The sequence below is a fragment of the Cucurbita pepo genome, chromosome 13 (assembly GCF_057944985.1).
Source record: "Cucurbita pepo subsp. pepo isolate OVF chromosome 13, ASM5794498v1, whole genome shotgun sequence".
Classification (NCBI taxonomy): Eukaryota; Viridiplantae; Streptophyta; class Magnoliopsida; order Cucurbitales; family Cucurbitaceae; genus Cucurbita; species Cucurbita pepo.
In genome coordinates this window covers 3820810-3964988 of record NC_141810.1, presented here as the reverse complement: position 1 = coordinate 3964988, position 144179 = coordinate 3820810, and the positions used below count along the sequence as shown (strand labels likewise).

The window sequence follows — 144179 nt, the reverse complement described above, 5'->3', positions numbered from 1 at the left end:
TGGGGATAGCTCAGTTGGGAGAGCGTTAGACTAAAGATCTAAAGGTCACGTGTTTGATTCACGTTCACCGCATTTGAACCGGAGTCTTAATTAGACTATTTCATCTATTAATGAGTGAATATTTATTTGCGATTTAAACTTTGATAGAAAGTTACACATATTAATTTTGATTGTAATCAATTGTCAAGTTAAGTATAACTCAACTAATTAGCGGTGATTAAATAGAAGAGATAGCTCTACTTATGCATTTTTATTATGTTAAAATAGCGGGGATAGCTTAGTTGGGAGAGCGTTAGACTGAAGATTTGAAGGTGTTATGTGTTTGATCCATGTTCACCGCAATGGTGTCGAGAGTCCTAACTTGACTGTGCAATCTCGGGAATGTTTCATTTGTGAAATATTTCGTAATGATTTAAACTTTGTAGCGGGGATAATTCTACTTATGCATTTTTACATTAGCAAATAGCAGGGATAGCTCAGTTGGGAGAGCGTCAGACTGAAGATTTGAAGGTCACGTGTTCGATCCATGTTCACTATGGTACATACCATATAAAAACTTCATGGTGGATCCATACATATTTGGATATATAAGAATTGTTTTTATTCTCTTTTTTTCAATTTTAGATTATTATTTTGATGGTTTTGAGTTACAATTAGTTATTGTTTAGTGATATATTACAAATCTAGTTGAAATAGGTTAGTTTCAAATTTAAAAACTTCTCATTTTATCTATATGTTCATTAAATTTTTCATTATCATTTATTCCACAGAATTTAAAAAAAAAAAAAACAAAGTCTTTACGAGAAGGTAGGAATTTCAACCGAGCATGACTTCAACTGAACATTCTCAATCGGCAGCTGATCCTCGGGAAAGTCACATCCACCGCTTTTCGCTGCCTTAGCCAGCGGAGCACATGGCGGCGGATCCACATCGCTACTAAATCCCTCAATGTTCGTACAGTTCCACTGCAACTTTTTAGGCGTCGCCGACAATCCAATCTTCACATTTGAAACACAAATATCCGTGAATGGATCTCCTGAAATCCCGGCCAAATTTGCCGACATATTAACATTCTCGGGCACCACGTCTCTGTAATTAATGTTCTTAATCAATGGCAATGCCGATGGATCGAACTTGTCATCCGCATGCGATTTGTAGTCTCCAGTTATCCAAAAGACGTATTTCATCGTGGATAGAAACATTCTTCGAACGAAAATGTCCTTGACGTAACATTTTCGATCCTGACGTTGCGGATTCTGCCGGACATTTCGCTGCCAAGGGCAATACTTGCAGAATCTAGTGAGATGCAAGTGAGGCGGCGAATGACGAGGTCCTCGGTCGGCATTCCGAACTTGATACCGTATTGGTCCCATCCGCTCTTGATGGCGATGCAATCGTCACCGGAGACAATGTAGCAGTCTTCGATTCGAGTGTTGGAACAAGAATCTGATAAATTGAACGGAGAATTAGCGAGAGGGATTGAGGAAGAAAAGAACCCTAAGGTTTTAAAGGAGAAGAAGAAGGGAACCTGGATTGCTTCCGTCGGTGTTGGGTACGGTGACTGGAGCCAAGATGGTGAGCCCTTGGATAATCACGTTTCTGCATTTTCACCCATATTATGATATATAATTAAAAATTCTTTTTGGTCGGGAGTAATTTGAATGACATACTTTTTTCAAAGCATAATCCTAAAATACAAGGATAATGGGACGGAAGCGAAATAGCCAAACCTGCTATAAATCGGATGGACGAACCAAGAAGGTGAGTTGATCAAAGTGAGATTCGAGATCTGGATTTGATCAGAGTACATGATCTCGATCACATATGGCCGTGTTACCTTGAGCTCCCCTTTCTTAAACTTTTCCCACCAAGAAGATCCCTGCCCGTCGATTGTACCGTTGTTACCTACACCATGTCACCGACCCAACTTTATTTTCTATAAAAGTTCTTTTTATGTTTTCAGTTACCTTAGTTCTTTTTTATTTAATTCTGATAGCACGGAAGCGTGTTATAATTTTGCAATCCATTTAAAAAAAATTAGAATGTTAAAAGGTAAGAAAAAATAATCACCCGTGATAACCACATCGGTGAGATTAGTTCCAAAGATGAGGCTGCTGTACCGTCCACCAGGAGCATCTCTTCCCCTCCCATGATGGGAGAACTTTCACGAGTGGCCATTCTGATTCATTCTGCACCAAAATTAAATTATGAGGAACAAATCTAACTCATTTATTTTGGATTAAAGATTAAAATTCAATTCACCACTCCCAAAGGTGTTAGGTTTATAAAAATAAAATACTCGATAGGTCGAACCTGGGATGCAAGAATTTTAGCTTCTTTATCGATAAAAAGTGTGAAATGGCTAGTCAGATTAAAACTTCCGGTCAGCCATTTTCCCGGCGGCACGACCAATTGAGCTCCGCCATCTGCCGGCATTGTGCTGAGATGTTCAATCGCTTTTCGGAACGCGTGAGTATTTGAAGTTACTCCGTCGCCGACGCCGCCAAACTCCGTTAACAACGCTAAGTGTTTCCGACAATTGATCGCCTGAAATTCCAGGGAGTTCGAACTTAGACGCGGATTCATAGCGTCCACGGTGGCTAAGCTCACCAATGCCAGTACGATCACGACCGAGATTCTCGCTGCTGTAACCTACCGAAAAAAATCAAAGATGATTCAATCTCTTTTTGTTGGTTACATTTTCGAATTTGATCGAGAATAGTAAGGATCCACGGGAAAAAAAGTTCTTCAATAAACCATTCGGGGTTTTGAACAAAAACCCACAATCATTTGAAGTGATTCCAGACAAAAACCAATGAAAGTAGAAGAACAAGCGAGGCCCACAAGATCAATGGAAAGAAAACAAAGAAAAAGAAAATGAAATTCAAAGAGAAAGAAGAAGAAACATTACATTGAGTTTTGTGGGTTTTGGAGGAAGATCCATGATGAATTTTGTTTGCTGAGTTTATGATTTTTAGATTGGGGGACAAAGGATTTTATAGGATAATTTAGGAATCAAAAATAGGAAAGGGATTTATTACTATTATTGTTATTATTTCAAGGGTTAAATTTTGGGTTGTAAATGAAATGGTTGGATTTACATAGAATATTAGCACAACCAGACTGTTTAGAAAAATATAACCTGTAGTGAGAACTTTTTAAATTTTGCATGTTGTTTTTGTTGTTTGTTTTTTAAAAATTATTTTATGTGTATTAGAGTGTTAAAATAGTTACTCCAAGAACCACGTCATCTAAATGGGTATTTAAAAACAAATTATCAATTAATTTTTATTAAATTACTCGAACAACTCGAATCAACCGTAAGGTGAATATTTTAATATTAGATTAGGCGAATTCATTATTTGATAAGGATTTATTGGATTGAAAAAGTTTACCATCTAAAAAATTAAATTAGGTCTAAAACATGTTGAATCCAAAGTAATTGTTTGTTTAGTTTTAAATGATATTTCTATATTGATTTGATTGACTTTTAATCCGATCATATATTTTTTCACTAATTGCCGCACATGAGTTGAGTTGAATATATGCTCAAATCTCTTCAAACATGGTAAGTATAACTCCATTTCTTCTTTTATATTTCTTCTTTATTAAGAATTTTTCTCAATAAAAAATGAATAATGTATCGATCCATTGCTAAAGTTTAAAACATGAAAAATAAAAAATCAAAATAAAATTGTAATAAACTACTTATAAAATTACTAGACTATTTAATGGGAAGTCTATTAGCTAATATAGAAATTAACTATTTTTTTATCGATAAATAATTATGGTTGAGTGGATCTTTAAAATTTTTCGGCAAATCTTGTTTAATAAAAGAATATAGAATGAATATATGGTAAATTTTGCACATTTAGAAATAAAAATGATGAAAATTATAAAAATGTATAAATATGTGCTATATACAAATACATAATATAATACACACACACATATATATATATATATATATATATATATATATATATATATATATATATATATATGTGTGTGTGTCTGTCTGTCTGTTTATGTATATGTATAGGTATGTATGTATTTATGCATGTATATATGTATTTATTATATGTGTGTAAGTGTGTGTTGCGTGATTACTTGAACTATATGTAGAGACATAAGAGTGGATCAAGTTCAAGTATATAGTCAAAATGATCTATAGTATAAGGATAAGGCTGAGTACCTTATTTTCGGGACACTATGGATGTGGCCCACTTTTGTATATGATATAAACAATGTGATCACTAAATTGTACATGTGGAGACATGTGAGTGGGGGTGTCCTATGCAATGAGTATTGCATAAGATCGGACCATGAAGAAAACCACTCTCACTTTATAATGTCGTTTACTGTTGAGACTGATTTTCTTTTCATTCGATAACCTAGGTAACTCGATTTTAATCCTGAGCTAACCATGAACTCCTGTTTATTCGGAATTATCCTTAGATTTGCATGGGTGAGAGTGGTTCTAGTTCGCCGACTCAATAGGCCTCCCATTTCAGGGGTAAGACTGGGTGAATGGCTGGGGACGTGGGGTGCAAGATGGAATTCACTCCTACCCACTTTTAGGGATAGAAGAAAGGTAGTTCCCTTAAGCACTGACTCCAAGTCTTGAACAAGGGGCCCCACCCTCTCATTGGCCTGAGAGGGATTCGGTTTACTGGTTGGACCACAAACCAATTGTTCATTAGAGGATCAGTGAGACATAAGGAACAAGAAGTAACTTTAGGGGTAAAACGGTAAATTGAACCAGCTCTAGTTACGAATAACCTGTGAAGGATCGACATACTAATCATGGTTATATCAAATGGACAGAAATATATCTATAGTGAGGGGAGTGCAACTACTAGGCTATAGTGGAGTGTCCTAGTAGTTAACGAATGTTGGTTAACAAGGTTAATGAGTTTAGCCGGTTAATCTTGGATCGTTGGAGCCCATGATCTATAGGTCCATTAGGTCCATTAGGTCCCTCTGCTAGCTCATATCGGACTAAACCATAGAACAGTGTGACAAGTGAGTTCGAAGTGTTCGAATTCAAATTAGGGAATATGCGCTACATATATACGATATATTTAACCGCATTTTTGTTTTATTTACGAATTAAACAAAAGGAGAGAATCGGAGATATTTAAATAAGATTTAAATATCTTAATCAATTATGTGTCGGAATTGATTGGGATTGGCATTTGAATTAATATTAAATATTAATTAAATAGTTTAATTAATCATTTAATGTTACTTTAATTTGAAATTCATTGTTGAATTAAAATGAAGAAAGTCAAAATGTTGACTTCATTTAATGGAAAAATCCATGTTAGTGGAATTTTGAGGTGTCAAAATTTGGTTTAACCAAACTTGCATGTTTGCCAAATAAACCCCACAAGTTTGAGTGGAATTTTGAGTGTCAAAATTTGGTTAACTCAAACATGCATGCTTGCCATATAATCCCAAACATTTGAGTGGAATTTTAAGTGTCAAAATTTGGTGATCTCAAATTTGCATGAGCATGCAAACATCACTCTTTAAATAGAGTGATCATTGTACATGGAAGGTCTTCTTCTTCTTGGTGGAAAACCTTGAGAAAAACCTCTCACAAACATCTCTTCACATATACAAAATCCGTTCCAAGTTTAGTCACTCACCGGATTCCACAATCCCGTTCTAAGGCCGGAGGATAGTGGAGAAGACACTAGTGGTGGTTCAAAACCGGTTCGTGAGGAAAAAGGAGTTTGAACTACAAAAGGTTAGTATCTAAACTAATTAAGTTTTAATACTTATGAACATGCTAGTTATAAAATATAATTAATGTTCTTAAAGTGCTTAAGATCCAAATTGCTTCCGCATGTTATATTAACACCATCAATATATGCACATGATGAGGCACCACAATATAGTGATCCATGCATGTCATGGTGAGGCACGACCCATGTTTGAGCGACACTGATGCCCTGTAGACGGTATGGTTTTGATCCTATCTGGGTGCATACATACCAAAGAATAGATGACAATTCTAAAGTAGGACTATAACATCATGTCGCACTCGTTTCTCTCATCTCATAATGTATCTATATGATCTCTCGACCACCCAAAGACTAGTCTATGAAACAAAGGCCTTATGGCAGCACTGAATCATCACCACACATGATACCATATATGGTCTAGGGATATTATGGTTCTTGATAAGAATCACGGTGTTCGAAATGTTCCAACTAGACCTATTACAGAATCCAAGGCTAACAAGAGTCAACAAGTATTCATTCTTCATCTACAAAATTGAATAGGCTCGGTTCAACCATCATTTCATATGTTACAAGCTGATTCGGTTGAGGAAGACCATGTGGAGCTTCAGAAGTGAATATTTGCATGGTTGAAGTAGCGGATGAAGTTGCTATAAATTGCGATTTATTATTTTTAATTTTATAATTTTTGTAATGCGCAAAAGGGTGGAAGTTATGGGTCAAATTGACTTCTTCTTTTGTGGAGATTTAAGGGATCGGGATAAATGTTAGTGGCATTTGAAGAATTGAAAGTTTCTTTTGTGGGAAGACTTAAATACCAACAAATTATTATGTAAAAGGCAGATTTCGGATGAATGAAATTGAGATCTCAAATTGAGACTTTTACCCTTAGAAATTCGAGCATCATCTTTGTCATTTCTAAGTTTCATGCAATTCTTGTGGTAGATTTGCATCCGAGCCATTCAATCAAGCATTCATCAAGTTCTATTGTGGAGTGACTAAATTTAAAACAAGATTCCAAATCTTGCTTCTAGATCTTTTATCTTAAGAGGTAATCTAGTTCTTGCCTTATCTCTTGATTGATCCGAATTTTGTATAAGTTGGCGTTGATTTCTTTGATTCAAGGGTTCTTGCTTCAACAAAAGCTTGGATCATCGGGCTGAGGATTAGGGTTGTCTTATCAGGAAGATTACCTAAAGAGAAGAGGGCCACCGAACGGAATAGAAAACCAAAAAGGAAGAAGAACCCTAATTCAGCAGCGGTTGATACGAGAAGGAAAAGGAAACCAAGAAGGCTAGATTAAGGCAAAGAGGTGGATGAGAGAGAGAGCTCAAAGTAGAGGGACTTCCATCGAAGGACAGAAACAAAGCTTGATAACTCTTAATCAGTTTCTCTCTTTTCTTATTCTCTCACGATTAAGATGTTGATTCCTACGTTGAAATCATTTTGTATGGAGAGCTAAGCCTTACAGGGGAGCCGGAAGAGTTTTATGTAGTTTAAGTATGTTGACGGTGTAATTTTATTTTATTAAAGAGTTGTTACTAATGATTTACATGTTTGCTTAGTTGGCCACTTTACATGCATAGTTGTTCTCTTATTTTTCTCTTGTTCGAAAGAAGAGGGGAGAAGGGAATTATCTTTAATACTCTAGTTCCATTGCGAGGATACATGAACGTAGTTGAAGGGTTATAAATAATTTTTTGGCCCTGTTATTAGAAATTACAAAATTATTATTGAAGTAATTGTTAGAATCGCACAACACATATCCTCGATCAAGACGAACACAAAGAACAGGAGAGAGAAAATTCAAGGAGGAATGTTGGCTAAAGGTTTTATTGATGACTTTTCAGGTATGTACACCAAAACAGAATACAGAGAATGAATAAAAGTACATCTTGAAAGCATTGCTTGATGGGGTATATATCGTTTCAGTTTACTAAATAAAGCTTTACTAAATCTTTACGAAATATCTAGCATATATATCTCTACCGGATCTTTACGAAATATCTACCATAAATATCTCTACCAGATCTTTAGTAAATATTTACTGTAAATGGGCATCAGGCTCCATATCTAAACAATCTCCCACTTGTAGACCGATCCAGCCAACTAAGAATTTCATTCTCAATCTTCACTACACCATACCAATTGAGGCTTTGCACAACCTCAACCTTCCAACGTCAACACATTTTGTCAACATGTTTGCTGGATTCTTTACACCCTCTATCTTCTCCAAACACATCACCATCTTCCACTGACCTCCGAGTGAAATGGTATCGCGTTCTGTGTTTTGTCTTTGAATGATAGACCGGGTTCCTCACCAACTGCTTGTCACTCTAACTATCTACCTGAAGAATCTTCTTGCACTGCTTCTTGCGTAATTCTTCTAGATAGTCTGTCATCCATATCATCTCATTTCCAGCTTCAGCTATTTCCGCGTACTAAGCTTCAGTAGATGAAAGAGCAACGCATTTCTGAGGCCTAGACATCCTATCATCCATGGCTTTCTCCCACTTGGTTGTATCCTCCAACTGTAGGTCGTCATCAAGGGACTCTGGTTCTCCTTCGTCAGCCACGAGAAATAATGTAATGAAGGTGAATATCTATCTGGTGCTCTGATAGCTTTGGGTGATCTCCTCAACACCTGCTCAGGTGTAACTTGCTCTACGTCTGGTTCTTCAGTAACGGTTTTAGGAGTTTCACGAGCTTCTGCTCTAACATCATTGGGTGAGTTTTCCTGCGACTCAAGCTCAACTCCCACTTGCTTCATGGTCTCAAAGTTTATCTTCTCTTTGTCCTCGTACAGGACTTTTTCATCAAAGGTTACGTCACAATGTCTTAGGATTTTCCTATTCTTGTCGTCCCAAAATTTGTACCCGAACATGTCAGAGTCATAGCCTATGAAGTAGCACTTCACAGCCTTAGCATCAAGCTTGTCTCTTTTCTATGGATTGACGTGAACATACGCAATACAACCAAAAGTTCTCAAGTGAGAGTACGTGAGTTCCTTCCGGCAACTTGAACTTCAAGGGTACTGACGGTCCTCTATTCATCAAGTAGGCTGCATTATTTACAACATCGGCCCAAAATGTCTTTGGCAATCCAGAATGAATCCTCATGCTTCTTGCCCGCTCATTCAATCTTCTGTTCATTCTTTCTGCAACACCATTTTTTCTTGGCTTACTAGGAACTGTCCTCATTAATCTAATTCCCTCCGCTGCACAAAATGTTATAAACTCTGACTTGTCGTACTCTCCTCCACTGTCAGACCTCAATCATTTGATCTTCAAGCCGGTGTGATTTTCAACTTCAGCCTTTCCACTTCTAGAAGGTGACAAACACATTTGACTTTGTGTTTCAGGAAATAAACCCATACCTTCCTGCTGAAATCTTGATGAAGGTGACCTAGAACTTTGATCCGCCAAGTGATGAAACTGGAGATGGTTCCCAAACGTCTGCATGGACCATTTCCAATCGTACTTTCTTTGATTCTCTGGCAGCCTTTTGAGAAGCTAACTCGTTTCTGTTTCACATAACGCATCTCTCAAAAAGACCTATGTCAATAGACTTTAGGCCTTCTAAAACTCCATTTACAACCAGCATCTTCATTCCTTTGACGCTCATATGTCCAAGTTTATTATGCCATAGACTTGAACTTGAAGTACTCCAGCAACCACAACCATTTTCATACACCCTGTAGTGGTGTATAAGGTTCTAGATTTTGTGCCATGTGCTACCACCATAGCACCCTTCACAATCTTCCACGAACTCTTCCCAAACTTTGTTGCATAACCTATGCTATCCAACTGACCAATACATATCAGGTTCTTCTTGAGACCAGAAATATATCTAACATCCTTTAATGTCTACCGAAGGCAAAAGAAAACCAAGAAGGAAGAAGAATCCTAATTCAGCAGCTGTTGATAGGAGAAGGAAAAGAAAACCGAGAAGGATAGACTAAGGCAAAGAGGTGGATGAAAGAGCTCAAAGGAGGGGGACTTCCATTGAAGGACACCAACAAAGCTTGATAACTCTTAATCATTTCCTCTCTTTTCTTATTCTATCATGATTAGGATGTTGATTTCTATGTTGAAGTCGGTTTGCATGGAGAGATAAGCCTTATAGGCGAGGCGGAAGAGTTTTATGTAGTTTAAGTATGTTTGCGGTGATATTTTAATTTATTAAAGAGTTGTTACTAATGATTTACATGTTTGCTTAGCTGGCCACTTTACATGCTTAGTTGTTCTCTCCTGTTCCAATCCTGAGTGTTATCTCGCCGTCCGCAAGCATTCTCCAGGAGCTAGTTTCCTGGTAAAAAGGACAAATATGATTAGTGGCTCATGAATTTAGTATCAAAGTTGAGTTATCATACTCTACTAAACATATTTCTACAACTAGTAAATCATATTTACATTGTTGTGTCTCTTCGGCTTTCTTCTCTGCAAGGTATTTTGGGCAGTTTCTCTTCCAGTGCATGTTTTCGTTGCAATTGAAACATTTTCCTTTATTTGCCTTTTGAACCTTGTGTTTGCGGTCAGTAGGAATCTTATTTTTGCCCTTACCCTTCTTCTTTTATCAAAACATTTTTAGAAGTTGAAGGACCAGACTTATTTTTGGAGGACGATCCTCGTAGTAATTTCTTAGAGACAACAACGTTTGCTTCTCCTGTTTGTCCCTTGCTTTTTAAGAGGGACTGATAAGTCTGTAGCTCATTGAGAAGAGCAATCAAGTTATATTCTATCTTGTCATCATTGCATTTGTGCGAAACTAGAAGAAGCTCTTCGGAAGAGACTCCATGGTAAAATTGACTTGACTCTTCTCATTAATGACAACTCCTTTTACTTCTGCCACATTGAAATGGACCATCATGTCTAGGGCATGTTCTCTAACTGAGGCACCTTCTTTCATACGACAGTATAAATGTATTTTATGGCGTCATGTCTAAGGGAGAAAGACGGTTGTCCAAACATCCCTTTTAGGGATTCCATAATCTCTTTAGCAGTACCCATAACATCGTGTTTCTTAGCCAAAACATCAGATATGCTCGCTAAAATGTACACTTGGGTTTTGTCATTTTCCTTTGTCCATCTGTCATATGCATCCCGAACTGTTCGGTTTGCATTTGAGCTGGGGTTTGGAGGACGTTCCTCAGTTAAAACAAACCTTAAATCATCAATTACAAGTATTGTGTTTAGGTTTGATTTCCAAGTTGTAATTTTCTCCGTCTAATTTCTCAGAAGCGAGTAATTGTACTATTGAGTTTGTCATGCTGTGATATAAAGAAAATTCTATTAGTGATTTGACTTAATCCTATTTAATCCAATCAAGTTTAGCAAATGTAATAATGTACCCAAAAGATATTAATTTGCAACGATACTTTAGTGAGTCAGAGTAACTACTACCGAGGGGCAATCAATCACTCCTTTACTAAACCAAGACATTCTTGACTGGAACACTAATCCTAGAATAACTCTTTATTCCTATAGTGTTTTAATTATCGCTACTTTGGTCAAGAATATACTAACTCTTAATAATTCTTCGTAAGTGTGACCTGCCATTTTCAGACCTCAGAGGTTGGCACCAACAATGCTATCGATAAAAAAGCCAAAGTTGGGAATGGACCTAAGAAATCCTATCTATTTTGGAGTTTGCGTTGTTCCATCTCCCATGTTACAACCCTCCGAATGGGTAGTTGCTCTAGGGTAACATGCAGGCAGAACATGGGAATCTCACGGTGTAACCTAGTGGTGGAGACCATAGGATGTGTTGATATACTTCCTTCTACTTACTATAAATACTCTCTATTCACCTTTTTATTGACTCATGCAAATATCTTCTTAATGGAGGCCGCTCCCAGGGCGTCACGAGGCCAAGCATGAATCTCACGGTGTGAATTTTCAAGAGAGCGTGAAAAAGAAAACGATGTATCTCATATACCTTTTTCCTCCCACTAAGTATTTTAGATGGTTGGGTATACTCATTACTTAGGTATATCCTGACTAATAAATATAACCTAAGTCTAGGTGATTTTTCCAAAAACTTACATCACTCAAGCATGCTCATAAAACTGGGCTAACTAAGCTCAAATACTGGCCCGATTTCCAGGTAGCAGGTGTTCCGTAAACCATCAACTTATGTACAAACAGCCTTAGACAAGATCCTGCCGAGTGAGCTTTCTTGTAACTGCAATTTTACAAGATATCGACCTATTTTAACTATTTAAAATTGATCGTGCTTTGTTCTTAACACTAAGTGAGCATGCACTTATCTGTATTATAGATTTTAACATCTATCTCATTTTATGACGTTGAAAATAACCTATAATATGCATCTAACATGCTTCATATAACAATTATATAATCATCTATTCCATGCAATAATATAACAATTTATATCTATCACTCATGGAACCCTAAACATGCATATTATACATTATAACACTTACAACATACTTGTAATGCATGAAACATGCTTAGCCTATGGTGGGATTTTAAATTTATATGGCATACTTTATGCATATATATTTTCTATTTAATTAAAACATACCTTCACAATGCATAATTAATTAAGCACACTAAAGTGGATGAGTTTTGACATTTTAAAGCAAGCAATTAACTAAATTATTACATTAATAATTTGAAATTAACGTGATCCACTCCCTCGAGCCTGCCGGGGGTGTTTTTCTTTCTTCTTCTTTGGTTCAGCTTGCCATCATTTCTATAAAAATTACAGACCTTTCTTCATGAAAGCTCATACACATTAGGCCAAATATAATAATTGTATCAAATGGAAGCGTAAAAAAAATGCCAAAACCATAAACATCCACTTTAGCATCCACAATTTTTCATTCATGAAATGGTACCCACCTTGCTCAACCACTTTAGCATCCACAATTTTTCATTCATGAAATGGTACCCACCTTGCTCAAAATAATGTAAATAAAGGCCTAAAACTTGCTCTGATACCAATTGATGGTGTTGTTATAACACATGCAGAAGCAATTTGGATCTTAGGCACTCTAAATACATCAATTATAGTAAATTAACTAGCATGTTCATAAGTATTAAAACTCAAGGAGTTTGAGTACTAACCTTTTGTAGTTCAAATTCCTTTTTCCTCACGAACCAGTTTCGAACCACCACTAGTGTCTTCCCTATTATTCTTCGACCTTAGAATGGGATTGTGGAATCCGGTGAGTGACTAAACTTGGAAGGGATTTAGTATATGTAAAGAGAGAATTTGTGAGGGACTTTCTCAAAAGATTTTTTTTTCTAAGAAGAAGTTTACATGTACCTTAATCACTCTATTTATAGAGTCACATTTGCATGTGCATGCAAATTTGAGATTACCAAATTTTGACACTCAAAATTTCACCCCAATTTGTGGGGTTTATTTGGCAAACATGAGTGTTTGGTTAAACCTAATTTTCACACTCAAAATTCCGTTTAAATTTGTGGGGGGTTTATTTGGCAAACATGCAACTTTCGTTAAACCTAATTTTGACACTCAAAATTCCATTAACTCAAACATGAATTTATCCATTTAAGTGGTGGACTCAATTTTGACTTTCTCCATTTTAATTCAACAATAATTTAAATAATTAATTTCAAATTAAAGTAATATTGAATTATTAATTAAACAATTTGATTAATTCAAATGTCAATCCCAATCAATTCCGACACATATTGATTAAAATATTTCAATCTTATTTAACTATCTCTGATTCTCTCTTTTTGTTTAATTCGTAAATAAAAGAAAAATGCAGTTAAATATATCGTATATATTTAGTGCATATTCCCTAATTCGATTCCGAACACTTCGAACTCACTCGTCACACTATTCTATGGTTTAGTCCGATATGAGCTAGCAGGGGGACCTAATGAACCTATAGATCATGGGCTCCAACGATCTGAGATTAACTGGTTAAACTCATTAACCTTGTTAACCAACATTCGTTAACTACTAGGACACTCCACTATAGCCTAGTAGTGGCACTCCCTCACTATAGATATATTTTTGTCCATTTGATATAACCTTGATTAGTAAGTCGATCCTTCACAGGTTGTTCGTAACTAGAGCTAGGTCAATTTTTTTTTTTACCCCTGAAGTTACTTCTTGTTCCTTATGTCCCACTGATCCTCTAATGAAAAATTGGTTTGTGATCCAACCAGTAAACCGAATCCCTCTCAGGCCAATGAGAGGGTGGGGCCCCTTATTCAAGACCTGGAGTCAGTGCTTAAGGGAACTACCTCTCTACTATCCCTAAAAGTAGGTAGGAGTGAATTCCATCTTGCACCCCATGTCTCCAGCCATTCACCCAGTCTTACCCCTGAAATGGGAGGCCTATTAAGTCGGCGAACTCGAGTCACTCTCACCCGTGTAAATCTAAGGATAATTTTGAATAAACAGGAGTTCATGATTAGCTTAGGATTAAGATCGAGTTACCTAGGTCATCGAATGAAAAAAAATCAGTCTCAACAGTAAACTACATTATAAAGTGAGAGTGATTCATGGTTCGATCTTATGCAATACTCATTGCATAGGACGCCTCCACTCACATGTCTCCGCATGTACAATTTAGTGATCACATTGTTTATATCATATAAAAAAGTGGGCCGCATCCATAGTGTCCCTAGGACTGCACTCAGCCGTATCCCTGTACTATGGATCATTTTGATTATATACTTGAACTTAATCCACTCTTATGTCTCTACATATAGTTCAAGTAATCATACTATAGCTAGAGTGTTCTTAGTTTATTGGATTTAGATTAATAATCGTAAAATTCACTTTATTCAATAACAATGTTTACTGAATAAAAATCAATAATAACTTTATTGAGAATAGAATATGTTTTTGTTTACAAATTATGAGTTTTAGAACATAAAACCCAACAATTATAGTAAATTAGCTAGCATGTTCATAAGCATTAAAACTAAAGGAGTTTGAGTACTAACCTTTTGTAGTTCAAATTTCTTTTTCCTCATGAACCGGTTTCGAACCATCACTAGTGTCTTCCCTACAATTCTCCCGCCTTAGAATGGGATTGTGAATCCGGTGAGTGACTAAACTTGGAAGGGATTTAGTATAGGTGAAGAAAGAGTTTGTGAGGGTTTTTCTCAAGGTTTTTCCAAGAAAACTTTACATGTACCTTGATCACTTTATTTATAGTCATATTTGCATGTTCATGCAAATTTTAGATTACCAAATTTTGACACTCAAAATTCCACTCAAATGTGTGGGATTATGTGGCAAGCATGCAAGTTTGAGTTAACCAAATTTTGACCCTCAAAATTCCGTTCAAATTTGTGGGGTTTATTTGGCAAGCATGCAAGTTTGGTTAAACCAAATTTTAACGCTAAAAATTCCACTAACTCAAACATGGATTTTTCCATTAAGTGAAGTCAACATTTTGACTTTCTCCATTTTTAATTCAACAATTAATTTAAATAATTAGTTTCAAATTAGAGTAATATTAAATGATTAATTAAACAATTTAATTAATATTTAACATTAATTGAAATGTCAATCCCAATCAATTCCGACACATGTTGATTAAAATATTTAAATCTTATTTAAATATCTCTGATTCTCTCTTTTTGTTCAATTCGTAAATAAAACAAAAGTGCGGTTAAATATATCGTATATATTTAGCGCATATTCCCTAATTTGAATTTGAACACTTCGAACTCACTCGTCACACTGTTCTATGGTTTAGTTTGATATGAGCTAGCAGGAGAACCTAATGGACCTATAGATCACGGGCTCCAACGATTCGAGATTAACCAGCTAAACTCATTAACCTTGTTAACCAACGTTCGTTAACTACTAGGACACTCCACTATAGCCTAGTAGTTGCACTCTCTTCACTATAGATATATTTTTGTCCATTTGATATAACCTTAATTAGTAAGTCGATCTATAATGCCAAAAAGAAAAAACAAAAAATGGCTAAGTCAATCGAGGGGCAAAAATGTCATTTTGCCCCTCCAGCCATAATAGGGGTTCAAGGAAAACCCATCAAATCTCGTGCAAAAGAAAAAGAAAGTTAGAGAGAAAATTGAGAGGAAACAGAAAAGAGTCACCGCGAAGTTCATCGGACCACCGTCAGAATCCACCTTCAGATGAGATTTGTACAAGGACTGAGAGGCTAGCGAGGCCGACGCTCCATCAAGATCCAAGAATGTTTTGTGAGGTAAGATTTTAAACGACATTTTTCATATCTGAGCTTTTCCTATGTGAATCGAGTCCTAAAATGTTGAGATATTCACCTAGGAACAACTCTACGCACGATCTGTGAAGAAGTTTGGCCAAAATATCGATCCGAAGGCGGAGATCCAGAGTCGTCCGAGAACGGAAAGCAAACTTCCGACACTCTTAACTCACCTGGTAGTCAAGCAAAAAATTACAAAAAAATACCGGGACGTAGCCCGTAACACGATCTAGAACTTTGCTAAAGAAATCATATCGATCCGAACTACGAATCAAAAGATATGAAAATTTGAAAGGGGACTTTATGTTACAGATTGCAGAGGACAGAGATGAAAAAAAAAAAAAAAAAAGAAGTCGGCCGGCGAGCGGCGGAGGACAGTGCGACAGGCATTGGACACGCGTCGACTGTCGGCTGGAGCAACGCAGCTCTAGTGAGACGACGACACGTGTCGCCTGCAAAGCTCAAGCTGAACCGCAAACCCGTGCCGAGCCGAGCCTAGCCCAGCCGAGCCGAACTGGATCGGCCGACTTGCGACTGTGCAGAAGCTGCCGTGCATGGTCGGCGCACTGCCGGTGCGTGAGCGTGCGTGGAACGGCCGTTTTGGCCCACTTTCCCTCTGTTTGCCTGATTGTTGTCCTAGTTCTAGTTCTAATACTGGTTTTATGTGAATAGGGACCTAATTTAAGAAAATCAATATTTTTGGACACCTCACGGGCATAGAAACGCTAGCGAAAAGGCACGCGTCAACCAGGAAAGCCACCACCCGGTATTTAGGAAGAAATACTTGTAGGATTCACTTGGATTGCATGCATGCTAGTACCTTTGCCTTAGATTAGCTCTCCATGAATGAGATTAGTCAGATTGATTGTTATAAGTGTGTTGGGTGAATTATCTGAGTGTTGCTTGTATGCTTTAAGCTTCCGTCGTACGTATGCATGCGTTTAATTTATGTTAGAATTGTGTATTCTTCATTCCAGGTGCTTGATGGATGAGTCCGTCCCATTGAGCGTGAACTTCGTGTTCTAGGTACTTGATGGAGGCCATCGCCCTGTTGAGTCGGCGTGCATAGTTTGCAAGAATTATATATTATAATGTTAGAAGACGGTTGCATGCATATTCTGTTATTTTCTAGGGCCCATTTATATGATAAGCTTAGGAAATTGCTGTTAGGAGTGATAAGTCGCTCTAGCCAGACTTAACCTTCCCCTAGGAACTTAGCGGATTACCATGACAACGAGGTACCTCAGGAGTGTTCATAGATTGCTAGGGTGAGAACGATATCTATAGCTTCGTGGGAGGACCAAGGGTTCCTGACCAGTCCTTACTGCTCTTAGCCTTTTCGCATGGGAAATGTGTCCCCACGTCGTACAGCCCATTAACTGCATGGGAATGGGTTGGGTCGCGCCCCCCCCCCCCCCCCCCCCCCATAGGGGGACTATATGGGCTTAGGGGTATTCAACACACCCCTAGGCTAGATACCATGTAGTCCCAGATAGCCATGTAGAGGTAGCGCCTCATAGAGAGATACCGACCATATCAGCTTGGCGTAAGGAACCTCTAGGTGTCTAATGAAAAGACGATGAACCTATGAAACCTAAGGGGTAAGCTCCAAGGGACTAAGATTAGAACCAGATGTCCTAGAACCGAATTAGGAGACCGTGGGAACCTGTTAAGTTAGGATGCGAAGAGAGCCTACAAGTAGAAGCTTACCGAGTATAATTTTTTATACTCATCCTTGGTATGTTTTCCTTTTTCAGGAGCGTGAGCGTCAGTCAAGGGCGAACATGATTGAGACGGGGATTGTCATAGAGGAATGGGTTGTCCCGGGGCGTCAGTCAAGTCTTTATTTTGTATTTGAATTCTTTCGAAATTTATTTCCAAGCTGTTAAGTGTTCTGTTTGTTTGTCGTTCAAAAACATTATTTGAATAAAGGATTTTCTCTATTTCCTATTTAAATCGCTTGTGCATTCGTGTGTTGTCGTTAGTCATGGTCCGTAGTAAAATATTGGGTCGTGACATGATCCTTCACAAGTTGTTCGTAACTAGAGCTGGGTCAATTTACCATTTTACCCCTGAAGTTACTTCTTATTCCTTATGTTCCACTGATCCTCTAATGAACAATAGATTTGTGGTTCAACCAGTAAACCGAATCCCTCTCAGGCAAATGAGAGAGTAGGGCCCCTTATTCAAGACCTGGAGTGGAGTTAGTACTTAAGGGAACTACCTCTCTACTATCCCTAAAAGTGGGTAGGAGCGAATTCCATCTTGCACCCCACGTCCCTAGCCATTCACCCAGTCTTACCCCTAAAATGGGAGGCCTATTGATTCGGTGAACTCGAGCCACTCTCACCCATGCAAATATAAGGATACTTCCGAATAAATAGGATTTCATGGTTAGTTCAGGATTAGGATCGAGTTACCTAGGTCATTGAATGAAAAAAAAAACAGTCTCAACAGTAAACGACATTATAAAGTGAGAATGATTTTCTAAATGGTCCGATCTTAATGCAATACTCATTGCATAGAACGCCCCCACTCACATGTCTCCACATGTACAATTTACTGATCACATTGTTTATATCATATATAAAAGTGGGCCGCATCCATAGTGTCCCCAGGATAAGGTACTCAGCCTTATCCCTATACTATAGATCATTTTGACTATATACTCGAACTTGGTCCACTCTTATATCTCTACATATAGTTCAAGTAATCATACTATCGTTAGAGTATTCTTAGTTTATTGGATTTAGATTAATAATCGTAAAATTTACTTTATTCAATAACAATATTTACGGAATAAATATCAATAATAACTTTATTGAAAATAGAATAAGTTTTTGTTTACAAACTATGAGTTTTAGGACATAAAACCCAACAACATGAACGTAGTTGAAAGGTTATGAATAATTTTTTAGCTGTGTTATTATAAATTACAAAATTATTATTGAAGTAATTGTTAGGAACACACAACGACACATATACTCGATCAAGATGAACACAAAGAAAAGAAGAGAGAAAATTCAAGGAGGAATATTGTTTAAAGGTATTGTTGATAACTTCAGGCATGTACACCAAAACAGAATACAGAGAATGAATAAAAGTACATCTTGAAAGCATTGCGTGATGGGGTATAGATCGTTTCAGTTTACTAAATAAAGCTTTACTAAATCTTTATAAAATATCTACGATATATATCTCTACCCGATCTTTATGAAATATTCACCATATATATCTCTACCAGATCTTTACGAAATATTTACTATAAATAGGCATCATTCTCCATATCCCAACAATCTCCCACTTGGAGACTGATCCAGCCAACTAAGAATTTCATTCTCAATCTTCACTTCACCGTACCAATTGAGGCTTTGCGCAACCTCAACTTTCACATGTCAACACATTTTGTCTACATGTTTGCTGGATTCTTTACACCCTCTATCTTCTCCAAGCACATCACCATCTTCCACTAACCTCCGAGTGAAATGGTATCGCCTTTTGTGTTTTGTCCTTGAATGATAGACCAGGTTCCTCACCAACTGCATGTCACTCTAACTTTCCACCTGAAGAATCTTCTTGCACTTCTTCTTGCGTAATTCTTCTAGATAGTCTGTCATCCATATCATCTCCTTTCCAGCTTCAGCTATTTCCACGTACTCGGCTTTAGTAGATGAAAGAGCAACTCATGTCTGAAGCCTAGACATCCTATCATCCATTTCTTTCTCCCACTTGGTTTTATCCTCCAACAGTAGGTCATCACCAAGGGACTCTAGTTCTCCTTCGTCAATTAGAAATAAATAATGTAATAAAGGTGAATATCTATCTGGTACTCTGATAGCTTTGGATGACCTCCTTAACACCTGCTCAGGTGTAACTTGCTCCACGTCTGGTTCATCAGTAAAGGTCTCAGGAGTTTCTCGAGCTTTTGCTATAACATTATTGGGTAGTTTTCCTGCAACTCAAGCTTAACTTCTATTTGCGTCATAGTCTTAAAGTTTATCTTCTCCTTGTCCTTGTACAGGACTTTTTCATCAAAGGTTACATCACAATGTCTTATGATTTTCCTATTCTTGTCATCCCAAAATCTGTACCCGGACATGTCAGAGTCATAGGCTGTGAAGTAGCACTTCACAGCCTTAGCATCAAGCTTGTCTCTTTTCTCTAGATTGACGTGAACATACGCAGTACAACCAAAAGTTCTCAAGTGAGAGTACGTGAGTTCCTTCTGGCAACTTGAACTTCAAGGGTACTGACGGTCCTCTATTGATCAAATAGGCTGCTGTATTTACAGCATCGACCCAGAATGTCTTTGGCAATTCAGAATGAATCCTCATGCTTCTTGCCCAATCATTCAATTTTCTGTTCATTCCTTATGCAACACCATTTTTTCTTGCCTTACCAGGAACTGTCCTCATTAATCTAATTCCCTTAGCTGCACAAAATGTTATAAACTCTGACTTGTCGTACTCTCCTCCATTATCAGACCTCAGACATTTGATCTTCAAGCCGGTGTGATTTTCAACTTCAGCTTTCCACTTTTAGAAGGTGACAAACACATTTGACTTGTGTTTTAGGAAATAAACTCATACCTTCCTGCTGAAATCTCAATGAAGGTGACCTAGAACTTTGGTCCGCCAAGTGATGAATCTAGAGATAGTCCCTAAACGTCTGCATGGACCATTTCCAATCGTACATTCTTTGATTCTCTGACAGCCTTTGTGAAGCTAACTCGTTGCAGCCTCTGTGAAGCTAACTCGTTTTTGTTTCACATAACGCATCTCTCAAAAAGACCTATGTCAATAGATTTTCGGCCTTCTAAAACTCCATTTGCAACCAGCATCTTCATTCCTTTGACGCTCATATGTCCAAGTCTATTATGCCATAGACTTGAATTTGAAGCACTTCAGCAACCGCAGCCATTTTCCTACACCTGTAGTGGTGTATAAGGTTCTATATTCTGTGCCATGTGCTACCACTATAGCACCCTTCACAATATTCCACGAACACTTCCCAAACTTTGTTGCATAACTTGTGCTATCCAACTGACCAATACATATCAGGTTCTGCTTGAGACCAGAAATATATCTCTTGGTTGATCCAAATTCTGTATAAGGAGGTTAGTAGGCATTTGATGAATTGAAAGTTTCTTTTGTGGGGAGACTATAAATACCAACAAATTGTAATATAAAAGTCAGATTTTGTATGAATGAAATTGAGATCTCAAATTCAGACTTTTACCCTTACAAATTCGAGCATCATCGTTGTCATTTCTAAGTTTCATGCAATTCTTATGGTAGATTGCATCTGAGTCATTCAATCAAGCCTTGATTGTGGAGTGACTCAATTTAGAATAAGATTCCAAATCATGCTTCTAGATCTTTGATTTTAAGAGGTAATCTAATTCTAGCCTTATCCCTTGATTGATCTGAATTTTGTATAAGGAGGTTAGGCATTTGAAGAATTGAAATTTTCTTTTATGGGAGACTATAAATACCAACAAATTATTATGTAAAAGACAGATTACGGATGAATGAAATTGAGATATCAAATTGAGACTTTTACCCTTAGAAATTCGAGTATCATCTTTGTCATTTCTAAGTTTCACGCAATTCTTGTGGTAGATTGCATTTGAGCCATTCAATCAAGCCTTGATCAAGTTCGATGGCGGAGTGACTCAATTTAGAACAAGATTCCAAATCTTGCATGTAGATCTTTGGTCATAAGAGATAATCTAATTCTAGCCTGTTCTCTTGGTTGATAGTTTAGTTTGAATAGGAAAGTCCGTTGTCCAGAAGGCTTTCCTTGATCACTACTAGAAGTATTAGTCCAACTCTGACTTTGACCGAATCTCCCTCAATAGATTTACCAATCAATCTAAGCTGCACAAGACATAAAAACTCTAAAATTCGTTTGGCTTTATCACTTACCGTTCTCTTATGGTGGGGATAGCTCAGTTGGGAGGGCGTTAGACTGAAGATCTGAAGGTCATGTGTTTGATTCACGTTCACCGCATTTGTGTCGGAGTCTTAATTAGACTATTTCATCTATTAATTAGTGAATATTTCTTTGCGATTAAACTTTGATAGAAAGTTACACATTAATTTTGATTGTAATCAATTGTCGAGTTAAGCATAACTCAACTAATTAGCGGTGATTAAATAGAAGAGATAGCTCTACTTATGCATTTTTATTGTGTTAAAATAGCGGGGATAGCTTAGTTGGGAGAGCGATAGACTGAAGATCTGAAGGTGTTATGTGTTTGATCCATGTTCACCGCAATCGTGTCGAGAGTCCTAACTTGACTATGCAATCTAGGGAATGTTTCATTTGTGAAATATTTCTTAATGATTTAAACTTTGTAGCGGGGATAGCTCTACTTATGCTTTTTTACATTAGTAAATAGCGAAGATAGCTCAGTTGGGAGAGAATTAGACTGAAGATTTGAAGGTCACGTGTATCTAATATATTTTTCTTTTCTATGTTTAATATATCTAATATATTAAATAGTAATTTAAATATCTTCTAAAAAGTTAATCCTTAATAATTCAAACTAGCTAAGTTTAATTATGCATAAATTTAAATTTGACTCAAAAAAATTTAAACTAGCTCAAAGATAGTCATACTAATCTTGAGGGCTCCTAAAAAGCTGAAGCTAGAAGAAAAGGATAGTAATTTAAATATTTTAAATTATATATTTTTCTCTATTTATACTCATCTTAAGTATAAAATAATTTAAAGTTAATCATTAATAATTTAAACTAGCTAAGTTTGCATAAATTTAAATTTGACTCAAAAAATTAAAACTACCTTAAAGATAATCATACTATTCTTAAGCGCTTCTAAAAAGTTGAAACTAAAAGAAAAGGGTAGTAGCGTATCAAACACAAGCTGAATCTGCCAGCATTCAAAAATGTATTCTATGGTTGGCTTTGAACCATTCATGTGGGAGGATGAAATGAAACAAGAGGCCACCCTTTTAAAGTAGAGGCCAACTCCCTTCAGCTTGCAGCTTGGGGAAGAACAGAAAATTGGCATAGTTGCAAGCACTCTTGAATGAGAGAGCTTTCCCTTCCTTTTCATCTCCCTTATGTACTCCATGAGGTTCAACGTTAGTGATTACCCATCTTATAGAGTGGGTTTTCCCAAGAATCCTTTTAAAGAAGAATTAATTAGCTTCCTAAAAACAACTAAAGTAAAAGCGGTTAGTTCTTAAAGAAGAATTAATTACGGTTACAAATGCCACTGATGACCATAGTTTCACAATAACTGATATGCACTCTCTTCAATAAGACAGAAGATTCAATTCCTACGCCATTATTTTTATGGTTTTGAATTACAATTAGTTATTATTTAGTGAAATATTACGAATATAGTTGAAATAGCTTATTTTCAAAATAAAAAACTTCTCATTTTATCTATATCTTTATTAAATTTTTCATTATCATTCATTCCATAGAATTAAAAAAAAAAAAAAAAAAAAAAAAAACAAAGTCTTTACCAGAAGGTAGGAGTTTCAACCGAGCATGACTTCAACTGAACATTCTCAATCGGCAGCTGATCCTCGAGAAAGTCACATCCACCGCTTTTCGCTGCCTTAGCACATGGCCACGGATCCACATCACTACTAAATCCCTCAATGTTCGTACAATTCCACTGCAACTTTTTAGGCGTCGTCGACAATCCAAATATCCGTGAATGGATCTCCTGAAATTCCCGCCAAATTTGTCGACATATTAACATTCTCAGCCACCACGTCTCTGTAATTAATATTCTTAATCAATGGCAATGCCGAGGGATGGAACTTGTCATCCGCATGCGATTTGTAGTCTCCAGTTATCCAGAAGACGTATTTCATCGTGGATAGAAACATTCTTCGGACGAAAATGTCCTTGACGAAACCTCTTCGTCCGCGAGCGGTTTTGATTCTGACGGCAGACTGTGTGTTGATTGTTGTAACGTTTCGATCCTGACGTGGCAGATTCCGTTGGACATTTCGCTGCCAAGGGCAATACCAGCAGAATCTGGTGAGATGCAAGTGAGGCGGCGAATGACGAGGTCCTCGGTCGGCATTCTGAACTTGATACCGTATTGGTCCCATCAGCTCTTGATGTCATGCAATCGTCACCAGAGACAATGTAGCAGTCTTCGATTCAAGTGTTGGAACAAGAATTTGATAAATTGAATGGAGAATTAGGGAGAGGGATTAAGGAAGAAAAGAACCGTAAGGTTTTAAAGGAGAAGAAGAAGGGAACTTGGATTGATTCTGTCGGTGTTGGGTACGGTGACTGGAGCCAAGATGGTGATCCCTTGGATAATCACATTTCTGCATTGTCACCCATATTATCATATATAATTAAAAATTCTTTTTGGTCGGGAGTAATTTGAATGGTATACTTTTTGTGAAGCATAATCCTAAAATATAAGGATAATGGAACTAAACCGAAATAGCCAAACCTGCTATAAATCGGATGGACGAACCAAGAAGGTGAGTTGATCAAAGTGAGATTCGAGATCTGGGTTTGATCAGAGTACATGATCTCGATCACATATGGCCGTGTTACCTTGAGCTCCCCTTTCTTAAACTTTTTCCACCAAGAAGATCCCTATCGGTCCATTGTATCATTGTTACCTATGCCATGTCACCAACCCAACTTTCTTTTCTATAAATGTTTTTCTTACCTGTTTTGAGTTACCTTAATTTTTTTTTTTATTTAATTCTGATAGCAAACCATTTAAAAAAAATTAAAATGTTAAAAGGTAAGAAAAAAAATAATCACCCGTGATAACCTCATCGGTGAGATTAGTTCCAAAGATGAGGCTGCTACCGTCCACTAGGAGCATCTCTTCCCCTCCCATAGGATGGGAGAACTTACACGAGTGGCCATTCTGATTCATTCTACTCCATTAAATTGTGAGGAACAAATCTAACTCATTTATTTTGGATTAAAGATTAAAATTCAAATCACCACTCCCAAAGTTGTTAGGTTTATAAAAAATAAAATACTCGATAGGTCGAACCTGGGATGCAAAAATTTTAGCTTCTTTATCGATAAAAAGTGTGAAATGGCTAGTCAGATTAAAACTTCCGGTCAGCCATTTCCCCGACAACCAATTGAGCACCGCCATCCGCTGCCATCGTGCTGAGATGTTCAATCACTTTTCGGAATGCGTGAGTATTTGAATTTACTCCGTCGTCGAAGCTGCCAAACTTCGTTAACAACGCCGAGTGTTTCCGACAACTGATCGCCTGAAATTCCAGGGAGTTCGAACTTAGACGCGGATTCATAGCGTCCACGGTGACTAAGCTCACCAATGCCAGTACGATCACGATCGAGATTCTCGCTGCTGTAACCTATCAAAAAAAGATCGAAGATGATTCAATCTCTTTTTGTTCATCTTTTTGTTGGTTACATTTTTGAATTTTATCGAGAATAGTAAGGATCCACGGAAAAAAAGTTCTTCAATAAACCATTCCGGGTTTTGAACAAAAATCCATAATCATTTGAAGTAATCTTAGACAAAAACCAATGAAAGTCGAAGAACAAGCCAAGCCCACAAGATTAATAGAAAAAAAAACAAAGAAAAAAAAAACGAAATTGAAAGAGAAAGAAAAGAAAAATTACATTGAGTTTGGTGGGTTTTGGAGGAAGATAAATTTTGTTTGTGAGTTTATGATTTTTAGATTGGGGGACAAAGGATTTCATAGGATAATTTAGGAATAAAAAACGGGAAATGGATTTATAACTATTATTATTATTATTTAAAGGGTTAAAATTTGGGTTGTAAATGAAAGGGTTGGATTTACATAGAATATTAGCGGGATTTAGAAAAATATAACTTGTAGTGAGAACTTTGTAAATTTGGCATCTTGTTTTTGTTGTTTGTTTTTTAAAAATTATTTTATGCTTATTAGAGTGTTAAAATAGTTACTCGAAGAACAAGTCATCTAAATTGGTATTTAAAAATAAATTATCAATTTATTTTTATTAAATTACTCGAACAACTCGAATCAACCTAAGGTGAATATTTTATGATTAGATTAGGCAAATTCATTATTTTGAAATCAAGTACATACTAGCATGTCCTAGTCTTCTATGCCATAGCCAAGAGTTATCAAGCAAAACCGAAAGACATTTATCATTTGTAGGACAATCATTCAAATCAATAGTATACACGTTATCATCTCTATTTCCTACAAACAAAACTTTTCTATCACTAGCATTTTCAATTATGCAATTATTCTTATCAAATACAACTCTAAAACCTTTATCACATAATTGACTAATGTTAAGTAAGTCATGCTTTAAACCATCAACTAATAATACATTTTCAATGAGAGTACAAGAGTCATTACCTATAGTACCCTTACCAATTATTTTACCCTTCTTGTTATCACCAAAAGTTACTAAGCCACCATCCTTCTTGGAAAAATTCACAAACTTGGATGGATTACCCGTCATGTGTCTTGAGCAACCACTATCCAAGTACCACTTATTTTTCTTGGAGGCTTTCAAACAAACCTAAAAACAAAGATATTCAAAATTGACATTTTGGTACCCATACTTGTTTGGGTCCTAGAAAGTTAGTGTTCACAAATTTAGGAATCCATTTCATATTTGCATTCATATTAAAGATATTGTATTTGGATAAGTAACAAGAATAATCTTTATGTCCAAACTTACCACATGAAAAACAAACAACATTATGCAATAATTTATTTCTTAGACTAAATTTGTGTATTCTATTTTTATTCGAAAAATTATTTTCTAAAATATTGTTAAATTTTGTATTTTGAGAAACTTTTCTTCCTAAAGGAATGTTTTGAGAATTTTTAAATTTAAAGCACTTAGGTCTAATATGACCTTCAACACCACAATAATGACATATAGGCACAAATCTAGATTTATCATAGTTAGATACAAATTTACTGTTAGATTTAGACAAGATAGGGGATGCTTTAACAAATATTGTTTTAGAACTTGAAGGTGTAGAACATTCATCAATATAGCCTAATCCTCTTTTATCACCATATGACTTACCTCCTTCAAGTATTTTATCTAATTTTTGAGCACCTATTGTTAACATTTTAATAGACTCCTTAGCCCTACCAAGTTCTTGCAAATTATTTGATTCATTTTCTGTGAGCAATTTAATTAATTTATCTTTTTCACAACAATCATGCTCAAGAGACTTGACTTTATCAATTAATGCATTTTTCTCATCACAATCAAATACATGCTTTTCACAAGGTACATCAATTTTAACAATATTATGATCCTTCTCTTTTAAGCAAGAAATTTCATTTAGTAAAGACTTATTTTCAATAATTGAAGTCTTATATTTCTTTTTAAGCACAACATACTTTGAACTAAGTTTTTCTAAATCAATTGTCATCTCATCAACAAGTTTAAATAATTCATGATAAGAAAGAGATTCAAGAGTTACCTCATCTTCTTGTTCATCTTCTTGTTCATCCTCTTTGTCACTATGAGCCATGAAGCAAAAATTTGCTACTTCTTCATCACTTCCACTTGCACTTTCATCACTATCATCCCAAGTAGCCTTCATTGCTTTCTTCTTGGATTTCTTAGATGATTTGAGGAGAGGACAATCCGTTCTTATATGACCCGGATTTTTACATTCATAACATATTACCTCATCGTTTTTGCTCTTTTCACCTTTTGACTCTTTTTGATTTGTGAAATGTTTCTTGAATTGTTTCTTCCTTTTAATAAAATTTTTATACTTACGTGTGAAGTAGGCGACATCATCTTCATCAAGGACGTCCTCATCTTCAGAGTCAACTTTGATGGACTTTAGGGCTATACTTTTCTTCTTTTTGGATTCTTCTTCCATGTGGCCGTTCATGGTAATCTCATGTGTCATGAGAGAACCAACGAGTTCATCCAAAGGAAGCTTTGTGAGATCCTTTGCTTCTTGAATCGCCGTCACTTTTGCCTCCCAACTTTTAGGTAGAGACCTAAGAATTTTTCTTACATTTTCGGAAGTAGAATATATTTTTCCAAGATTTTTCAAAGCATTTAAAATATTAGTAAATCTAGTAAACATATCACCAATAGGTTCATTTTCCTCCATTTTAAATAGTTCATAATTATGAACTAACATGCTAATTTTTGTTTCTTTAACTTGATTGGTTCCCTCATGAGTTACTTCAAGAGTTTTCCAAATTTCATATGCCGAAGAACACATACATACTCTATTAAATTCATCATTACTTAAGGCACAATACAGACAATTGATAGCACTAGCATTTAAAGAACATTTTTTCATATCATGCTCATCAAATTCATTTTCTAATTTAGGCACCTCAATATTATTAACAATTTTTATTGAAATGTAAGGACCATTACTAACATTTAACCACAATTGATAATCAACGGATTGCAAATAAATTTTCATTCTAGCTTTCCAACATGTATAATTTGTTCCATCAAAATAAGGTGGCCTAGAAGTTGATTGCCCTTCACTAAAGCCATTTTTAACACGTAGGTTTGCCATAAGCTCGAACAATAAAGTTTAGATAAAAAATCTATGGGAGCAACCTGCTCTGATACCAATTGTTGGATCGGTATGGCAACCCTAGAGGGGGGGTGAATAGGGTTTTAACGATAAAAGTGTTTAAACGTGATTAATTTTTCTAATGATGAAACTTTTTACAAATAAGTAAAAGATGATAATTACTATAACAAAGTAATTCAAGTCAAAACAATAATCAAGTAGAACATGCAATAAATCACAATAATAATTTTGAAATTAAATAGAAAAGAGTCAGAGAAAATGACACCGTAGTTTTATAGTGGTTCGGTCAAACTCGACCTACTCCACTCCCCAAGCGCCTCTTGGGAATTTGAATAAAGAACTTTCTCGACTCTTTCCACGGATCTGAGCCAAACCGCTACACCGCTCTTTTTACGAGTTCAAGAGCAAACTCAATCCTTTCCACGGCGCAGGATCAAACCGATACAAGTATTTGAGTTTGATAATAACACACCACAACTCTCTCAAAGAGTAGATTTACAATTTGGGATACTCACAACTATTTCCTCACAATACAAAAATAATCCCTCTCAAGAATAAGATGAAAAGAAATAAACTTGTAAGCTTGGAGAGAGCAACAAACAATGAAGACTTTGAACAAATGAGGATTGGAGAATGTATGTAAGTTGTGTATTTTAAAATGTGGGGAAGATGAGTTTATATAGAGGAGAAAAGTGGCAAAATGTAGGATTGAATATTGACCATTGGATTGTGTTAGGAATAATGGAAGGTGGAGATTAAAAGTAAATAAATAAGAAAATTTTCTAAATTCATTTATTTCAAAATTTTAATATAATAGTAATATAATATAATAATAATAAAAAGTTATGTGAGTAACGGTCAAATGAAATTCAAAATTTATTATAAATATAATAATATAATAATAATAAAAACTATGTGAGTAACTACCAAAATTTTAAAATATAGTAATATAATAATATAATATAGTAATAATAAAAATCGATGTGAGTAACGGTTAGATTCAAATTTATATTTTGTAAAAATAACTTTATTTAAAAATATAGTAATAAGAAAAACTCCACCATTTGTTACTCTCCCAAAATCATAAATGTCATACTTTGATATATTTTGATTTGTCCATCATTTTGATTTTGCTGCCACATCATCACGTCGGGTATGTTGTCTCGACTGTAATTTCTTCGTTTTAGCTCTGATTTGAGTGATTGAAAAGTCGTTGAAATTGTTATTCCCGACCTTATACTGTGGACAGTTCAAAATACTGAAAATAATTAATAATTAAAAAGTAGGTTTGTTATCATCAAAACATCAATTAATTGATTGAAATTAATTAAAGTGAGATCAAGGCCAAAAAGCCAACAATCTCCCCCTTTTTGATGATGACAAACCATTTCAAGAAAAATTCATAAAAACCAAGGTAATACACCATCCATGTAATAATACTAATACATGCTAATATATTATCATAAATTTTACTCATGCATATTCTCCCCCTATATTAATGCCTCAAGAAATTATGAAACATCAAACAAGTAAATGATTCATAAATAATAAAACAACAAACTTAGAGCATATTTTTCTTAATTTTCTCCCCCTTTGTAATCATCAAAAACAACAATTGAAAGAGAATACATTTAAGAATGACGTAATGGCTCCCCCTAAAAACATGCATTAAAAAATTATAAAATTCAAGATATATCACAACGAATAATACCAAGCTCAAGCCTATTTTTGCAAAAATTTTCTTCATTTAATGGCTTGGTAAAAATATCGGCTAGTTGATTATTAGAGTTTACAAAATCAAGAATAATATGTCCATTTTGCACATGCTCTCTAATAAAATGATGTCTAATGTCAATATGTTTAGTTCTAGAATGATGAATAGGATTTTTAGTTAAATTAATAGCACTTGTATTATCACAAAATATAGGCACACTATGAAATTTTAATCCAAAATCACAAAGAGTTTGTTTCATCCAAAGAATTTGAGCACAACAACTAGCAACCGCAATATATTCCGCTTCGGTAGTAGATAAGGCAACCGAATTTTGCTTTTTACTAAACCAAGAAACTAAGGAACTACCAAGAAATTGACAAGTTCCACTAGTACTTTTACGATCAAGTAAGCTTCCGGCAAAATCCGCATCAGAATATCCTACCAATTTAAATTCAACATTTCTAGGATACCACAATCCTAAATCAATAGTTCCAAGCAAATATTTAAATATTCTCTTAACCGCATGTAAATGAGATTCCTTAGGAGAAGATTGAAATCTAGCACAAAGACACACACTAAACATAATATCGGGTCTACTAGCGGTCAAGTAAAGTAAAGATCCAATCATACCTCGATAAGTTTTAATATCCACACTTTTACCTTTTTCATCCTTGTCAAGCTTAGTGGATGTGCTCATGGGAGTTCTTGCAATCTTACCTCCATTGAACTTGAATCTTTTGAGCAAATCTTTAGTGTATTTCTCTTGATTGATGAAGATACCATCCTTGAGTTGTTTGATTTGAAGTCCAAGAAAGAAACTAAGTTCTCCCATCATACTCATCTCAAACTCATTATGCATACATTTAGCAAATTCTTCACATAAAGAAGGATTAGTAGAACCAAATATGATATCATCCACATATATTTGCACTAATAGCATATCATTATCTTTAATTTTAATAAAGAGTGTAGTGTCGAGTTTGCCCATTTTAAAATCATTCCCGATAAGAAAATTACTAAGTCTATCATACCAAGCTCTTGGAGCTTGTTTTAAGCCATAAAGAGCCTTTTTCAACTTATAGACATGATGAGGAAATTCTACATTTTCAAATCCGGGAGGTTGTTCTACATAAACTTCCTCCATAATATAACCATTCAAAAATGCACTTTTCACATCCATTTGATATAATACAAAATTTTTGTAAGAAGCAAAAGCAAGTAACATTCTAATAGCTTCTAATCTAGCAACGGGTGCAAAAGTTTCTTCATAATCTATGCCTTCCTCTTGACAATAACCTTGAGCTACAAGCCTAGCTTTATTTCTAATGATATTCCCATTTTCATCCATTTTATTTCTAAAAACCCATTTGGTTCCAATAATAGAAGTATTAGATGGCCTCGGCAATAATTCCCAAACTTTGTTCCTTTCAAATTGATTTAGCTCTTCTTGCATGGCTAAAATCCAAAACTCATCATTTTCGGCATCCTTAAGACTTTTTGGTTCAATTTGAGAAACAAAAGCAAGATTATTAAATAAATTAATAGAAGAGCGAGTTTTCACACCTTGTTCGAGATCACCAAGAATCAAGTCTTTGGGATGAGACAAGGCATACCTCCATTCTTTTGGCATTGATGAAGAACCTTCTTCCTTTAAGCTCACCTCTTCTTTACTCGTAACCATTTCTTTGCCGTTGTCACTAACGAGTAAATCTCCAAAATTTCTTTCTAAATCATCACTACAAATAGACTCATTAGAAATATTATTGCAAGATTCATCAAATACCACATGCATAGATTCTTCAATAACTAGAGTTCTCTTATTGAAAATTCTATAAGCTTTACTAGTAGATGAATAGCCAAGAAAAATACCAATATCCGTTTTTGAATCCAACTTTCCAAGCTTTTCTTTGTTGTTCAAAATAAAACATTTACAACCAAAAACTTTGAAATACCCAACATTCGGAATTTTGTTATGCCAAAGTTCATAAGGAGTTTTATTTAATGAAGGTCTAATTAAAACTCTATTTAAAATATAACAAGCGGTATTAACGGCTTCCGCCCAAAAATATTTAGGTAAGTCATACTCATTTAACATTGATCTAGCAAATTCTTGTAAAGTACGATTTTTTCTTTCAACCACACCGTTTTGTTGAGGAGTCCTCGGAGAAGAGAAGTCATGAGAAAGACCATTATCTTCACAAAATTTTTCAAAGGCAACACTATCAAATTCTCCTCCATGGTCACTCCTAATTTTAGTAATTAAAAATCCTTTTTCATTTTGAACTCTTTTTACAAAACTAGCAAATCTTTTCAAAACATCATTCTTATGTTTTATCATCAAAACCCAAGTAAATCTTGAAAAATCATCCACTATAACAAAAGCATAATAATTTCCTCCATAACTAGCTATTTTAGAAGGGCCAAATAAGTCCATATGGAGTAGTTGAAGAGGTCTAACACTAGAAATCATATTTTTAGATTTGAAAGAAGACTTAGTTTGCTTACCCATTTGACAAGCGTCACAAATTTTATCTTTTTCAAATTTAAGTTGAGGAAGACCTCTAACTAATGAATTTTTTGAAATATTTGAAATCAAGTACATACTAGCATGTCCTAGTCTTCTATGCCATAGCCAAGAGTTATCAAGCAAAACCGAAAGACATTTATCATTTGTAGGACAATCATTCAAATCAATAGTATACACGTTATCATCTCTATTTCCTACAAACAAAACTTTTCTATCACTAGCATTTTCAATTATGCAATTATTCTTATCAAATACAACTCTAAAACCTTTATCACATAATTGACTAATGTTAAGTAAGTCATGCTTTAAACCATCAACTAATAATACATTTTCAATGAGAGTACAAGAGTCATTACCTATAGTACCCTTACCAATTATTTTACCCTTCTTGTTATCACCAAAAGTTACTAAGCCACCATCCTTCTTGGAAAAATTCACAAACTTGGATGGATTACCCGTCATGTGTCTTGAGCAACCACTATCCAAGTACCACTTATTTTTCTTGGAGGCTTTCAAACAAACCTAAAAACAAAGATATTCAAAATTGACATTTTGGTACCCATACTTGTTTGGGTCCTAGAAAGTTAGTGTTCACAAATTTAGGAATCCATTTCATATTTGCATTCATATTAAAGATATTGTATTTGGATAAGTAACAAGAATAATCTTTATGTCCAAACTTACCACATGAAAAACAAACAACATTATGCAATAATTTATTTCTTAGACTAAATTTGTGTATTCTATTTTTATTCGAAAAATTATTTTCTAAAATATTGTTAAATTTTGTATTTTGAGAAACTTTTCTTCCTAAAGGAATGTTTTGAGAATTTTTAAATTTAAAGCACTTAGGTCTAATATGACCTTCAACACCACAATAATGACATATAGGCACAAATCTAGATTTATCATAGTTAGATACAAATTTACTGTTAGATTTAGACAAGATAGGGGATGCTTTAACAAATATTGTTTTAGAACTTGAAGGTGTAGAACATTCATCAATATAGCCTAATCCTCTTTTATCACCATATGACTTACCTCCTTCAAGTATTTTATCTAATTTTTGAGCACCTATTGTTAACATTTTAATAGACTCCTTAGCCCTACCAAGTTCTTGCAAATTATTTGATTCATTTTCTGTGAGCAATTTAATTAATTTATCTTTTTCACAACAATCATGCTCAAGAGACTTGACTTTATCAATTAATGCATTTTTCTCATCACAATCAAATACATGCTTTTCACAAGGTACATCAATTTTAACAATATTATGATCCTTCTCTTTTAAGCAAGAAATTTCATTTAGTAAAGACTTATTTTCAATAATTGAAGTCTTATATTTCTTTTTAAGCACAACATACTTTGAACTAAGTTTTTCTAAATCAATTGTCATCTCATCAACAAGTTTAAATAATTCATGATAAGAAAGAGATTCAAGAGTTACCTCATCTTCTTGTTCATCTTCTTGTTCATCCTCTTTGTCACTATGAGCCATGAAGCAAAAATTTGCTACTTCTTCATCACTTCCACTTGCACTTTCATCACTATCATCCCAAGTAGCCTTCATTGCTTTCTTCTTGGATTTCTTAGATGATTTGAGGAGAGGACAATCCGTTCTTATATGACCCGGATTTTTACATTCATAACATATTACCTCATCGTTTTTGCTCTTTTCACCTTTTGACTCTTTTTGATTTGTGAAATGTTTCTTGAATTGTTTCTTCCTTTTAATAAAATTTTTATACTTACGTGTGAAGTAGGCGACATCATCTTCATCAAGGACGTCCTCATCTTCAGAGTCAACTTTGATGGACTTTAGGGCTATACTTTTCTTCTTTTTGGATTCTTCTTCCATGTGGCCGTTCATGGTAATCTCATGTGTCATGAGAGAACCAACGAGTTCATCCAAAGGAAGCTTTGTGAGATCCTTTGCTTCTTGAATCGCCGTCACTTTTGCCTCCCAACTTTTAGGTAGAGACCTAAGAATTTTTCTTACATTTTCGGAAGTAGAATATATTTTTCCAAGATTTTTCAAAGCATTTAAAATATTAGTAAATCTAGTAAACATATCACCAATAGGTTCATTTTCCTCCATTTTAAATAGTTCATAATTATGAACTAACATGCTAATTTTTGTTTCTTTAACTTGATTGGTTCCCTCATGAGTTACTTCAAGAGTTTTCCAAATTTCATATGCCGAAGAACACATACATACTCTATTAAATTCATCATTACTTAAGGCACAATACAGACAATTGATAGCACTAGCATTTAAAGAACATTTTTTCATATCATGCTCATCAAATTCATTTTCTAATTTAGGCACCTCAATATTATTAACAATTTTTATTGAAATGTAAGGACCATTACTAACATTTAACCACAATTGATAATCAACGGATTGCAAATAAATTTTCATTCTAGCTTTCCAACATGTATAATTTGTTCCATCAAAATAAGGTGGCCTAGAAGTTGATTGCCCTTCACTAAAGCCATTTTTAACACGTAGGTTTGCCATAAGCTCGAACAATAAAGTTTAGATAAAAAATCTATGGGAGCAACCTGCTCTGATACCAATTGTTGGATCGGTATGGCAACCCTAGAGGGGGGGTGAATAGGGTTTTAACGATAAAAGTGTTTAAACGTGATTAATTTTTCTAATGATGAAACTTTTTACAAATAAGTAAAAGATGATAATTACTATAACAAAGTAATTCAAGTCAAAACAATAATCAAGTAGAACATGCAATAAATCACAATAATAATTTTGAAATTAAATAGAAAAGAGTCAGAGAAAATGACACCGTAGTTTTATAGTGGTTCGGTCAAACTCGACCTACTCCACTCCCCAAGCGCCTCTTGGGAATTTGAATAAAGAACTTTCTCGACTCTTTCCACGGATCTAAGCCAAACCGCTACACCGCTCTTTTTACGAGTTCAAGAGCAAACTCAATCCTTTCCACGGCGCAGGATCAAACCGATACAAGTATTTGAGTTTGATAATAACACACCACAACTCTCTCAAAGAGTAGATTTACAATTTGGGATACTCACAACTATTTCCTCACAATACAAAAATAATCCCTCTCAAGAATAAGATGAAAAGAAATAAACTTGTAAGCTTGGAGAGAGCAACAAACAATGAAGACTTTGAACAAATGAGGATTGGAGAATGTATGTAAGTTGTGTATTTTAAAATGTGGGGAAGATGAGTTTATATAGAGGAGAAAAGTGGCAAAATGTAGGATTGAATATTGACCATTGGATTGTGTTAGGAATAATGGAAGGTGGAGATTAAAAGTAAATAAATAAGAAAATTTTCTAAATTCATTTATTTCAAAATTTTAATATAATAGTAATATAATATAATAATAATAAAAAGTTATGTGAGTAACGGTCAAATGAAATTCAAAATTTATTATAAATATAATAATATAATAATAATAAAAACTATGTGAGTAACTACCAAAATTTTAAAATATAGTAATATAATAATATAATATAGTAATAATAAAAATCGATGTGAGTAACGGTTAGATTCAAATTTATATTTTGTAAAAATAACTTTATTTAAAAATATAGTAATAAGAAAAACTCCACCATTTGTTACTCTCCCAAAATCATAAATGTCATACTTTGATATATTTTGATTTGTCCATCATTTTGATTTTGCTGCCACATCATCACGTCGGGTATGTTGTCTCGACTGTAATTTCTTCGTTTTAGCTCTGATTTGAGTGATTGAAAAGTCGTTGAAATTGTTATTCCCGACCTTATACTGTGGACAGTTCAAAATACTGAAAATAATTAATAATTAAAAAGTAGGTTTGTTATCATCAAAACATCAATTAATTGATTGAAATTAATTAAAGTGAGATCAAGGCCAAAAAGCCAACAATCTCCCCCTTTTTGATGATGACAAACCATTTCAAGAAAAATTCATAAAAACCAAGGTAATACACCATCCATGTAATAATACTAATACATGCTAATATATTATCATAAATTTTACTCATGCATATTCTCCCCCTATATTAATGCCTCAAGAAATTATGAAACATCAAACAAGTAAATGATTCATAAATAATAAAACAACAAACTTAGAGCATATTTTTCTTAATTTTCTCCCCCTTTGTAATCATCAAAAACAACAATTGAAAGAGAATACATTTAAGAATGACGTAATGGCTCCCCCTAAAAACATGCATTAAAAAATTATAAAATTCAAGATATATCACAACGAATAATACCAAGCTCAAGCCTATTTTTGCAAAAATTTTCTTCATTTAATGGCTTGGTAAAAATATCGGCTAGTTGATTATTAGAGTTTACAAAATCAAGAATAATATGTCCATTTTGCACATGCTCTCTAATAAAATGATGTCTAATGTCAATATGTTTAGTTCTAGAATGATGAATAGGATTTTTAGTTAAATTAATAGCACTTGTATTATCACAAAATATAGGCACACTATGAAATTTTAATCCAAAATCACAAAGAGTTTGTTTCATCCAAAGAATTTGAGCACAACAACTAGCAACCGCAATATATTCCGCTTCGGTAGTAGATAAGGCAACCGAATTTTGCTTTTTACTAAACCAAGAAACTAAGGAACTACCAAGAAATTGACAAGTTCCACTAGTACTTTTACGATCAAGTAAGCTTCCGGCAAAATCCGCATCAGAATATCCTACCAATTTAAATTCAACATTTCTAGGATACCACAATCCTAAATCAATAGTTCCAAGCAAATATTTAAATATTCTCTTAACCGCATGTAAATGAGATTCCTTAGGAGAAGATTGAAATCTAGCACAAAGACACACACTAAACATAATATCGGGTCTACTAGCGGTCAAGTAAAGTAAAGATCCAATCATACCTCGATAAGTTTTAATATCCACACTTTTACCTTTTTCATCCTTGTCAAGCTTAGTGGATGTGCTCATGGGAGTTCTTGCAATCTTACCTCCATTGAACTTGAATCTTTTGAGCAAATCTTTAGTGTATTTCTCTTGATTGATGAAGATACCATCCTTGAGTTGTTTGATTTGAAGTCCAAGAAAGAAACTAAGTTCTCCCATCATACTCATCTCAAACTCATTATGCATACATTTAGCAAATTCTTCACATAAAGAAGGATTAGTAGAACCAAATATGATATCATCCACATATATTTGCACTAATAGCATATCATTATCTTTAATCTTAATAAAGAGTGTAGTGTCGAGTTTGCCCATTTTAAAATCATTCCCGATAAGAAAATTACTAAGTCTATCATACCAAGCTCTTGGAGCTTGTTTTAAGCCATAAAGAGCCTTTTTCAACTTATAGACATGGTGAGGTGCGACAATATAGTGATCCATGCATGTCATGGTGAGGCACGACCCATGTTTGAGTGACACTGATGACCTGTAGACGCTATGGTTTTGATCCTATATGGGTGCATACATATCAAAGAATATATGACAATTCTAAAGTAGGACTATTACATCAAGTCATACTCGTTTCTCTCATCTAATAATGTATCTATATGATCCCTGGACCACCCAAAGAATAGTCTATGAAACAAAAAGGCCTTGTTGAAGCACTGAATCATCTCCACACATGATACCATATATGGTCTAGGGATATTATGGTTCTTGATAAGAATCACGGTGTTTCAAATGTTCCACTTGGACCTATTACAGAACCCAAGGCCAAGAAGAGCCAACAAGCATTCATTCTTCATCTACAAATTGGATAGGCTCGGTTAAACCATCATTTCATGTGTTACAAGTTGATTCGGTTGAGGAAGGACCATTTGGAGCTTCAAAAGTGAATATTTGCACGGTTGAAGTAGCGGATGAAGTTGCTATAAATTGCGATTTATTATTTTTAATTTTATAATTTCTGTAATGTGCCAAAGGGTGGAATTATTTGTCAAATTGACTTCTTCTTTTGTGGAGATTTAAGGGGATCGGGATTAAATTATGGCCACTAACTACCTTAGTGGTCATTTGAAGAATTGAAAGTTTGTTTGTGGGAGACTATAAATAAACAAATTATTATGTAAAAGGCAGATTTGAGATGAATGAAATTGAGATCTGAAAAGGAGACTTTTCCCTTAGAAATTTGAGCATCATCGTTTCCCTTAGACTTTGTATAAGGAGGTTAGTAGGCATTTGAAGAACGGAAAGTTTCTTTTGTGGGAGACTATAAATACCAACAAATTATTATGTAAAAGGCAGATTTCGGATGACTGAAATTGAGATCTCAAATTGAACTTTTACCCTTAGAAATTCGAGTATCATCTTTGTCATTTCTAAGTTTCCTACAATTCTTGTAGTAGATTGCATCCGAGCCATTCAATCAAGTCTTGATCAAGTTCGAAGGTGGAGTGACTCAATTTAAAACAAGATTTCAAATCTTGCCTCTAGATCTTTGTCATTTCTAAGTTTCCTGCAATTCTTGTAGTAGATTGCATATGAGCTCTTCAATCAAGACTTGATCAAGTTCGAAGGTGGAGTGACTCAATTTACACAAGATTTCAAATCTTGCCTCTAGATCTTTGATCATAATCTAATTCTAGCCTGATCTCTTGGTTTATCAATTTCTTGGTTTATCAAAATTTTGTATAAGGAGGTTAGTAGGCGTTTCAAGAATTGAAAGTTTCTTTTGTGGGGAGACTATAAATACCAAAAAAAAATTAATTTAAAAGGCAGATTTCGTAGGAATGAAATTGAGATCTCAAACCCTAATTTCTCCATATGGTAAAGATCTCATACCCTAATTTTATCATAGGCGAAAGATCTCAAACCCAAAATTTACTATTGGGAAAGATCTCAAACCCAAATTTTTATCTCAAACCCTAATTTCTCTATACGAGAAGATCTCAAATGGGAAAGATGTCACACCCTAATTTTATCACATGGAAAAGATCTCAAACCCTAATTTTATCATAGAGTTTGAAAGATCTCTAATTTTATCACATGGGAAAGATGTCACACCCTAATTTTATGGTATGGTAAAGATCTCAAACCCTAATTTTAGGGTAGGGAAAGTCTTACTCTACGAAAAGATATTACACCGGGAAAGATCTCAAACCCAAATTTTACCCTAATTTTATCATAGGGTTTGAAAGATCTCTAATTTTATCTTATGGGAAAGATGTCAAACCCTAATTTTATCATATAGGAATGATCTCAAACCTTAATTTTACCATAGAGAAATCTCTCACCCTAGGGAAAGAACTCACCAAAGGGAAAGATCTCAAACCCTAATTTTATCATATGGAAAGATCTCACACCCAAATTTTACTATAGGCGAAAGATCTCAAACCCTAAAATTTTACCATAGCAGAAATGTCTCAAAATCTAATTTTATCGGGAAATATCTCAAACCTTGGAAAAATTTTAAAACCCTAATTTTACACTAGGTAAAGATCTCAAACCCTAATTTTATCATATGGTAAGATCTCAAACCCTAATCTTATCCGAGGAAAAATCCCAAACCCTAATTTTATCATAGGAAAAGATATCAAACCCAATTTTACCATACGAAAAGATCTCAAACCCTAATAGTTCCATAGCGAAAAGATCTCAATCCCTAATAGTTTCATAGGGGAAAGATCTCAAACCCTAATTTTACCATAGGGAAAGATCTCACTATAGGGGAAAGATCTCAAACCCTAATTTTATCATAGGGAAAGATCTCAAACCCTAATGTTATCATTGGGAAAGATCTCAAACCCTAATGTTGTCATACGGAAAGATCTCAAACCCTAATTTTTTTCGTAAGGAAAGATCTCAAACCCTAATTTTATCATAGGGTTTGAAAGATCTCAACCCTAAAACCCTAATTTTACCATAGGGAAAAATCTCACCGTAGGGGAAAGATCTCAAATGCTAATTTTATCATAGGGAAAGATCTCAAACCCTAATGTTGTCATTGGGAAAGATCTCAAACCCTAATGTTGTCATACGAAAAGATCTCGAACCCTAATTTTTCCATAGGAAAAGATCTCAAACCCTAATTTTATCATAGGGTTTGAAAGATCTCAAACCCTCATTTTATCATATGGGAAAGATGTCAAACCCTAATTTTATCATAGGGAAAGATCTCAAAACCTAATTTTACCATAGGCGAAATATCTCAAACCCTAATTTTACCATAGGGAAAGATCTCAAACCCTAATTTTACCATAGGGAAAGATCTCAAACCCTAATTTTACCGTAGGCGAAAGATCTCAAACCCTAATTTACCATGGGGAAAGATCTCGAACCCTAATTTTACTATAGGGAAAGATCTCATCCCTAATTTGACCATAAGGAAATTTCTCAAACCCGAATTTTACCAAAGGGAAATTTTTCAAACCCTAATTTTACCATAGGGGAAATCTCAACCCTAATTTCTCCATACGGAAAAGATCACAACCGTAATTTTTCCATAGAGGAAAGATCTCAAACCTTAATTTTTCCATAGGGGAAATATCTTAAACACTAATTTTTCCATAGGGAAAATATCTCAAACCCTAATTTCACCATAGAGGAAAGATCTCAAACCCTAATGTCTCCATAGAAGAAAGATTTCAAACCCTAATTTCTCCATACGGGAAAGATCTCAAACCCTAATTGTACCATAGGAAAAGATCTCAAACCCTAATTGTACCATAGGAAAAGATCTCAAACCCTAATTTTATATAGGGAAAGTTCTCAAATCCTAATTTTGCCATAGGGAAAGATCTCAAACCCTGAAACCCTAATGTCATCATAGAGAAAGATCTCAAACCCTAATTTCATCCTAAGGGAAATATCTCAAACCCTAATTTCTCCATATAGGAAAGATCTCATACCTTAATTTTATCATAGGCGAAAGATCTCAAACCCAAATTTTACCATTGGGAAAGATCTCAAGTCCTAAGTTTGCCATAGGGGAAATATCTCAAACCCTAATTTCTCCATACGGGAAATATCTCAACATTAATTTTTCCGAAGGGGAAAGATCTCAAACCCTAATTTTTCCATAGGGGAAATATCTCAAAAACTAATTTTCCAGAGGGGAAATATCTCAAACCCTAATTTCTCCATAGGATCTCAAACCCTAATTTTATTAGGGAAAGAGCTCAAACCCTAATTTTACCTGGGAAATATCTCAAACCCTAATTTTATCATAGGTGAAATATCTCAAACCCTAATTTTATCATAGGTGAAATATCTCAAACCCTAATTTTACCTCAAACCCTAATTTTATCCTAGGAAAAGATCTCAAACTCTAATTTATCATAGCAAAATATCTCAAACCCTAATTTTACAATACGTTAAAGATCTCAAACCATAATTTTACCATAGGGAAAGATCTTAACCTTAATTTTACCATGGAGGAAAAATCTCAAATACTAATTTTACCATAGGCGAAAGATCTCAAACCCTAATTTTACCATAGGGAATGATCTCAAACCCTAATTTTACCATTGGAGAAATATCTCAAACCCTAATTTCTCCATATGGGAAAGATCTCAACTCTAATTTTTGTTGGGTTTTATGTTCTAAAACTCGTAGTTTGTAAATAAAAGCATATTCTATTTTCATTAAAGTTATTATTGATGTTTATTCAGTAAAGATTTTTATTGAATAAAGTGAATTTTACGATCATTAATCTAAATCCAATGAACTAATACTCTAGCTATAGTATGATTACTTGAACTATATGTAGAGACATAAGAGTGGATTAAGTTCAAGTATATAGTCAAAATGATTTATAGTAAAGGGGTAAGGCTGAGTACCTTATCCTGGGGACACTTTGGATGCGACCCACTTTTGTTTATTCAGAATTATCCTTAGATTTGCATGGGTGAGAGTGGCCCGAGTTCACTGACTCAATAAGCCTCCCATTTCAAGGGTAAGACTGGGTGAATAGCTGGAGACATGGGGTGTAAGATGGAATTCACTCCTACCCGCTTTTAGGGATAGTAGAGAGGTTGTTCCCTTAAGTACTGACTCCATGTCTTGAACAAGGGGCCCCACACTCTCATTGGTCCGAGAGGGATTCGATTTGGTGGTTGGACTAGAAACCAATTGTTCATTAGAGGATCAGTGGGACATAAGGAACAAGAAGTAACTTTGCGGGTAAAACGGTAAATTGACCCAGCTCTAGTTACGAACAACCTGTGAAGGATCGACTTACTAATCATGGTTATATCAAATGGACAGAAATATATCTATAGTGAGGGGAGTGCAACTACTAGGCTATAGTGGAGTGTCCTAGTAGTTAATGAATGTTGGTTAACAAGGTTAATGAGTTTAGCCGGTTAATCTCGGATCGTTGGAGCCCATGATCTGTAAGTCCATTAGGTCTCCCTTCTAGCTCATATCGGACTAAACCTTAGAACAGTGTGACGAGTGAGTTCGAAGTGTTCGAATTCAAATTAGGGAATATACGCTAAATATATACGATATATTTAACCGCATTTTGTTTTAATTATGAATTAAACAAAAAGAGAGAATTGAATATTTTAATTATGAATAGGGATTCATAATCAAAATGGGCCGGAATTTATTGGGATTGGCATTTAATATTATTTTGATTTGAAATTAATTATTTAGATTAATTGTTGAATTAAAATAAAGAAAGTCAAAAGGTTGACTTCACTTAATGGAAAAATCCATATTTGAGTTCGTTGAATATTGAGTGTCAATATATGGTTTAACCAAACTTGCATGTTTGCCACACAATCTCAAAAATTTGAGTGGAATTTTGAGTGTCAAAATTTGGTTTAACCAAAGTTTCATGTGTGCCAAATAAACCCCACAAATTTGGGTGGAATTTTGAGTGTCAAAATTTGGTTTAACCAAAGTTTCATGTTTGCCAAATAAACCCCACAAATTTGGGTGAAATTTTGAGTGTCAAAATTTGGTTAACTCAAACTTGCATGCTTGACACGTAATCCCACAAATTTGAGTGGAATATTAAGTGTCAAAATTTGGTAACTCAAATTTGCATGAATGCAAATATGACTCTATAAATAGAGTGATCAAGGTACATGGAAATTCTTCTCGAAAAAAGCTTGATAAAGTCTCTCACAAATTCTCTCTTCACATATACTAAATCCCTTCTAAGTTTAATCATTCACCGGATTCCACAATCCCGTTCTAAGGCTAGAGAATAGTAGGGAAGACACTAGTGGTGGTTCGAAACCGGTTCGTGAGGAAAAAGGAATTTGAACTACAAAAGGTTAGTACTCAAACTCCTTGAGTTTTAACTTATGAACATGCTAGTTAATTTACTATAATTGATGTACTTAGAGTGCCTAAGATCGAAATTGTTTCCGCACTATTATAATTAACACTATAAATTGGTATCAGAGCCAGGTTTTAGGCACTTTATTTATATTAATTTGAGCATGGTGGGTACCATTTCATGAATGAAATTTTGTGGTTTCTAAAGTGGATGTTTATGGTTTTGGCATTTTTTTTATGCTTCCATTTGATACAATTACTGTAATTGGCCTAATAATGTGTATTGGCTTTAATGAGTGAAGAAAGATCTATAATTTTTTTGGAGTCATTAGAGTCTATTTGAGGTTGTAATTGATCGATAATGGAAACAAAAGCAAGCTGAACCAAAGAAGAAGATGGAAGAGGCGGTTTGGGTGTTTTTCTACTGGTTGGGGTCTAGTTCAACATTTTTAAGGGTTGGTTCAATCGGTTTGTGATCCTTGGGAGCGGTTCAAGTTATTTTTAATTATTAATGTAATAATTTAGTTAATTGCTTGCTTTAAAAATGCCAAAACCAATCCACTTTAGTGTGTTTAATTAATTATGCATTGTGAATGTATGTTTTAATTAAATAGAAAATGTACATGCATAAAGTATGTCATATAGATTTAAAATCCCACCATAGGCTAAGCATGTTTCATGCATTACAAGTATGTTGTAAGTGTTATAATGTATAGTGTGCATGCTATAGGGTTCCATGAGTGATAGATATAAATTGTTATATTATTGCATGGAATGGATGATTATATAATAGTTATATAAAGCATGTTAGATGCATGTTATAGGTTATTTTCAATGTCATAAAACGAGATAGACATTAAAATCTATAACAAAGATAAATGCATGCTCACTTAGGGTTAACAACCAAGCGCGATCAATTTTAATAGTTAAAATAGGTCGATATCTTGTAAAACTGCGGTTACAAGAAAGCTCACCTGGCATGATCTTGTCTAAGGCTGGAGGTACTTAAGTTGACGGTTTACGGAACACCTGCTACTTGGAGATCGGGCCAATACTTGAGCTTAGTTAGCCCAGTTTTATGAGCATGCGTGAATAATGTAAGAATTTTTTTTTTTTAAAAAAAAAAGGAAAAATCACCTAAACATCATAGGTAAAAATCCGGTATAAATGTTATACTTGGAAAAATCACATAGACTTAGGTTATATTTAATTAATCGGAATATACCTAAGTAATGAGTATACCCAACCGTCTAAAATACTTAGTGGGAGGAAAAAGATATATGAGATGCATCGTTTTCTTTTTACGCTCTCTGAAAAATTCACACCGTGAGATTTATGCTCAGTCTCGTGTCGCCCTGGGAGCGGCCTCCATCCAGAAGGTATTTGCATGAGTCAATAACAAGGTGAATAGAGAAAGTATTTATAGTAAGTGGGAGAAGGAAGTATATCAACACATCCTATGGTCTCCACCCCTAGGTTGCACCGTGAGATTCTCATGTTCCACCTACATGCTGCCCTAGAGCAACTACCCATTCGAAGGGTCATAACATGGGAGCCGAAACAACGCAAACTCCAAAAATGGATAGGATTTCTTAGGTCCATTCCCAACTTTGGCTTATTCATTCGATAACATTGTTGGGGCCGATCTCTGAGGGCTGAAAATGGCGGGTCACACTTACGAAGAATTACTAAGAGTTAGTATATTCTTGACCAAAGTGGCGATAACTAAAACACTATAGGAATAAGAGTTATTCTGGGATTAGTATTTAAGTCAAGAATGTCTTGGTTTAGTGAAGGAGTGATTGACTTCCCCTCGGTAGCAGTTGCTCTAACTCACTAAAGTATCATTGAAAATTAATAATTTTTGGGTACATTATTACATTTGTCAAACTTGATTGGATTAAAAAGTATTAAGTTAATTCACTAATAGAATTTGTTTTAAATCTCAGCATGTCAAGCTCAATAGTAAAATTACTTGCTTCTGAGTAATTAAACGGCGACAATTACGCAAGGAAATCAAACCTAAACACAATACTTGTAAATGATGATTAGAGGTTTGTTAATTTAATTGAGGAATGTCCCCTAAACCCCGGTTCAAATGCAAACCAGACAGTTTGGGATGCATATGACAAAAAGGGTAAGGGAAAAGATAAGATTCCTACTAACAGAAAATGCAAGGTTCAAAATGCAGATAATGGAAAATGTTTCCATTGCAATGAAAACGGGCACGGGAAAAGTCACTGCCCAAAATACCTTGCAGAGAAGAAAGCCGAAAAGGCACAACAAGGTAAATATGATTTACTAGTTGTAGAAATATGTTTAGTAGAGTATGATCACTCAACTTGGATACTGGATTCAAGGGTCACTAATCATATTTGTTCTTTTCACTCAGGAAACTAGTTCCTTGAGAATACTTGCGGAAGGCAAGATAACACCAGGGTTGGAACAGGAGAAGTTGTTTCAGCAAGATCAGTAGGAAATTTAAAATTGTTTTTCGGAGATAGATTCATTATATTAGATAATGTACTTTTTGTTCCTAGAATGAAAAGAAATCTAATATCTATCTCTTGTTTATTAGAACAATTGTATAAAATATCTTTTGAAATCAATGAAGTATTCATTTTCAAAAGAGGTATTCATATTTGTTCTGCAAAATTAGAAAACAATATGTTAAAACCGAGCAAAACAAAAGCTATTTTAAATATCGAGATGTTGAAAACAGCTAAAACTCAAAACCAACAACAAAAGATTTCTCCTAATACCTATCTTTGGTTAAAAGAGGACTTCTAAATGAGTTAGAAGACAACTTTTTACCTCCATGTGAGTCCTGTCTTGAGGGTAAAATGACTAAACGACCTTTTTCGAAAAAGGTTATAGAGCCAAAGAAACCTTAGAACTCGTGCATACAGATCTCTGTGGTCCAATGAATGTTAAAGCACGAGGAGGGTATGAATATTTCATCCGTTTTATTGATGATTATTTTGTTGACTCTGGCAATTCGGAGGAAAAACGTCGACGAAAAACTGGCCGAAGGAAGGTTTCTTCGAAAGAAAAAATAGCGGAAGTAAAAGGAGAGAGGGAGAGATTTGCTGAAGACTCGATGTTTTATTTCTCATCAGTTGAATTCTTTAAATAACAAACATAATTACAAAAATAGAAAGAGTGGGCTAAAACTTCTCCCAAAGTTAGCCAAAAATGGCGGGCCAAATTTACACTCTTCCATTAGCGTGAATTCAGAACTTTGAAAGGTCAAAACAACTAAATTTAAGGAGGATCATAGCTTTTATTTAATAATCTCCTCCTAAAAGCTGTGCTATATCTATCTTATTATTTGAACTCCAATCTTTGAGCGTAGTTCTTCAAATTTTACCCGCGTCAGGGACTTGGTGAAAATGTCTCCAAGTTGTTCCTCTGTTCGGATGAAATCAATCTTGATGAGCCCTCGATCTGCACATTCTCGAATGTAGTGGAATCTGATTTCTATGTGCTTGCTCCGGTCGTGCAAAACTGAATTTTTGATCAGGGAGATCGTAGCTTTGTTGTCCACGTAAAGCATTGGTGGATCGTTTTCTCTCCCGATGAGTTCATCCATTAGTCGCGCAAGCCAGACCCCCTATGTTGCTGCCATCGAAGCGGCGATGTATTTTGCTTCGCAGGAAGACAAAGCAACTACCTTCTATTTTGTTGATTGCCAGCAGATCGCGCCGCCTGAGAGGAAGTAGATCATTCCGCTGGTGCTCTTAAGATCATCAACGTCACTGGCCATGTCACTATCACTGTAGTCGACCAGCTTGAGTTTCTCCTTTCCTCTCCCTGCGCAGTATCTTACACCCCAGCCTCTAGTTCCGGCTACATAGTGCAGGATGCGCTTGACAGCCACTAGATGTACCTCCCTAGGTGCTTCCATAAACCTGCTCACATATCCAACAGAATAAGCAAGATCAGGACGAGTGTTTACCAGATAGCGCAGACTCCCAAAAATGCTGCGGTAATTGGTGGAGTCGACTGTCGTCGTAGTGCCGGCCTTCCTTAGTTGGAGCTGGGCCTCCATTGGCGTCCTTGTAGGATTACTGTCCACAAGCCCAGTTGTGTCCAGCAGTTTCTTCGCGTACGCACTTTGGCAGATTTAGATGTCGGTAAAATTCTGTTGCACTTCGATACCGAGGTAGTAGCTGAGCACGCCGAGATCGCTCATCTCGAAGTTCTTTGACATCTCCTTCTTGAACCTTCCGAGGACTTCCATGTCGCCTCTAGTGATTATGAGGTCGTCGACGTATACTCCCACGATCAGTCGCTGCTTGCCATGGCCGTGCGTGTACATGCCATGCTCAAAGGCACAACGCTTGAATTTCAGTGACAGTAGGGTACTATCGAGCTTCGCGTTCCAGGCTCGTGGGGCTTGTCGAAGCCCGTAGAGTGCCTTATGCAGGCGCAGTACCTTACTGGGGTTGTCATTGTCCAGGAAGCCAGGTGGTTGTCGGACGTAGACGGTCTCCTTCAGCTCTCCGTTAAGGAAAGCAGACTTCATGTCCATATGGTGAACCTAACAAGAGTAATGTGCCGCAATTGCCAGCAAAAGACGGACGGATTCTAACCTTGCCATCAGCGCAAATACCTCTTCGAAATCCACTCCTTGCTTCTAGACATAGGCCTTCACCACCAGACGGGCCTTGTGCTTCATAACTTCTCCTTTTTCGTTGCGCTTCAGTTTGAAGACTCATTTGAGCCCTATAGCTTGGTGTCCCAGCGGCATATCCTCCAGACTCCACGTCTGGTTCTCGGTGATGGATGTCATCTCCTCCTGCATTTCCTTCAGCCAGCACGGGTTCCTTTCTGCTTTGGCCAAGGTGTTCGGTTCATCTGCACTTATGGCATGCAGTTTGGCCACTTCTTTGAGCTCGCGCGCTGCCAGTCCATCCTTCGGTACCTGGCGACTAGATCATCATCGTGATCGACATCCAGCGTCGAATCCGCAGTCCGTGGTGTTGCGAACTCCACTGGTTCAGGGGGTGCACCTGCTGGCGGCAGTGATGTTCCTGATGCTGGGATCCTTCTTCTTCCGGCTCGGTGACGAGGTACTCCACCGTGAATTGATTTGGGTTGTGGTCTGCCTCGATTACGTCGTTCCACTACCAGAAGGTGGCTTCGTCGAAGATGACGTCACGAGATACGTGAGCTCGCCCCCCTACAGAATAATAGAGTCTGTACGCCTTGCTCCCGGGTTCATAGCCGATGAAGATGATCTTTAGCCCCCTAGGATCGAGCTTGGCGAATTGGGGACGCGTTACCTTCATGTATACGACGCAGCAGAACATGTGGAGATGATGTACAGCTGGCTTTTTGTTGTACCAGGCCTCATATGGCGTCTTCCCGTCGAGGCTTCGGGTTGGTGACCGATTGAGGAGATAGACGATCGTCATTACCGCCTCTCCTCAGAATCTCTCAGGCATCCCAGCCGTCACCAGCAATGACCTCGCTGTCCCGACGATGGTCTGATTTTAGCGCTCCACCACTCCGTTCTGTTTGAGGGAGTAGGGCGCCGTTAGGTGCCATTGTATGCCGAACTCGTCGCAGTACTTATCGAAACTTGCCGAGGTGAATTCTTCACCTCGGTCTGTGCGCAGCACTCACATCTTCTTCTCACATTCGGCCTTCGCTCGCGCTTTAATGCGCTTAACCGCCTCTGCCACCTCACATTTCGCTTGTAGCAGGGTCAGCCACATGGGGTCGCTGGCTTGATGGGCCAGCAGATATCGCCGTGTACAAGCTCCAATGGCTCATCGACGCGGTAGGATGTTCGCCTCTGTTTGCCGATGAGGCACCCGTCGCACAGCTTGTTCACGCCTTTGATTGCCGGCAAACCATGCACCATCTCCTCCTTCTGTAGCTTTTCTAGAGCAGAAAGTTTAAGTGCCCGTACCTTGCGTGCCACCTCCAAGATACCTCTTCGGTCTTGGCCGAGAGGCTGATAGGTTGCTCTATCTCTAACTCCAGGATGTAAAGACGGTTTGACGTGCGCCGAACATGCATGAGTAGCCGTCGTCGATCATCGCAGATTTTGAGTAGCCCGCACTCGATGGAAATGAAGCAGCCTGCCTCAACGAGTTGACCCAGGCTCACAAGGTTAGCCTTGAGCCTCGGGATGAAGTAGACGTCGGTCAGCTTGCGATGCTCGCCTCCCTTGCTGACGAACAGGATGGTGTCCCGCCCTTCGATCTTGACGACGGAGCCATCGCCGAATTTCACCGTCCCGCGAATCTCCGAGTCGAGCTCAAAGAACGCAGATCTAGCCCCGGTCATATGGTTTGTTGCCCCTGTGTTGAGGATCCATCGTCGTTGCTCGTGCTGCTCGTCCCTCTCGCCGATCTGAGCGAGCACTCGCTCCTCCTTCAGTTGAATTGGATCCCCAGCTGGTGCCGCCTTTGCTACGCCCAGCTGGAGCTCTTCCTCGGGTTGGACGTCGTCATCGATTACCCCTACCTCCGTGGATTTGGAATCGAAATTGGGGACGTATGCACTTACCATGAAGAGAGCTGGCTTGTCCTCCTCGGATTGAGCCACATGGGCCTTCTCGGGCTTCTCCTTGTTCTTGAGCTTGCTCCAGCAATTGTTGCTCAGGTGACCTCTCTTCCCGCAGTTCGAGCACTGGATCGGCCTGCCATCAGTCGACTTCTTCTTTTGATCCCCATCTTTTCCGCGCGTGCGCCTGTGGGACTTCCATGGCTTCTTACCGCCTTTGCGGCTGGAGGGCCCGTTGCTCTCACCGGTGTTATCCCGAAGCTTTAGGCGTGCAAGCCATTCCTCCTCCGTGAGGAGTAGTCGGCCCTCCTTGTCGACAGCTGAAGCAGTATTTTTCTTCTGCTGCTCGACGTTACGCAGTCTTCCGGTCACCTCTTCCACTGTTAAGTCGTTCACGTCAAGCAATGTCTCGATTGAAATTGCGACTTGCTCGAGGTGATCGGGGATGACCTGCAACATCTTCTTCACGATTTCTATCTCGCTGATGTTGCCACTGAGAGTGGTGATGCTGTTGGCGAGCCCCGTGATCCGCATTGAAAAATCATCGACGGATTCGCCGTCCTTAAAGCGGATCTCCGAGAGCTCCTTGTTAGGTTATGGAGCCTGCTGCTTATTTATAGCTTGGTCTATCTGGTAAAGCTATATTTGATAAAGCTATATCCGGTAAAGCTATATATAGTAAATAACTATATATAGTAGATGGTTAAATCGGGTAAAGCTATATATAGCAAATAGCTATATATAGTAGATGGTTAAATCTGGTAAAGCTATATATAGTAAACTGAACAATATATATATCCCGTCCAGTAGAGCTTTGGAAATGTACTTTCTATTCTCTCTAATTCTCTCTTACTGTACATACTTGAAGAAGTCATCAAGAAAAAATTCTTTTAGCCAAAGTTCTCCTTGCACTTTTCTCTACCCTGTTCTTTGTGTTCATCTAGATCGAGCGTGTGCGTTGTTGTGCGATCCTAACAACTGGTATCAGAGCTAGGCGAAATTCACCACGATTTATGAAGATGGAAAGTTCAAAGATGGGAATTGAGAAGTTCGATGGAACCGATTTCGGTTTCTGGAAGATGCAGATTGAAGATTATCTGTACCAGAATGATCTTCACGAACCTCTGCTGAGGGTGAAGCCGGATACCATGACCACGGAACAGTGGAAGCTCAAGGATCAACAAGCCTTGGGGCTGATCCACGGTTGACGCTATCCAGAAACGTGGCGTTTAACATCATCAAAGAGAAGACAACGTCAGATCTATTGAAGGCGCTGTCAAATATGTATGAAAAACCATCGGCTATGAACAAGGTGTATTTGATGCGGAGATTGTTCAATCTACAGATGTCTGAAGGTGGACCTGTTGCTGATCATATAAATGAATTCAATATGATCATAAGCCAACTGAGTTCGGTGGAAATTAATTTCGAAGATGAAATTAAAGCGTTGATTTTGATGTCATTCTTACCCGAGTCATGGGATACTGTTGTTGCCGCAATTAGCAGTTCCCGAGGATCTGATAAACTGAGGTTTGGTGAAATTCGAGATGTAGTTCTCAGCGAAAGTATTCGCAAACGGGAAACTGGATATTCATCAGGCAATGCTCTCAGTGTTGATCGAAGGGGAAGAAGTAAACCGAAGGGCCCAAGAAAAGGGCGATCAAAATCAAAGAACCGAGCAAAATCTCCAAACGTAACGTGTTGGAATTGTGGAGAAAAAAGTCACTTTCGAACAGGTTGTACAAGACCAAAGAGGAAGCAGAATCACAAATCTGGAGATGATGATGATTCTATAAATTCAGCAGAAGACATTGGGGATGCTCTAGTCCTCAACGTGGACAATTCGATTGAATCCTGAATTTTGGATTCAGGTGCATCTTTTCATTCGTCTCCAAGTAAAGAGTTGTTTCGAAATTTCAAGTCTGGAAATTTCGAGAAGGTGTATCTTGCCGACAACAAAGATTTAGAGATTAAAGGAAAAGGAGATGTATGCATAAAAACTCCGGCAGGAAATCAGTGGACATTAAAGGATGTCAGATATATTCCTAGTCTCAAGAAGAATCTGATCTCAATTGGTCAGTTGGACAGCACAGGTTATGCAACAAAGTTAGGGAAGAGTTCGTGGAAGATTATGAAGGGTGCTATGGTGGTAGCACGTGGCTCAAAATCTGGAACCCTATACACCACTGCAGGGTGTATGAACATAGCTGCTGTTGCTGAGAGTGCTTCAAATTCAAGTCTACGGCACAATAGACTTGAACCTATGAGCGCGAAAGGAATGAAGAGGCTGGCTGCAAAACGAGTTTTAGAAGGTCTGAAATCTGTTGATGTGGGTCGTTGTGAGAACTACGTTATGAGCAAGCAGAAACGAGTTAGCTTCACAAGGACTGCCAGAGAATTGAAGAAAGTGCGGTTGGAAATGGAACCATATGTGGAGCAAGGTTCGACGAAACAAGTGGGAGTTGAGCTTGAGTTGCAGGAAAACTCACTTAGTGATGTTGTAGCAGATACTCATGAAACTCCTGAGACTACTGCTGATGAACCAGATGTGGAGCAAGGTTCCAAGACCACGAAGCAAGTGGGAGTTGAGCTTGAGTTGCAGGGAAACTCACCTAGTGATGTTGTAGCATACTCAAGAAACTCCTGAGACTACTACTGAGGAACCAGATGTGGAGCAAGGTTCCAAGACAACAAACCAAGTGGGAGTTGAGGTTGAGTTGCGAAGAAAATCATCAAGTGATCTTGTAGCAGATACTCAACAAACTCTTAAGGTTGCTACTGAGGAATCAGCAGTGGAGCAAGTGACACCTGAACTGGTGTTGAGAAGATCATCCTGTACTATCAGTGTACCAGATATGTATGTATCTTCATTACACTATCTGTTGCTGATGAAAGGGAACCAGAGCCTTTTGATGAGGCCCTACAGTTGGAGGATACAACCAAGTAGGAGCAAGCCATGGATGATGAGACGTCTAGGCTTCAAAAATTCGTTATGCTGAGGCTGAGTACGTGACAATAGTTGAAGCTGGAAAGAAGACGATATGGATGATTGACTATCTGGAAGAATGGGCAAGAAGTAGCACGAAGATATTCTTTATAGAGATAGTCAGAGTGTCATACAGTTGGCGAAGGAACCCGATCTATCATTTAAAGAGAAAACACAGAAGACGATACCATTTCACTTGCAGGTTAGTGAAAGATGGTGATGTGTTTGGAGAAGATAGAGGGTGCAAAGAATCCAGAAAACATGTTGACAAAATGTGTTGATGTTGAAATATTGAGGTTGTGCAAAACCTCAATTGATATGGTGCCATGGAGACCATGAAGATGCTCACGGTCGTTTGAGAATGAAATTCTTGGTTGGCTAGATCAGTCTCCAAGTGGGAGAATTGTTAGGTTATGGAGCCTGCTGCTTATTTATAGCTTGGTCAACGGTTATATCCGGTAAAGCTATATTTGGTAAAGCTATATCCGGTAAAGCTATATATGGTAAATAGCTATATATAGTAGATGGTTAAATCGGGTAAAGCTATATATAGTAAATAGCTATATATAGTAGACGGTTAAATCTGGTAAAGCTATATATAGTGAACTGAACTATATATATATCCCGTCCGGTAAAGCTTTGAAAATGTACTTTCTATTCTCTGTAATTCTCTCTTACTGTACATACTTGAAGAAGTCATCAAGAAAAAATCCTTTTAGCCAGAGTGTGCAATCCTAACACTCCTTCCGCAGTTGCTCGATGTTTGATTCCCTCACTCTCTGTACACCGACCCGACGGGATTTGATTCCCTCCCAGGCCGATTGCGCGGTACGCTTGGTGGAGAGAGATGCCAGCATCTCTGGGGGTACAAATCGTAATATGGCGGTGAACGCCAGCCGATCATCCCGGTACTCCATCGTTTCTCCATCCTCTGGCTCGACAGCGTGCCATAACCCTTGCGCCTGTAGCCTGTAGGTTGACGCGCATCAACAAGGCCCACTCGTTGTAGTTGGACCTTGTCAGCATCGGGTACTGAATGGTGGCGGTCGTCGTCTCCCTTATTACTCGCTCAACGACAACTCAACACCCGTCATCACGGGGTCGACCTCGTTGTGGCGGTGATGGAGATGCCAGCACACGACGGCGGCGTGGAGGAGTGAGTGAGCCTGCTCGGGATGGACCCCACGATGTGTGTGTTTTCATGCTTTGTATTTTCTTCTACTCAAACCTGAGACCTGTGTGTTTTTAGGTCGACGTTCTAACCACTTGAGCTATTCAACTTGACTGTTGATAAGATTGGCTCTTCTGTAATGATATACCACCGATCGCTTCAACTAGGCTCTGATACCACTTGTTTACTCTGGCAATTCGGAGGAAAAGCGTCGGCGAAAAACTAGTCGAATGAAGGTTTCTTCGAAAGAAAAATAGCGGAAGTAAAAGGAGAGGGAGAGATTTGTTGAAGACTCGATGTTTTATTTCTCATCAGTTGAATTCTTTAAATAACAAACATAACTATAAAAGTAGAAAGAGTGGGCTAAAACTTTGGCCAAAGTTAGCCAAAAATGGCCGGCCAAATTTAGGCTCTTCCATTAGCGTGAATTTAGAATTTTGAAAGGTCAAAACAACTAAATTTAAGGAGGATCATAGCTTTTATTTAATAAGGTATGACTATCTTTACCTAATGCATCACAAGTCCGAAGCTCTTGAAAAGTTCAGAAAGTAAGACTGAGGTTGAGAATCTATTAGGAAAAACTAGTAAAACACTTCGATCAGATCGAGGTGGAGAGTATATGGACTTAAGATTCCAAGACTATATGATAGAACATGGAATCACATCTCAACTCTCAGCCCCTGGTATACCCCAACAGAACGATGTATCAAAAAGGAGAAATAGAACTCTGTTAGACATGGTTAGGTCTATGGTGAGTTTCGCTCAATTACCTGATTCGTTTTGGGGATATGCAGTGGAGACTGCTGCATACATTTTGAACATGGTTCCTTCTAAGAGTGTTTCAGAAACACCTTATGAGTTATGGTGAGGGCGTAAAGGTAGTTTACGTCACTTTAGGATTTGGGGATGCCCAGCACATGTGTTGGTGCAAAACCCCAAGAAATTAGAACATCGTTCAAAATTATGTCTATTCGTAGGATTCCCCAAAGAGACAAAACGTGGTTTGTTTTATGACCCTCAAGAAAATAGAGTATTTGTATCAACAAACGCTCTATTTTCTTGAGGGTCATAAAACAAACCACGTTTTGAGTGTTTGTATCAACAAACGCTACATTTTTAGGGGAAGACCACGTAAGAAATCATCAACCTCGCAGCAAACTAGTATTGAGTGAGATTTCTAAAGAAGCTACTGATAAAATAACAAGAGTTGTTGATCAGGCTGGTCCATCAACAAGAGTTGTTGATGGAGCTCGCACTTCTAGTCAATCACATCCTTCTCAGGAGTTGAGAATGCCTAGATATAGTGGGAGGGTTATAACTCAACCCGATAGTTATTAGGGTTTGGCAGAAACACAGGTCATCATGCCTGATGATGGCGTTGAGGATCCATTGACCTATAAACATGCAATGAATGATGAAGATAGAGATCAGCGGATCAAAGCCATGAATCTTGAAATGGAGTCAATGCAGTCTGGGAACTTGTAGATCAACAAGATGGGGTAAAATTTATTGGTTGCAAATGGATCTACAAGAGGAAACGAGACCAAGATGGTAAGGTACAAACCTTTAAAGCTTGACTTGTAGCAATGGGTTATACCCAAAAAGAGGGAGTGGCTTATGAAGAAACCTTCTCTCCAGTTCCTATGCTAAAATCGATCAGAATACTCTTGTCCATTGCCACATTTTATGATTATGAAATCCTAACTTTTCAATAAGGAAAGATCTGAAACCCTAACTTCACCTTAAGGAAAGATCTCAAACCCTAATTATATCTTAGGGAAAGATCTCAAACCCTAATTTTATCATAGGAAAGATCTTAACCACTAATTTTATCCTAGGGAAACATCTCAAACCCTAATTTTATCATAGGAAAAGAACTCAAACCCTAATTTTACCATAGGGAAAAATCTCAAACCCTAATTTTTCCACCGTTAAATTTCTCAAATCCAAATTTTACCATATGGAAAGATCTCAAACTCTAATTTAAACATACGGAAAGATCTCAAACCCTAATTTTACCATAGGAAAAGATCTCAAACCCTAATTTTACCATACGAGAAAGATCTCAAACCCTAATTGGGAAAGATTTCAACCACTAATTTTATCCTAGGTTGAGATCTCAAACCCTAATTTTATCATAGGGAAAGAACTCAACCCTAATTTTACCATAGGGAAAGATCTCAAACCCTAATTTTACCATAGCGAAAGATCTAAAACCCTAATTTTTCCATAGTTAAATTTCTCAAATCCTAATTTTACTATAGAGAAAGATCTCAAACCCTAATTTAAACATAGGGGAAGATCTCAAACCCTAATTTTACCATAGGCGAAAGATCTTAAACCCTAATTTTACCATAGGGAAATATCTCAAACCCTAATTTTACCATAGGGAAAGATCTCAAACCCTAATTTTTCCAAAGGGGAAAGATCTGAAATCCTAATTTTTCCGTAGGGAAAGATCTGAAACACTAAAATCTCAATAGGGAAAGATCTGAAACCCTAATTTTGTCATTGGGAAAGATCTCAAACCCTAATTTTGTCATATGGAAAGATCTCGAACCCTAATTTTATCATAGCGATAGATCTCGAACCCTAATTTTCGCATAGGGAAAGATCTCGAACCATAATTTCATAGGCGAAAGATCTCGAACCCTAATTTTATCATAGGGAAAGATCTCAAACTCTAATTTTTTCATAGGGAAATATTTCAAACCCTAATTTTGTCATAAGGAAAGTTTTCAAACCCTAATTTTGTCATAGGGAAAGATCTCAAACCTAATTTTATCATAGGGAAAGATCTCAAACCCTAATTTTCCCACAGGGGAAGGATCTCGAAATCAAAGTATACCATAGGGGAAAGATCTCGAAACCTAACTATACCATTGGCAAAAGATCTCAAACCTTAATAATACTATAGGGAAAGATCTCAAACCTTGATCTCAAATCCTAATTTTACCCGAGGGAATGATCTTACCATAGGGAAAGATCTCAAACTCTAATTTTACCATAAGGAAAGATCTCAAACCCTAATTTTACCAAAGGCGAAAGATCTCAAACCCTAAGTTTACAATAGGGAAAGATCTCAAACCCTAATTTTACCATAGGCGATAGTTCTCGAACCGTAATTTTACCTTAGGGAAATATCTCGAACCCTAATTTTACCATAGAGAAAGATCGCGAACCGTAATTTTACCATTAGGAAAGATCTCAAACCCTAATTTTACCATAGGGGACAGATCTCAAACCCTAAATTTACCACAGAGAAAGATCTCAAACCCTAATTTTACCATAGGGGAAAGATCTCAAACCCTAATTTTACCAAGGGAAAGATCTCAAACCCTGATTTGTCCATAGGCGAAAGATCTCAAATCCTAACTTTACTATAGGGGAAAGATCTCAAACCTTAATTTATCCGTAGGAAAAAAATTTCGAACCCTAATTTTACCATAGGGAAAGATCTCAAACACTAATTTTACTATAGGGAAAGATATTAAACCCAAATTTTATCATAGGGAAAGATCTCAAACCCTAATTTTACTATAGAGGAAAGATCTCAAACCCTAATTTTACTATAGAGGAAAGATCTCAAACCCTAGTTTTATTATATGAAAAGATCTCAAACCGTAATTTTATCATAGGAAAAGTTCTTATACCTTAATTTTGTCATTGGGAAGGATCTCAAATCCTTATTTTCCCGGAAAGATCTCAAACCCTAATTTTATCATCAGGGAAAGATCTCGAACCGTCATTTGTCCATAGGCGACTAATCACGAACCCTAATTTTAGCATAGGGAAAGATCTCGAACCCTAATTTTTCCATAGGGGAAAGATCTCAAACCCTAATTTTTAAATAGGGGAAAGAATTCAAACCCTAATTTTCCCATATGCGAAAGATCTCAAACCCTAATTTTACCAATGGTGAAAGATCTTAAACCCTAATTTTATAATAGGGATAGATCTAGAACCCTAATTTCTCCATAGGGAAAGATCTCAAACCCTGATCTCAAACCCTAATTTTATCGATCTCAAACCCTAATTTTACCAGGAAAAGATCTCAAACCCTAATTTTACCGATCTCAAACCCTAACTTTACCAGGGAAAGATCTCAAACAATAATTTTATCATAGGGAAAGATCTCAAACCCTAATTTTACAATAGGCGAAAGATCGCGAACCCTAATTTTTCCATAGGAAAAGATCTCCAACCCTAATTTTACTATAGGGAAAGATCTCAAAAAGTAATTTTACTATAGGGAAAGATATTAAACCTTAATGTTATCATAGGGAAATATCTCAAACCTTAATTTTACCATAGGGGAAGATCTCAAGCCCTAATTTTACAATAGGCGAAATATCTCAAACCCTAATTTTATCATAGGGAAAGATCTCAAACCGTAATTTTATCATCGGGGAAAGATCTCGAACCCTCATTTGTGTTGGGTTTTATGTCCTAAAACTCATAGTTTGTAAACAAAAACATATTCTATAAAGTTATTATTGTTGTTTATTCAGTAAAGATTGTTATTGAATAAAGTGAACTTTACGATCATTAATCTAAATCCAATAAACTAAGAACACTCTGGCTATAGTATGATTACTTGAATTATATGTAGAGACATAAGAGTGGATCAAGTTCAAGTATATAGTCAAAATGATCTATAGTATAAGGATAAGGCTGAGTACCTTATTCTCGGGACACTATGGATGTGTCCCACTTTTGTATATGATATAACAATGTGATCACTAAATTGTACATGTGGAGACATGTGAGTGGGGGCGTCCTATGCAATGAGCATTGCAAAAGATTGGACCATGAAGAAAATCACTCTCACTTTATAATGTCGTTTACTGTTGAGACTGATTTTCTTTTCATTCAATAACCTAGGTAACTCGATTTTAATCCTAAGCTAACCATGAACTTCTGTTTATTCGAAATTATCCTTAGATTTGCATGGGTGAGAGTGGCTCTTGTTCGTCGACTCAATAGGTCTCCCATTTCAGGGGTAAGACTGGGTGAATGGCTGGGGACGTGGGGTGCAAGATGGAATTCACTCCTACCCACTTTTAGGGATAGAAGAGAGGTAGTTCCCTTAAGCACTGACTCCAGGTCTTGAACAAGGGGCCCCACCCTCTCATTGGTCTGAGAGGGATTCGGTTTACTGGTTGGACCACAAACCAATTGTTCATTAGAGGATCAGTGAGACATAAGGAACAAGAAGAAACTTCAGGGGTAAAACGGTAAATTGACCCAGCTCTAGTTACGAACAACCTGTGAAGGATCGACTTACTAATCATGGTTATATCAAATGGACAAAAATATATCTATAGTGAGGGAGTGCAACTACTAGGCTATAGTGGAGTGTTCTAGTAGTTAACGAATGTTGGTTAACAAGGTTAATGAGTTTAACCGGTTAATCTTGGATCGTTGGAGCCCATGATCTATAGGTCCATTAGGTCCCTCTGCTAGCTCATAACGGACTAACCCATAGAACAGTGTGACAAGTGAGTTCGAAGTGTTCGAATTCAAATTAGGGAATATGCGCTACATATATACGATATATTTAACCGCATTTTTGTTTTATTTACGAATTAAACAAAAAGAGAGAATCTGAGATATTTAAAAAAGATTTAAATATCTTAATCAAATATGTGTCGGAATTGATTGAGATTGGCATTTGAATTAATATTAAATATTAATTAAACAGTTTAATTAATCATTTAATATTACTTTAATTTGAAATTAATTATTCAAATTAATTGTTGAATTAAAATGAAGAAAGTCAAAATGTTGACTTCATTTAAAGGAAAAATCCATGTTAGTCGAATTTTGAGGTGTCAAAATTTGGTTTAACCAAACTTGCATGTTTGCCAAATAAACCCTACAAGTTTGAGTGAAATTTTGAGTGTCAAAATTTAGTAACTCAAACATGCATGTTTGCCACAAAATCCCAAACATTTGAGTGGATTTTGGATTTTGAGTGTCAAAATTTGGTGATCTCAAATTTGCATGAACATGCAAACATGACTCTATAAATAGAGTGATCATGCAACATGAAAGGTCTTCTTGGTGAAAAACCTTGAGAAAAACCCCTCACAAACACTCTATTCATATATACAAAATCTCTCCCAAGTTTAGTCACTCACTGGTTTCCACAATCCCGTTCTAAGGCCGGAGGATAGTGGAGAAGACACTAGTGGTGGTTCGAAACCGGTTCATGAGAAAAAAGGAATTTGAACTACAAAAGGTTAGTATTCAAATTCATTAAGTTTTAATACTTATGAACATGCTAGTTATTTACTATAATTGATGTTCTAAAAGTGCCTAAGATCCAAATTGCTTCCGCATGTGTTATATTAACACCATCAATTGGTATCAGAGCAAGTTTTAGGCACTTTATTTACATTAATTTGATCATGGTGGGTACTATTTCATGAATGAAATTTTGTGGTTGCTAAAGTGGATGGTTTTGGTTTTGGCTTTTTTCTTATGCTTCCATTTGATACAATTATTGTAATAAGACTAATGTGTATGGGTTTTAATGAAGAAAGGTTTGTAATTTTATAGAGTCATTAGAGTCTATTTTAGGTTGTAATTGATCGAAAATGGAAGAGATAGCAAGCTGAACCGAAGAAGAAGATGGAAGAGGCGGTTCAGGTGTTTTCCTGCCTTTGGGGTCCGGTTCAACGTTTTTAAGGGTTGGTTCGCCCAGTTCGTGGACCTCGGGAGCGGTTCAAGTTATTTTAATTATTAATGTAATAATTTAGTTAATTGCTTGTTTTAAAATGCCAAAACCAATCCACTTTAGCGTGTTTAATTAATTATGCATTATGAATGTATGTTTTAATTAAATAGAAAATGTATATGCATAAAGTATGTCATATAGATTCAAAATCCCACCATAGGCTAAGCATGTTTCATGCATTCCAAGTATGTTATAAGTGTTATAATGTATAGTATGCATGTTTAGGGTTCCATGAGTGATAGATATAAATTGTTATATTATTGCATGGAATGGATGATTATATAATTGTTATATAAAGCATGTTAGATGCATGTGATATATTATTTTCAACGTCATAAAACGAGATAGACGTTAAAATATATAATAAAGATAAGTGCATGCTCACTTAGGGTTAAGAACCGAGCACGATCAATTTTAATAGTTAAAATAGGTCGATGTCTTACAAAATTGCGGTTACGAGAAAACTCACCTGGCACAATCTTGTCTAAGGCTGGAGGTACTTAAGTTGACGGTTTACGGAACACCTACTACCTGGAGATCGGACCAGTACTTGAGCTTAGTTAGCCCAGTTTTATGAGCATGCTTAAGTGATGTAAGATTTAGAAAAATCACCTAGACTTAAGTTATATTTAATTAGCCGGAATATACTTAAGTAATGAGTATACCCAACTATTTAAAATACTTAGTGGGAGGAAAAAGGTGTATAAGATACATCGTTTTCTTTTCACGCTCTTTGTAAAATTCACGCAGTGAGATTCATGCTCGGCCTCGTGTCGCCCTGGGAGCGTCCTCCATTCGGAAGGTATTTGCATGAGTCAATAACAAGGTGAATAGAGAAAGTATTTATAGTAAGTGGGAAAAGAAAGTATATCAAATACGTCCTATGGTCTCCACCACTAGGTTGCACTGTGAGATTTCCATGTTCCATCTGCATGTTTCCCTAGAGCAACTACCCATTCGGAGGGTCGTAACATGGGAGTCGAAACAACGCAAACTCCAGAAATGGATAGGATTTCTTAGGTTCGTTCCCAACTTTGGCTTTTTCATTCGATAGCATTGTTGGGACCGATCTCTGAGATCTGAAAATGGCGGGTCACACTTACGAAGAATTACTAAGAGTTAGTATATTCTTGACCAAAATAGCGATAACTAAAAACACTATAGGAACAAGAGTTATTCTGGGATTAGTGTTTAAGTCAAGAATGTCTTGGTTTAGTGAATGAGTGATTGACTGCCCCTCGGTAGCAGTTGCTCTAACTCACTAAAGTATCGTTGCAAATTAATAATTTTTGGGTACATTATTGCATTTGCTAAAACTGATTGGATTAAATAGGATTAAGTCAAATCACTAATAGAATTTTCTTTATATCACAGCATGACAAACTCAATAGTACAATTACTCGCTTCTAAAAAATTAAACGGCGACAATTACGCAACTTGGAAATCAAACCTAAACACAATACTGGTAATTGATGATTTAAGGTTTGTTTTAACTGAGGAGTGTCCTCCAAACCCCAGCTCAAATGCAAACCGAACATTTCGGGATGCGTATGACAGATGGATAAAGGCAAATGACAAAGCCCGAGTGTACATTCTAGCCAGCATATCTAATGTTTTGGCTAAGAAACACGATGTTATGGGTACTGCTAAAGAGATTATGGAATCTCTAAAAGGGATGTTTGGACAACCGTCCTTCTCCCTTAGACATGAAGCCATAAAATACATTTATAACTGCCGTATGAAAGAAGGGACCTCAGTTAGAGAACATGTCCTGGACATGATGGTCCATTTCAATGTGGCAGAAGAAAATGAAGTTGTCATTGATGAGAAGAGTCAAGTCAGTTTTATCATGATGTCTCTTCCGAAGAGCTTCTTCCAGTTCCGCACAAATGTGGTAATGAACAAAATAGAATATAACTTGACTGCTCTTCTCAATGAGCTACAGACTTATCAGTCCCTCTTAACGAACAAGGGACAAACAGGAGAAGCAAATGTTGCTATCTCCAAGAAATTACTACGAGGATCGTCCTCCAAAAATAAGTCTGGACCTTCAACTTCTAAAAGTGTTTTGATGAAGAAGAAGTGTAAAGGAAAAAATAACATTCCTACTAACCGCAAACACAAGGTTCAAAAAGTAGATAAAGGAAAATGTTTCCATTGCAACGAAAACGAGCACTAGAAGAGAAACTGCCCAAAATACCTTGCAGAGAAGAAAGCCGAAAAGACACAATAAGGTAAATATGATTTACTCGTTGTAGAAATATGTTTAGTAGAGTATGACAACTCAACTTGGATACTAGATTCAGGGGCGACTAATCATATTTGTTCTTTTTACCAGGAAACTAGCTCCTGGAGAATGCTTGCGGACGGTGAGATAACACTCAGGGTTGGAACAAGAGAGGTTGTCTCAGCAAGATCAGTAGGAATATTAAAGTTGTTTTTCGGAGATAGATTCATTATATTAGATAATGTATTTTTTGTTCCTGAAATGAAAAGAAATCTAATATCTATCTCTTGCTTATTAGAACAATTGTATAAAGTATCTTTTGAAATGTCCATTTGCAAAAGAGGTATTCATATTTGTTCTGCAAAACTAGAAAACAACTTATATATGTTAAAACCGAGCGAAACAAAAGCTATTTTAAATTCCGAGATGTTTAAAACACCTTAAACTCAAAATAAACGACAAAAGATTTCTCCTAATACCTATCTTTGGCACTTAAGACTAGGCCACATTAATCTCAATAGGATTGAGAGATTGATTAAAAGAGGACTTCTAAATGAGTTAGAAGACAACTCTTTACCTCCATGTGAGTCTTGTCTTGAGGGTAAAATGACTAAACAATTGTTTTCCGAAAAAGGTTATAGAGCCAAAGAAACCTTAGAACTCGTGCATACAGATCTATGTGGTCCAATGAATGTCAAAGCACGAGGAGGGTATGAATATTTCATCAGTTTTATTGATGATTATTCAAGGTATGGCTATCTTTACCTAATGCGTCACAAGTTCGAAGCTCTTGAAAAATTCAGAGAGTATAAGACTGAGGTTGAGAATCTATTAGGTAAAACTATTAAAACACTTTGATCAGATCGAGGAGGAGAGTACATGGACTTAAGATTTCAGGACTATATGATAGAACAAGGAATAAGGTCTCAACTCTCAGCCCCTAGTATGCCTCAACAAAATGGTGTATCAGAAAGGAGAAATAGAACATTGTTAGACATGGTTCGGTCTATGATGAGTTTCGCTCAATTACCCGATCCGTTTTGGGATATGCAGTGGAGACTACTACATACATTTTGAACATGGTTCCTACTAAGAGTGTTTCAGAATTTGGAGATGTCCAGCACACAACTTGCTTGTAATGATTATATCAATGGACATAACTTGTCCTAGCAAAAGAATGCAACTCTAGGTCTATAGTGACCTATAGTTAATGAATGAAAATTGATTAATTAAAGATTTTAATTAATTAATTTTATATCATTGGAGCTTATAACTTGTAGGTTTATAAGGTCCATTTGCTAGCTCACAGTAACGCTAAAAGGTTCAATCTATTTGAAAGAAAATTTGGAGGATTCAAATTGATATTTAATATATTAAATATAAATGACAAAATAAATTTAATTTGAAATGTTAAATTAATATTTAATATATTAGATATATTAAATAAATAAATATATATATTTAATTTGAAATGTTCAAATTAATATTTAATATATTAGATAGGATAAATATAAATGAAGAACCGGATAAATTTAATTTGAAATTTGAAATTAAAATATTTAATATATAAATATATTAAATAAATAGATAAAATATATTTAATTTAAATGGTTCAAATTAATATTTAATATATTAGATATATTAAAAGAAAAATATATTTATTATATTTGATACCATTAAATATTAAATTCATTAATGTATATTAAATAAAATTATATTTGAAATTTGAATGAGATTCGACTCATCTAAATATGTTAGGATATCCTATAATATTTAAATATGACTTTTATAAGATATTATATCTTAATATATTAGATATGTAAATATATTATTTGGCAAAGATTTGCCAAAAGTCCATATAAATAGGACCCTCGGGCCAAAAATATACTAATTTCTTCCAAGAATGAAATTAATCTCTTGAGAATTCTCGAAACTCTTTCTTCTTCCCCAATCCCTTTGGGATTTTCTTTCAAGAGGCTCCCACAACCCTTGGCGGCCATGTGTTTGAGTCATACTCCAATGAAGATCTTATAGAATGTTAAAGTGGTTCGAATACTCCAACGAAGATCTTGAAGAACTTCAACATCCTTAGAATAGTCCTAAGGAGTCTTGCAAGCCCTAATTTTTGCCTAGGGAAAGATCTCAAACCCTAATTTTTGCCTTGGGAAAGATCTGAAACCCTAATTTTTGCCTAGGGAAAGATCTCAAACCCTAATTTTACTGGGAAAGATCTCAAACCCTAATTTTACCTAGGGAAGGATCTCAAACCCTAATTTTACCTACAAACAAAGAATAATAGGAATAAGTATAAAAATACTCAGTAAGCAACTTGTTTGTAAACTATCATTGAAATATCTCATATTCAGTGTTTCTTATGCCATGTGCTCATTTAGGGTTCTAGAGTTAGCCGTTTCCATAGCTTGAGTTTTCTTTAGCCTATAAGCTCTTAAGGTTTATATACCTTACTTACTCCTAGTCCGAGGGTGCAAGTCACCCATTAGGGTTTGTTCTAGTTTCTAGGTGTATTTAGCCTCTCATTTCCTACTCTCTATGGTCCATCTAGTCATCGCGCTTCCTATGCATAAGTCGGGTGCCCTCATTTGTTGTGCTCTAGGGTGAGTCTAAAAGGTAGGAGCCGCCACTCACTACAGGTAACCTATCAGTCTCCCTATAACTCCACATGTGTCTACTATTGAACGCTAGCCAGAAGCTCAACCGATGGTGCCTAATAAGCTCCTTATTCTCATGTAGTTTTAGGCTCTTAGATGGTACAAGGTAGTCTCTCCACTAAGCACAACTAGAGCTCTCTCAATAATACCCAACAATGTGACACAGGCCTTAAGCGGGCGATGTCATATTCCTACAAAGTAGACTATCACATGTTGAGGCGATGCCACAATTAGGGACTCCGCTCTAACCATCCACACATAAACCTAGTTGACTCATATCGTCATAACAGAATATAAATGTGACTCAAGGACAAAGGAAAAACAAATCATAGGCTTACGCTCACTAGAACATTACGCATATCCTCTTGGACACATAACATATGTGTCCATATATAAATTAGAACATAAATAGATATTCCAACCTCCTAACATGCTCCTAGGAAATACAAATAACATTAAATCACTATAATCATGGATATCAAGCAGAGTACATTAGGCCACATCATGCCAGAGTCCTAGCAACCCTAAAACGTGCAATATAGCTAAACCATTTAAATATTCAAATCCTTAGGCCGAGCTACCCATTTTCATGCTCAAATTGGTCATAAAACATGCTAACAGTCCTTATGCCCAAGTCCTAGTCACAAGTATTTTTTGTTGGAAGCTTGGGTGATTACCTACTTGGTCGGTCAGCTTCTTGAGTTTCTTGAGCTTGGGGATGGTTTAGACTTTTCAAAAATTATAAATTCTTCAAATTTCTCAAATAGGTCATAGATGGAGGGAAAAATATATGAGAATAATCAAAATAAAGATGAAAATTGGGTTAAAAATGGTTAAACTATAAAGAAAACAGGAACCAGTTCGATTTGACAGGTTCAATTGAACTATTCGTCTGCTATGGTTGAAATAACACGGATGATTTACAGAAATTCATGAAAATATAATGCTAATACAAACAAATCGGCCGTCGGAGATTTGGCCAATACTTTGAACCATCAGAGGGCTCAGCCGCAAAGTTACTTTAGCGATCCGTACAGGCCTCAGAGACGCCAGCGCCGAGTTTAGCTTTCTCCGAGTCCGTGGTCTTCGCTGTTAGATAAAACCTTTGTTTTCCCATATTTAGATTCACACACACGATCGAATGGATTAGCGAATTCTTAGACGGCAATTTTGTAGGAAGTGGCACAGATTTAGTTGGCCACTCTCCACCCATTTTTAGGATAGGTTATATTTAAATAGGAAATCTGTTCAGAAGATTTGATAACCTGATGTTGAAGAGCAGTCAAACTTTCAGTCCTTCTCTCTGTTATTTTACGCATTTTATTTTTCTTCCAACAACCTCCTGTCGACAATTTCCTCTCACCGAAAAGAAAGGATTTACCTGGCCGATTATCGAAATTCAACAAGTGGTATCAGAGCCAAGTTGAAGCCATCGGTGTATATCATTGCGGAGGAGCCATCCTATCAACAATCAAGTTGAATAGCTCAAGTGGTTAGAGTGTCGACCTAACAACACACAGGTCTCAGGTTCGAGTAGAAGAAAATGCAAAGGGCGAAAATAAGCACATCGTGTGGGGTCCATCCCGAGTAGGCTCGCTCACTCCTCCACGCCGCCGTCAAGTGCAGGCATCTCCATCACCACCACGAAGAAGGAAGAAGAATCCTAATTCAGAAGCTGTGTTGATAGGAGAAGGAAAAGAAAACTGAGAAGGATAGTGTAAGGCAAAGAGGTGGATGAGAGAGCTCAAAGGAGGGGGGGACTTCTATTGAAGGACACCAACAAAGCTTGATAACTCTTAATCATTTCCTCCCTTTTCTTATTCTATCATGATTAGGATGTTGATTTCTATGTTGAAATCGGTTTGTATGGAGAGATAAGCCTTATAGGGGAGGCGGAAGAGTTATTAGGATGTTGATTTCTATGTTGAAATCGGTTTGTATGGAGAGATAAGCCTTATAGGGGAGGCGGAAGAGTTTTATGCAGTTTAAGTATGTTTGCGGTGTGATTTTAGTTTATTAAAGAGTTGTTACTAATGATTTACAAATTATCTTTAATACTCTAGTTCCATTGCGAGGATATTTAAACATAGTCGAAGGGTTATGAATAAATTTTTTAGCCCTGTTATGAGAGATTACAAAACTATTATGGAAGTAATCACCCTACATGATCCTTGAAAGTGCGCCGTGGGTTTGCAAATCAGTTAAAATGAGCGAAAAGCCACCACAAAATTCAACAACCTGTCTATTTTATCAGTTCTAGCCAAAGCTTCCTTAATTTTTCTAGCTGTTCTTCGTCGTTCGAGAACAATTGATACTCTCATTTAATTTTTTTTAATTAGTTTAAGTTCACCCCCATCCATTTGAATAAGACCAAAAACTCACTTAATTTCCAGCAACGAAAGGAACAAAAAAGTAGGCTCTCTATCGAAACGACAATATACTTGTTATTTACTATTTGTGATATTGTATATTTACATGTATTCTTGTGAATTTTACACCATTTTTCTCTATACATTCACGAGTCATCAGTCACTCCCATGCTACAACCTTACTTGAAAATCATTTGAAAATAGGGTAAGTACGAAAAAACTCATTAACTCCCCTAGTGTGGTTAGACAAGCAAACCATCGTATAGTTTCATCAATCAAAATGAAGGGACCTTGGTGGTTGGTTACTCATAACACATAGCATGTAATCTACTCACCTAGAATAGCTTTTAGCATCCAATGCTTAGTGACCAATAGTGGTTGGCTACACTATACACACAACGTGTAACCCTTACCACGTTTATAAATTTCATCAATCACCCATGTGACCAATGGTGGCTGGTTACCCGATACACAAAGGGTGTAACCCTTATCACATTTATTTCATTCAAAAATCATAACGTGCACAAATGCAATACCAAAGTAATTATTTTCGTAATCAATAGGCATGACAACAAACAAAAACATCCATATAACAATCCATATAATAACAATCAATCTAAGCCACACAAGACATAACTACTCTAAACTTCGTTGGGCTTTATCACTTACCGTTCTCTTATGGTGGGGATAGCTCAGTTGGGAGAGCGTTAGACTAAAGATCTAAAGGTCACGTGTTTGATTCACGTTCACCGCATTTGAACCGGAGTCTTAATTAGACTATTTCATCAATTAATGAGTGAATATTTATTTGCGATTTAAACTTTGATAGAAAGTTACACATATTAATTTTGATTGTAATCAATTGTCAAGTTAAGCATAACTCAACTAATTAGCGGTGATTAAATAGAAGAGATAGCTCTACTTATGCATTTTTATTATGTTAAAATAGCGGGGATAGCTTAGTTGGGAGAGCGTTAGACTGAAGATTTGAAGGTGTTATGTGTTTGATCCATGTTCACCGCAATGGTGTCGAGATTCCTAACTTGACTGTGCAATCTAGGTTATGTTTTATTTGTGAAATATTTCGTAATGATTTAAACTTTGTAGCGGGGATAACTCTACTTATGCATTTTTACGTTAGCAAATAGCGGGGATAGCTCAGTTGGGAGAGCGTCAGACTGAAGATCTGAAGGTCACGTGTTCGATCCACGTTCACCGCAATGGTCTATTATAAAGAGTCATAACTTGACTCTGATACGAAATATAAGGTGTCTTAATCATACCATATAAGAACTTCATGGTGGATCCATACATATTTGGATATAAGAAGTGTGTTTTTATTCTCTTTTTTTCAATTTTAGAGTATTATTTTGATGGTTTTGAGTTACAATTAGTTATTGTTTACTTTCATGCAATTCTTGTGGTAGATTTGCATCTGAGCCATTCAATCAAGCATTCATCAAGTTCTATTGTGGAGTGACTCAATTTAAAACAAGATTCCAAATCTTGCTTCTAGATCTTTTATCTTAAGAGGTAATCTAATTCTTGCCTTATCTCTTGATTGATCCGAATTTTGTATAAGTTGGCGTTGATTTCTTTGATTCAAGGGTTCTTGCTTCAACAAAAGCTTGGATCATCGGGCTGAGGATTAGGGTTGTCTTATCAGGAAGATTACCTAAAGAGAAGAGGGCCACCGAACGGAATAGAAAACTAAAAAGGAAGAAGAACCCTAATTCAGCAGCTGTTGATAGGAGAAGGAAAAGGAAACCAAGAAGGATAGATTAAGGCAAAGAGGTGGATGAGAGAGAGAGCTCAAAGTAGGGGGACTTCCATCGAAGGACAGAAACAAAGCTTGATAACTCTTAATCAGTTTCTCTCTTTTCACGATTAAGATGTTGATTCCTACGTTGAAATCATTTTGTATGGAGAGCTAAGCCTTACAGGGGAGGCGGAAGAGTTTTATGTAGTTTAAGTATGTTGACGGTGTGATTTTATTTTATTAAAGAGTTGTTACTAATGATTTACATGTTTGCTTAGTTGGCCACTTTACATGCATAGTTGTTCTCTTATTGTTCTCTTGTTCGAAAGAAGAGGGGAGAAGGGAATTATCTTTAATACTCTAGTTCCATTGCGAGGATACATGAACGTAGTTGAAGGGTTATAAATAATTTTTTAGCCCTGTTATTAGAAATTACAAAATTATTATTGAAGTAATTGTTAGAATCGCACAACAACACATATCCTCGATCAAGACGAACACAAAGAACAGGAGAGAGAAAATTCAAGGAGGAATGTTGGCTAAAGGTTTTATTGATGACTTTTCAGGTATGTACACCAAAACAGAATACAGAGAATGAAGAAAAGTACATCTTGAAAGCATTGCTTGATGAGGTATATATCGTTTCAGTTTACTAAATAAAGCTTTACTAAATCTTTACGAAATATCTACCATATATATCTCTACCGGATCTTTACGAAATATCTACCATATATATCTCTACCAGATCTTTAGTAAATATTTACTGTAAATGGGCATCAGGCTCCATATGTAAACAATCTCCCACTTGTAGACCGATCCAGCCAACAAAGAATTTCATTCTCAATCTTCACTGCACCAACCAATTGAGGCTTTGCACAACCTCAACCTTCCAACGTCAACACATTTTGTCAACATGTTTGCTGGATTCTTTACACCCTCTATCTTCTCCAAACACATCACCATCTTCCACTGACCTCCGAGTGAAATGGTATCGCCTTCTGTGTTTTGTCTTTGAATGATAGACCGGGTTCCTCACCAACTGCTTGTCACTCTAACCATCTACCTGAAGAATCTTCTTGCACTGCTTCTTGCGTAATTCTTCTAGATAGTCTGTCATCCATATCATCTCATTTCCAGCTTCAGCTATTTCCGCGTACTCAGCTTCAGTAGATGAAAGAGCAATGCATTTCTGAGGCCTAGACATCCTATCATCCATGGCTTTCTCCCACTTGGTTGTATCCTCCAACTGTAGGTCGTCATCAAGGGACTCTGGTTCTCCTTCGTCAGCCACGACAAATAATGTAATGAAGGTGAATATCTATCTGGTGCTCTGATAGCTTTGGGTCATCTCCTCAACACCTGCTCAGGTGTAACTTGCTCTACGTCTGGTTCTTCAGTAACGGTCTTAGGAGTTTCACGAGCTTCTGCTCTAATATCATTGGGTGAGTTTTCCTGCGACTCAAGCTCAACTTCCACTTGCTTCATGGTCTCAAAGTTTATCTTCTCTTTGTCCTCGTACAGGACTTTTTCATCAAAGATTACGTCACAATGTCTTAGGATTTTCCTATTCTTGTCGTCCCAAAATTTGTACCCGAACATGTCAGAGTCATAGCCTATGAAGTTGCACTTCACAGCCTTAGCATCAAGCTTGTCTCTTTTCTCTGGATTGACGTGAACATACGCAGTACAACCAAAAGTTCCCAAGTGAGAGTACGTGAGTTCCTTCCGGCAACTTGAACTTCAAGGGTACTGACGGTCCTCTATTCATCAAGTAGGCTGCATTATTTACAGCATCGGCCCAAAATGTCTTTGGCAATCCAGAATGAATCCTCATGCTTCTTGCCCGCTCATTCAATGTTCTGTTCATTCTTTCTGCAACACCATTTTTTCTTGCCTTACCAGGAACTGTCCTCATTAATCTAATTCCCTCCGCTGCACAAAATGTTATAAACTCTGACTTGTTGTACTCTCCTCCACTGTCAGACCTCAATCATTTGATCTTCAAGCCGGTGTGATTTTCAACTTCAGCCTTCCACTTCTAGAAGGTGACAAACACATTTGACTTTGTGTTTCAGGAAATAAACCCATACCTTCCTGCTGAAATCTCGATGAAGGTGACCTAGAACTTTGATCCGCCCAGTGATGAAACTGGAGATGGTCCCCAAACGTCTGCATGGACCATTTCCAATCGTACTTTCTTTGATTCTCTGGCAGCCTTTGAGAAGCTAACTCGTTTCTGTTTCACATAACGCATCTCTCAGAAAGACCTATGTCAACAGACTTTAGGCCTTCTAAAACTCCATTTGCAACCAGCATCTTCATTCCTTTGACGCTCATATGTCCAAGTTTATTATGCCATAGACTTGAACTTGAAGCACTCCAGCAACCGCAGCCATTTTCATACACCCTGTAGTGGTGTATAAGGTTCTAGATTTTGTGCCATGTGCTACCACCATAGCACCCTTCACAATCTTCCACGAACTCTTCCCAAACTTTGTTGCATAACCTATGCTATCGAACTGACCAATACATATCAGGTTCTTCTTGAGACCAGAAATATATCTGACATCCTTTAATGTCTACCGAAGGCAAAAGAAAACCAAGAAGGAAGAAGAATCCTAATTCAGAAGCTGTTGATAGGAGAAGGAAAAGAAAACCGAGAAGGATAGAGTAAGGCAAAGAGGTGGATGAGAGAGCTCAAAGGAGGGGGACTTCTATTGAAGGACACCAACAAAGCTTGATAACTCTTAATCATTTCCTCTCTTTTCTTATTCTATCATGATTAGGATGTTGATTTCTATGTTGAAATCGGTTTGTATGGAGAGATAAGCCTTATAGGGGAGGCGGAAGAGTTTTATGCAGTTTAAGTATGTTTGCGGTGTGATTTTAGTTTATTAAAGAGTTGTTACTAATGATTTACATGTTTGCTTAGTTGGCCACTTTACAAGCTTAGTTGTTCTCTTATTGTTCTCTTGATCGAAAGAAGAGGGGAGCAAGGAAATTATCTTTAATACTCTAGTTCCATTGCGAGGATATTTAAACATAGTCGAAGGGTTATGAATAAATTTTTAGCCCTGTTATGAGAGATTACAAAACTATTATGGAAGTAATCACCCTACATGATCCTTGAAAGTGCGCCGTGGGTTTGCAAATCAGTTAAAATGAGCGAAAAGCCACCACAAAATTCAACAACCTGTCTATTTTATCAGTTCTAGCCAAAGCTTCCTTAATTTTTCTAGCTGTTCTTCGTCGTTCGAGAACAATTGATACTCTCATTTAATTTTTTTTAATTAGTTTAAGTTCACCCCCATCCATTTGAATAAGACCAAAAACTCACTTAATTTCCAGCAACGAAAGGAACAAAAAAGTAGGCTCTCTATCGAAACGACAATATACTTGTTATTTACTATTTGTGATATTGTATATTTACATGTATTCTTGTGAATTTTACACCATTTTTCTCTATACATTCACGAGTCATCAGTCACTCCCATGCTACAACCTTACTTGAAAATCATTTGAAAATAGGGTAAGTACGAAAAAACTCATTAACTCCCCTAGTGTGGTTAGACAAGCAAACCATCGTATAGTTTCATCAATCAAAATGAAGGGACCTTGGTGGTTGGTTACTCATAACACATAGCATGTAATCTACTCACCTAGAATAGCTTTTAGCATCCAATGCTTAGTGACCAATAGTGGTTGGCTACACTATACACACAACGTGTAACCCTTACCACGTTTATAAATTTCATCAATCACCCATGTGACCAATGGTGGCTGGTTACCCGATACACAAAGGGTGTAACCCTTATCACATTTATTTCATTCAAAAATCATAACGTGCACAAATGCAATACCAAAGTAATTATTTTCGTAATCAATAGGCATGACAACAAACAACAACATCCATATAACAATCCATATAATAACAATCAATCTAAGCCACACAAGACATAACTACTCTAAACTTCGTTGGGCTTTATCACTTACCGTTCTCTTATGGTGGGGATAGCTCAGTTGGGAGAGCGTTAGACTAAAGATCTAAAGGTCACGTGTTTGATTCACGTTCACCGCATTTGAACCGGAGTCTTAATTAGACTATTTCATCAATTAATGAGTGAATATTTATTTGCGATTTAAACTTTGATAGAAAGTTACACATATTAATTTTGATTGTAATCAATTGTCAAGTTAAGCATAACTCAACTAATTAGCGGTGATTAAATAGAAGAGATAGCTCTACTTATGCATTTTTATTATGTTAAAATAGCGGGGATAGCTTAGTTGGGAGAGCGTTAGACTGAAGATTTGAAGGTGTTATGTGTTTGATCCATGTTCACCGCAATGGTGTCGAGATTCCTAACTTGACTGTGCAATCTAGGTTATGTTTTATTTGTGAAATATTTCGTAATGATTTAAACTTTGTAGCGGGGATAACTCTACTTATGCATTTTTACGTTAGCAAATAGCGGGGATAGCTCAGTTGGGAGAGCGTCAGACTGAAGATCTGAAGGTCACGTGTTCGATCCACGTTCACCGCAATGGTCTATTATAAAGAGTCATAACTTGACTCTGATACGAAATATAAGGTGTCTTAATCATACCATATAAGAACTTCATGGTGGATCCATACATATTTGGATATAAGAAGTGTGTTTTTATTCTCTTTTTTTCAATTTTAGAGTATTATTTTGATGGTTTTGAGTTACAATTAGTTATTGTTTAGTGATATATTACAAATCTAGTTGAAATAGGTTAGTTTCAAATTTACACCATTTTTCTCTATACATTCACGAGTCATCAGTCACTCCCATGCTACAACCTTACTTGAAAATCATTTGAAAATAGGGTAAGTACGAAAAAACTCATTAACTCCCCTAGTGTGGTTAGACAAGCAAACCATCGTATAGTTTCATCAATCAAAATGAAGGGACCTTGGTGGTTGGTTACTCATAACACATAGCATGTAATCTACTCACCTAGAATAGCTTTTAGCATCCAATGCTTAGTGACCAATAGTGGTTGGCTACACTATACACACAACGTGTAACCCTTACCACGTTTATAAATTTCATCAATCACCCATGTGACCAATGGTGGCTGGTTACCCGATACACAAAGGGTGTAACCCTTATCACATTTATTTCATTCAAAAATCATAACGTGCACAAATGCAATACCAAAGTAATTATTTTCGTAATCAATAGGCATGACAACAAACAACAACATCCATATAACAATCCATATAATAACAATCAATCTAAGCCACACAAGACATAACTACTCTAAACTTCGTTGGGCTTTATCACTTACCGTTCTCTTATGGTGGGGATAGCTCAGTTGGGAGAGCGTTAGACTAAAGATCTAAAGGTCACGTGTTTGATTCACGTTCACCGCATTTGAACCGGAGTCTTAATTAGACTATTTCATCAATTAATGAGTGAATATTTATTTGCGATTTAAACTTTGATAGAAAGTTACACATATTAATTTTGATTGTAATCAATTGTCAAGTTAAGCATAACTCAACTAATTAGCGGTGATTAAATAGAAGAGATAGCTCTACTTATGCATTTTTATTATGTTAAAATAGCGGGGATAGCTTAGTTGGGAGAGCGTTAGACTGAAGATTTGAAGGTGTTATGTGTTTGATCCATGTTCACCGCAATGGTGTCGAGATTCCTAACTTGACTGTGCAATCTAGGTTATGTTTTATTTGTGAAATATTTCGTAATGATTTAAACTTTGTAGCGGGGATAACTCTACTTATGCATTTTTACGTTAGCAAATAGCGGGGATAGCTCAGTTGGGAGAGCGTCAGACTGAAGATGTGAAGGTCACGTGTTCGATCCACGTTCTCCGCAATGGTCTATTATAAAGAGTCATAACTTGACTCTGATACGAAATATAAGGTGTCTTACTCATACCATATAAGAACTTCATGGTGGATCCATACATATTTGGATATAAGAAGTGTGTTTTTATTCTCTTTTTTTCAATTTTAGAGTATTATTTTGATGGTTTTGAGTTACAATTAGTTATTGTTTAGTGATATATTACAAATCTAGTTGAAATAGGTTAGTTTCAAATTTAAAAACTTCTCATTTTATCTATATGTTCATTAAATTTTTCATTATCATTTATTCCATAGAATTAAAAAAAAAAAAAAAAAAAAAAAACAAAGTCTTTACGAGAAGGTAGGAATTTCAACCGAGCATGACTTCAACTGAACATTCTCAATCGGCAGCTGATCCTCGGGAAAGTCACATCCACCGCTTTTCGCTGCCTTAGCCAGCGGAGCACATGGCGGCGGATCCACATCGCTACTAAATCCCTCAATGTTCGTACAGTTCCACTGCAACTTTTTAGGCGTCGCCGACAATCCAATCTTCACATTTGAAACACAAATATCCGTGAATGGATCTCCTGAAATCCCCGCCAAATTTGCCGACATATTAACATTCTCGGCCACCACGTCTCTGTAATTAATGTTCTTAATCAATGGCAATGCCGAGGGATCGAACTTGTCATCCGCATGCGATTTGTAGTCTCCAGTTATCCAGAAGACGTATTTCATCGTGGATAGAAACATTCTTCGGACGAAAATGTCCTTGACGAAACCGCCTCGTCCGCGAGCGGTTTTGATTCTGACGGCAGACTGTGTGTTGATTGCTGTAACGTTTTCGATCCTGACGTTGCGGATTCCGCCGGACATTTCGCTGCCAAGGGCAATACCTGCAGAATCTGGTGAGATGCAAGTGAGGCGGCGAATGACGAGGTCCTCGGTCGGCATTCCGAACTTGATACCGTATTGGTCCCATCCGCTCTTGATGGCGATGCAATCGTCACCGGAGACAATGTAGCAGTCTTCGATTCGAGTGTTGGAACAAGAATCTGATAAATTGAACGGAGAATTAGCGAGAGGGATTGAGGAAGAAAAGAACCCTAAGGTTTTAAAGGAGAAGAAGAAGGGAACCTGGATTGATTCCGTCGGTGTTGGGTACGGTGACTGGAGCCAAGATGGTGAGCCCTTGGATAATCACATTTCTGCATTTTCACCCATATTACGATATATAATTAAAAATTCTTTTTGGTCGGGAGGAATTTGAATGGTATACTTTTTTCGAAGCATAATCCTAAAATACAAGGATAATGGGACGGAAGCGAAATAGCCAAACCTGCTATAAATCGGATGGACGAACCAAGAAGGTGAGTTGATCAAAGTGAGATTCGAGATCTGGATTTGATCAGAGTACATGATCTCGATCACATATGGCCGTGTTACCTTGAGCTCCCCTTTCTTAAACTTTTCCCACCAAGAAGATCCCTGCCCGTCGAGTGTACCGTTGTTACCTACACCATGTCACCAACCCAACTTTATTTTCTATAAATGTTCTTTTTATGTTTTCAGTTACCTTAGTTCTTTTTTATTTAATTCTGATAGCACGGAAGCCTGTTATAATTTTGCAATCCATTTAAAAAAAAAAATTAGAATGTTAAAAGGTAAGAAAAAATAATCACCCGTGATAACCACATCGGTGAGATTAGTTCCAAAGATGAGGCTGCTGTACCGTCCACCAGGAGCATCTCTTCCCCTCCCATAAGATGGGAGAACTTTCACGAGTGGCCATTCTGATTCATTCTGCACCATTAAATTAAATTATGAGGAACAAATCTAACTCATTTATTTTGGATTAAAGATTAAAATTCAAATCACCACTCCCAAAGGTGTTAGGTTTATAAAAATAAAATACTCGATAGGTCGAACCTGGGATGCAAGAATTTTAGCTTCTTTATCGATAAAAAGTGTGAAATGGCTAGTCAGATTAAAACTTCCGGTCAGCCATTTTCCCGGCGGCACGACCAATTGAGCTCCGCCATCTGCTGCCATTGTGCTGAGATGTTCAATCGCTTTTCGGAACGCGTGAGTATTTGAAGTTACTCCGTCGCCGACGCCGCCAAACTCCGTTAACAACGCTGAGTGTTTCCGACAATTGATCGCCTGAAATTCAAGGGAGTTCGAACTTAGACGCGGATTCATAGCGTCCACGGTGGCTAAGCTCACCAATGCCAGTACGATCACGACCGAGATTCTCGCTGCTGTAACCTACCGAAAAAAATCAAAGATGATTCAATCTCTTTTTGTTCATCTTTTTGTTGGTTACATTTTCGAATTTGATCGAGAATAGTAAGGATCCACGGGAAAAAAAAGTTCTTCAATAAACCATTCGGGGTTTTGAACAAAAACCCACAATCATTTGAAGTGATTCCAGACAAAAACCAATGAAAGTAGAAGAACAAGCCAAGCCCACAAGATCAATGGAAAGAAAACAAAGAAAAAGAAAATGAAATTCAAAGAGAAAGAAGAAGAAACATTACATTGAGTTTTGTGGGTTTTGGAGGAAGATCCATGATGAATTTTGTTTGCGAGTTTATGATTTTTAGATTGGGGGACAAACGATTTTATAGGATAATTTAGGAATCAAAAATAGGGAAGGGATTTATTACTATTATTGTTATTATTTCTAAGGGTTAAATTTTGGGTTGTAAATGAAATGGTTGGATTTACATAGAATATTAGCACAACCAGACTGTTTAGAAAAATATAACCTGTAGTGAGAACTTTTTAAATTTGGCATCTTGTTTTTGTTGTTTGTTTTTAAAAAAATATTTTATGTGTATTAGAGTGTTAAAATAGTTACTCCAAGAACCACGTCATCTAAATGGGTATTTAAAAAAAAATTATAAATTAATTTTTATTCAATTACTCGAACAACTCGAATCAACCGTAAGGTGAATATTTTAATATTAGATTAGGCGAATTCATTATTTGATAAGGATTTATTGGATTGAAAAAGTTTACCATCTAAAAAATTAAATTAGGTCTAAAACATGTTGAATCCAAAGTAATTGTTTGTTTAGTTTTAAATGATATTTCTATATTGATTTGATTGACTTTTAATCCGATCATATATTTTTTCACTAATTGCAGCACATGAGTTGAGTTGAATATACGCTCAAATCTCTTCAAACATGGTAAGTATAACTCCATTTCTTCTTTTATATTTCTTCTTTATTAAGAATTTTTCTCAATAAAAAATGAATAATGTATCGATCCATTGCTAAAGTTTAAAACATGAAAAATAAAAAATCAAAATAAAATTGTAATAAACTACTTATAAAATCACTAGACTATTTAATTGGAAGTCTATTAGCTAATATAGAAATTAACTATTTTTTTTATCCATAAATAATTATAGTTAAGTGGATCTTTAAAATTTTAGGGCAAATCTTCTTTAATAGAAGAATATAGAATGAATATATGGTAAATTTTGCACATTTAAAAATAAAAATGATGAAAATTATAAAAATGTATAAATATGTGCTATATACAAATACATAATATAATACACACACACATATATATATATATATATATATATATATATATGTCGGTGTGTTTATGTATATGTATAGGTATGTATGTATTTATGCATGTATATATGTATTTATTATATGTGTGTAAGTGTGTGTTGCGCGATACATACATGTATATGCACATGATGAGGCACGACAATATAGTGATCCATGCATGTCATGGTGAGGCACGACCCACGTTTGAGCGACACTGATGCCCTGTAGACGGTATGGTTTTGATCCTATCTGGGTGCATACATACCAAAGAATAGATGACAATTCTAAAGTAGGACTATAACATCATGTCGCACTCGTTTCTCTCATCTCATAATATATCTATATGATCTCTCGACCACCCAAAGACTAGTCTATGAAACAAAGGCCTTATGGCAGCACTGAATCATCACCACACATGATACCATATATGGTCTAGGGATATTATGGTTCTTGATAAGAATCACGGTGTTCCAAATGTTCCAACTAGACCTATTACAGAATCCAAGGCTAACAAGCGTCAACAAGTATTCATTCTTCATCTACAAAATTGAATAGGCTCGGTTCAACCATCATTTCATATGTTACAAGCTGATTCGGTTGAGGAAGGACCATTTGGAGCTTCAGAAGTGAATATTTGCACGGTTGAAGTAGCGGATGAAGTTGCTATAAATTGCGATTTATTATTTTTAATTTTATAATTTTTGTAATGCGCAGAAGGGTGGAAGTTATGGGTCAAATTGACTTCTTCTTTTGTGGAGATTTAAGGGGATTGGGATAAATGTTAGTGGCATTTGAAGAATTGAAAGTTTCTTTTGTGGGAAGACTTAAATACCAACAACTTATTATGTAAAAGGCAGATTTCGGATGAATGAAATTGAGATCTCAAATTGAGACTTTTACCCTTACAAATTCGAGCATCATCTTTGCCATTTCTAAGTTTCATGCAATTCTTGTGGTAGATTTGCATCTGAGCCATTCAATCAAGCATTCATCAAGTTCTATTGTGGAGTGACTCAATTTAAAACAAGATTTCAAATCTTGCTTCTAGATCTTTTATCTTAAGAGGTAATCTAATTCTTGCCTTATCTCTTGATTGATCCGAATTTTGTATAAGTTGGCGTTGATTTCTTTGATTCAAGGGTTCTTGCTTCAACAAAAGCTTGGATCATCGGGCTGAGGATTAGGGTTGTCTTATCAGGAAGATTACCTAAAGAGAAGAGGGCCACCGAACGGAATAGAAAACTAAAAAGGAAGAAGAACCCTAATTCAGCAGCTGTTGATAGGAGAAGGAAAAGGAAACCAAGAAGGATAGATTAAGGCAAAGAGGTGGATGAGAGAGAGAGCTCAAAGTAGGGGGACTTCCATCGAAGGACAGAAACAAAGCTTGATAACTCTTAATCAGTTTCTCTCTTTTCTTATTCTATCACGATTAAGATGTTGATTCCTACGTTGAAATCATTTTGTATGGAGAGCTAAGCCTTACAGGGGAGGCGGAAGAGTTTTATGTAGTTTAAGTATGTTGACGGTGTGATTTTATTTTATTAAAGAGTTGTTACTAATGATTTACATGTTTGCTTAGTTGGCCACTTTACATGCATAGTTGTTCTCTTATTGTTCTCTTGTTCGAAAGAAGAGGGGAGAAGGGAATTATCTTTAATACTCTAGTTCCATTGCGAGGATACATGAACGTAGTTGAAGGGTTATAAATAATTTTTTAGCCCTGTTATTAGAAATTACAAAATTATTATTGAAGTAATTGTTAGAATCGCACAACAACACATATCCTCGATCAAGACGAACACAAATAACAGGAGAGAGAAAATTCAAGGAGGAATGTTGGCTAAAGGTTTTATTGATGACTTTTCAGGTATGTACACCAAAACAGAATACAGAGAATGAAGAAAAGTACATCTTGAAAGCATTGCTTGATGAGGTATATATCGTTTCAGTTTACTAAATAAAGCTTTACTAAATTTTTACGAAATATCTACCATATATATCTCTACCGGATCTTTACGAAATATCTACCATATATATCTCTACCAGATCTTTAGTAAATATTTACTGTAAATGGGCATCAGGCTCCATATGTAAACAATCTCCCACTTGTAGACCGATCCAGCCAACAAAGAATTTCATTCTCAATCTTCACTGTACCATACCAATTGAGGCTTTGCACAACCTCAACCTTCCAACGTCAACACATTTTGTCAACATGTTTGCTGGATTCTTTACACCCTCTATCTTCTCCAAACACATCACCATCTTCCACTGACCTCCGAGTGAAATGGTATCGCCTTCTGTGTTTTGTCTTTGAATGATAGACCGGGTTCCTCACCAACTGCTTGTCACTCTAACCATCTACCTGAAGAATCTTCTTGCACTGCTTCTTGCGTAATTCTTCTAGATAGTCTGTCATCCATATCATCTCATTTCCAGCTTCAGCTATTTCCGCGTACTCAGCTTCAGTAGATGAAAGAGCAATGCATTTCTGAGGCCTAGACATCCTATCATCCATGGCTTTCTCCCACTTGGTTGTATCCTCCAACTGTAGGTCGTCATCAAGGGACTCTGGTTCTCCTTCGTCAGCCACGACAAATAATGTAATGAAGGTGAATATCTATCTGGTGCTCTGATAGCTTTGGGTCATCTCCTCAACACCTGCTCAGGTGTAACTTGCTCTACGTCTGGTTCTTCAGTAACGGTCTTAGGAGTTTCACGAGCTTCTGCTCTAATATCATTGGGTGAGTTTTCCTGCGACTCAAGCTCAACTTCCACTTGCTTCATGGTCTCAAAGTTTATCTTCTCTTTGTCCTCGTACAGGACTTTTTCATCAAAGATTACGTCACAATGTCTTAGGATTTTCCTATTCTTGTCGTCCCAAAATTTGTACCCGAACATGTCAGAGTCATAGCCTATGAAGTTGCACTTCACAGCCTTAGCATCAAGCTTGTCTCTTTTCTCTGGATTGACGTGAACATACGCAGTACAACCAAAAGTTCCCAAGTGAGAGTACGTGAGTTTCTTCCGGCAACTTGAACTTCAAGGGTACTGACGGTCCTCTATTCATCAAGTAGGCTGCATTATTTACAGCATCGGCCCAAAATGTCTTTGGCAATCCAGAATGAATCCTCATGCTTCTTGCCCGCTCATTCAATGTTCTGTTCATTCTTTCTGCAACACCATTTTTTCTTGCCTTACCAGGAACTGTCCTCATTAATCTAATTCCCTCCGCTGCACAAAATGTTATAAACTCTGACTTGTCGTACTCTCCTCCACTGTCAGACCTCAATCATTTGATCTTCAAGCCGGTGTGATTTTCAACTTCAGCCTTCCACTTCTAGAAGGTGACAAACACATTTGACTTTGTGTTTCAGGAAATAAACCCATACCTTCCTGATGAAATCTCGATGAAGGTGACCTAGAACTTTGATCCGCTCAGTGATGAAACTGGAGATGGTCCCCAAACGTCTGCATGGACCATTTCCAATCGTACTTTCTTTGATTCTCTGGCAGCCTTTGAGAAGCTAACTCGTTTCTGTTTCACATAACGCATCTCTCAGAAAGACCTATGTCAACAGACTTTAGGCCTTCTAAAACTCCATTTGCAACCAGCATCTTCATTCCTTTGACGCTCATATGTCCAAGTTTATTATGCCATAGACTTGAACTTGAAGCACTCCAGCAACCGCAGCCATTTTCATACACCCTGTAGTGGTGTATAAGGTTCTAGATTTTGTGCCATGTGCTACCACCATAGCACCCTTCACAATCTTCCACGAACTCTTCCCAAACTTTGTTGCATAACCTATGCTATCGAACTGACCAATACATATCAGGTTCTTCTTGAGACCAGAAATATATCTGACATCCTTTAATGTCTACCGAAGGCAAAAGAAAACCAAGAAGGAAGAAGAATCCTAATTCAGAAGCTGTTGATAGGAGAAGGAAAAGAAAACCGAGAAGGATAGAGTAAGGCAAAGAGGTGGATGAGAGAGCTCAAAGGAGGGGGACTTCTATTGAAGGACACCAACAAAGCTTGATAACTCTTAATCATTTCCTCTCTTTTCTTATTCTATCATGATTAGGATGTTGATTTCTATGTTGAAATCGGTTTGTATGGAGAGATAAGCCTTATAGGGGAGGCGGAAGAGTTTTATGCAGTTTAAGTATGTTTGCGGTGTGATTTTAGTTTATTAAAGAGTTGTTACTAATGATTTACATGTTTGCTTAGTTGGCCACTTTACAAGCTTAGTTGTTCTCTTATTGTTCTCTTGATCGAAAGAAGAGGGGAGCGAGGAAATTATCTTTAATACTCTAGTTCCATTGCGAGGATATTTAAACATAGTCGAAGGGTTATGAATAAATTTTTTAGCCCTGTTATGAGAGATTACAAAACTATTATGGAAGTAATCACCCTACATGATCCTTGAAAGTGCGCCGTGGGTTTGCAAATCAGTTAAAATGAGCGAAAAGCCACCACAAAATTCAACAACCTGTCTATTTTATCAGTTCTAGCCAAAGCTTCCTTAATTTTTCTAGCTGTTCTTCGTCGTTCGAGAACAATTGATACTCTCATTTAATTTTTTTTAATTAGTTTAAGTTCACCCCCATCCATTTGAATAAGACCAAAAACTCACTTAATTTCCAGCAACGAAAGGAACAAAAAAGTAGGCTCTCTATCGAAACGACAATATACTTGTTATTTACTATTTGTGATATTGTATATTTACATGTATTCTTGTGAATTTTACACCATTTTTCTCTATACATTCACGAGTCATCAGTCACTCCCATGCTACAACCTTACTTGAAAATCATTTGAAAATAGGGTAAGTACGAAAAAACTCATTAACTCCCCTAGTGTGGTTAGACAAGCAAACCATCGTATAGTTTCATCAATCAAAATGAAGGGACCTTGGTGGTTGGTTACTCATAACACATAGCATGTAATCTACTCACCTAGAATAGCTTTTAGCATCCAATGCTTAGTGACCAATAGTGGTTGGCTACACTATACACACAACGTGTAACCCTTACCACGTTTATAAATTTCATCAATCACCCATGTGACCAATGGTGGCTGGTTACCCGATACACAAAGGGTGTAACCCTTATCACATTTATTTCATTCAAAAATCATAACGTGCACAAATGCAATACCAAAGTAATTATTTTCGTAATCAATAGGCATGACAACAAACAACAACATCCATATAACAATCCATATAATAACAATCAATCTAAGCCACACAAGACATAACTACTCTAAACTTCGTTGGGCTTTATCACTTACCGTTCTCTTATGGTGGGGATAGCTCAGTTGGGAGAGCGTTAGACTAAAGATCTAAAGGTCACGTGTTTGATTCACGTTCACCGCATTTGAACCGGAGTCTTAATTAGACTATTTCATCAATTAATGAGTGAATATTTATTTGCGATTTAAACTTTGATAGAAAGTTACACATATTAATTTTGATTGTAATCAATTGTCAAGTTAAGCATAACTCAACTAATTAGCGGTGATTAAATAGAAGAGATAGCTCTACTTATGCATTTTTATTATGTTAAAATAGCGGGGATAGCTTAGTTGGGAGAGCGTTAGACTGAAGATTTGAAGGTGTTATGTGTTTGATCCATGTTCACCGCAATGGTGTCGAGATTCCTAACTTGACTGTGCAATCTAGGTTATGTTTTATTTGTGAAATATTTCGTAATGATTTAAACTTTGTAGCGGGGATAACTCTACTTATGCATTTTTACGTTAGCAAATAGCGGGGATAGCTCAGTTGGGAGAGCGTCAGACTGAAGATGTGAAGGTCACGTGTTCGATCCACGTTCTCCGCAATGGTCTATTATAAAGAGTCATAACTTGACTCTGATACGAAATATAAGGTGTCTTAATCATACCATATAAGAACTTCATGGTGGATCCATACATATTTGGATATAAGAAGTGTGTTTTTATTCTCTTTTTTTCAATTTTAGAGTATTATTTTGATGGTTTTGAGTTACAATTAGTTATTGTTTACTTTCATGCAATTCTTGTGGTAGATTTGCATCTGAGCCATTCAATCAAGCATTCATCAAGTTCTATTGTGGAGTGACTCAATTTAAAACAAGATTCCAAATCTTGCTTCTAGATCTTTTATCTTAAGAGGTAATCTAATTCTTGCCTTATCTCTTGATTGATCCGAATTTTGTATAAGTTGGCGTTGATTTCTTTGATTCAAGGGTTCTTGCTTCAACAAAAGCTTGGATCATCGGGCTGAGGATTAGGGTTGTCTTATCAGGAAGATTACCTAAAGAGAAGAGGGCCACCGAACGGAATAGAAAACTAAAAAGGAAGAAGAACCCTAATTCAGCAGCTGTTGATAGGAGAAGGAAAAGGAAACCAAGAAGGATAGATTAAGGCAAAGAGGTGGATGAGAGAGAGAGCTCAAAGTAGGGGGACTTCCATCGAAGGACAGAAACAAAGCTTGATAACTCTTAATCAGTTTCTCTCTTTTCTTATTCTATCACGATTAAGATGTTGATTCCTACGTTGAAATCATTTTGTATGGAGAGCTAAGCCTTACAGGGGAGGCGGAAGAGTTTTATGTAGTTTAAGTATGTTGACGGTGTGATTTTATTTTATTAAAGAGTTGTTACTAATGATTTACATGTTTGCTTAGTTGGCCACTTTACATGCATAGTTGTTCTCTTATTGTTCTCTTGTTCGAAAGAAGAGGGGAGAAGGGAATTATCTTTAATACTCTAGTTCCATTGCGAGGATACATGAACGTAGTTGAAGGGTTATAAATAATTTTTTAGCCCTGTTATTAGAAATTACAAAATTATTATTGAAGTAATTGTTAGAATCGCACAACAACACATATCCTCGATCAAGACGAACACAAAGAACAGGAGAGAGAAAATTCAAGGAGGAATGTTGGCTAAAGGTTTTATTGATGACTTTTCAGGTATGTACACCAAAACAGAATACAGAGAATGAAGAAAAGTACATCTTGAAAGCATTGCTTGATGAGGTATATATCGTTTCAGTTTACTAAATAAAGCTTTACTAAATCTTTACGAAATATCTACCATATATATCTCTACCGGATCTTTACGAAATATCTACCATATATATCTCTACCAGATCTTTAGTAAATATTTACTGTAAATGGGCATCAGGCTCCATATGTAAACAATCTCCCACTTGTAGACCGATCCAGCCAACAAAGAATTTCATTCTCAATCTTCACTGCACCAACCAATTGAGGCTTTGCACAACCTCAACCTTCCAACGTCAACACATTTTGTCAACATGTTTGCTGGATTCTTTACACCCTCTATCTTCTCCAAACACATCACCATCTTCCACTGACCTCCGAGTGAAATGGTATCGCCTTCTGTGTTTTGTCTTTGAATGATAGACCGGGTTCCTCACCAACTGCTTGTCACTCTAACCATCTACCTGAAGAATCTTCTTGCACTGCTTCTTGCGTAATTCTTCTAGATAGTCTGTCATCCATATCATCTCATTTCCAGCTTCAGCTATTTCCGCGTACTCAGCTTCAGTAGATGAAAGAGCAATGCATTTCTGAGGCCTAGACATCCTATCATCCATGGCTTTCTCCCACTTGGTTGTATCCTCCAACTGTAGGTCGTCATCAAGGGACTCTGGTTCTCCTTCGTCAGCCACGACAAATAATGTAATGAAGGTGAATATCTATCTGGTGCTCTGATAGCTTTGGGTCATCTCCTCAACACCTGCTCAGGTGTAACTTGCTCTACGTCTGGTTCTTCAGTAACGGTCTTAGGAGTTTCACGAGCTTCTGCTCTAATATCATTGGGTGAGTTTTCCTGCGACTCAAGCTCAACTTCCACTTGCTTCATGGTCTCAAAGTTTATCTTCTCTTTGTCCTCGTACAGGACTTTTTCATCAAAGATTACGTCACAATGTCTTAGGATTTTCCTATTCTTGTCGTCCCAAAATTTGTACCCGAACATGTCAGAGTCATAGCCTATGAAGTTGCACTTCACAGCCTTAGCATCAAGCTTGTCTCTTTTCTCTGGATTGACGTGAACATACGCAGTACAACCAAAAGTTCCCAAGTGAGAGTACGTGAGTTCCTTCCGGCAACTTGAACTTCAAGGGTACTGATGGTCCTCTATTCATCAAGTAGGCTGCATTATTTACAGCATCGGCCCAAAATGTCTTTGGCAATCCAGAATGAATCCTCATGCTTCTTGCCCGCTCATTCAATGTTCTGTTCATTCTTTCTGCAACACCATTTTTTCTTGCCTTACCAGGAACTGTCCTCATTAATCTAATTCCCTCCGCTGCACAAAATGTTATAAACTCTGACTTGTCGTACTCTCCTCCACTGTCAGACCTCAATCATTTGATCTTCAAGCCGGTGTGATTTTCAACTTCAGCCTTCCACTTCTAGAAGGTGACAAACACATTTGACTTTGTGTTTCAGGAAATAAACCCATACCTTCCTGCTGAAATCTCGATGAAGGTGACCTAGAACTTTGATCCGCCCAGTGATGAAACTGGAGATGGTCCCCAAACGTCTGCATGGACCATTTCCAATCGTACTTTCTTTGATTCTCTGGCAGCCTTTGAGAAGCTAACTCGTTTCTGTTTCACATAACGCATCTCTCAGAAAGACCTATGTCAACAGACTTTAGGCCTTCTAAAACTCCATTTGCAACCAGCATCTTCATTCCTTTGACGCTCATATGTCCAAGTTTATTATGCCATAGACTTGAACTTGAAGCACTCCAGCAACCGCAGCCATTTTCATACACCCTGTAGTGGTGTATAAGGTTCTAGATTTTGTGCCATGTGCTACCACCATAGCACCCTTCACAATCTTCCACGAACTCTTCCCAAACTTTGTTGCATAACCTATGCTATCGAACTGACCAATACATATCAGGTTCTTCTTGAGACCAGAAATATATCTGACATCCTTTAATGTCTACCGAAGGCAAAAGAAAACCAAGAAGGAAGAAGAATCCTAATTCAGAAGCTGTTGATAGGAGAAGGAAAAGAAAACCGAGAAGGATAGAGTAAGGCAAAGAGGTGGATGAGAGAGCTCAAAGGAGGGGGACTTCTATTGAAGGACACCAACAAAGCTTGATAACTCTTAATCATTTCCTCTCTTTTCTTATTCTATCATGATTAGGATGTTGATTTCTATGTTGAAATCGGTTTGTATGGAGAGATAAGCCTTATAGGGGAGGCGGAAGAGTTTTATGCAGTTTAAGTATGTTTGCGGTGTGATTTTAGTTTATTAAAGAGTTGTTACTAATGATTTACATGTTTGCTTAGTTGGCCACTTTACAAGCTTAGTTGTTCTCTTATTGTTCTCTTGATCGAAAGAAGAGGGGAGCAAGGAAATTATCTTTAATACTCTAGTTCCATTGCGAGGATATTTAAACATAGTCGAAGGGTTATGAATAAATTTTTTAGCCCTGTTATGAGAGATTACAAAACTATTATGGAAGTAATCACCCTACATGATCCTTGAAAGTGCGCCGTGGGTTTGCAAATCAGTTAAAATGAGCGAAAAGCCACCACAAAATTCAACAACCTGTCTATTTTATCAGTTCTAGCCAAAGCTTCCTTAATTTTTCTAGCTGTTCTTCGTCGTTCGAGAACAATTGATACTCTCATTTAATTTTTTTTAATTAGTTTAAGTTCACCCCCATCCATTTGAATAAGACCAAAAACTCACTTAATTTCCAGCAACGAAAGGAACAAAAAAGTAGGCTCTCTATCGAAACGACAATATACTTGTTATTTACTATTTGTGATATTGTATATTTACATGTATTCTTGTGAATTTTACACCATTTTTCTCTATACATTCACGAGTCATCAGTCACTCCCATGCTACAACCTTACTTGAAAATCATTTGAAAATAGGGTAAGTACGAAAAAACTCATTAACTCCCCTAGTGTGGTTAGACAAGCAAACCATCGTATAGTTTCATCAATCAAAATGAAGGGACCTTGGTGGTTGGTTACTCATAACACATAGCATGTAATCTACTCACCTAGAATAGCTTTTAGCATCCAATGCTTAGTGACCAATAGTGGTTGGCTACACTATACACACAACGTGTAACCCTTACCACGTTTATAAATTTCATCAATCACCCATGTGACCAATGGTGGCTGGTTACCCGATACACAAAGGGTGTAACCCTTATCACATTTATTTCATTCAAAAATCATAACGTGCACAAATGCAATACCAAAGTAATTATTTTCGTAATCAATAGGCATGACAACAAACAAAAACATCCATATAACAATCCATATAATAACAATCAATCTAAGCCACACAAGACATAACTACTCTAAACTTCGTTGGGCTTTATCACTTACCGTTCTCTTATGGTGGGGATAGCTCAGTTGGGAGAGCGTTAGACTAAAGATCTAAAGGTCACGTGTTTGATTCACGTTCACCGCATTTGAACCGGAGTCTTAATTAGACTATTTCATCAATTAATGAGTGAATATTTATTTGCGATTTAAACTTTGATAGAAAGTTACACATATTAATTTTGATTGTAATCAATTGTCAAGTTAAGCATAACTCAACTAATTAGCGGTGATTAAATAGAAGAGATAGCTCTACTTATGCATTTTTATTATGTTAAAATAGCGGGGATAGCTTAGTTGGGAGAGCGTTAGACTGAAGATTTGAAGGTGTTATGTGTTTGATCCATGTTCACCGCAATGGTGACGAGATTCCTAACTTGACTGTGCAATCTAGGTTATGTTTTATTTGTGAAATATTTCGTAATGATTTAAACTTTGTAGCGGGGATAACTCTACTTATGCATTTTTACGTTAGCAAATAGCGGGGATAGCTCAGTTGGGAGAGCGTCAGACTGAAGATCTGAAGGTCACGTGTTCGATCCACGTTCACCGCAATGGTCTATTATAAAGAGTCATAACTTGACTCTGATACGAAATATAAGGTGTCTTAATCATACCATATAAGAACTTCATGGTGGATCCATACATATTTGGATATAAGAAGTGTGTTTTTATTCTTTTGAGTTACAATTAGTTATTGTTTACTTTCATGCAATTCTTGTGGTAGATTTGCATCTGAGCCATTCAATCAAGCATTCATCAAATTGTGGAGTGACTCAATTTAAAACAAGATTTCAAATCTTGCTTCTAGATCTTTTATCTTAAGAGGTAATCTAATTCTTGCCTTATCTCTTGATTGATCCGAATTTTGTATAAGTTGGCGTTGATTTCTTTGATTCAAGGGTTCTTGCTTCAACAAAAGCTTGGATCATCGGGCTGAGGATTAGGGTTGTCTTATCAGGAAGATTACCTAAAGAGAAGAGGGCCACCGAACGGAATAGAAAACCAAAAAGGAAGAAGAACCCTAATTCAGCAGCTGTTGATAGGAGAAGGAAAAGGAAACCAAGAAGGATAGATTAAGGCAAAGAGGTGGATGAGAGAGAGAGCTCAAAGTAGGGGGACTTCCATCGAAGGACAGAAACAAAGCTTGATAACTCTTAATCAGTTTCTCTCTTTTCTTATTCTATCACGATTAAGATGTTGATTCCTACGTTGAAATCATTTTGTATGGAGAGCTAAGCCTTACAGGGGAGGCGGAAGAGTTTTATGTAGTTTAAGTATGTTGACGGTGTGATTTTATTTTATTAAAGAGTTGTTACTAATGATTTACATGTTTGCTTAGTTGGCCACTTTACATGCATAGTTGTTCTCTTATTGTTCTCTTGTTCGAAAGAAGAGGGGAGAAGGGAATTATCTTTAATACTCTAGTTCCATTGCGAGGATACATGAACGTAGTTGAAGGGTTATAAATAATTTTTTAGCCCTGTTATTAGAAATTACAAAATTATTATTGAAGTAATTGTTAGAATCGCACAACAACACATATCCTCGATCAAGACGAACACAAAGAACAGGAGAGAGAAAATTCAAGGAGGAATGTTGGCTAAAGGTTTTATTGATGACTTTTCAGGTATGTACACCAAAACAGAATACAGAGAATGAAGAAAAGTACATCTTGAAAGCATTGCTTGATGAGGTATATATCGTTTCAGTTTACTAAATAAAGCTTTACTAAATTTTTACGAAATATCTACCATATATATCTCTACCGGATCTTTACGAAATATCTACCATATATATCTCTACCAGATCTTTAGTAAATATTTACTGTAAATGGGCATCAGGCTCCATATGTAAACAATCTCCCACTTGTAGACCGATCCAGCCAACAAAGAATTTCATTCTCAATCTTCACTGCACCATACCAATTGAGGCTTTGCACAACCTCAACCTTCCAACGTCAACACATTTTGTCAACATGTTTGCTGGATTCTTTACACCCTCTATCTTCTCCAAACACATCACCATCTTCCACTGACCTCCGAGTGAAATGGTATCGCCTTCTGTGTTTTGTCTTTGAATGATAGACCGGGTTCCTCACCAACTGCTTGTCACTCTAACCATCTACCTGAAGAATCTTCTTGCACTGCTTCTTGCGTAATTCTTCTAGATAGTCTTTCATCCATATCATCTCATTTCCAGCTTCAGCTATTTCCGCGTACTCAGCTTCAGTAGATGAAAGAGCAATGCATTTCTGAGGCCTAGACATCCTATCATCCATGGCTTTCTCCCACTTGGTTGTATCCTCCAACTGTAGGTCGTCATCAAGGGACTCTGGTTCTCCTTCGTCAGCCACGACAAATAATGTAATGAAGGTGAATATCTATCTGGTGCTCTGATAGCTTTGGGTCATCTCCTCAACACCTGCTCAGGTGTAACTTGCTCTACGTCTGGTTCTTCAGTAACGGTCTTAGGAGTTTCACGAGCTTCTGCTCTAATATCATTGGGTGAGTTTTCCTGCGACTCAAGCTCAACTTCCACTTGCTTCATGGTCTCAAAGTTTATCTTCTCTTTGTCCTCGTACAGGACTTTTTCATCAAAGATTACGTCACAATGTCTTAGGATTTTCCTATTCTTGTCGTCCCAAAATTTGTACCCGAACATGTCAGAGTCATAGCCTATGAAGTTGCACTTCACAGCCTTAGCATCAAGCTTGTCTCTTTTCTCTGGATTGACGTGAACATACGCAGTACAACCAAAAGTTCCCAAGTGAGAGTACGTGAGTTCCTTCCGGCAACTTGAACTTCAAGGGTACTGACGGTCCTCTATTCATCAAGTAGGCTGCATTATTTACAGCATCGGCCCAAAATGTCTTTGGCAATCCAGAATGAATCCTCATGCTTCTTGCCCGCTCATTCAATGTTCTGTTCATTCTTTCTGCAACACCATTTTTTCTTGCCTTACCAGGAACTGTCCTCATTAATCTAATTCCCTCCGCTGCACAAAATGTTATAAACTCTGACTTGTCGTACTCTCCTCCACTGTCAGACCTCAATCATTTGATCTTCAAGCCGGTGTGATTTTCAACTTCAGCCTTCCACTTCTAGAAGGTGACAAACACATTTGACTTTGTGTTTCAGGAAATAAACCCATACCTTCCTGCTGAAATCTCGATGAAGGTGACCTAGAACTTTGATCCGCCCAGTGATGAAACTGGAGATGGTCCCCAAACGTCTGCATGGACCATTTCCAATCGTACTTTCTTTGATTCTCTGGCAGCCTTTGAGAAGCTAACTCGTTTCTGTTTCACATAACGCATCTCTCAGAAAGACCTATGTCAACAGACTTTAGGCCTTCTAAAACTCCATTTGCAACCAGCATCTTCATTCCTTTGACGCTCATATGTCCAAGTTTATTATGCCATAGACTTGAACTTGAAGCACTCCAGCAACCGCAGCCATTTTCATACACCCTGTAGTGGTGTATAAGGTTCTAGATTTTGTGCCATGTGCTACCACCATAGCACCCTTCACAATCTTCCACGAACTCTTCCCAAACTTTGTTGCATAACCTATGCTATCGAACTGACCAATACATATCAGGTTCTTCTTGAGACCAGAAATATATCTGACATCCTTTAATGTCTACCGAAGGCAAAAGAAAACCAAGAAGGAAGAAGAATCCTAATTCAGAAGCTGTTGATAGGAGAAGGAAAAGAAAACCGAGAAGGATAGAGTAAGGCAAAGAGGTGGATGAGAGAGCTCAAAGGAGGGGGACTTCTATTGAAGGACACCAACAAAGCTTGATAACTCTTAATCATTTCCTCTCTTTTCTTATTCTATCATGATTAGGATGTTGATTTCTATGTTGAAATCGGTTTGTATGGAGAGATAAGCCTTATAGGGGAGGCGGAAGAGTTTTATGCAGTTTAAGTATGTTTGCGGTGTGATTTTAGTTTATTAAAGAGTTGTTACTAATGATTTACATGTTTGCTTAGTTGGCCACTTTACAAGCTTAGTTGTTCTCTTATTGTTCTCTTGATCGAAAGAAGAGGGGAGCAAGGAAATTATCTTTAATACTCTAGTTCCATTGCGAGGATATTTAAACATAGTCGAAGGGTTATGAATAAATTTTTTAGCCCTGTTATGAGAGATTACAAAACTATTATGGAAGTAATCACCCTACATGATCCTTGAAAGTGCGCCGTGGGTTTGCAAATCAGTTAAAATGAGCGAAAAGCCACCACAAAATTCAACAACCTGTCTATTTTATCAGTTCTAGCCAAAGCTTCCTTAATTTTTCTAGCTGTTCTTCGTCGTTCGAGAACAATTGATACTCTCATTTAATTTTTTTTAATTAGTTTAAGTTCACCCCCATCCATTTGAATAAGACCAAAAACTCACTTAATTTCCAGCAACGAAAGGAACAAAAAAGTAGGCTCTCTATCGAAACGACAATATACTTGTTATTTACTATTTGTGATATTGTATATTTACATGTATTCTTGTGAATTTTACACCATTTTTCTCTATACATTCACGAGTCATCAGTCACTCCCATGCTACAACCTTACTTGAAAATCATTTGAAAATAGGGTAAGTACGAAAAAACTCATTAACTCCCCTAGTGTGGTTAGACAAGCAAACCATCGTATAGTTTCATCAATCAAAATGAAGGGACCTTGGTGGTTGGTTACTCATAACACATAGCATGTAATCTACTCACCTAGAATAGCTTTTAGCATCCAATGCTTAGTGACCAATAGTGGTTGGCTACACTATACACACAACGTGTAACCCTTACCACGTTTATAAATTTCATCAATCACCCATGTGACCAATGGTGGCTGGTTACCCGATACACAAAGGGTGTAACCCTTATCACATTTATTTCATTCAAAAATCATAACGTGCACAAATGCAATACCAAAGTAATTATTTTCGTAATCAATAGGCATGACAACAAACAACAACATCCATATAACAATCCATATAATAACAATCAATCTAAGCCACACAAGACATAACTACTCTAAACTTCGTTGGGCTTTATCACTTACCGTTCTCTTATGGTGGGGATAGCTCAGTTGGGAGAGCGTTAGACTAAAGATCTAAAGGTCACGTGTTTGATTCACGTTCACCGCATTTGAACCGGAGTCTTAATTAGACTATTTCATCAATTAATGAGTGAATATTTATTTGCGATTTAAACTTTGATAGAAAGTTACACATATTAATTTTGATTGTAATCAATTGTCAAGTTAAGCATAACTCAACTAATTAGCGGTGATTAAATAGAAGAGATAGCTCTACTTATGCATTTTTATTATGTTAAAATAGCGGGGATAGCTTAGTTGGGAGAGCGTTAGACTGAAGATTTGAAGGTGTTATGTGTTTGATCCATGTTCACCGCAATGGTGTCGAGATTCCTAACTTGACTGTGCAATCTAGGTTATGTTTTATTTGTGAAATATTTCGTAATGATTTAAACTTTGTAGCGGGGATAACTCTACTTATGCATTTTTACGTTAGCAAATAGCGGGGATAGCTCAGTTGGGAGAGCGTCAGACTGAAGATGTGAAGGTCACGTGTTCGATCCACGTTCTCCGCAATGGTCTATTATAAAGAGTCATAACTTGACTCTGATACGAAATATAAGGTGTCTTACTCATACCATATAAGAACTTCATGGTGGATCCATACATATTTGGATATAAGAAGTGTGTTTTTATTCTCTTTTTTTCAATTTTAGAGTATTATTTTGATGGTTTTGAGTTACAATTAGTTATTGTTTAGTGATATATTACAAATCTAGTTGAAATAGGTTAGTTTCAAATTTAAAAACTTCTCATTTTATCTATATGTTCATTAAATTTTTCATTATCATTTATTCCATAGAATTAAAAAAAAAAAAAAAAAAAAAAAACAAAGTCTTTACGAGAAGGTAGGAATTTCAACCGAGCATGACTTCAACTGAACATTCTCAATCGGCAGCTGATCCTCGGGAAAGTCACATCCACCGCTTTTCGCTGCCTTAGCCAGCGGAGCACATGGCGGCGGATCCACATCGCTACTAAATCCCTCAATGTTCGTACAGTTCCACTGCAACTTTTTAGGCGTCGCCGACAATCCAATCTTCACATTTGAAACACAAATATCCGTGAATGGATCTCCTGAAATCCCCGCCAAATTTGCCGACATATTAACATTCTCGGCCACCACGTCTCTGTAATTAATGTTCTTAATCAATGGCAATGCCGAGGGATCGAACTTGTCATCCGCATGCGATTTGTAGTCTCCAGTTATCCAGAAGACGTATTTCATCGTGGATAGAAACATTCTTCGGACGAAAATGTCCTTGACGAAACCGCCTCGTCCGCGAGCGGTTTTGATTCTGACGGCAGACTGTGTGTTGATTGCTGTAACGTTTTCGATCCTGACGTTGCGGATTCCGCCGGACATTTCGCTGCCAAGGGCAATACCTGCAGAATCTGGTGAGATGCAAGTGAGGCGGCGAATGACGAGGTCCTCGGTCGGCATTCCGAACTTGATACCGTATTGGTCCCATCCGCTCTTGATGGCGATGCAATCGTCACCGGAGACAATGTAGCAGTCTTCGATTCGAGTGTTGGAACAAGAATCTGATAAATTGAACGGAGAATTAGCGAGAGGGATTGAGGAAGAAAAGAACCCTAAGGTTTTAAAGGAGAAGAAGAAGGGAACCTGGATTGATTCCGTCGGTGTTGGGTACGGTGACTGGAGCCAAGATGGTGAGCCCTTGGATAATCACATTTCTGCATTTTCACCCATATTACGATATATAATTAAAAATTCTTTTTGGTCGGGAGGAATTTGAATGGTATACTTTTTTCGAAGCATAATCCTAAAATACAAGGATAATGGGACGGAAGCGAAATAGCCAAACCTGCTATAAATCGGATGGACGAACCAAGAAGGTGAGTTGATCAAAGTGAGATTCGAGATCTGGATTTGATCAGAGTACATGATCTCGATCACATATGGCCGTGTTACCTTGAGCTCCCCTTTCTTAAACTTTTCCCACCAAGAAGATCCCTGCCCGTCGAGTGTACCGTTGTTACCTACACCATGTCACCAACCCAACTTTATTTTCTATAAATGTTCTTTTTATGTTTTCAGTTACCTTAGTTCTTTTTTATTTAATTCTGATAGCACGGAAGCCTGTTATAATTTTGCAATCCATTTAAAAAAAAAAATTAGAATGTTAAAAGGTAAGAAAAAATAATCACCCGTGATAACCACATCGGTGAGATTAGTTCCAAAGATGAGGCTGCTGTACCGTCCACCAGGAGCATCTCTTCCCCTCCCATAAGATGGGAGAACTTTCACGAGTGGCCATTCTGATTCATTCTGCACCATTAAATTAAATTATGAGGAACAAATCTAACTCATTTATTTTGGATTAAAGATTAAAATTCAAATCACCACTCCCAAAGGTGTTAGGTTTATAAAAATAAAATACTCGATAGGTCGAACCTGGGATGCAAGAATTTTAGCTTCTTTATCGATAAAAAGTGTGAAATGGCTAGTCAGATTAAAACTTCCGGTCAGCCATTTTCCCGGCGGCACGACCAATTGAGCTCCGCCATCTGCTGCCATTGTGCTGAGATGTTCAATCGCTTTTCGGAACGCGTGAGTATTTGAAGTTACTCCGTCGCCGACGCCGCCAAACTCCGTTAACAACGCTGAGTGTTTCCGACAATTGATCGCCTGAAATTCAAGGGAGTTCGAACTTAGACGCGGATTCATAGCGTCCACGGTGGCTAAGCTCACCAATGCCAGTACGATCACGACCGAGATTCTCGCTGCTGTAACCTACCGAAAAAAATCAAAGATGATTCAATCTCTTTTTGTTCATCTTTTTGTTGGTTACATTTTCGAATTTGATCGAGAATAGTAAGGATCCACGGGAAAAAAAAGTTCTTCAATAAACCATTCGGGGTTTTGAACAAAAACCCACAATCATTTGAAGTGATTCCAGACAAAAACCAATGAAAGTAGAAGAACAAGCCAAGCCCACAAGATCAATGGAAAGAAAACAAAGAAAAAGAAAATGAAATTCAAAGAGAAAGAAGAAGAAACATTACATTGAGTTTTGTGGGTTTTGGAGGAAGATCCATGATGAATTTTGTTTGGGAGTTTATGATTTTTAGATTGGGGGACAAACGATTTTATAGGATAATTTAGGAATCAAAAATAGGGAAGGGATTTATTACTATTATTGTTATTATTTCTAAGGGTTAAATTTTGGGTTGTAAATGAAATGGTTGGATTTACATAGAATATTAGCACAACCAGACTGTTTAGAAAAATATAACCTGTAGTGAGAACTTTTTAAATTTGGCATCTTGTTTTTGTTGTTTGTTTTTAAAAAAATATTTTATGTGTATTAGAGTGTTAAAATAGTTACTCCAAGAACCACGTCATCTAAATGGGTATTTAAAAAAAAATTATAAATTAATTTTTATTCAATTACTCGAACAACTCGAATCAACCGTAAGGTGAATATTTTAATATTAGATTAGGCGAATTCATTATTTGATAAGGATTTATTGGATTGAAAAAGTTTACCATCTAAAAAATTAAATTAGGTCTAAAACATGTTGAATCCAAAGTAATTGTTTGTTTAGTTTTAAATGATATTTCTATATTGATTTGATTGACTTTTAATCCGATCATATATTTTTTCACTAATTGCAGCACATGAGTTGAGTTGAATATACGCTCAAATCTCTTCAAACATGGTAAGTATAACTCCATTTCTTCTTTTATATTTCTTCTTTATTAAGAATTTTTCTCAATAAAAAATGAATAATGTATCGATCCATTGCTAAAGTTTAAAACATGAAAAATAAAAAATCAAAATAAAATTGTAATAAACTACTTATAAAATCACTAGACTATTTAATTAGAAGTCTATTAGCTAATATAGAAATTAACTATTTTTTTTATCCATAAATAATTATAGTTAAGTGGATCTTTAAAATTTTAGGGCAAATCTTCTTTAATAGAAGAATATAGAATGAATATATGGTAAATTTTGCACATTTAAAAATAAAAATGATGAAAATTATAAAAATGTATAAATATGTGCTATATACAAATACATAATATAATACACACACATATATATATATATATATATATATATATATGTCTGTCTGTTTATGTATATGTATAGGTATGTATGTATTTATGCATGTATATATGTATTTATTATATGTGTGTAAGTGTGTGTTGCGTGATACATACATGTATATGCACATGATGAGGCACGACAATATAGTGATCCATGCATGTCATGGTGAGGCACGACCCACGTTTGAGCGACACTGATGCCCTGTAGACGGTATGGTTTTGATCCTCTCTGGGTGCATACATACCAAAGAATAGATGACAATTCTAAAGTAGGACTATAACATCATGTCGCACTCGTTTCTCTCATCTCATAATGTATCTATATGATCTCTCGACCACCCAAAGACTAGTCTATGAAACAAAGGCCTTATGGCAGCACTGAATCATCACCACACATGATACCATATATGGTCTAGGGATATTATGGTTCTTGATAAGAATCACGGTGTTCCAAATGTTCCAACTAGACCTATTACAGAATCCAAGGCTAACAAGAGTCAACAAGTATTCATTCTTCATCTACAAAATTGAATAAGCTCGGTTCAACCATCATTTCATATGTTACAAGCTGATTCGGTTGAGGAAGGACCATTTGGAGCTTCAGAAGTGAATATTTGCACGGTTGAAGTAGCGGATGAAGTTGCTATAAATTGCGATTTATTATTTTTAATTTTATAATTTTTGTAATGCGCAAAAGGGTGGAAGTTATGGGTCAAATTGACTTCTTCTTTTGTGGAGATTTAAGGGGATCGGGATAAATGTTAGTGGCATTTGAAGAATTGAAAGTTTCTTTTGTGGGAAGACTTAAATACCAACAAATTATTATGTAAAAGGCAGATTTCGGATAAATGAAATTGAGATCTCAAATTGAGACTTTTACCCTTACAAATTCGAGCATCATCTTTGCCATTTCTAAGTTTCATGCAATTCTTGTGGTAGATTTGCATCTGAGCCATTCAATCAAGCATTCATCAAGTTCTATTGTGGAGTTACTCAATTTAAAACAAAATTCCAAATCTTGCTTCTAGATCTTTTATCTTAAGAGGTAATCTAATTCTTGCCTTATCTCTTGATTGATCCGAATTTTGTATAAGTTGGCGTTGATTTCTTTGATTCAAGGGTTCTTGCTTCAACAAAAGCTTGGATCATCGGGCTGAGGATTAGGGTTGTCTTATCAGGAAGATTACCTAAAGAGAAGAGGGCCACCGAACGGAATAGAAAACCAAAAAGGAAGAAGAACCCTAATTCAGCAGCTGTTGATAGGAGAAGGAAAAGGAAACCAAGAAGGATAGATTAAGGCAAAGAGGTGGATGAGAGAGAGAGCTCAAAGTAGGGGGACTTCCATCGAAGGACAGAAACAAAGCTTGATAACTCTTAATCAGTTTCTCTCTTTTCTTATTCTATCACGATTAAGATGTTGATTTCTACGTTGAAATCATTTTGTATGGAGAGCTAAGCCTTACAGGGGAGGCGGAAGAGTTTTATGTAGTTTAAGTATGTTGACGGTGTGATTTTATTTTATTAAAGAGTTGTTACTAATGATTTACATGTTTGCTTAGTTGGCCACTTTACATGCATAGTTGTTCTCTTATTGTTCTCTTGTTCGAAAGAAGAGGGGAGAAGGGAATTATCTTTAATACTCTAGTTCCATTGCGAGGATACATGAACGTAGTTGAAGGTTTATAAATAATTTTTTAGCCCTGTTATTAGAAATTACAAAATTATTATTGAAGTAATTGTTAGAATCGCACAACAACACATATCCTCGATCAAGACGAACACAAAGAACAGGAGAGAGAAAATTCAAGGAGGAATGTTGGCTAAAGGTTTTATTGATGACTTTTCAGGTATGTACACCAAAACAGAATACAGAGAATGAATAAAAGTACATCTTGAAAGCATTGCTTGATGGGGTATATATCGTTTTAGTTTACTAAATAAAGCTTTACTAAATCTTTACGAAATATCTACCATATATATCTCTACCGAATCTTTACGAAATATCTACCATATATATCTCTACCAGATCTTTAGTAAATATTTACTGTAAATGGGCATCAGGCTCCATATCTAAACAATCTCCCACTTGTAGACCGATCCAGCCAACTAAGAATTTCATTCTCAATCTTCACTGCACCATACCAATTGAGGCTTTGCACAACCTCAACCTTCCAACGTCAACACATTTTGTCAACATGTTTGCTGGATTCTTTACACCCTCTATCTTCTCCAAACACATCACCATCTTCCACTAACCTCCGAGTGAAATGGTATCGCCTTCTGTGTTTTGTCTTTGAACGATAGACCGGGTTCCTCACCAACTGCTTGTCACTCTAACTATCTACCTGAAGAATCTTCTTGCACTGCTTCTTGCGTAATTCTTCTAGATAGTCTATCATCCATATCATCTCATTTCCAGCTTCAGCTATTTCCGCGTACTCAGCTTCAGTAGATGAAAGAGCAATGCATTTCTGAGGCCTAGACATCCTATCATCCATGGCTTTCTCCCACTTGGTTGTATCCTCCAACTGTAGGTCGTCATCAAGGGACTCTGGTTCTCCTTCGTCAGCCACGACAAATAATGTAATGAAGGTGAATATCTATCTGGTGCTCTAATAGCTTTGGGTCATCTCCTCAACACCTGCTCAGGTGTAACTTGCTCTACGTCTGGTTCTTCAGTAACGGTCTTAGGAGTTTCACGAGCTTCTGCTCTAACATCATTGGGTGAGTTTTCCTGTGACTCAAGCTCAACTCCTACTTGCTTCATGGTCTCAAAGTTTATCTTCTCTTTGTCCTCGTACATGACTTTTTCATCAAAGGTTACGTCACAATGTCTTAGGATTTTCCTATTCTTGTCATCCCAAAATTTGTACCCGAACATGTCAGAGTCATAGCCTATGAAGTAGCACTTCACAGCCTTAGCATCAAGCTTGTCTCTTTTCTATGGATTGACGTGAACATACGCAGTACAACCAAAAGTTCTCAAGTGAGAGTACGTGAGTTCCTTCCGGCAACTTGAACTTCAAGGGTACTGACGGTCCTCTATTCATCAAGTAGGCTGCATTATTTACAGCATCGGCCCAAAATGTCTTTGGCAATCCAGAATGAATCCTCATGCTTCTTGCCCGCTCATTCAATGTTCTGTTCATTCTTTCTGCAACACCATTTTTTCTTGCCTTACCAGGAATTGTCCTCATTAATCTAATTCCCTCTGCTGCACAAAATGTTATAAACTCTGACTTGTCGTACTCTCCTCCACTGTCAGACCTCAATCATTTGATCTTCAAGCCGGTGTGATTTTCAACTTCAGCCTTCCACTTCTAGAAGGTGACAAACACATTTGACTTTGTCTTTCAGGAAATAAACCCATACCTTCCTGCTGAAATCTCGATGAAGGTGACCTAGAACTTTGATCCGCCAAGTGATGAAACTGGAGATGGTCCCCAAACGTCTGCATGTTTCATTTCCAATCGTACTTTCTTTGATTCTCTGGCAGCCTTTGAGAAGCTAACTCGTTTCTGTTTCACATAACGCATCTCTCAGAAAGACCTATGTCAACAGACTTTAGGTCTACTAAAACTCCATTTGCAACCAGCATCTTCATTCCTTTGACGCTCATATCTCCAAGTTTATTATGCCATAGACTTGAACTTGAAGCACTCCAGCAACTGTAGCCATTTTCATACACCCTGTAGTGGTGTATAAGGTTCTAGATTTTGTGCCATGTGCTACCACCATAGCACCCTTCACAATCTTCCACGAACTCTTCCCAACCTTTGTTGCATAACCTATGCTATCCAACTGACCAATACATATCAGGTTCTTCTTGAGACCAGAAATATATCTGACATCCTTTAATGTCTACCGAAGGCAAAAGAAAACCAAGAAGGAAGAAGAATCCTAATTCAGCAGCTGTTGATAGGAGAAGGAAAAGAAAACCGAGAAGGATAGACTAAGGCAAAGAGGTGGATGAGAGAGCTCAAAGGAGGGGGACTTCCATTGAAGGACACCAACAAAGCTTGATAACTCTTAATCATTTCCTCTCTTTTCTTATTCTATCATGATTAGGATGTTGATTTCTATGTTGAAATAAGTTAAAATGAGCTAAAAGCCACCACAAAATTCAACAACCTGTCTATTTTATCACTTCTAGCCAAAGCTTCCTTAATTTTTCTAGTTGTTCTTAGTTGTTCGAGAACAATTGATACGCTCAATCAAATTTTTTTAATTAGTTAAAGTTCACCCCATCCATTTGAATAAGACCAAAAACTCACTTAATTTCCAGCAACGAAAGGAACAAAAAAACAGGCTCTCTATCGAAACGACAATATACTTATTATTTACTATTTGTGATATTATATATTTACATGTATTCTTGTGAATTTTACACCATTTTTCTCTATACATTCATGAGTCATCAGTCACTCCCATGATACAATCTTACATGAAAATCATTTGAAAATAGGGTAAGTACGAAAAAACTCATTAACTCCCCTAGTGTGGTTAGACAAGCAAACCATCGTATAGTTTCATCAATCAAAATGAAGGGACCTTGGTGGTTGATTACTCATAACACATAGCATGTAATCTACTCACCTAGAATAGCTTTCAGCATCCAATGCTTAGTGACCAATAGTGGTTGGCTACACTATACACACAACGTGTAACCCTTACCACGTTTATAAATTTCATCAATCACTCATGTGACCAATGGTGGCTGGTTACCCGATACACAAAGGGTGTAACCCTTATCACATTTATTTAATTCAAAATCATAGCATGCACAAATGCGATACCAAAGTAATTATTTTCGTAATCAATAGGCATGACAACAAACAACAACATCCATATAACAATCCATATAATAACAATCAATCTAAGCCGCACAAGACATAATAACTCTAAACTTCGTTGGGCTTTATCACTTACCGTTCTCTTATGGTGGGGATAGCTCAGTTGGGAGAGCATTAGACTAAAGATCTAAAGGTCACGTGTTTGATTCACGTTCACCGCATTTGAACCGGAGTCTTAATTAGACTATTTCATCTATTAATGAGTGAATATTTATTTGTGATTTAAACTTTGATAGAAAGTTACACATATTAATTTTGATTATAATCAATTGTCAAGTTAAGCATAACTCAACTAATTAGCAGTGATTAAATAGAAGAGATAGCTCTACTTATGCATTTTTATTATGTTAAAATAGCGGGGATAGCTTAGTTGGGAGAGCGTTAGACTGAAGATTTGAAGGTGTTATGTGTTTGATCCATGTTTACCTTGTAAGTTTCTAAGTTTCTTATTTTCTCGAAGCATATCTTGTAACATGCATTCGTAATCATATGAACCCATCTTAGCGTGAGTTGTTCTAGAAGGTCATAGATTCCTAGGGAGTTCTTTAGAGGGGTTCTAGAAGTGTCTGAATCTAGACATGTTTTCTTTAGGCGTTTCCTTAAGTTCCATCTTGGGTTATGTTCCAAACTTGCTCCAGCCAACTTGAAATCTTGAGCTTATCCTCGTGTCAAATAGAATAGATCTTATAGGACATGGTTGGTGATTTGTAGCATATTTAGACCTTGAGCTAGGATATGACTTCTTGTTTCATTTTCAGGAACTAACCCTTAGAGATTGTCGTGTCATATATCGTGTTTTGGTCCTGAAAACACTTTCAAAGTAACCCTTAGTTTTCTTCCCATAAGTGCATAGGTGACATTATCATAAACGTGGTATCCTGCTAGCATATCGTGTTGCACGGCATCTCATTTAGGTGAGGAAAATAATAAGTCCATCATGACAACCTGCTCGTGGTACATATAGCAAGGCATCTCACCTAAAGAGGAATAGGGATCTCGTGGTACACTTCGTGATGGGAGATAATGGTTACTCCGGGCATGGATCCTAGCAACTTGTTAAGCATACCATCTGCATTAACCTAGGTGTTTCCTTGTATTCTTGGGGATCCAAGGTTTATGCATAACGTCTTGGGTCAAGCTTGGAACTTAAAGGTTCTTCTTAGGAATAGCCCAACGTAACCTTGTGCACTTAGAATCTTATTAGTAACCAAGGGTACCTATGGGGAATCTCTTATTTCATGGGTACCTCGTTAGTCATCCTAGGAGTTAAAGTCATGTGGATCATGATGTACATTTTTCCCCATATCTTGGTTTCGCTATCTAACATTTCCCAATGACTCCCAAACTTCATTATCTTATACAAAATCATGAGATAAGGATTCGTACAATATTTCCTAATGTTGGGAGGTCATTTAGGGCTTAACCCGTACGTAGTCTTCCTTAGGGACATTATGGTCATTTTACCCCTAATTCTTGGTTTTGCTACTTAACGAGTACCAGTGGCTTTCAAACTTCACCACCTCATCAATCATCATACAATAAGATCTACCGTAGAGTTTCATAGCATTTGGAGGTCATCTAGGTCATGAACTGTAGGTAGATATCCTTAAGGGCTATGGTCATTTTGCCCCGTTTCTTGGTTTACCTACTTATCCTTATCCATTGACCACTATATTTCACACATAACCTAAACATGATATATTATGCTCAGCATTAAAATTTCATAGGCATTAGAGCTCATTTAGTGATTTATCTTAACGTTCCTTAAATCTCAAGTAATTTGGTCGGTTTAGAGCCTTAACTCAAGGTTCTTTGGATTTTTCTTCCATATATCCTTTGTCATACTTGGTTTAGGGTTCATATGAAAATCCAAGCGATTCCTACAAGTATTTCTTAAGAAAAGTCCAAGGTGGCTACTTACCTCATCGTCGACGTTTGGGACCTCCGTTCTTGAGCTTCCGGTATCCGAATTACTTTACATTTCCTTCCATAGACTCCTAATTGTGTCTAGTTTTTGGAACCATAAGTTTTGTCATGAGAACCGGTCTAGAAGGGGGTTAAAATTGAGAAACACCGAGGGAACAAGAACAAGACGCGCGCGTCCTTTGCGCCGCCGTCTGAAAGTGGCCTTCCACAGCCCCGATATCTTCGTTTGTACCCTCGATTTCTTCATGAAACTTAACGAGGGTATTACAAGGAAGATCTTGGGGTTGATTTTATACTTTTTCATGGATCATAGCCTAAGATATTCGCCTCCAAAGTTCGTCCAAAATAATTTTCCTCGTCGGAGCTAAAACAAGGGATTTCTTATCGGGTAGCCGATTCTAGGGGTTTTCAAGACCCGATTTCTTCATGGAACCTCTTCCATATCCTTTCCTCATGCTATAGGAATTAGTTTGGAGGAATGTCTTTGAGTGTGGGTCCTTAATTTTGAGAAATCATTCTCGGTATGCAACTCACCCGAAACGTCGAATTTTCGATCTCTTGGGTATCTTGTTCTACACGTTTCAGCTATCGATTCCTTCATAGAAATTGTGGGTAATCTTGTTTAGAAACTATAGGAATAAGTTTGAGGAGGAATGGTGGAGAATTGCTCTCAATTTTGGAAGAAACCCGAGAGTAGGAGACCCACAATCTAAACGCTCATAACTCTCGAATGGGTGCTCGACCTTGCTCGAGTCTTGTTCCATATTCTTGCCCCTACTTCAAACTTCATAGGCGAAGCTTAAACCGACATCGAAAGCTGTAGAATCGTCGTGAATTGGCGATTGGATTTTGTGGAATATCTTTGGAACCGACATTGAAAGCTCTACATCACTGCACTTTGGTTTATAAAGGGTGGAATATCTTTGGATCTGTCAAATATATATTTCTTGTTCCAATACAGGAATCCTTTCATTACTTCATTCAAAATATCTCCAAAAACTCCATTTCCATTAGATATGCGCTTTAGCATATATTTTCAAATTCCTTTGATTCTAACTTGGAATTTCCAAATAAAGGAAACTGAAGATCGAGTAAAACAGGTCTGGAATTTCCAAATAAAGGAAACTGAAGATCGAGTAAAACAGGTCTTCAAAGTAATCAAAATCAAATGGTGGGATAAATACGCTTTATACCCACGCAGATTTCAAATCAGTGAAGGTCTAGTTATGTCACCTTCAAGATTTATCGAAAAAGAAAACCACCAAGTTTCTTAATTCAAAGTCTAGGTTGCTTGCTGCATTAGCTCAAACAACATCAGAAGCTGATTTCCAAAAGCTCTTCAAAAGGCCGCATAAGTCGGTTCAACATGTTCTCCTTCTATAGTAGAAGAAGATACCATCTATGATCTCAATGATCCATTTCTGGATTCTCAACTGTTAAAAATCGCCATTTACAAAAGACTTAATAGTCGTTAAAAAAACAAAATCCCAAAATGAATGTCTCAAATATTCCTTCTCCTTTTCATTTAACTTATCTTTCCCTCTTTCAAATTTGTCCTCTTGAGAAATTATTTGCTCTTTTGTTTTCTCTTCTTTATTTCCTTTTTCTCATCAATTTCTTTGGTGAATGTTGTAAATTATTTCATCTTTCTTTATTTTAACTTTTATGTATAGGTTGTCATCTACTATATCTTTTTCAAACCTTTTTCGATGTATTACTCCCACGTGGATAAGAGCCCATATCTTGTTTACTACTTGTAAATTAATTATTTCTATTGTGAATTAAGCTAGGATGACATAGTTCATGTAAATGTTAGAGCTCTCGTCACTAAGCGTCCAAATGGTAACCGAGCCTCAAATTTGTGAGGGAAGAGGAGTTACTCAATCTGCATTAGTAATAAAAGCAGGAAGAAGATAAGAGAAGTTTAGAGGAATTTGTAGTTTGTGATAACGAAAGATTGGCATAGTTGCAAGCACTCTTGAATTAGAGAGTTTTCCTTCCTTTTCATCTCCTTTATATACTCCATGATGTTCAACTTTAGTGATTACCCAACTTACAAATTGGGCTTGCCCAAGAATCCTTTTAAAGAAGAATTAATTAACTTCCTAAAAACAACTAAAGTAAAAGTTGACAAATGTCACATATGACCATAGTTTCACAATTTCACAATAATTGATATGCACTCAAGATAGAAGATTCCATTCCTACTCCATAGGATAGGATTGTTGTACTGAAAACATCTTTTTTTCTCTTTTTTTTCAATTTTAGAGTATTATTTTGATGGTTTTGAGTTACTATTGTTTAGTGAAATATTACCAATCTAATTGAAATAGCTTATTTTTAAAATTAAAAACTTCTCCGTTTATCTATATCTTCATTAAATTTTTCATTATCATTTATTCCATAGAATAAAAAACGAAGAATAGCGTAATCTTTTTTTTCCTATTACTCTTACTTCCTAGATAGTATATACCTTCCGTACTTTGAAATTATTTGTATATTTATGTTCCCTAGATTATCTTGAGCCATGTATACATTGCCTTGGTCTAAGCTAAAAAAAAAAAAGACTATTTCGAAAACTAATCAATGATGACCCTCCATGGATTCGCCTATATAAGCCACACCTAAAGTTGCAAAAATAAGAGCTTGAATACCACTTGTAAATAATCCAAGGAACATAACAGGTATAGGAACTACTAAAGGTACTAAAGAAACAAGAACAACAACTACTAATTCATCGGCTAATATATTTCCGAAAATTCGAAAACTAAGTGATAAGGGTTTTGTGAAATCTTCTAAGATGTTAATGGGTAAAAGGATTGGAGTTGGTTGAATGTATTTACCGAAATAACTTAATCCTTTTTTGCTAAGACCCGCATAGAAATATGCTAGAATAAAAAATGAAAAAAAACAAAGTCTTTGCGAGAAGGTAGGAATTTCAACCAAGCATGACTTCAACTGAACATTCTCAATCGGCAGCTGATCCTTAGGAAAGTCACATCCACCGCTTTTCGCTGCCTTAGCCAGCGGAGCACATGGCGACGAATCCAAATCGCTACTAAATCCCAAAATGTTCGTACAGTTCCACTGCAACTTTTTAGGCATTGCCGACTGATAAGGCAACCCTAATCCTCAGTCCAACGATCCAAGCTTATGTTGAAGCAAGAACCCTTGAATCAAAGTAATTAACACCTCCTTACACGAAATTTGGATCAACCAAGAGATAAGGCTAGAATTAGATTATCTCTTACAATCGAAGATCTAGAAGCAAGATTTGGAAACCTTGTTCTAAATTGAGTCACTCCACAATCTAACTTGATCAAGGCTTGATTGAATGGCTCGGGTGCAATTCTACTACAAGAATTGCTTGAAACATAGAAATGGCAAATATGATGCTCGAATTTCTAAGGGAAACGTCTCAATTTGAGATCTGAATTACATTCATCCACGAATCTGATTTTTACATAACATATTGTGGGTATTTATAGTCTCCCGACAAAAGACGTTTGTGGATGGAATTTATTCGAGATGTTTGTGGACGGGATTTATTCCCGATCCCCTTTAATCTCCACAAAGAATAAGTCAAATTGATCATTTGACTTTTACATAATTTATCAAATTAAACATAATTTTTTCTAATAAACGTTGATGTGCTTGAGTGGCTAATGCGGCAAACTTGTAATCAATTGAGCTCTCTGTGCGCAGGTTCAAATTCTGTTTCGAGGACGAAGGTTTAAAAATCATCACCTTCTTTCTGTCACCTCCTTTTGAAATGTTTTGATCAAATCTGCATGTTTCGCTCACAAAAATATCATCTTCCCCCTCTTCAGAAGGATTCGTCCTCGAATCAGAAAAAATCATCACCTTCGTCACCTCCTTTTGAAATGTTTTGATCAAATCTGCATGCTTCACTCACAAAAATATTAGAAGGAAATTAGTAGGAATAAGAAGCAAATAAAGTGTATTAAATCCATAAACTACTTTCTTAAAGAATAAGTCAACAGCATTGCATCATCCATAAATCTATCTGCCACATGCTTCTGCCAACAAAAGTGTTTATACAACATCTTATAAACTTTATTAATCCTAAGATGTCCCATTAAGGCACCGCTTCTCTCAAAAACAAGTCTTTTATAGAGCATTTAGGAATACAAAGCATACTCTTAGTAATTAAAAATTTATGAAACACATAATAATCATCTACCACTTTTTTTTGCAAGACAAGATGCATAAATAGTTCTAAAGTCTTGGTCATCTCTATATAATTCAATAATATGCTCAACTCCAAGAATTTTTGCAGCAAGAGAAGTAAAGAGATCATACCTTTTAGATAACACATGAGCTACTGTATTATCCTTACCTTGCTTATACTTGATGACATACGAAAATGTTTCAATAAATTCCACCCACTTTGCATGTCTACGGTTCAGTTTGCTTTGACCCTTCACATACTTCAAGTTTTCATGATCAAAGTGGATCACAAATTCTCTAGGCCATAAGTAGCGTTGCGGCACATGCGATATATGAACTACAACCAATTCTTTATCGTAGGTAGGGTATTTCAATGTTGCCCCATTTAGTTTTTCACTAAAATACACTAACGGCTTTTCATCTTGAATTAAAACAACACTTATGACCAAACCACATGCATCACATCCAATTTCAAAAGTTTTATAAAAGCTAGGCAAAACAAATAATGATGCATTGTTTAATTTGTTCCTAAGCAAATTGAATGCATTCTCTTGCATTCCTCCCCATTTAAAAACAACATTCTTTTTCACTAAGTCATTCAATAGTTCAGTTATGGTTCTAAAATCATTTATAAATCTTTTATAGAGGTTAGCTAACTCATGAAAACTCTGAACTTTACGTGCACTCTTTAGTGTTGGCAAATCCATAATGAATTTAACTTTGTCTCTCTCTAATGCTATTCTACTTTTATCAACTATGAAGCCAATAGAGTGAACTTTTTCCATGCAAAAACTACCCTTATTAAAATTAAATTTCTCTTTTCTATGTGTAGTTTTGCAAAAACTACCCTTATTAAAATTAAATTTCTCTTTTCTATGTGTAATTAAAACTAATTTAACATGCTCCATATGCTCAAGCAAAATCTTCAAATAAATTATAATATCATCAATATAAACAACAACATGTTTTCTCATATATTTTATCAAAACATTATATATTAAGCGCATAGGTGTACTAGGAGCATTAGTTAACCTAAAAGGTATAACAAGCCATTCATACAATCCAAACTTAATATTGAAAGTTGTCTTCCATTCATCTCCTACGTGCATTCTAATTTGATGATATCCATATTTCAAAATAATTTTTATAAATAGACACGAATCATGCAATAAATCAAGCATATCGTCTAACCTAGGAATAGGATGTCGACATTGGATTTTTTCTACTTTCAGACTATTACACTAAAAACTATCCTAGAAAAGACTAGACAGTCTACCGTGATTTTGTTGATGACTCTATTATCCATGCATATGCGCAAAGTTTCATCTTTCTTTGGCATCAATAAGTCTCGTATAGAATATGGACTCAAACTTTCTCGTACATAGCCCTTCTCCATGAGCTCCTCCACTTGCCTTTGAATTTCTTTTGTCTCGATTGGATTGACTCGATAAGCTGGCTTAGAAGGAATGACAGTCCTTGGAATGAAGTCTATTTTATGTTCAGTACCTCTAATGGGAGGTATTTCTTTATCTTGAAACATGTCTTCAATTTCCTGTAAAAGAGATTGAAAAACACTAGGCAAAGCCAAGTTGTTATAGTTAGAGACCAAATATCCTCCATTGTACATAAGTACAAAGATCGATTTTTGTGAAAGTCTTCTCACCTCTCCAACTGTAGCCAAATAACTCTCTCTCTTCCTTTTTTCCTCTTCCTTTTTTTCTTCAATTTCATCTATTTTTTCATTCTTCTTTTTTTCTCTTTGATTCTTCTCTATTTTTTCACCCAACTCTTGTTTTTCTTTTAACTCTCTTTCCTCAAACTCTTTCTTTCTTTCCTCCAACTTTAATTGATCAGCAAATACATTTGCAGAACTCAAAGGTACCAGAGTGGTTTTTCTACCATCTTTTACAAAAGAATACCTATTCAAATAGCCATCATACATAACCCTCCGGTCAAATTTCCATGGTCGGCCAAGCAATATATCTCCAGCTTGCATTGGTAATACATCACAAAGAACTTCATCTTTATATTTTTCCAAAGTAAAAGATATTAAAACTTGGGAAATTACCTTCATTGTTCCACTATCATTGAGCCATTGGAGCTTGTAAGGTTTAGGATGATCTTGAGTTGGAATTTGCAACCTTTTGATCAACATAGTACTTACTACATTGGTGCAACTTCCACTATCAATGATAAGACTACAAGCAGTCCCCTTAACTAAACACCGCGTGTGAAATAGGTTGTCTCTTTGATCATCAACATCATTCTCTGTAACTTGACTTTTAAGAAGTCTTCTTGTAATAAGTGCCAAATGAATACCATCTTCTAGTTTCTTCTCATTCTTCTGGACTTCTTCAACTAGATCATTGATCTCCCCTCCTTTTTCCTCGTCTTGGTTCATGATTGTACAAACAGTAGTTAAATATGTTTAGGACCTCAGACACTCAACTCACTGATTTACACTCAAGGACACTCGTGTTTATACACACAAAGGTAGGCTGTTTGGGAAAGTGACTAAATTATGATCAAGGTAGGCTAATATATGGGTAAAGCAATTCTGGTAGTAGCAAGCTATTCAAGGCAATCAAGATAAGTTAATTATGAAATAAGAACAAAATAAAACAAGGAGTGAACAAACAAATAAGAGACACAGATATTTTGGGATAGAATTGCACACTGAAAAATAAAATAAAAAATTAAAAAAAAAAAAAAAAAAGAAAGGACGTGAAGATTTTAAGAACGATCTAACTCTCTTTTTACCGAATTCGAGAAATTTAGAAGTTATCTTCAAGCGTAGATTATGAGAGAAAAAAAAATATCAAACACAACGGTTCTAGATTTAGATGGATTAAGAAAAAGATGTGAATCGAAGTTTATTTGATCTTCAAATAAACATGCAAATGATCTAAAAAAAATGATAAAGATCGTTTATAATCACAATCGTAAGAACAAATATGATAAGTTTTTTTTTTTTTTTTCAAGATCTAAACGCGATCTTTAGGAAGAAAATGAGAAAAAAGTGAAAAGTTGATGAATAATGGCGGAAACGACAGCAAGAAAATAAATGGACAGATTTAAAGAAAAGATAAACAATAGCAGAAATGAAAAGATAAAATCAATTCTAGAATCGGCCACAAAGATGTAAATCTGGCTCTGATACCAAACTGATAAGGCAACCCTAATCCTCAGCCCAACGATCCAAGCTTATGTTGAAGCAAGAACCCTTGAATCAAAGTAATTAACACCTCCTTACACGAAATTTGGATCAACCAAGAGATAAGGCTAGAATTAGATTACCTCTTACGATCGAAGATCTAGAAGCAAGATTTGGAAACCTTGTTCTAAATTGAGTCACTCCACAATCTAACTTGATCAAGGCTTGATTGAATGGCTCGGGTGCAATTCTACTACAAGAATTACTTGAAACTTAGAAATGGCAAATATGATGCTCGGATTTCTAAGGGAAACGTCTCAATTTGAGATCTGAATTACATTCATCCACGAATCTGATTTTTACATAACATATTGTGGGTATTTATAGTCTCCCGACAAAAGACGTTTGTGGACGGGATTTATTCGAGATGTTTGTGGACGGGATTTATTCCCGATCCCCTTTAATCTCCACAAAGAATAAGTCAAATTGACCATTTGACTTTTACATAATTTATCAAATTAAACATAGTTTTTTCTAACAAACGTTGATGTACTTGAGTAGCTAATGCGGCAGACTTGTAATCAATTGAGCTTTCTGTGCGCAGGTTCGAATTTTGTTGTGTTGACATAGTTTTTTGAATCTTTTGGAACACCGTGATTCTTATCACCGACAATACAATCTTCACATTCGAAACACAAATATCCATGAATGGATCTCCTGAAATCTCCGCCAAATTTGCCGACATATTAACATTCTCGACTACCATGTCTCTGTAATTAATGTTCTTAATCAATGGCAATGCTGAGGTATCGAACTTGTCATCCGCATGCGATTTGTAGTCTCCAGTTATCTAGAAGACGTATTTCGTCATGGATAGAAACATTCTTCGGACGAAAATGTTCTTGACGAAACCGCCTCGTCCACGAGCGGTTTTGATTCTGACGGCAGAGTGTGTGTTGATTGCTGTAACATTTTCGATCCTGATGTTGCGGATTCCACCGAACATTTCGCTGCCAAGGGCAATACCTACAGAATCTGGTGAGATGCAAGTGAGGCGGCGAATGACGAGGTCCTCAATCGGCATTTTGAACTTGATGTTAGGATCGCACAACAACGCACACGCTTGATCTAGATGAACACAAAGAATGGGATAGAGAAAAGTGCAAGGAGAACTCTGGCTAAAAGGATTTGTTTTTATTGATGATTTATACGTACAGTAAGAGAATTACAGAGAATAGAGATTACCTATCAAAGCTCTACCGGTATATATATATAGTTCAATTTACTATATATAGCTTTACCAGATTTAACCATCTACTATATATAGCTATTTACTATATATAGCTTTACCCGATTTAACCATCTACTATATATAGCTATTTACCATATATAGCTTTACCAGATATAGCTTTACCAAATATAGTTTTACCGGATATAACCGTTGACCACGCTATAAATAAGCATTAGGCTCCATAACCTAACACTTGATACCGTATTGGTCTCATCCGCTATTGATGGCGATGCAATCGTCACCGGAGACAATGTAGCAGTCTACGATTCGAGTGTTGGAACAAGAATCTGATAAATTGAATGGAGAATTAGGAGAGGGATTAAGGAAGAAAAGAACCCTAAGGTTTTAAAGGAGAAGACGAAGGGAACCTAGATTGATTCCGTCGGTGTTGGGTACGGTGACTGGAGCCAACACCGACGAAACCAAACCTGCTATAAATCAGATGGACGAACCAAGAAGGTGAGTTGATCAACGTGAGATTGGAGATCTAGATTTGATCAGAGTACATGATCTCGATCACGTATGGCCGTGTTACCTTGCGTGCCCCTTTCTTGAACTTTTTCCACCAAGAAGATCCCTGCCCGTCGATTGTACCGTTGTTACCTACACCATGTGACCAACCCAATTTTATTTTCTATAAATGTTTTTCTTAGGTTTTCAGTTACCTTAATTTTTTTATTTAATTTGGATAGCACCTAAGCCTATTATAATTTTGCAAACAATTAAAAAAAATTAGAATGTTAAAAGTAAGAAAAAAATAATCACTCATGGAGATTAGTTCCAAAGATGAGGCTGTTGTACCGTCCACCTAGAGCATCTCTTCCCCTCCCATAAGATGGGAGAATTTCCACAAGTGGTCATTCTGATTGATTCTGCACATTAAATTATGAGGAACAAATCTAACTCATTCATTTTTTATCAAAGATTAAAATTCAAATCACCACTCCCAAAGTTATTAGGTTTATAAAAATAAAATACACGATAGGCTGGGATGCCAGAAGTTTAGCTTCTTTATCGATAAAAAGTGTGAAATGGCTAGTCAGATTAAAACATCCGGTCACCCATTTTTCCGGCGACATGACCAATTGAGCACTGCCATCTGCCGCCATTGTGCTGAGATGTTCAATTACTTTTTGAAACGCGCAAGTATTTGAAGCTACTCCGTCCCCGACGCCGCCAAACTCGGTTAACAACGTCGAGTGTTTCCGACATTGATCGCCTGAAATTCCAGAGAGTTCGAACTTAGACGCGGATTCATAGCGTCCACGGTGGCTAAGCTCACCAATGCCAATACGATCATGGCGAGATTCTCGCTGCGGTAACCTACCAAAAAAAATCCAAGATGATTCAATCTCTTTTTGTTGGTTAGATTTTTGAATGTTATCGAGAATAGTAAGGATCCAGGAAAAAAGGTTCTTCAATAAACCATTGGGGGTTTTGACACAAAAACCAATAATCATTTGAAGTAATCCGAGACGAAAACCAAAAAAAGTAGAAGAACAAGCCAAGCCCACAAGATCAATAGAAAGAAAACAAAGAAAAAATGAAATTCAAAGGGAAAGAAGAAGAAAAATTACATTGAGTTTTATGGGTTTTGGAAGAAGTTCCATGATGAAATTTGTTTGTGAGTTTATGATTTTTAGATTGGGGGACAAATGATTTTATAAGATAATTTAGGAATCAAAATCGGAAAACGATTTTTTACTATTATTATTATTTAAAGGGTTAAAAATTGAGTTGTAAATGAAATGGTTGAATTTACATAGAATATTAGCTCAATAGACTATTTAGAAAAATATGACATGTAGTGATAACATTTTAAATTTGACGTCTTCTTTTTGTTATTTGTTTTTTAAAAATTATTTTATGTGTATTAGAGCATTAAAATAGTTACTCGAAGAACCAAGTCATCTAAACCGGTATTTAAAAACAAGTTATTAATTTATTTTTATTAAAGTACTCGAACAATTTGAATCAAGGTAAGGTGAATATTTTATGATTAGATTAGTTGAATTCTTTATTTGATAAGAATTTATTAGATTGAAAAAGTTTACCATCTAAAAAAAATTAAACTGGATCTAAAACATGTTGAATCCAAAATAATTGTTTGTTTAGCCTTAAATGATATTTTTTATATTGATTTGATTAACCTTTAATTAGTAATTGCAGTACATCAGTTGAGTTGAATATCTACTGAAATCTCGTAAGTATAACTCCATTTATTCTTTTATATTTCTTCTTTATTAAGAAATTTCTTAATAAAAAATAAATAATGTATCGATTCATTATTAAAGTTTAAAACATGAAAATTAAAAAATCAAAATAAAATTATAAAAATTAAAAAATCAAAATAAAATTATAAGCTATTTTTTTATCAATAAATAATTATTATTAAGTGGATCTTAAAATTTTAGGGCAAATATTTTTTAATAAATTTTGCACATTTAAAAATAAAAATGTATAAATGTGCTATATACAAATACATAATGTATCTATTTGATCTCTGGACCACCCAAAGACTAGTCTATGAAACAAAGGCTTTGTTGAAGCACTAAATCATCTCCACACATGATACCATATATGGTCTAGGGGTATTATGGTTCTTGATAAGAATCACCATGTTCCAGATGTTCCAACTGGACCTATTACAGAATCCAATGCCAAGAAGAGCCAACAAACATTCATTTTTCATCTACAAAATTAGATAGCCTCGATTCAACCATCATTTCATGTGTTACAAGCTGATTCGGCTGAGGAGGACCATTTGGAGCTTCAGAAGTGAATATTTGCACGGTTGAAGTAGCGAATGAAGTTGCTATAAATTGCGACTTATTATTTTTAATTGGGCAAAATGGTGGAAGTTATTGGTCAAATTGACTTCGTTTTTATGGAGATTTAAGGGGATCGAGATTAAACTATGCCACTAACATCTTAAATGGGTATTTGAAGAATTAAAAGTTTCTTTTATGGGATACTATAAATACCGACAAATTATGTAAAAGGCAGATTTCAGATGAATGAAATTGAGACTTTTACCCTTAGAAATTCGAGCATCATCTTTGTCATGTCTATGTTTCATGCAATTCTTGTGCTACGTTGCATCTGAGTCATTCAATCAAGCCTTGATCAAGTTGGAGTGCCTCAGTTTAGAACAAGATTCCAAATCTTGCTTCTAGATCTTTAATCTTAAGAGCTAATCTAATTCTAGCGTTATCTCACGATTGATCCGTATTTTGTATAAGGAGGGATTAATTTCTTTGGTTCAAGGGTTCTTGCTTCAACAAAAGTTGGATCATTGGCTAAGAATTAGAGTTGTCTTATCATTACCTAAAAAGAATAGGGCCACTGAATGGAATAGAAATTAAGATGGAAGAAAAACTCTAATTCAGCAGCTGTTGATAGGAGTATGAAAAGAAAACCAAGAAGGATAGATTAAGGCAAAGAAGTGGAAGAGAGAGCTCAATGTAGGGGGACTGCCATCGATGGACAACAACAAAACTTGATAACTCTTAATCATTTCATCTCTCTTCTTATTCTATCATGATTAAGATGTTGATTCTTATGTTGAAATCAATTTGTATGGAGAGCTAAGCCTTATAGGGGAGGTGGAAGAGTTTTATGTAATTTAAGTATGTTGACGGTGTGATTTTAGTTTATTAGAGAGTTGTTACTAATGATTTACATGTTTGCTTAGTTGGCCACTTTATATGCATAGTTGTTCTCTTATTGCTCTCTTGTTCGAAAAAAGAGGGGAGCAAGGAAATTATCTTTACTACTCTAGTTCCATTGCGAGGATACATGAATGTAGCTGAAGGGTTATGAATAATTTTTTAGTCCTGTTATTAGAAATTACAAAATTATTATTGAAGTAATTGTTAGGATCGCACAACAACATATATACCCGATCAATATGAACACAAAGAACAGGAGAGAGTAAATTATGAATAATTTGTTAGCTCTCTTATTAGAAATTACAAAATTATTATTAAAGTAATTGTTAGGATCGCACAACAACACATATACTCGATCGAGATGAACACAAAGAACAAGAGAGAGAAAATTCAAGGAGTATTGGCTAAAGGTTTTATTAATGACTTCAGGTATGTACGCCAAAACAGAATACAGAGAATGAATAAAAGTATGTCTGGAAAGCATGGTCTGATGGGTATATATCGTTTCAGTTTACTAAATAAAGCTTTACTAAATCTTTATGAAATATCTACCGTATATATATACACCACATCTTTACGAAATATCTACCATATATATCTCTACCAGATCTTTACGAAATATTTACTATAAATAGGCATAAGGCTCCATATCCCAACAATCTCGCACTCGGAGACTGATCCAGCCAACTAAGAATTTCATTCTCAATCTTCACTGCACCATACCAATTAAGACTTTGCACAACCTCAAGTTTCCAACGTAACACATTTGTCAACATGTTTGCTGGATTCTTTACACTCTCTATCTTCTCCAAACACATCACCATCTTCCACTAACCTCTGAGTGAAATGGTATTGCCTTCTGTGTTTTGTCTTTGAGTGATAGACCGAGTTCCTCACCAATTGCATGTCACTCTAATTATCCACCTGAAGAATCTTCTTCCACTGCTTCTTGCGTAATTCTTCTAGATAGTCTGTCATCCATATCATCTCCTTTCCAGCTTCAGCTATTTCCACGTACTAAGCCTCAGTAAATGAAAGAGCAACGCATTTCTGAAGCCTAGACACTCTATCATCCATGGATTTCTCCCACTTGGTTGTATCATCCAACTATAGGTCATCATCAAGGGACTCTGGTTCTCCTTCGTCAGTCAGCAACAAATAATGTAATGAAGGTGAATATCTATCTGATGCTCTGATAGCTTTGAATGATCTCCTCAACACCTGCTCAAGTGTAACTTGCTCCACGTCTTGTTCTTCACTAATGGTCTCAGGAGTTTCTCGAGCTTCTTCTATAACATCATTCGGTGAGTTTTCCTGCGACTCAAGCTCAACTCCCTCTTGCTTCATAGTCTTAAAGTTTATCTTTTGTTTCTCCTTGTATATGGTTTTTTCATCAAAGGTTACGCCACAATGTCTTAGGATATTCCTATTCTTGTCATCCCAAAATCTGTACCCGAACATGTCAGAGTCATAGCCTGTGAAGTAGTACTTCACAACCTTAGCATCAAGCTTGTCTCTTTTCTCTGGATTGACGTGAACATACGCAGTACAACCAAAAGTTCTCAATTGAGAGTACGTGAGTTCAATTTGGAAACTTGAACTTCAACGGTACTAACAGTCCTCTGTTGATCAAGTAGGCTTCTGTATTTACAGCATCGACCTAGAATGTCTTTGGCAATCCAGAATGAAACCGCATGCTTCTTGCCCGATCATATAATGTTCTGTTCATTCTTTCTGAAACACCATTTTTTCTTGCCTTACCAGGAAATGTCCTCATTAATCTAATTCTCTCAGCCACACAAAATGTTATAAACTCTGACTTGTCGTAATCTCCTCCATTGTCAGACATCAGACATTTGATCTTCAAGCCGGTGTGATTTTCAACTTCAGCTTTCCACTTCTAGAAGGTGACAAACACATTTGACTTGTGTTTCAGGAAATTAACTCATACCTTCCTATTGAAATCTTGATGAAGATGACCTAGAACTTTGACCCGCCAAGTGATGAAACTGGAGATGGTCCCCAAACGTCTGCACGGACCATTTTTAATCGTACTTTCTTTGATTCTCTGGCAGCCTTTGTGAAGCTACTCATTTCTGTTTCACATAACACAGCACTCAAAAAGACCTATGTCAACAAATTTTAGGCCTTCTAAAACCCCATTTGCAACCAGCCTCTTCATTCCTTTGACGATCATATATCCAAGCTTATTATGCCATATACTTGAATTTGAAGCACTCCAGCAACCGCAACCATTTTCATACACCCTGTAGTGGTGTATAAGGTTCTAGATTTTGTGTCATGTGCTACCACTATAGCACCCTTCACAATCTTCCATGAACTCTTCCCAAACTTTGTTGCATAAATTGTGCTATCCAACTGACTAATGTATATCAGGTTCTTCTTGATTCCAGAAATATATTTGATATCCTTTAATGTCTACTGAATCAAAAATAAAACCAAGAAGGAAGAAGAATCCTAATTCAACAGCTGTTGATAGGAGAAGGAAAAGAAAACCAAGAAGGATATATTAAGGCAAAGAGGTGGATGAGTCAGCTCAAAGGAGGGGGACTTCCATTGAAGGACACCAACAAAGCTTGATAACTTTTAATCATTTCCTCTCTTTTCTTATTCTATCATGATTAAGATGTTGATTTCTATGTTGAAATCAGTTTGTATGGAGAGCTAAGTCTTATAAGGGAGGTGGAACAGTTTTATGTAGTTTAAGTATGTCGATGGTGTGATTTTAGTTTATTAAAGAGTTGTAACTAATGATTTACATGGTTGTTTAGTTGTCCACTTTACATATATAATTGTTCTCTTATTATTCTCCTATTCGAAAGAAGAGAGGGAGTAAGGAAATTATCTTTAATACTCTAGTTCCATTGCAATGATACTTGAACATAGTCGAAGGGTTGTTAATAATTTTTCAACCCTGAAACGATACTTGAACATAGTCGAAGGGTTGTGAATAATTTTTGAACCATGTTATTAGAGATTACAAAACTATTATGGAAGTAATCACCGTACATGACCCTTGAAAGTGTTGTGGGTTTGCAAATCAGTTAAAATGAGTTAGAATCCACCACAAAATTCAACAACCTATCTATTTGATCAGTTCTAGCCAAAGCTTCCTTGATTTTTTAGTTGTTTTTGGTCGAGAACAATTGAACTCTCAATCAAATTTTTTTAATTAATTTAAATTCACCAACATTCATTTGTATAACACCAAAAACTCACTTAATTCTCAGTAACAAAAAAAAAAAGAAAAAAAGGTTCTCTATCACGACGATAATTTACTTATTATTTACTATATTGTATATTTACATGTATTCTTGTGAATTTTACACCATTTTACTATATACATTCATGAGTCATCAGTCACCCTCATGCTACAACCTTACCTGAAAATTATTTGAAAATAGGGTAAGTACGAAAATACTCATTAACTCCCCTATTGTGGTTAGACATGCAAACGATCGTATAGTTTCATCAATCAAAATCAGGGGACCTTGGTTGTTGATTACTCATAACACATAGCATGTAATCTACTCACCTAGAATAGTTTTCAGCATTCAATGTTTAGTGACCACTAGTGGTTGGCTACACTATACACACAACGTGTAACCCTTACCACGTTTATAAATTTCATCAATCACCGATGTGACTAATAGTGGCTGGTTACCCGATACACAAAGCGTGTAACCCTTATCACATTTATTTCATTCAAAAATCATAACATTCACAAATGCGATTCCAAAATAATTATTTTCATAATCAATAGGCATGGCAACAAACAACAACATCCATATAACAATCCATATAATAGCAATCAATGGAAGCTGCACAAGACATAACAACTCTGAAATTCATTGGGCTTTATCACTTACCATTCTCTTATGGTGGGGATAGCTCAGTTAGGAGAGAGTTAGACTGAAGATCTATAGGTCACGTGTTTGATTCACGTTCACCGCATTTGTGCCAGAGTCTTAATTAGACTATTTCATCTATTAATTTGTGAATATTTCTCTGCAATTTAAACTTTGGTAGAAAGTTACACATATTATTTTTTATTGTAATCAATAGTCAAGTTAAGCATAACTCAACTAATTAGCGGAAATTAAATAGAAGAGATAGCTCTAATTATGCATTTTTATTGTGTTAAAATAGCGGGGATAGCTCAGTTGGGAGAGCGTTAGACTGAAGATCTGAAGGTGTTAATGTGTTCGATCCATATTCACTGCAATGGTGTCGAGAGTCCTAACTTGACTATGCAATCAAGGGAATGTATTTGTGAAATATTTCTTAATGATTTAAACTTTATAGCGGGGATAGCTCTACTTATGCATTTTTACATTAACAAATATCGGGGATAGCTTAGTTGGCAGAGCGTCAATTTGAAGATCTAAAGGTCATGTGTTTGATCCATGTTCACTGCAATGGTGTATAAAAGGCATAACTTGACTATGAAATCAATTTTATAGAGCTTTCCCTTCCTTTTCATCTCCTTTATATACTCCATGAGGTTCAACGTTAGTGATTACCCAACTTAACGAGTGGGATTGCATAGTCTAGTTATGCCTCTCGACACCAATGCGGTGAACGTGGATTGAACACGTGACCTTTAGATCTTCAATTTGATGCTCTCCAAACTGAGCTATCCACGGTATGCACATAATTGATTAACTTTGTCATCAAAGTTTTAATCGTAAAGAAATATTTCACCAAGAAAATATTCATTATTATTAAGATCAAATAGTCTAATTAAACACATGAGCCACTAAAAGATTGGAGTTTATTTCACCAAGAAAATATTCATTATTATTAAAGTCAAATAGTCTAATTAAACACATGAGCCACTAAAAGATTGCAGTTTATCCACTCTGATCTCTGTGGTCCGATCAATCGACCATCAAACAGTCAAATAGGGTACTTTATAAGCTTTATTGATGATTTCTCAAGAAAAACATGGATATATTTTGTGCTAGAAAAATCAGAAACATTTCATCAGTTCAAGGCATTCAAAGTGTTTGTAGAGAAGCAAACTGGATTGTTCATCAAATGTCTAAGAACAGATAGAGGAGGAGAATACAACTCAATTGCGTTCAAAGAATTCTGTAGAGCGCATGGAATCAAAAGACAGCTGACCACCGCCTTCACGCCTCAGCAAAATGGCGTTGCTGAACGCAAAAACCGTACAATCATGAACATGGTGAGAGCAGCGTTATTAGAGAAGGAGGTACCAAAAGCTTTTTGGCCAGATGCTGTGCAATTGGTGAATCACATTCTTAACAGATCTCCAACACTCATTGTAAAAGATGACTCCGGAAGAGGCATGAAGTGAAAGAAAGCCATCAGTTGAACACTTCAGGATTTTTGGATGTATCGATTATGTTCATATCTCTGATGTTATACGAAGCAAGCTCGATGACAAAAGCGAGAAGTGTGTTCTGTTAGGTTTCAGCAGTGAATCCAAGGCCTTTAAGATGTTCGATCCAATAGAGAAAGAGGTTTACATCAGCCAAGATGTGATATTTAAGGAAGATAAGAAGTGGAATTGGGAAGATGTTGGTTATTCTGGTGAAGAAAGCATTGAACTTGAGTGGGAAAATGATTATGAAAATGTTGAGAATGCAGAGGAAGCGGAAGAAGCAGAAGAATACACTGATGATATTCCTTCACCAAACGATCCACCAACTGGAGAAACAACAGCAATAATGGGCTGGGTGAGAAAACCACCAATCTGGTCTGCAGATTATATCACAGGAGAAAAGCTATCAGATACAGAGAAAGAAGCAAACATGGCTACAGTCGAGATTAAAACTCTAGCTTTCATGGCCATATCAGATCCAACTAGTTTTCAAGAAGTCGCAGGACATCAGAAATAGACACAAGCAATGGATGCTGAGATATAGTCCATCGAACAGAACCACACATAGTCGCTGACTGCACTTCCCGTTGGAGCCAAAGCTATTGGGGTTAAGTGGATTTACAATACCAAATTAAATGAACTTTGAGAGGTAGACAAGTTTAAACCTCGGCTTGTTGTAAAAGGGTTGCTTAAGAGTACGGAGTAGATTACACAGAGGTATTTGCATCAGTGGCTCGAATGGATACAGTGAGGATGATCATTGCTGTAGTAGCACAAAAAGAATGGGGAATCTATCACTCGATGTCAAATCTGCTTTTCTACGTGGTGAGCTGAAGAAAGATGTATTTGTTGAACAACCACAAGGTTATGAAGTAGCAAGGAAGAAGGACATGGTTTATAAGCTGCATAAGGCTCTTTACGGACTAAAACAAGCGCCTAGAGCTTGGTTCAGTCGCATTGAGGCTTATATCGTCAAGGAAGGTTTTGTAAGCAGCTCTAGTGAACAAACATTATTCATCAAACAAAAGGGAGGTAAAATTCTAATTGTGAGCATTTATGTTGATGATCTATTGTTCACTAGTAATGATGAGGAGTTGTTGAATGAGTTTAAGCGCTCCATGATGGATGAATTCGACATGACTGATTTGGGGAAGATGAGATATTTTCTTGGCATTGAAGTGATGCAGAAGGCTGATGGCATCTTTATATGTCAAAGAAAATATGCTGCTGAGTTGATCGAGAGGTTTGGGATGCAAAATTATAACTTCGTTTGCAATCCAATAGTCCCTGGACAATAGGTTGGCCGAGATGAAGCTGGTGTGAAGGTCGATTCAACGCTATATAAGCAAATAGTGGGCAGCTTAATGTATCTCACAGCCACACAATTTGACTTAACGTTTGTGGTAAGTCTTATTAGTCGTTTTATGGCAAATCCTACTAAGTTGCACTTTGCTACTGCAAAAAGAATCATGAGGTACTTGAAGGAAACTCTGGAATTTGGGATATGGTATCAACGTGAAGGGAAGAGTGAACTCTTAGGCTACACTGGCAGTAACTATGCGGGAGACGTGGATGACAGTAAGAGCACTTCAGGCTATGTTTTTTTAATGAGTGGAGGAGCTGTGACATGGTTCTCATGGAAGCAACCAATCGTCACTTTGTCAATTACTGAAGCAGAGTATGTACCAGCAGCTACATGTGCCTGTCAAGCCATTTGAATGAAAAGGATATTGAAAGAAATCGGGCATGAACAAGATGAAGAGATAATTCTGTTTTGTGACAACACGTCCTGTAATAGCCAGAAAATAAAAATAATAATAATAATAATATCAATAATAATAATAATAATCAAAATAAATAAACAAATAAAAATAATTATAAAAATATATATACGTCCAAATAATAATAATTCATAATTAAATAACTAAAAATGATTACTTAAAAATAAATATAAAAAAAAATGAAATTTACTCACCTCTCTCCACTAACCTCTCGTCCAAACGGCATCCTCTTTCCTCAACCTCACCATATCACAGTTCATCTAAAAATAAACAGAAAAAAAATGTCAGATCCGGACAAAAATGTCAGATTTGGGAACAGGAAAAAAATATAAGATCGGGTAAAAAGTAAAATGTCGTTTCAACAAGGATATGATGCAGATCTATGAGAGATTTTGGTCTGTTATTACGGTAAAATCCTATCTCAGATTTCATTTTCCTTTATAGTTATGGTTATAAGAAATCAATTTATGATCAAATCTTCTTTCATATTTTACTAGATTAGATCATGTAACAATGAGATCCCATATTCAATTAATTAGTAATATTCTATATTCAATTAATTAGATTTTTTTGTTAGCATTGGAAATTATAGGAAATAAGGTTAAGAATATGAAAATAAATATAGAATTAAAGAAATATCTTATTTACAAAATTGAAAATGTTTACCGAACTCAAAATCTATTTACAGAATGAAAATAATTACAAAGAAGGAGAAGGGAAGATTTGTTGAACAGAATTTAAAAATGAAACAAGAGCATGAAACTCTATTAAATTTTGTAAAGGAAATATCAAAATTTTAACATGTAAATTACATAAACAATTTTATAGAGTTCAAACTTAAACTAATGTCATGGGCTCACATAGGTTGACTTGAATTTCAAAGGACGGAATCGACCTTTCATTAAGGATATATACGTGACAACGACTTAAGCTAACCAGGTAAGTGGCTCACCCGTCGTAGGTTACGCGTTATTTGCTGTATGTTGGCATGTGCCCGTGGATTTGCACGTGTCATTAAATTGTATGCTAGTTTAATGTGCTTAAGTACGAAATCATGTGACCGTGAATGTTTGCTATGTATGTTGCTTAGTTTGATGTGATATGTTATGCATGTGATGATATGTGGTCCTTGAATGATTATGGCATGTTTGTATGGAATATGTGAATGTGAACGGCATGAATTGTATGACATGAAACACCATAAACTGTCTGGAATCATAACCCCGATAGAAATATGTATGAAATGTGAATTGAAAATGAGAATGACATGAAGCATGGAACGTGACAGGGGGTTATGGTCACTAAAGATAATGTAGAAATAGGGGGACCTCATGCATTATGTGTGTTCATGCATCTAGGGGGATACCCTCATCCCATCACGAGGGTACGGACGCGTACATCCAATGGCAGGACAACGATCGTTATGCATTGCATAGCGCTGCCGTGACGGTTCTAGTTTTAACGGGTCCCGGCATAAGGGGCTCCCAGAGTATGCCCACCGGATAAGGACAATGGCCCAGCGGTGTGCGAACTAGCTGGTGAGCCCATACTCGCACGTATGGGCCGTGTGTAGAGTATATGGTACTCGTCCACGATTACCCGTTAGGATTGCACCGTAGAAAAAACGAAACGAAACGATAGGTCCCATCATTTCATTGCATGTGATTGTCGCATAACCCCGATAGGGGTTCACTTACTGAGTATTCTAGAAATACTCAAGCCTCATGCTACTTTACTTTTGCAGATAAGGGCAAGGCACCCATGTGACAACGACGGCGGCATCGTACACCTCGAGACCGTGGCACATGCATAGGGTAGTTGTTTGTTTTTTTTCCATTTCGTAGTCTAGGCTGCATTCGGTTTACATCATTAGTATAGGTTAGTATAGGTTAAATATAATTGCATAATAAACCATAGAGTAGAATAAAACATTCATTTTGGTTTTGTTACTTTTCCTTTATTTCAATAATTTTCTTTTCCTTGTAATCATTTTCTCTTTCACGAGGTAATAAAGGGCGAGAGTAAGTCGCATTTATGAACAGGGCCCATTTAATGTATATTCCGCATTTCAAGATATAGTAATAACCTTAGATTAAATAGGTAAAATTTAGGGCGTTTCACGTCCACTGTCAAGTTGTCAAAAACTGCAGTCATGCACAGAAAGTGAAAGCAATGACAAATACTTTGAAGATAGCATCATTTCAAAGGATCAGAGAAGCATTTGGGATGAGTGTTGTGAACTAAACTCTTGACCAAGTTTATAATAGGTCAATTTTTGTTAGCTATTTTATTGTTATTAGTGGAGGTAGTTGAGTCATGTCCTGTATTTGGTTTTTTTCTACAATTTTATGTATTTCCTGTAAAAAGGCATTGGAACCTAGGAATAAAGATAGATCATTCTGGTGCATTTGCCAAGTCTCTGAAACTTACCGCTATCATAATTAAGTCTCTTGACACCATTGTGTTGAATATGAATGGAACACCTTACCTTCAACTCTTCAATCTAACGCTCTCTCAATTAAGCTATCTCCCTTACACAGCAAAGTTTAGATCGTAAAGAAGTATTTCAAAAATAAAACATTCACTATTTCTTAAATTACATAGTCAAGTTAATCAAAATAAATTTGTGTTACTTTCTATCAAATTTAAATCGTAAAGAAAGTATTTTGCAAATGAAAAATTCACTATTTATTAGATTGCATGTTCAAGTTTTGCCTTTCGACACCAACGCGGTGAACATGGATGAAGCGTGACCTTCGGATCTTGAGATATCCCTACTATTTTATACCATAAAAATGCATAAGTAGAACTATCCACATTATGTACGCAATTCATTAACTTTGTTTTCATTAACTTTGTTATCAAAGTTTAAATCGTAAAGAAATATTTCATAAAGAAAATTTTCATTATTATTAAGATCAAATAGACTAATTAATAAGCCTCTCTGGACGCCAAAGTGGTGAAATGTGGATCCAACAAATAACCATCAGATCTTGCGACTCTCTCCCGCTACAAAATTTAAATCGTAAAGTAATATTATTAGATTGCATAGTCAAATTATGTCTCTCAATACTATTGCGGTGAACGTCGATTGAACACATGACCTTCAAATCGTCAGTCTTACGAGCTATCCACATTACGTATGCAATTGATTAACTTTGTTATCAAAGTTTAAATCGTAAAGAAACACTTCATAAAGAAAATATTTATTATTATTAAAATCAAATAGTCTAATTAATAAGCCTCTCGACTCCAAAGCGGTGAAACATGGATCTAACAAATGACCATCAGATCTTGGGACTCTCTCGTCTAAGACTCACCTGCTACAAAATTTAACCATTGTGGTGAACATGGATTGAACACGTCATCGTCAATCTTCAGTCTAACGCTCTCCCAATTGATCTATCCCCGTTATTTTAACACAATAAAAATGCATAAGTAGAGCTATCTCTGCTATTTAATCACCACTAATTAGTTGAGTTATGCTTAACTCGACGATTGATTACAATCAAAATTAATACGTGTAACTTTCTATCAAAGTTTAAATTGAAAAGAAATATTCACTAATTAATAGATGAAATAGTCTAATTAAGACTCTGGCACAAATGCGGTGAACATGGATCAAACACGTGACCTTCAAATCTTCAGTCTAACGCTCTCCCAACTGAGCTATCCCCACCATAAGAGAACGGTAAGTGATAAAACCCAACGAATTTTAGATTTGTTATGTCCTATGCAACTTAGATTGATTGACAAATTTATTGATGTAGATTTAGTCTAAGTCAGAGTTAGACTAATATTTCTAATAGGTATAAAGGGAAGCCTTGGTGGATAAGGGACTTTCCTATAAAAACTAAACTATATATTTTCTAACATACTGCTGGATGTGTATGCTATTATATGTATTGTTGTAAGAATGTTGTTGTTTGTTGCCATTCCTATTGATTATGAAAATAATTATTTTGGCATCGCATTTATGCATGTTATTATTTTTTTTAATGAAATAAATGTGATAAGGATTAAAAGCTTTGTGTATCGGGTAACCATGTTGAAATTTATAAACGTGGTAAGGGTTACACTGAAGGGAATGAACTCTTCATCCACGTAGCAGAAGCATTGGAAACCGTTTTGATTTTTATTAAGAAGACTACTCAGAGTATTCCAACCATGCAGAACATTCCACAAGATCTTCGGTACTATAACTTGAACACAAGTTGAAGACTTGTGGGAGCCTCTTGAAAGAAAATCACAAAAGGATTGGAGAAAGAGTTTCCAGAATTGTCTACAGATTAATTTTATTCTTCAGAGAAAGAGGGAGAGATTGATCTATATTTGACTCAACCTGAGGTCCTAATTATATGGATTCTTGGAGAATGTTTATCAAATAATATATTTGCGTATTTAATATATTATGACATTATACCTTATACAAATCATATTGAGATATTATAAGATATCCTAATATATATTTAACTAATTTAAATCTTATTCAAATTTTAAATATATTTTTATTTAATGTAACAAAATACATTAATTGATTTAATATTTAATGGTATCAAATACAATAAATTTCCTTTAATATATCTAATATATTAAATATTAATTTGAACCCTTCAAATTAATATATTTTTCTCCATTTATATTTAACCTATCTAATATATTAAATATTAATTTGATCCCTTCAAATTAAATATATTTTCTCTATTTATTTAATATATTTAATATATTAAATATCAATTTGAACCCTTCAAGATTTCTTTCACCTTTGATACTATGAGCTAGCAAGGGGACCATATGGACCTACAGATTATAAGCTCCAATGAAACAAATTAATTAAACTCTTTAATTAATCAATTTCCATTCATTAATTATAGGTCACTCCTCTTATGCACTATAGGATAAGTTATGTCCATTGATATAATCATTACAAGCAAGTCGATCATTCACGAGTTGTTCATAATTACAGCGGGGTCAAAAGTCCGTTTTACCCCTGTAATTAACTCTTCACCTTAGGTACCACTGATTCTCTAATGAACAATTTGTCTATGATCCAATCACAAACCAAGTCCTTCTCGGGCCAATGAGAGGGTGGGGCCCATTGTTCAAGTTCCGAAATCAGTTTAAGAGAACAACTCATCTACTTTCCTTATATGGAAATGAGTGAATTCCATTTTATGATATTATGTTCCCAACTCCCTATTTGGTCAAGTCCCGAAAAGAGTAGGCATATTGAATCAGCTAAAAGAGTCATTCTCACCTATGTAAATTAAAGGACAAGCCCTCATAGGCAGGAGTTCATAACTCACTCAGGATAAAGATTGAGTCGCATATGATCATCATGTGAAATATTAATCTTCTCAATTAACGGATTTATAAAGAGAGATTAAATATTTCTTGGTCCAGTCTTATACAAACTCATTATATAGGATACCCCCACTTACATGTCTCCACATGAATGATTTGGATCAAATCATTTGTAACGATTACAAAGTGGACCGTATCAATAGTGTTACCGGGATAAGGCACCCAACCTTATCCATATACTATAGACTCTTTAGGTTATTACTTGAACACGATCCTCTTGTATGTCAACCACATACTGTTCAAGATTACATTAATAAACTTGGATTTTCATACAATGGATAATAATTAAATTACAAATAAAATAATATAAATTATTGTTAAAAACTAAATAATTAATTACGAGGCTTTAGGGCATAAATCCCAACATACAGGTCGAGTGTATAAACCAGCCACTATTGGTCACTCGACATTGAATGTTGAAAACTATTTTAGGTGAGTAGATTATGCGGTATATGTTAGGAGAACTCAACCACCAAGTTCCCTTGATTTTGATTGATGAAACCATTGTTTGCATGTCTAACCACAATAGGGAAGTTAATGAGTATTTTTGTACTTACCCTATTTTAAAATTATTCTCAGGTAAGGTTCTAGCATGGGAGTGACTAATGACTTGTGAATGTATATAGTAAAATGGTGTAAAATTCGCAGGAATACGTGTAAATATACAATATCACATCGTTTGAGAACCTATTTTTTGCTATTTTTGTGGCTGAAAATTAAGTGAGTTTTTTTGTATTATTCAAATGGATCTCGGTGAATTTAAACTAATTAAACAAATTTGACTGAGAGTATAGATTGTTCTCGAAAAATAGAGAATAACTAGAAAAGCAAGGAAGCTTTGGCGAGAACTGATAAAATTGATAGATTGTTGAATTTTGTGGTGGATTTTTAGCTCATTTTAACTCATTTACAAACTTACGGCGCACTTTCAAGGATCATGTAAGGTGATTACTTCCGTAATAGTTATGTGATTTCTAATAACAGGGCTAAAAAATTATTCATAACCCTTCGACTATGTTCATGTATCATCGCAATGGAACTAAAGTATTAAAGATAATTTCCTTACTGCCTCAAATAGGAGAACAATAAGAGAGCAATTATGTATGTAAAGTGGTCAACTAAACAAACATGTAATCGTTAGTAACAACTCTTTAATAAACTAAAATCAGACCGTCAACATACTTAAACTACATAAAACTCTTCTGCCTCCCATGTAAGGCTTAGCTCTCCATACAAACTGATTTCAACATACGAATTAACATCATAATCATGATAGAATTAGAAAAGAGAGGAAATGATTCAGAGTTATCAAGCTTTGTTGTTGTTCTACAATGGAAGTCTCCCTCCTTTGAGCTCTCTCATCCACCTCTTTGCCTTAATCTATGCTTTTTGGTTTTCTTTTCCTTCTTCTATCAACAACCGCTAATTATTAGGGTTCTTCTTCGTTCTTGGTTTTCTTTTCCTTCCAAGGCCTTCTTTCTAGGTAACCTTCTCCTATTATATTGTTCATTATCCATTTAGAGCTGAAAAATTTAAGTGTTCCAATTGGGTAGTCAATGAATCACATGGCTTTCAGTGTTCCAATTGGGTAGTCAATGAATCACATGGCTGCTTGCTATATAGATTATAAATTTTTATCTCTCCAAAAAAAATTATGTTCCTAATTACTTAATCTGTTTATAGATTTTCTAGTAGGGTTGTTTCTAAATTTGATGCAGCATCATGGTTCAGCATAAATCCATTATAATTTCTAAGTTATCCCCAAAAAGTTTGTGTTCGGAATTGCTTCACCATGAGGGTCAACAGTTTGTTTTTAGATTTGCCAATAGAGTTGTTTCAAGATTTGTTTGCAGTATCATGGTTCAACATAAATGTAATGAAATATTACCAAATAATTCAATTAAATGTACAATTAAGATCAATTTATGCAAACTGTTATTCTTTTTATTTTGAACAACAATGGACAATTTCATGTTTGTTAATTAGAATAAATTAAACCATTAATGAGAACATGGTGAGTATCATGCTTACTAATTTTACTAAATAATTCAATTAAATGTATAATTACGCTCTCGATTTAGCAAATTGATATTCTGGTGAGTACGAGTGAATGTATAACTCTACTTTTGGAGAGTTGAGCTATCAATTTAACCAAAGTTGATAGTGGAAACTAGCATAGGAGTGACATTAATTATTTAAGGCAGTACCACGGTCAAACCTTCTTTTTTTTTTTCCTTTGTTGCTTGGAATTAAGTGAGGTTTTGGTATTATTCGAATGGATGTTGGTGAGTTTAAACTAATTAAACAAATTTTACACGGAGTATCCTCTTCTCGAAAAAAAAAAAAAAAAAGACAAAAAAAAATGAGAAAATCAACAATAACAAGGAAGGTAACTAAACTCATAAATAAGTTGTTTAATTTTATGGTGAATTTTAGCTCATTTTAACTAATTTGCTGAGTGATTATTGTTGGAACATAAGTGATGTCTTTTTATAGTATAGATCTACCACAGATATATATTTGGTAGAAATATACCTTAGATATTTAATAAAGACGAGGAATATCGGTCACATACTTTGTAGAGATGTAGTAAAGCTATGTTTAGTAAACTGAAAGCATATATCCCATTAATCCTGGCTTTCGAGATGTATTTTGCTTTCATAAGGTGTAATAACCTAAAATAATGATAATATGTATTTTATATTTATTTGGTGTGTCTTCGTTAATAACAATAATAATAATTATTATTATTATTATTATTATTACTATTATTATTATTATTATTATTATTATTATTATAAAAAAAAAAAAAAAAAAAACGGAAAAGCTGCTGCAAAGGGGATGAGGGGCGACAGACGCGTAGGCTGGAGGCGTGGGAATGATGAATGGATTAGTAGAGGGTGGAAGCTTATTAGGGCCTTGATTAGGCTTTAAAAAAGAAGAAAAACTAAGAATAGCAATTAGGGAAAAACCAGAAAACAGAGGAAGAAAAATTTGAGAATTCGAGTTTGGTTGCTTAAGATTGGTTGTCAATAGAGGGTAAAGGAAGAGAGGTTGTTGCTGAGGAATCCTTTGAGGAAGGGGATATGGCCACGAGCTGAATCGGACGATGATTCGAAGGTAACGAAAAAACATATCACCGAATCTTTAAATCTTGATATCTTGGTTCATACTGCATAATAAATTATGAAATAGGGCTTGTTAGAACCGTAGTTAGGAGATATATACAGTTGTAGAAGAAATCAGAACGAAATTCAAGCTGTATAGATGAAATTTTGCTTCGGGACACAACGGGTATTAAAGAAAAAGATTGGGAAAAATTGCAGGAAGGAGATGTTGAAGACGAGCGTGGAAGAACACGCGAGGCGCGTGGGAGGCCGCGAGTGGAAGTGCGACTGTGCGCGGATCAGGCGCGTGAGAAACGAACCCCGATCTTGTGTTGGCGCGTGAGGACGCGTGAGCAGGTATTTTGGCTCTCTGTTTGTCCCGTTCGACTCCTTTTGACCTGTCCTATCAAAATTGGTGTATACTTATGTTGAAATTGATAAAATATAGGTCTAATAGGAAGGAATTGTGTTGGAATACTAGTAAACGTACATTCAAGGAGGAAAAGGAGTTCGAAACCAAGTAAGTAGCATATCGATCTTTGAACTAGTTCTTAACTTGATTTACAACATGTGAGTATGTTGTTTACCTGATTAAGAGCTTAGTATGTTATGATGAGCTTTGATGATATTGAGTGTTTATGGTATATTGTGACTGCTTGCCTGTGATGTAAGCATGATATAAATGATTGCCAGAATGTTCTATGTGTTGAACATGATACATGAATGAGAGCATGCAGTAACTGTGAGTATGTTATGCATGTTAATGGAAAGGTGATGACTCTAGGATATGCTTATTGGTTGTTGAGCTATGGCTTATTTATGAGTATGATAGTCTATTAATTCCCGCGGAGTTCCTGGCCAAGGCACTATGTGCTAAGTCAGGGAGCATGAGTACTCCTGACCGTTGGTATATGAGATAAACAGGCCGCTAGGGAAATTAGTAGATGGGCCGTATTTGATCGAGAGCGAGTCTTACATACGAGTCCGAAAATTCAAGATAAGCATATCAAAAGAGAGTCAATAACCTAAGCTAGAGGTAGCTGAGATACCTCATTAACGAACAGATGACCCTAGTAAGAGAACTAGGAGTCAATGATGAATAAAACTTAAAAATGAGTCAACTTATATATGGGTATATGACCGACATAGGAAGAGGCTGCGGGTTACTTTCCGAGTGTCTTCAGATAAGAGAGATCGTAGGAAGACAGAGATCTCTACCTTCGTAAATTTCATCCATCAGAAGGATGCCTTTATTGCTATGAAAGTAGTTGAAAAAATGTTGAATTATAATGCTCCTATATACACCGTCCACGACAACTTTATAACAACTGTTGAGAAAAGCCCATTTATTCCAATGGCTTATCTTGAAGTCTTTCGTAGCTTGGGCCCTCCACTATTTCTTCTTTGTAAACTCATGAACTACTTCCTTTTCCTTCTTTCACGGATCTTTCTCCCTTGAACTCGGGTGGAACTATTCTTGAACTTGGTAAAGCCTATTCTTTCTCTTTATGAATGAGACTGATTGAGACCTCGGTAAAGAAGTTGCTAATTCGGGGACTCTCCCTTGTCAAATACCCCTTCTTCCTTCCCTTATGAATGAGAGAGAACTATTCTATTACTGATTAACCTGATTGAGCCTATTTCTTCTTGTAACTGTAACCAGATTGTGTGTCTTCGCTTCTTCCCCTTATACTCTGATACGATATTCCCTTGCCGGATACGATATTCCCTTGCCGGATGGAACTGTCAAAGAAGAGATGAATAGTAGCTAGCTTATCATTCAAGAGTTCATAACTAATCTTTCCAGATTTAGATGATGCAGGTCAACCGAGAACGAGACCAGCGGGCTAGAGACTACTGGAAATCCATGTCTAGGTCTGTTTATGTAACTATGTTTTCGTTGTCGAGAATTTATTTTGGTCGTATTAAGTTTTAAAAAATACTGGTTTTAAATGTTTTTGTTTAGTCGATGTTTTTTTAGAAATATTTTGAGATTATGATTGGGTGTTAGAGTATGTTATCATTGTTGATGGTAACTCCTGTTATTCGAGTTGACGATGAGCAGGTGTTACATAAGGGCCTCCAATTTTTTTTTTTTTTTAATATTCTTCCATACTTTTGGATTCATGTAGTTTTTGTTCGGAGTACCAGAGAATAATGCTTAGGAATGTACCTTTTTCTCATTAATGTCTTCAATTCCTCCCACGTTTCAATGGGTTCTTCATAATTTCTCCTCCACTCCGATTTCAAAGATGCCCACCATATAATTGCGTAATCACTAAATCCAGCCACATCAAGCTTCAACTTTCTTTTTTCACTGAAATTGTTGCAATCGAACTTTCTTTTTTCACTGAAATTGTTGCAATCGAAAACATGCTCAATTTTGCTCTCATATTGCAAATACTCCTCTGTATCAGATTTCATATAGAAATGTAACGATTCGAGTTTCTCGAGTTTCTGAAAAGAAAAAAAAATAAGATGGTCTCCCTTATGGTGTTGATATAACATAATGCGGAAGCAATTTGGATCGTACGCACTCTTAGAACATCAATTATGGCAAATAACTAGCATGTTCATAAGTATTAAAATTCAAGGTGTTTGAGTACTAACCTTTTGTAGTACAAATTCTTTTTTCCTCACGAACCGATTTCGAACCACCACTGGTGTCTTCTCCACTATTCTTCGACCTTAGAACCGGATTGTAGAATCCGATGAGTGACTAAACTTAGGAGGGATTTAGTATATATGAAGAGAGAGTTTGTGAGAGTTTTTATAAGGTTTTTCAAGGAAGAAGTTCCATGTACTGATCACTCTATTTATAGAGTTATGTTTGTATGTTCACGCACATTTGAGATCACCCAATTTTGACACTCAAAATTTCACTCAAATTTGTGGAGTTTATTTGATAAGCATTGGTTAAACTAAATTTTGACACCTCAAAATTCCACTAACTCAAACATGTATTTTTTTCATGAAGTGAAGTAACATTTTGACTTTCTTCATTTTAATTCAACAATTAATTTGAATAATAATTTTAAATTAAAGTAATATTAAATTATTAATTAAACTATTTAATTAATATTTAATATTAATACAAATGCCAATCCCAATCAATTCCGACACATATTTGATTAAAATATTTAAATCTTATTTAAATATATCAGATTCTCTCTTTTTGTTTAATTCGTAAATAAAACAAAAATGCGGTTAAATATATCGTATATATGTAGCACATATTTCCTAATTTGAATTCGAACACTTCGAACTCACTCGTCACACTGTTCTATGGTTTAGTCCGATATGAGCTAGCAGAGGGACCTAATGGACCTATAGATCATGGGCTCGAACAATCCAAGATTAACCGGTTAAACTCATTAACCTTATTAACCAACACTCGTTAACTACTAGGACACTCCACTATAGCCTAGTAGTTGCACTCCCCTCACTATAGATATATTTCTGTCCATTTGATATAACCATGATTAGTAAGTCGATCCTTCACAGGTTGTTCGTAACTAGAGCTGGGTCAATTAACCATTTTACCCATGAAGTTACTTCTTGTTCCTTATGTCCCACTGGTCCTCTAATGAACAATTGGTTTGTGGTCCAACCAGTAAACCAAATCCCTCTCAGGCCAATGAGAGGGTGGGGCCCCTCGCTCAAGACCTGGAGTTAGTACTTAAGAGAACTACCTCTCTTCTATCCCTAAAAGTGGGTAGGAGCGAATTCCATCTTGCACCCCACTTCTCCAGCCATTCACCCAGTTTTACCCCTGAAATGGGAGGCCTATTGAGTCGGCAAACTCGAGCCACTCTCACCCATGCAAATCTAAGGATAATTCCGAATAAACAGGAGTTCATTTGTTAGCTCAGGATTAAGATCGAGTTACCTAGGTCATCGAATGAAAAGAAAATCAGTCTCAACAGTAAACGACATTATAAAGTGAGAGTGATTTTCTTCATGGTCCGATCTTATGCAATACTCATTGCATAGGACGCCCCCACTCACATGTCTCCGCATGTACAATTTAGTGATCACATTGTTTATGTCATATACAAAAGTGGGCCGCATCCATAGTGTCTCCAAAATAAGGTACTCAGCCTTATCCCTATACTAGAGATCATTTTGACTATATACTTGAACTTGAACCACTCTTATGTCTCTACATATAGTTCAAGTAATCATACTATAGCCAGAGTATTCTTAGTTTATTGGATTTAGATTAACATCATAAAATTCACTTTATTCAATAACAATCCTTACTGTATAAACATCAATAATAACTTTATTGAAAATAGAATATGTTTTAATTTACAAACTATGAGTTTTAGGACATAAAACCCAACAATCACAAAATCCCTTGGAAATCACGAGATTTCTGGCGAGACATTTATTGCCTAATAGAAACATTTCTATTTCTTTAAGTTTTCTTATTCTAAAACCGTATAATACGTTATTGGGAAATGTCTTTGAGATTCCTTTTATATTCTATAACCAACCTTTTACATCCCTTAAAAACAATTTTACTCCCGAAGTTACCTTTGATGTCTGAGTGTGTCTGAAAGAACAGAAAAATCGAGAGTGTTAGATGGGAAAGTGTGTGGGTTGGTTTGCGGGTTTTTCAGGAAGTTCTCAGAATCGATTAGTGTTGCTGTTTCGGAGTAAGAATCGAATGGAAGTAAGCATTGACGTTGGCCGTGTGTGAAGGAGTACCACACATCCAACCCTACCCAGAATAGAAAAGCACCCAAGGCCATGTAAATTTTACGAAAAGTTAGGTCTCACTCATATGTTGCATGTGTTTGCATTTTTAACCCCAACAGTGGGGTGACTTACTCATTATTTCATAAAATACTAAAGTCACGTGCTACCTACTTTTTTTCAGGTAAAGGCAAGGCAATAATGTACGGTAGACGGTGAAGTGAGGACACCATGGAAGTGGACGAGGGACATTTTTAGTAGTTAGCGTTATTTGACTGTTTTAAGTTAAAGCATTAACATTGTTTTATTCAGAAGGGTGGAAATGACCGCAAGAAAATAAATGGAAAGATTTAAAGAAAAGATAAACAAAAACATATATGAAAGATAAAATTAATTAGAGTAGGCTACAAAGATGCAACCTAGGCTATCATACCAAATTGATAAGACACCATAATCCTCAGCCCAACGATACAAGCTTTTGATGAGGCAAGAACCCTTGAATCAAATAAATTAACACTTTCTCATATATAATTCGGATCAACCAAGAGATAAAACTAGAATTATATTACCACTTACGATCAAAGATCGAGAAGCAAGATTTGGAACCTTGTTCTAAATTAAGTCACTCCACAATCGAACTTGATCAAGGCTTGATTGAATGGCTCAGATGTAATCTGCCACAATAATTGCTTGAAACTTAGAAATGACAAAGATGATGCTCGGATTTCTAAGGGGAACGTCTCGACTTGAGAGATCAATTTCATTCATCACAAATCTGATTTTTACATAGTTGGGTATTTATAGTCTCCCCACAGAAGACGTTTGTGGGCATCATTTAATCCCGATCCCCTAAATCTCAACAAAAATGAAGTCAATTTGACCATTCAACCATTACAAACTTTATGAAATTAAAAATAATAAATAAAGTTTTCTAACAACTCATGAAATGATGCTTGCAGCTTCATCCACTACTTCAACCATGCAAATATTCACTTTTGAAGCTCCAAATGGTCCTCCTTCAATCGAATTAGCTTATAACACATGAAATGATTGTTGAACCAAGTCTATCCAATTTTGTAGATAAAAAATGAATGCTTGTTGAATCTTCTTGGCCTTGAATCGTATAATAGGTCTAGTTGGAACATTTAGAACATCGTAATTCTTATCGAGAACCATAATATTCGAGGACCATATATGGAATCATGTGCAAAGAGGATTTAGTGCTTCAACAAGACTTTTGTTTCGTAAACTAGTCTTTGGGTGGTCCAAAGATCATATAGATACATTATGAGATGAGAGAAACAAGTATGACATGATGTTATAGTCCTACTTTAAAATTGTCATCTATTTTTTGGTATGTATGCACCCCGATAGGATCAAAATCATACGGTCTGGCCATCAGTGTCACTCAAATGTGGGTCGTGCCTCACCATGACATGTATGTTTCACTATATCATCGTGCCTCACCATGTATGTTAGACTTCCTATTAAATAGTCTAGTGATTTTACAAGTATTTCATTATAATTTTATTTTGATTTTTTATTTTTCATGTTGTAAACTTTAGTAATGGATCCATCCATTATTTATTTTTTATTAAGAAAATTTCTTAATAAAGAAGAAATATAAAAAGGCTAAACAAAGAAATATAAAAAGGCTAAACAAACAATTACTTTGAATTCAACACGTTTTAGACCTAATTTAATTTTTTAGATGGTAAACTTTTTCCATCCAATAAATACTTATCAAATAATGAATTCGCCTAATCTAATCATAAAATATTCATCTTACGTTGATTCGAATTGTTCGAGTAATTTAATAAAAATAAATTGATAACTTGTTTTTAAATACCGATTTAGATGACTTAGTTCTTGGAGTAACTATTTTAGCACTCTAATACACATAAAATAATTTTTAAAAAACAAACAACAAAAACAAGATGTCAAATTTAAAAAGTTCTCGCTACAAGTTATATTTTTCTAAACAGTCTGGTTGTGCTAATATTCTATGTAAATCCAACCATTTCATTTACAACCCAAAATTTAACCCTTGAAATAATAACAATAATAGTAATAAATCCCTTTCCTATTTTTGATTCCTAAATTATCCTATAAAATCGTTTGTCCCCCAATCTAAAAATCATAAACTCGCAAACAAAATTCATCATGGATCTTCCTCCAAAACCCACAAAACTCAATGTAATGTTTCTTCTTCTTTCTCTTTGAATTTCATTTTCTTTTTCTTTGTTTTCTTTCCATTGATCTTGTGGGCCTCGCTTGTTCTTCTACTTTCATTGGTTTTTGTCTGGAATCACTTCAAATGATTGTGGGTTTTTGTTCAAAACCCCGAATGGTTTATTGAAGAACTTTTTTTCCCGTGGATCCTTACTATTCTCGATCAAATTCGAAAATGTAACCAACAAAAAGAGATTGAATCATCTTTGATTTTTTTCGGTAGGTTACAGCAGCGAGAATCTCGGTCGTGATCGTACTGGCATTGGTGAGCTTAGCCACCGTGGACGCTATGAATCCGCGTCTAAGTTCGAACTCCCTGGAATTTCAGGCGATCAATTGTCGGAAACACTCAGCGTTGTTAACGGAGTTTGGCGGCGTCGGCGACGGAGTAACTTCAAATACTCACGCGTTCCGAAAAGCGATTGAACATCTCAGCACAATGGCGGCAGATGGCGGAGCTCAATTGGTCGTGCCGCCGGGAAAATGGCTGACCGGAAGTTTTAATCTGACTAGCCATTTCACACTTTTTATCGATAAAGAAGCTAAAATTCTTGCATCCCAGGTTCGACCTATCGAGTATTTTATTTTTATAAACCTAACACCTTTGGGAGTGGTGATTTGAATTTTAATCTTTAATCCAAAATAAATGAGTTAGATTTGTTCCTCATAATTTAATGGTGCAGAATTAATCAGAATGGCCACTTGTGAAAATTCTCCCATCTCATGGGAAGGGAAGAGATGCTCCTAATGGACGGTACAGCAGCCTCATCTTTGGAACTAATTCACCGATGTGGTTATCACCGGTGATTATTATTTTCTTACCTTTTAACATGGTTTGCAAAATTATAATTGGCTTCAATGCTATCATAATTAAATAAAAAGATTAAGGTAACTAAAAACATAAGAAAAACATTTATAGAAAATAAAGTTGGGTTGGTGGCATAGTGCAGGTAACAACCGTACAATCTACGGGCAGGGATCTTCTTGGTGGGAAAAGTTTAAGAAAGGGGAGCTCAAGGTAACACGGTCATATGTGATCGACATCATGTACTCTAATTAAATCCAGATCTCGAATCTCACTTTGATTGACTCACCTTCTTGGTTCGTCCATCCGATTTATAGCAGGTTTGGCTATTTGGCTTCAGTCCCATTATCCTTGTATTTTAGGATTATGCTTTAAAAAAAGTATTCAAATTAATCCGACCAAAAAGAATTTTTAATTATATATCATAATATGGGTGAAAAATGCAAAAATGTGATTATCCAAGGGCTCACCATCTTGGCTCTAGTCACCGTACCCAACACCGACGAAATCAATTCAGGTTCCCTTCTTCTTCTCCTTTAAAACCTTACGGTTCTTTTCTTCCTCAATCCCTCTCCCTAGTTCTCCATTCAATTTATCAGATTCTTGTTCCAACACTCGAATCGAAGACTGCTACATTGTCTCCGATGACGATTGTATCGCCATCAAGAGCGGATGGGACCAATACGGTATCAAGTTCGGAATGCTGACCGAGGATCTCGTTATTCTCCACCTCACTTACATCTCACCAGATTCTGCAGGTATTGCCCTTGGCAGCGAAATGTGCGGCGAAATCCGCAACGTCAAGATCGAAAACGTTATAGCAATCAACAAACAGTCTGCCGTCAGAATCAAAACCGCTCGCGGACGAGGCGGTTTCGTCAAGGACATTTTCGTCCGAAGAATGTTTCTATCCACGATGAAATACATCTTCTGGATAACTGGAGACTACAAATTGCATGCGGATGACAAGTTCGATCCCTCGACATTGCCATTGATTAAGAACATTAATTACAGAGATATGGTGGCCGAGAATGTTAATATGTCGACAAATTTTGCAGGATTTCAGGAGATCCATTCACGGATATTTGTGCTTCGAATGTAAAGATTGGATTGTCGGTGACGCCTAAAAAGTTGCAGTGGAGCTGTACGAACATTGAGGGATTTAGTAGCGATGTGGATCCGCCGCCATGTGCTCCGCTGGCTAAGGCAGCGAAAAGCGATGGATGTGACTTTCCCGAGGATCAGCTGCTGATTGAGAATGTTCAGTTCGAATCATGCTTGGTTGAAATTCCTACCTTTTCGTAAAGACTTTATTTTTTTTTTATTCTATGGAATAAATGATAATGATTACCATTGTTCTCAAAAGAGTAAGGATATCTCTTAACTCGACAATTGATATCAAATGTGGATCAAACACATGACCTCCAGATATTCAACTTGATGCTCTCCCAACTAAGTTATCCCTGCTATTTACTATGCAAAAATGCATATAAGTAGAGATATCTCCGGCTAATTAGTTCGTAAAGAATTATTCCACAAATGAAACATTATTCACTATTTCCTAAATTGCATAGTCAAGTTATGCCTCTTAATACCATTGCGGTGAATGTGGATCGAACACGTTACCTTCAAATATTCAATCTAACGCTCTCCCAACTGAGCTATCCTCGTTATTTACCAATGTAAAAATGCAGAAGAGAGATATCCCCGCTAATTAGTTGAGTTATGCTTAACTCGACAATTGATTACAATCAAAAGTAATATGTGTAACTTTCTATCAAAGTTTAAATCGTAAAGAAATATTTCACAAATAAAACATTCACTATTTATTAGATTGCATAGTCAAGTTGTGCATCTTGAAACCACTGCGGTGAATATGGATCGAACATATGACCTTCAGTCTGACTCTCTCCCTATCTTTTCAAAGTTTAAATCGTAAATTAATACTCTTTATTAAGGTCAAAATACTCTAACTAAGACTCTCAACACCATTGCAGTGAATGTGGATCAAACACGTGACCTTCAGATCTTCAGTCTAACGTTCTTCCAACTGAGCTATCCCAACAATTTTATATAATAAAAATGCATAAGTAGGACTATCCACGTTGTGTACGCAATTGGTTAACTTTGTTGTCAAAATTTAAATCCTAAAGAAATATTAAACAAAGAAAATATTCACTATTATTAAGATCAAATAGTCTAATTAAGCCTTTCGACACCAATGTAGTGAACGTGGATCGAACAAAGTTTAAATCGTAAAGAATATTTCACAAAGAAAATATTGCAGAGTCAAGTTATGGCTCTCGATACCATTGCGGTGAATGTGGATCGAACGTGACCTTCAGA

At 36.2% G+C, this 144179-nt stretch overlaps 3 protein-coding genes, 14 non-coding genes and 3 pseudogenes across 17 annotated transcripts in view; 15 read left to right on the top strand and 5 right to left on the bottom strand.

Annotated features, from left to right (window-relative positions):
- The window catches only part of TRNAF-AAA (transfer RNA phenylalanine (anticodon AAA)), a 73-nt gene extending 1 nt beyond the window's left edge, over positions 1 to 72 (top strand). The window contains exon 1 of the tRNA in view: positions 1 to 72. This exon is cut by the window's left edge and continues 1 nt beyond it. This is a non-coding gene — a tRNA (tRNA-Phe).
- A 625-nt stretch (positions 73 to 697) lies between these two features.
- Positions 698 to 8520, bottom strand: LOC111784956 (putative polygalacturonase; annotated as a pseudogene).
- Positions 8521 to 49677: 41157 nt separating this feature from the next.
- On the bottom strand, positions 49678 to 50942 carry LOC147789662 (uncharacterized). Its single transcript, XM_087116942.1, has 2 exons — positions 50158 to 50942; positions 49678 to 49948 (listed from the first exon to the last, which is right to left on the bottom strand). The coding sequence occupies exons 1-2, from the start codon at positions 50940 to 50942 to the stop codon at positions 49678 to 49680; spliced, it is 1056 nt and encodes a 351-aa protein (XP_086973068.1).
- An 18386-nt stretch (positions 50943 to 69328) lies between these two features.
- Positions 69329 to 69401, top strand: TRNAF-AAA (transfer RNA phenylalanine (anticodon AAA)). The gene has a single exon. It is a non-coding gene; the product is annotated as a tRNA-Phe (tRNA).
- A 393-nt stretch (positions 69402 to 69794) lies between these two features.
- On the top strand, positions 69795 to 69867 carry TRNAF-GAA (transfer RNA phenylalanine (anticodon GAA)). The gene has a single exon. It is a non-coding gene; the product is annotated as a tRNA-Phe (tRNA).
- Positions 69868 to 74411: 4544 nt separating this feature from the next.
- On the top strand, positions 74412 to 74484 carry TRNAF-AAA (transfer RNA phenylalanine (anticodon AAA)). The gene has a single exon. It is a non-coding gene; the product is annotated as a tRNA-Phe (tRNA).
- Positions 74485 to 74877: 393 nt separating this feature from the next.
- TRNAF-GAA (transfer RNA phenylalanine (anticodon GAA)) lies at positions 74878 to 74950 on the top strand. The gene has a single exon. It is a non-coding gene; the product is annotated as a tRNA-Phe (tRNA).
- Positions 74951 to 75734: 784 nt separating this feature from the next.
- On the top strand, positions 75735 to 75807 carry TRNAF-AAA (transfer RNA phenylalanine (anticodon AAA)). The gene has a single exon. It is a non-coding gene; the product is annotated as a tRNA-Phe (tRNA).
- Positions 75808 to 76200: 393 nt separating this feature from the next.
- TRNAF-GAA (transfer RNA phenylalanine (anticodon GAA)) lies at positions 76201 to 76273 on the top strand. The gene has a single exon. It is a non-coding gene; the product is annotated as a tRNA-Phe (tRNA).
- Positions 76274 to 76487: 214 nt separating this feature from the next.
- On the bottom strand, positions 76488 to 78706 carry LOC111808694 (putative polygalacturonase). Its single transcript, XM_087117012.1, has 5 exons — positions 78178 to 78706; positions 77931 to 78051; positions 77588 to 77762; positions 77386 to 77456; positions 76488 to 77303 (listed from the first exon to the last, which is right to left on the bottom strand). The coding sequence occupies exons 1-5, from the start codon at positions 78448 to 78450 to the stop codon at positions 76597 to 76599; spliced, it is 1347 nt and encodes a 448-aa protein (XP_086973138.1). The 5' UTR covers positions 78451 to 78706; the 3' UTR covers positions 76488 to 76596.
- A 6425-nt stretch (positions 78707 to 85131) lies between these two features.
- Positions 85132 to 85204, top strand: TRNAF-AAA (transfer RNA phenylalanine (anticodon AAA)). The gene has a single exon. It is a non-coding gene; the product is annotated as a tRNA-Phe (tRNA).
- A 393-nt stretch (positions 85205 to 85597) lies between these two features.
- On the top strand, positions 85598 to 85670 carry TRNAF-GAA (transfer RNA phenylalanine (anticodon GAA)). Its single transcript has one exon. It is a non-coding gene; the product is annotated as a tRNA-Phe (tRNA).
- A 4555-nt stretch (positions 85671 to 90225) lies between these two features.
- TRNAF-AAA (transfer RNA phenylalanine (anticodon AAA)) lies at positions 90226 to 90298 on the top strand. The gene has a single exon. It is a non-coding gene; the product is annotated as a tRNA-Phe (tRNA).
- Positions 90299 to 90691: 393 nt separating this feature from the next.
- On the top strand, positions 90692 to 90764 carry TRNAF-GAA (transfer RNA phenylalanine (anticodon GAA)). Its single transcript has one exon. It is a non-coding gene; the product is annotated as a tRNA-Phe (tRNA).
- A 4517-nt stretch (positions 90765 to 95281) lies between these two features.
- Positions 95282 to 95354, top strand: TRNAF-AAA (transfer RNA phenylalanine (anticodon AAA)). The gene has a single exon. It is a non-coding gene; the product is annotated as a tRNA-Phe (tRNA).
- A 393-nt stretch (positions 95355 to 95747) lies between these two features.
- On the top strand, positions 95748 to 95820 carry TRNAF-GAA (transfer RNA phenylalanine (anticodon GAA)). The gene has a single exon. It is a non-coding gene; the product is annotated as a tRNA-Phe (tRNA).
- A 214-nt stretch (positions 95821 to 96034) lies between these two features.
- LOC147789649 (putative polygalacturonase) lies at positions 96035 to 98253 on the bottom strand. Its single transcript, XM_087117011.1, has 5 exons — positions 97725 to 98253; positions 97478 to 97598; positions 97135 to 97309; positions 96933 to 97003; positions 96035 to 96850 (listed from the first exon to the last, which is right to left on the bottom strand). The coding sequence occupies exons 1-5, from the start codon at positions 97995 to 97997 to the stop codon at positions 96144 to 96146; spliced, it is 1347 nt and encodes a 448-aa protein (XP_086973137.1). The 5' UTR covers positions 97998 to 98253; the 3' UTR covers positions 96035 to 96143.
- A 6074-nt stretch (positions 98254 to 104327) lies between these two features.
- TRNAF-AAA (transfer RNA phenylalanine (anticodon AAA)) lies at positions 104328 to 104400 on the top strand. The gene has a single exon. It is a non-coding gene; the product is annotated as a tRNA-Phe (tRNA).
- Positions 104401 to 108748: 4348 nt separating this feature from the next.
- LOC111808693 (putative polygalacturonase) lies at positions 108749 to 116101 on the bottom strand (annotated as a pseudogene).
- A 24942-nt stretch (positions 116102 to 141043) lies between these two features.
- On the top strand, positions 141044 to 143138 carry LOC111785998 (putative polygalacturonase; annotated as a pseudogene).
- The last annotated feature ends 1041 nt before the right edge of the window (positions 143139 to 144179 follow it).

Excerpts from the sequence above, each read along its gene's own strand:
- LOC147789662 (XM_087116942.1), bottom strand. The coding sequence starts at position 50,942 with ATGTTGCAGGTCATCCCCGATCACCTCGAGCAAGTCGCAATTTCAATC. Across the intron at positions 49,949-50,157 it reads GAAGGGCGGGACACCATCCT|AGATAGAGCAACCTATCAGC; the intron begins GTTCGTCAGCAA and ends TCCTGGAGTTAG.
- LOC111808694 (XM_087117012.1), bottom strand. The coding sequence starts at position 78,450 with ATGAATCCGCGTCTAAGTTCGAACTCCCTTGAATTTCAGGCGATCAAT. Across the intron at positions 78,052-78,177 it reads CTAAAATTCTTGCATCCCAG|AATGAATCAGAATGGCCACT; the intron begins GTTCGACCTATC and ends TTAATGGTGCAG. Across the intron at positions 77,457-77,587 it reads GTCCATCCGATTTATAGCAG|AAATGTGATTATCCAAGGGC; the intron begins GTTTGGCTATTT and ends GTGAAAATGCAG.
- LOC147789649 (XM_087117011.1), bottom strand. The coding sequence starts at position 97,997 with ATGAATCCGCGTCTAAGTTCGAACTCCCTTGAATTTCAGGCGATCAAT. Across the intron at positions 97,599-97,724 it reads CTAAAATTCTTGCATCCCAG|AATGAATCAGAATGGCCACT; the intron begins GTTCGACCTATC and ends TTAATGGTGCAG. Across the intron at positions 97,310-97,477 it reads CACCGATGTGGTTATCACGG|GTAACAACGGTACACTCGAC; the intron begins GTGATTATTTTT and ends GACATGGTGTAG.